This window comes from Plecotus auritus (genome assembly GCF_963455305.1).
Source record: "Plecotus auritus genome assembly, chromosome: 3".
NCBI lineage: Eukaryota > Metazoa > Chordata > Mammalia > Chiroptera > Vespertilionidae > Plecotus > Plecotus auritus.
In genome coordinates, this window is record NC_137772.1 from 3,173,587 (window position 1) to 3,317,765 (window position 144,179).

The 144,179-nt window shown below is 44.3% G+C and overlaps 1 protein-coding gene across 1 annotated transcript; it reads right to left on the reverse strand.

The window, feature by feature from the left end:
- Positions 1–17,478: 17,478 nt before the first annotated feature.
- GPM6A (glycoprotein M6A) lies at positions 17,479–111,333 on the reverse strand. The gene is made up of 7 exons (XM_080662368.1): positions 110,225–111,333; positions 48,524–48,716; positions 37,866–38,022; positions 31,488–31,641; positions 25,104–25,180; positions 24,499–24,564; positions 17,479–19,597 (listed from the first exon to the last, which is right to left on the reverse strand). Exons 1-7 carry the CDS (start codon positions 110,259–110,261, stop codon positions 19,445–19,447), a joined length of 837 nt encoding a protein of 278 aa, XP_080518494.1. The 5' UTR covers positions 110,262–111,333; the 3' UTR covers positions 17,479–19,444.
- Between the last annotated feature and the right edge of the window lie 32,846 nt (positions 111,334–144,179).

The window sequence follows — 144,179 nt, forward strand, 5'->3', positions numbered from 1 at the left end:
AGACAGGATCAGCAAAGGAGGAACAGCGAGTGCATCACTGAAGGTGTGAAGGGCCAGGAATTCACAGGCGGAAACCACCGAGGCCAGTGATAATGGACACAAGGCTGGTGGACAGGGTGCACGACACTGGGAATCAGGGGACATGATGCTAAGTGAGCTAAGCCAGTCACAAAAGACGCATACTGCAGGACTGCACTGCCATGAGGGGTCTGAAATAGTCAAACGCATAGAACCAGGGAGCAGCAGGGTGGCTGCCAGGGCCCGGAAGGGTGGCAGCTGTTGCTCATTGGGTATGGAGTTTCATTTACACAAGATGAGGAAGTTCCAGAGACCTGCTGGCCCACACTGAGCCTGGACTGAACACTACTGAACTGTGCACTCCATCATGTAAGAGGGTAGACCTCACGTTCAGTGTCCTCACCACAGGAAAAGAAGAGACGGTGGAGAACAGGGAGTTACCTGGATCAGAGTGAGCCTCCCCGCCACCGAGGCCTTCAGAGGCTTTTGAAGCCATGAGATCCCCTTTCTTCCACGACAGTCAAGATCAGCCTGGTTTGTCTTTCCCAAACCAGTTACACCAGGGGTCTAGTAAAGAGTTAGTGTATCACAGGACAATAAGGATGGAATGAGATCCAGGTACTGAGACTAAAGGGAACCACGGTGTTGGAGCATACAGTTCTGTCTCTCCGCAGCCAAATGAATGAAGAAGACATAGGGATGTATTTAAGGAAAACTGCTTTTCAACTTTGAGAGAAATCCTCTCTGTGTATCTACATTTAAGGGGTGTGGAGCAACGTAGAAAATGTGTTCCTTGCATAGTCCCGAAGTGGGGAACTAGGTAAGGTGGAAACGGAAGGACTCCTAGACTGTCTGCAGAAGGAGGTGAGAACGTTGTTCCAGGAAAATTCAATAGGTGGAAAGTTTAACAACCCTGTGCTTTACCCACTACACACCACGGACACCTCCCCTGTCACGGTGACAACCCACTGCCCCACACGGGTCAGAGTGTGCTTCTCAGCAGAGGACCACTCTCTCCAAGCTTCTGGAAGTCCATGGACTGCCCTCTCCACGTGAGTTTGGTCCCACAGTCTCGGGCCCTCCCCCAAAGGCACTCTTTTGGCCTAAGAGTCTGCTTTTCCATCCCATAGCCAGATTTCTGTAAACGTACTGCTCTATATGCATAACCAGAATGTGACGGTGACCTAATGGCTTTGTCAAATCTCTCCCTGTGCAGCAAGGGCCGGCATTATCCCGGGTAAAAAACAGTGTGTCCTTCTGAGAGGCATTTGCAAGCCTGGGGGCTGCACCTCCACGGACGACACCATCGGGGAGTGTAACGACGAGAAAAAATGTTGTCGGAGGTGGTGGATACTGTTTCCCTACGCCACGCCGGCTCCCAAGTCCAAGTCTCCTTAGGAAGAAGCAACCTGTTGGGCCCTCTGACTTCAGGACACACGGATGCATTTGGCAGATTCCTGTCAAATCCGACTTGTTTTCCCTCCCTTGACGGGAAATAAAGGTCCTGCTTCCACGTGTACTGATCCCTGAGGGATTTCTTCTGGATGCCACGGGTGCAAAGCCTCTCATGCACAACAAGGCTCAACGAAATAAGAGAGGAATCTCATACCCTAAACATTTTTGTACAAAGGTACAAAATATGTACAAAATATGACTTTTTTTAAAAAAAAGATAAAGATAACATTTTAAATGTGTAAAATAATACAGGTGTGAGAGAGCAGGAGGCCGTGTTGGATGACCTGAAGTGGAATAGCAACCTTATCTGATTCTGAACATATGTCTTTTCATTACTGCTTGGGGGATGTGGGGGTAAGGTCGGTTAATCACGTGGTCTGGCTAACATCAAACCCGGGGATGAGGCACATGCCCGCCCCGTGGCACTGTCCTTCCCTGAGGCTGTGGCCCCTTCTCCTCCCCCTGGCCTTGGAGGAGCAGAACAGAACCGCCCTCTGCAGCCAGGCTCCCTGGGGACACCGGAGAGTGGAAAGCAGAGGAGCTGAGAAACCAGCGTGTCCTGGCTCTTCCTCCCAAGTTCACCGTCACATAACTCCACTTCCTGGTTGCAGTAATTCCCAACAGAATAACAACTCTGGATCATTTCTCCTTCATGGCTAAGAAAGGTTAATGGCAAGAAAGAGGACGGGGATGTTACATGACATGAGTCCCGCAGGCATGGACAGACCCTCTTGAATGAGGCCCCACAACCGAAATTCCAGGTTTTTGTTTTCTGAGCCATAAAGCCCACGGTCACTCAGAGGAAGATGGGCGCTCCCACCCTCTAATAGTTTGTAGGATCCATGTTTTTAAGAGCATTAATTTAAAAAATAAATTATTGATTTCAGAGAGGAAGGGAGAGAGAGAGAAACATTAATGATGGGAGAGAATCATAGATCGGCTGCCTCCTACACGCCCCCTACTGGGGATCAAGCCTGCAACCCGAGCATGTGCCCTGACTGGGAATTGAACTGTGACCTTCTGGTTCATGGCTCAACGCTCAACCACTGAGCCATACCAGCCGGGCTATGTTCCTATTATTAATGTGGACAGCTGTTGTCCACAAGACCACCCATTTCTTGAGTACAAGAGCCACCTTCACGCACACCTATATGTCCAGAATACCACAGTCTCCTAACACACTAGGTGACGATCACAAGTTCTTGTGACAGTCATCTCTAAGTTACAACTGTCGTTCTTTTGCTCACTATTTATAGGACTTTGAACTATTTACTTAGCCTTTATCTGCCTGAGCATTCTCCTTCAAGAAATGAGCAAAATCAATGGACCCTAGAGCAAGGGAGACTCACCCCACTTTCTTCGAGCCTTTCTGTGACTGTCCATTTCTAATGAGGGTTGCCAGAGAAAAGGCAGGATGCCCCATTAAATACAAAGTTCAGATAAGCAGTGAAGATTTTTAGTATAAAAATGGATAATATTTGGCACACACTTATACTAGAAGTTATTCATTATATCTGAAATCCAAATCGACTGAGTATCGTATATTTTTATTTGCTAAAGCTGCAACTCCATTTTGAATCCCCGTTGGGGGCAAATTCCAGGCACTCCATCTGCTTAGCAGAATGCTTCCTGCCCACGGGGCCGACACCCACCTCTTGGTCAATCATGCCCCCGATAGCTGGACTCGAATTTGTCATGCACTGCCCGTCTTTCGCTAGGATAACAGGGCTGCGTGGTTCCGTCGCCAGCTGGGGATAATTGTCATGAACGGCAGACGCAGGACAGTGGATGTTGGCAGAACGTGACAGTCCCACCATCATCACGAACCTGCTAAGCACTGTCCTCTGTGGATGTCGCCCCCTTTCATTCTCCTCTGCCAAGTGCCACAGTCCCGTGCAAGCGCAACTTAGAGAGAGAGGCCGGGGCTCTGAGCTGGTCACCCACGTGTCCCCTCTGCTCGCTTTCATGATCCCAGAGCCACTGGGGGTCCCGCTGTGCCGAGCTGCTGAGCGGACTGTGCAGGAATGCTGTTCACTGGGAAGGAAGGAGCACACCTTCACAGCCAGTGGTTCCGTCTGGCTGTTAACTCACATTTGTCAAAACCCGGCCCCGTGCACCCTGCCCATGTAACAGTCTAATACAACTATGCATTCAGTGTCTCCTTGTGGACATCCAGACACAATTCTAACTTTCTAGGACCCAAGCTAAGCTGATTACATTCTCCAAAACTGCTTTTCTTTCACGCTGCTGAACAATGCCATGACCCCTCAGGTAGCGGGACAGAAGCCTGCCTCCCTCTGGCTCCCATCCCTTGCCTTCCCCACGCTGATTGGTCAACTCCAGGCCCCAGGCCCATTCTTTCCCAGGATTCTTTAGCAAGCACTTCCGTTGGCGCTGTCCTACCCCCTCTCTCATCTGGACCAGGAATACAGCTGGCAAAGCCCTGCCTACCCACAGATTTGACCAGTGTCCTCCTCAGAACGGCCGGGCCTCCTCTGGATGGGAATTGGGGGGTGGAGGTGGGGGGGGGGGAGGAGGGACTCCTAACTCGTCACAGATCACCATGTTGGCCCTGCTCCCTGGGCCTCTGGGTTTAGGCCTGGGGTTGTCACACTGTCTGGCCACTGAGTCCTTTGTGGAAGGTGGTACGGGCATCTAGTGATGGTTTCCTTTAGTGACAAAAGGACACGTATAATAAGAAACATCCTGACTACTCTACTTCCTATGGAAATATAAAAAAGGTGACACCCTCAAAGCTCAGGCCAGGTAGCTCAGGTGGAGTGTCGTCCCAATACGGCAAGGTTGTGGGCTCAATCCTGAAGGTCAAGACACAGACAAGAATTAACCTATAAATACATAAATAAGTGGAACAACAAATTGATGTTTCTCTCTCTCTCAAATCAATAAAATAAAATAAAAAGAAAGAATAAAAAGTTGACACCCTTATACACTGCTGGTAGGAATATAAATAGCTTCAATTGTGCCAGAAAATAATTATACAAAACCACTAAAAGAATACTCTTAATAATTTATATCATAAACTCTACAATACTTAGAGCCATTTTTTACAAAGTATTGTAAAAAATTCAATTTCTTATTATCTGTCAGGCACTGTGCAATGTGTCTAATGCTCATTGTCTCATTTAACCCATAAGACCCTATGAATTCGATATTGTTCTTTTGAGAAATTAGGAAAATGTGCCTTAAGGCACTTAAATGCTTGTCTCAATTTCACATAAGCATTAGGCTAGAAGAGGTTTGGAAATTCATTATAAATTAATTATTCTTGAAAAATGGTAAAAATAGACATAAAGATGTATGCACAAAGGTATCTACCAATTGTGTGTTATGATGTGAAAATTGGAGAGTCATAAAACGACCCTGCAGCACGGAGGAGCTCAGCCACGCAGGAGCTCAGCCACGGAGGAGCTCAGCCACGGAGTAGGTCAGCCACGGAGGAGGTCAGCCACGGAGGAGGCCAGCCACGGAGGAGCTCAGCCACGGAGGAGCTCAGCCACGGAGGAGCTCAGCCACGGAGGAGCTCAGCCACGGAGGAGCGAAGTCACGGAGGAGCTGGCCGGGCTGCCTGTGAAGATGGCGCTGGTGGAAGGCGCTGAATGAAGGCACCTGAGTACAGTGATGAGAGGAAAGGCCACCTGGCAGCTCTCTGCTTTTTCCCTGCCCGTGGCCACGCAGCCCTCCCTGATGAAGGCTGCCATGAGGGGCCCCAGGTGGGAGCTGGAGAGGGCCCACCATGGCTCCTGGGGAACTTTGGGAGCCTGGCCCCCTGCTGCCTGCACCCCTGGCACACCCTCAGATGCGCTTTGCCGACTGCCCTCCAGTCCCCACCACCTGTGGTCCCCACCACCGTGCACCCCTCAGAGGCACTGCCCGCTCTCACCTGGGCTGGCTCGGGCCTGGAAAGGCCGATGGTGAGGAAGGAAGCTGGCCCACCTGGAGCTCGGCCTGTCCCCAGAGAAACGTCCTTGCCAGGGGAAGGTCTGGTGGCCTCAGCAGTGCAGCCTTGGTGAGGAGCTGGTACATGACCTTGGGCTGACCTTGGGAGGGGCTGGCTGGGCTGGACCAGATCCCAGGTTGTGCTGTGGCCTTGCCCCTCACACACATGGGTCGGAGGCCTGAGAGGGGGTTCCTGGGCTAGTGGCCCTGTGCAGGCTGGTCCAGTGGGCCCTGGGAGCACCCACAGACCGGAGCTCTCTGCGGGATCCAGGGTTGGAGCGACCTATGCTGCTGGCGCCCTCGCGCGGCCATTCCCAGCACTGCACCCTCAGCACCTGGCATTCCAGGGATCCTGGGCCCAGAACCCACCCACCCGGTCCCTTCCCCTTCCCTCTGTCATCCCAGTCTTCACTGTGGCAACTATAAGGCTATCACTTGTGAAAAATGACAGCCCGGTGGCATCAAACAGCACATGTTCATACTCATACTCCTGGAGGCTGGGAAGTCCAAGGTCGAGGTGCAGGCGATCCTGTGTCAGCTGAGAGCTTTGCCGGCTGTGCCTGTGGCCATCTTTTTGTCACAGTGTTCTCACATGGCGGCGAGGGAGCCACTAACTTCCTGTCTCTTCTCGAAGGGGCACCAGCGCCATTCCTGAGGGACCACCCTCATGATCAAGTCCCCCTCCCCCCCCCCCAGAGGCCCCACCTCCAAATGGCATTAGGAATTAGAGTTTAGTGTAAGAATGGGTGGGGGCAGCATTTAGTCCATCACAACACCAAGGGAAAAATACTGTGAAATGCCCATATCTAGGCCGTGAGAGGAAGAGGGAAAATGGCAGAGAGGTTGTGCCACAAGCAATGATTTGGTGCATCGCAGTGGACGAGGGAAGGAGTGGTGGAAAGGGTCAGACAAAAGGAGCCAGTCAGCGTGTCCCGGAGGCTGGGCGTGTGACTAGGAGGCTGCTGACGGGCTCTGGGAGGGATGAGTTCAGTTAGCATCGAAGGCAAGGTTCAAGAAGTGAGGACACGTTTAAGCAGCATGTCAAGGCCCTTCATGGTCAGTGAAGGCAAGCAGGGCTGCTCGGAGCGCGGACAGTCCTGGGCTAGTGTGCGGCCACCCACAGCTCCCCTCCTCCCGCCCCCTTGATCCAGCTGCAGCCTTCGCCACACTAGTGAGTGTTCTGGAAGCTTTGATTCCTTTTCCTTCCATGCCTGAGCTCTGCTAAATCATCTGAACTATCTTATACCCCACATAAGGGCGCAAACTCTAGGCATCAAAAAGTAAAAGCTAACTTAGAAGTTGTATTTCTAAACAGAAGTGTAATCTGGCTGACACATTCCACAAAAGAAGCCTGAATTTATTGTATGCGAATGATGATTAGTGATGAGGCATGTGAGCGTATGAGTCTTTTAGGAGATCTGGCATGTTCGTGTCTGACAGTTCTGATAAGGAAAGGAGCTATTTACCGAAGAGCACACTTGCTTGTCTGATGGGTTTGAGGGGCACGTCTCTTATTACATAAGCATATATTTTTATCTTAATGCCAATTAGGACTTATTAGTCCTGACAGAAATGGTGCATCTAAACGGGAAATGCTGTCACTCTCAGAGATGTCACCACGAGGGGAAATTAGTCTTGTCTGCAGCTGTGAGCCGGCCATATATTCAAAGAGCGACAGAGTCCAAATGGAGTCAGACGCCAGCTTCTGTGCATCAAAACCATCAGATTTTCCGAGACCTATTTACTGGTGTGCCATGGCACCAAGCCGCACCTGCCACAGCCACGGAGCGACCTCGCTCAGCATTGTCATCTTAGTTTTGGTTACAGGCTAAACCAGAGAAGCTCTGATCATAAAAAATAAAATTAGCCCAACTGGCGTGGCTCCGTGGTTGAGCATCGACCTATGAACCAGGAGGTCACAGTTCGATTCCTGGTCGGGGCACATGCCCAGGTTGCAGGCTTGATCCCCGAGGGTGGGGGGGCGGGGAAGGGGCGAGTTGCGTGTGCAGGAGGCAGCCGATCAATGATTCTCTCTCATCATTGACGTTTCTCTCTCCCTCTCTCCCTTCCTCTCTGAAATCAATAGAAACATATTTTAGAAAAAATGAAATTAATTTTGTAAGGATTTCATCTACATTTATAATTTGACAGTTAAAGTGGTTACTTTCTGATGTGGTTACTTTCTACTATTTTAAATGATAAGAGAGGACAGAAACTATAATACATTTTCTTAATTTTGAAGAGAAAAATCTTTATTAATTCCTGCAATTTTATTATTTAATGTTTGAAACCAGACTAATCGAGTTTTAGAAAAGATGCATTTCGTGATGACCAATGTGTTATTTTGTGAGCTGTTAACCCTAAAGTGGGGCTGTTTTCAGGCTTGAAGGGTTGTGAGAACACTGGGAACTCACATGGGCCCGAGGGGCCTGTGGCTGCGCTACGCTACGCTGACCCGGGGGAAGGAACTGGGCCAGCTGGTTGGGGCTGTGCTGACCTCTCTCCCTGGGCCGCCTGTCCTGAGAACAGCCTCCCAGGTAAAGGTCACTGTCAGATTATCCTGGGGTCATCGGTTCGGTAGCTGTATCCCGAGGTCACCCACAGAACAGTGCATTTTTGTGGGAGGCAGCCCAGCCCACGCCCCAGCATCCCAAGTCGGGCTTCCCCGTTGGCGCTGGTTCCACACAGCATTAACCGTCAACTCCTTCCTCTCCCCCCCCACCCCCCAGAGCCCACTTCCTCCTGCTTCCTTTCCCCAGTCATAACTTTCCTAACGGACACACACTCTCTGTCCGCCTCTCCCTGCCGGGAGACTAGGTGATACCCGTATCCTAAATTACTGGCAATATTCACAAAACCGGCCCTGTTTCTGTACAATCGCACTGCAAAATCCTCGTACGTTGAGTTCTGACCTTGCGGTACTTCCCTCCCAGAATGCTTGCACTTGCAAAGCATCTTATAACTTAGGAAACACTAGCAATCAATTTCTGTGTCCTTGTATTTTAAGCGTGTCTTCAAAAATAGTATATAGTTGGGTCTCACTATCCTTTTTAAAAATTCAGTCCAGAAATCTATTGTTTTATTTCGTATGTATTCTCTAAACTGAGTGGCCAGATTATTATGATCTCTGAACGCATAATAATCTGGCCATTCAGTGTATATCCTATATAATAAAAGGCTAATATGCAAATTGTCCCCTCGACCAGGAGTTCGACCAGCAGGCAGGCTGGCCAACTGCCCATGTCCCCTCACCCTGGCCAGGCTGGCCGGACCCCACCCATGCACGAATTCATGCACCGGGCCTCATCTATATCTATATCTATATCTATATCTATATCTATATCTATATCTATATCTATATCTATATCTATATCTATATCTATATCTATATCTATATCTATATCTATCTATATCTATATCTATATCTATATCTATATCTATATCTACATCTATATCTATACATATACACTGAGTGGCCAGATTATTATGCATTCAGAGATCATAATAATCTGGCCACTCAGTGTATATATTCCATGTAATTATGGAAATAACTGGATTTAACGTCACCACCTTCCTCTTTGTTCTCCTGTGTCTCTTCGATGCTTTGTTCTGTTGTGCCGGCTCCTGGCCGTCTTTGGGATGAGTGAGGTACTTTCTGTGTCTTCCCATTTCCCATCCGCATTGGCTCTTTTATTACAACGCTTACAGCATCATTGTCCAGATTAGGCATCCAGGATTTATTAGATTCTACCTTACATTAGAACTATACCTTTCCATAAAATACAAAACCTTACCACAATGTAGCTATATTTATTCCCCTGCCTTCTATTGTTGTGCTATAGTTGACACCAAAACTTATAAAACCGTAAGAATAGTTTTTGACACAGTAATGGTTGTTTCTTTAAGTGGTAACTATTCTTCTCCTATTTTCCCACTTCAGGAACCTCTGCCTGCAGATTTGCCCTCTATTTGGGATCATTTCACTTCCACCTAAAAACACTGAGGGAGTGTGTTTGCACTCCAGTGAAAACACACTCCCTCAGCCCGGGTTCATCGGGAAGCATCATCTTCCTTTGCCTTATTTTGGGAAGGTGTTTTGCTGAGTGAAGAATTCTAGGTTGACCAGGCTTCCAAGACTAGTGAGCTACTGCTTCCCGTGTCCACTGTCTTCCCACCAAGGCAGCTCGACGTCCTATTGCTGCTCCCTTGACATGACTGCGCCCCCACACCCCGAGACCGGCTGGCTTTAAAGCTTTCTCTTCCCCCTTGGTTTCCAGCAAGTGTGACTAGGACATGCCTAGAGGTGTTTGCTCTGTTTTTCTCTCACCAAGCGTGTGCCCAAGTGCTTCCATAATGTGTTGAATCTCACTTGGGAAAATTCACCCCACGTACCTTTTCAGTATTGTTTCTGTCCCGTCTCTCTCTCTTCTCTCCTCCGTCCCTTCAATGACACACAATTAGGCAGTGTGACTGCCCTGCGTGTCGACGTGGCCCGGCAGTGCTTGAGGAGCTTTTGATTCGGCTCCGATGGGCGACCCCTCTTCATGTGCGGCATGTTGCAGCATGACATGGATCAGAAGACAGCCATGCACATGGAGAGAGATCAGTTACAAGTGCCTTGTGTTTTCCAACCTTCAGCCAGACTCTCAGCAAGGCTGTTGGGAGGAAGAGTGCTACCAAGCACTCCCTGCCGAAAAACGATCCTGCCGCACCGTTCACCCACAGTCAGCTACCAAGTGACATATATCCATCCATCTATCATCTATCATCTATCTATCTCTCTATATATCTCTCTATCTATCTACCATCTATCTGTCTATCTATCTATCTATCTATCTATCATCTATTTATCTATCTATCTGTCTACCATCTATCTATCTATCTCTCTATCTATCTATCTATCTATCTATTCATCTATCTATCATCTATCTATCTATCTATCATCTATCTGTCATCTATCTATCATCTATCTATCTATCTATCTATCTATCTGTCTACCATCTATCTATCTATCTATCATCTATTTATCTATCTATCTACTATCTATCTATCTATCTATCTATCTATCTATCTATCTATCTATCATCTATCTGTCTGTCTATCATCTATCATCTATCTATCTATCCATCTATCTATTATCTATCCATCTATCTATCATCTATCTATCTATCCATCTATCATCTATCTATCTATCTATCTATCCATCTATCATCTATCTATCTATCTATCATCTATTTATCTATCTATCTATCTATCTATCTACTATCTATCTATCTATCTATCTATCTATCTATCTATCATCTATCTGTCTGTCTGTCTATCATCTATCATCTATCTATCTATCCATCTATCTATCATCTATCCATCTATCTATCATCTATCTATATATCTATCATCTATCTATCTATCTATCTATCCATCTATCATCTATCTATCTATCTATCTATCATCTATCTATCTATTTATCTATCATCTATCTATCTACCTATCTATCATCTGTCTATCTATCTATCATCTGTCTATCTATCTATCTATCTATCTATCATCTATCTATCTATCTATCTATCTACTATCTATCTATCTATCTATCTATCATCTATCTGTCTGTCTGTCTGTCTATCATCTATCATCTATCTATCCATCTATCTATCATCTATCCATCTATCTATCATCTATCTATATATCTATCATCTATATATCTATCTATCTATATATCTATCTATCTATCTATCCATCTATCATCTATCTATCTATCTATCCATCTATCATCTATCTATCTATCATCTATCTATCTATCTATCTATCTATCTATCTATCTATCATCTATATATCTATCCATCTATCATCTATATATCTATCTATCCATCTATCATCTATCTATCTATCTATCTATCCATCTATCATCTATCTATCTATCATCTATCTATCTATCTATCTATCATTTATCTATTTATCTGTCATATATCTATATCTATATCTATATCTATATCTATATCTATATCTATATCTATATCTATATATATATATATCAGAGATTTCAGAGAGGAAGGGAGAGGGACAAAGAGATAGAACCATCAATGATGAGAGAGAATCATCGATCTGCTGCCTCCTGCATGCCCCCCCCCCCCCACTGGGGATCGAGCCCACAACCTGGGCATATGCCCTGATCGGGCATCGAACCATGACCTCCTGGTTCATAGGTCGACGCTCAACCATTGAGCCATGCCGGCCGGGCTCACGTAGATGTTTTTGTTGTCTAATCTTATTATGCCGAATGGAGCAGGCCTATCAGTGGCCAAAGGACCCTACACTGTGGCTGACTTTCCAGCTACGAAATAGCTCGTTTCCTGGGCTTGTGGTCGGGATTAAAGGAGATCATGTCCACAGAGCACTTGGTGCTCCCATGGTGACACCCTGGGAAGCCAGCTACTCTGTTGGGTGATGCCACAGGGAAGGAGGCGGGGGAGGAGTGCAGTGCCCGTAGCACTGGGGACTCCCCTCCCACAGGCCCGCGGAGGGACCCGGAGCTCTCCTCAGGTGCCCGAGCCAGGGAGCCTGCCTGGCACGCGCGTCCTCACAGACACTCAGGTTGACCCAGAGGCCAGTCTTCACTCTCCGGTGGAGCTGCACCCTTTTCTTTGTCCTTCTCCCCTTCCACCCCCACTTCTGCCAGCTCAGCTCCATGGAACTCAAGAGTGAGAGCACCGAGCTGATTAGGGGGCATTTTCCTGTCCCCGAGCTGCTGTCATGCCGTCCCCTGGGAAAAACGAATGGAAACTCCACAAAGGATGATGTGGATGCTTACGAAGCTCCTTGCAAACTCGTTGTAAATGGATGGCTGTTGGACAAGGACCAAGGAGAGAAGCATGCTGGGGGAGGAGGGGGAGGGATCAAAAAAGCTTTCAGTGTCACCTGCCTGGTTTTTACTAGGAGCATCGATCAATGGAAAAGCATTGATCAGCCTTGGAGGGCTGTGCTCGCGGTGCGTATTGAACTGAAATTGTAAGGTGCCAAAAGGAGGAGAGGAAGGGAAATAAAAAAGAAAGAAGTGGAGAAAGAAAAGAAACCAAGTTAAAACGCTACTGACTAGCTACATACTAGTACATCATATATGGCCTTAAAAACGCACACTGTAACGTGGAAAATGCCACAGACACAGACATGGGAAATGGAGGCAAGCACTTCAAAAAAGGTCGGAAGAACTTAATCCACAGGCTTTTCTCAGATAACAGGAAGTGGCAAGACTATTTAGAAAGGTATTCTCCTCCAGGGGTGGGCAAACTTTTTGACTCGAGGGCCACAATGGGTTCTTAAACTGGACCGGAGGGCCGGAACAAAAGCATGGATGGAGTGTTTGTGTGAACTAATATAAATTCAAAGTAAAGGAGCGGAGGGGAGAGCAAGAGAACCGGATAGAACAGCCGGATCCGGCCCGCGGGCCGTAGTTTGCCCACGGCTGTCCTACACCCATGGTCGGCAAACTGCGGCTCACGAGCCACATGCAGCTCTTGAGTGTGGCTCTTCCACAAAATACCACGGCCTGGGCGAGTCTATTTTGAAGAAGTGGCATTAGAAGAAGTTTAAGTTTAAAAAATGTGGCTCTCCAAAGAAATTTCAATTGTTGTACTGTTGATATTTGGCTCTGTTGACTGATGAGTTTGCTGACCACTATCCTAGACAATAAAAAATGTAATTAAGAAAAAAATTGGGGGGGTGTGGGGTGTGGGGTGGGGGGCTTTCTTCAGCTTTATGTAGAATGTGGAGTAAAACCGATCACAAAATGTTCATTGCATCCAGTGTTTTATAGTCTAAATATCAGCAGCAGTTAACGTAACGCACTGCGTGGAAAGGCCTGTGTCCCTTTCACGGCCCCATATGGGCCTTACAGTGAGAGGTGCCCTGTGCACAGGTGAGCCCTCCTGCCCGGAGGCCTGCGGCAGGTGAAGGGAGAGGAGCATCCTTGAGTGCGCCAGGGCTATGCGTCGTGAGCGCCACTAGATGGCAGCGCGCGACAATTCTCTGAAAAGGGCTCCGGCCTTTTCATTTCTCTGCGACAGGTTTTCTGTTCAGCCATGTTCCCCATCCGTGGAAAGAGGGAATGAGACACCGCATGCCATTCACAGTCATCAGATCGCACGCAAGAAGACCACCAGGTCACTTGATGTCACGACTTTTCCAGTCACACATGTTATGACATGTTAAGCAGAGATATCCTAAAAGTGTCAGTAGTGTCTAAACATGGATGGATGTACATGATGCGTGTTGCCGGTGTTCTGAGAAGGAACCGCTTAACACGTTCTCACCTTAAGTGCTCAACAAGGCTTTCTTCCTCGTTTTGAGAGTGTTCCCTCTGCTGCTGTGTGGGGAAAGCACAGACACGTGATGATTTTGGTTCTGGTTTACTCTCTTGTAAACGTAGCCCTCTACGTGTTCTGTGTGGATATTTTTGGTTGTGTGTGTGTGTGTGTGTGTGTGTGTGTGTGTGTGTGTTGTGTGTGTGTATGTATGTGTTGTGCGTATGTGTGTATATGTTGTGTGTATGTGTGTATTGTGTGTGTATGTGTGTATGTGTATGTGTGTGTATGTGTATGTGTGTGTGTATATGTGTGTGTATATGGTGTGTGTGTGTTTGTGTGTGTGTGTGTGTTTGGATGTCTCCACACTTGGGCCGTACTAGTCTTTCCTTGAGAACCAGCAGAGTCTCTTGCCCACCAGGTGTGCAGGGTAAATATCAGTAGATTTGGGAGGGAATTAACAGGTGGAATAATCAATTCATCCAAAGGAGATAATTTTAAGAGCAAGCCGTGACTCTTCAGCCAGTCCGAGAGTTTTGAGGAAGGCACGCTGGAGAAGACATAGTGTTACATTTCCTTGGAGACATAACAACCACTAAGGAGCTACCCTGTGCCTTTCCCCTCCTATCACTTTCTCCCAACACCTACCTGTGGAGAGAGGAGACCCAGAGAGAGGGGGTGTCTACCTTCATCCCAACTATGGAAGACACAACCCCCTGAGACCTAGCACAGCCCTCAGCCCGCACTGGACAGTGGAATCACACACACAGTGTGCGGCTGTGTAGGTGGCAGTTTGGGGAGAAGAAGGGTAGACATGCAGCTGGGAAATTCTGATACTCACAGAGGTCCTAACGATCAGCGATGCAGCGGTGTCCTGTAGCAAACTGGCTACAGCTCGGGGGTACTTGTCCTTTGGCCCATGGAGTGGGATCATTCTTTCAATCCCAGTTCTAACACAGGTCACCCCTTTTCTCTGAGAAACGGTAGCTACAGACCGAGACTATAAAATCTACTCACTTAGTAAATATCGATTCAGCCCAGCTGTCTTTGGGGCACTGTGCTAGGGCTGTTGGGGGAGATACAGAGACGTGTTCAAAACAGGAAGTGTTCTGAGCCTGAAATAAATCATCTAACTAAATTACAACCTGTAATCGTCTTAATAATGTTTCCTAATTTGTCAGTACTTGAAACGCACATAGCACAATTAGGCAGGAGACATGAAATCATCTTGCAGACATTTCTCATTAGTACATTTCACAGGCAGAGAAATCAGACCTCCCCAGCTGACTGTATAGACACAGTAATTGGAATTTTTAGAAGAAATGGCTCACGCTAGGCCGTGGGGGTGACCTGAGATTACATAAGCATTTTCTCTAGGGTGCTGCTGGTTGTCTGTTCTAACTATAAAATCTTAATTAAAAACAATTTGTGGAGCAGTTCAGAGAATAGAAAATGTGAATTCCTGCCCTGGCTGGGTAGGTCAGTTGGTTAGAGAATCTTCCAGATACACCAGGGTTGCAGGTTTGATGCCTGGTCAGCGCACATACAAAAACCAACCAATCAATGCATGAAGAGGTGAAACCGTAGAGCAATGTTTCTCTCTCTCCAGCTAGATGTGGGCAGTGGCTGTGGGCAACGCAGCATGCATATTTGTGCAGCACTCATCCAAATGGCTCCTATCACCGAGGAAAACCCCTGGCTCCTCTCTTACAACACTCCTGACACGTCTGGGTTTATTCCACCCATAGGGAGACACTGGCCTTGAGGTCAGCGGCATTTAATGCTGACTTGGTCCATGGGCTTTAAAGGGGATGATAGTTTTATTCAAATTCCGTCATGTTCACTATAGCTCAGCCACCAAGCTACTCTACGAAATACACGGAGGTGGGCGAAAGCAGGACCACACTTGTGAGTATGTGGAAGAGTTTATTCTTGTGTGATTATTTATTACCCAGAGGCCCGGCGCCTGAAATCGTGCACAGGTGCGGTCCGTAGGCCTGGCCGGCGTTCGAAGCGCGAGCATCTGGTGTGAAAGGGCAGGCCCCAGCTGACCTCTGGGCCCTGGGCAGCACCTGGGCCCCTGGATCCTCACTCGCCCCCTTCCACCTGAGTCATCGGGCCCCTGCCTGGCTCCCTCAGTGCCTGGGAGCCGGGCAGTGGCCCCGTCCCGTTGCTGCCACTGGTTGAGGTCTGCAGGGTGATCGGCGGGGCGATCGGGCCTCATTCGCACCCCGCCTTGGCCTGGCGCTGCCCACTCACCTGCTCCACCATCCCGCCATGGTCCCGCTCTCATCATGGCCCATTGGGGCTGGCAGTGCCTCCACTGCTGCCCGCTGCCAGTGCCGCATTGCCAACGCCTGCCATGTTCTGCACTGCCCTCTGGTGGACAGCACACGTCATAGTGAGCAGTTGAACTCCTGGTTGAACTCCCGGTCGAATTCCGGTGGAGGGGACAATTTGTATATTAGGCTTTTATTACATAGGATTATTATATTATTTATAGTACAACTGTAAGCCCACTTTTGCTCACCCTATACTTTAATATGTTTCTATTTTGTCTAAAAGGCAAAAACAAAAACAAAAACAAAAACAAAAACAATGAGAAAGTCAGGTGTACTTGATCTTTGAGTGAAAAAATCAGGAGCTGCTATTTCTAAATTTTAACATGAAGATGTAATCTGATTACACCCAAGTCATTACACCCAACACACGTTTCATTCTCAAAGCGAGTGAGTTCCTAGTCTTAACATTAGCTTCACAGTTCCCCAAAGGATTGCGTGTTCATTATATCTCAGGAAAGTCTGGTGGGAAATTCCCCAAAGGAAATTGAGCTCTCTAAATATAAATGTGTATATTACACAGAGAAATGGCCTTTTGAGTTTTCAAACACTGTAATTATCTATTAATGATCAGTCTTTTTAAAAATCATAAAATGTGAAATTTTGTTCATGTTGACATTGTGTAACATATAATTCTTTATCTTGCTGCTATGCTAAGACTTTCATAAGCACTAGAAAGAACAGAAATTACCATTTGATAAGGTTTAGATAGGGGATACTTTTCTTATTGTCTTAAGATTAACTTTTAAAGACATAAAACATTTTGTCCAAATCTACTTACAATTATTGTAGCTATTTGTAACCTAAATCTGTGAAGTTTCTAAGTTGCTACTTAATAATACATTGATAACTGAAGACTGATAAAAAAACCTTAGGCCTTATGAAAATTAAGATTCTTATTGAAACTATCATTTCCAAATGGACATAATTTCTAGTTTGGCCAGAAGAAATTACACCCGAAACAAACAAACAAAAAGTCTAGAAAAAAATATATATATATTCTTTTCATTTCATTGCTCTTACCTTGATATTATGGAGTGAACCAAGAAGTCATTTTTCCTGCTGAAATGCATTAGTCTTTTTTGTTTCTCTGTTAGTTTATGAAGCACTAAACGAAGCACAAAACAACAAAAGTTAGGGGAGAAAGTAGCATAACTTAGGAACTGTGACCATTTGCTAAACAAAATGGCCTCTAAGCCTGTCATGCTTCACGCTCTCCCCACCTCCCTGCATTCACGCCCATTCTGCGTGTCCATGTAGAGAATTTCCACTGAAGTTCGAAGTGTTGGGTCAGCTCTACGGAGGTAATAAGCATCCGAAGGAAAGAGGACCACCTACTGCACTGGAAAAGAATGTGCACACACAGGAGAGAGGAATGAGCAGAATAAGGAAAAGAAACACTGCGGAAACTGATAATAAGTACACAAAGTACACAAGTGTATTTATTACAGTTTGCAAGCACTTCGTTCTACATTTCAAAAACGCCACCATCAAGCTGTTGGCACATGTATGTACAAAACAGATTAATTGTAATGCCTGCTACAAAGCACTCTCTGTGAAAATACAAACTCTAATACCAGGAGAAAAGAAAGGCAAGAGAGTCAACATCATTACGTAAGTTTAAAAGACAGCTTTAAAAATCATCACAAACTGTTAAGACACAGAACTGAAACGCTACCATACAGAATTTAAAGAAGCCCGTTAATACTTCTGCTGAATATCTGTAATACTGCGTATATCAGGAAAAAAAAATGTTGAACCAGGAAGATAATAAAAAATGAGAAGCAAACCCCAAATTAATTAAAGAATACTACAGATGCATTATCATGCCACGGGGAACCCTAGTGATATCCCTACGTACTACAAGAACTTGTAAAATCGTGGATGATGCATGGTTAGTCATTGTACAAAGATTGTTTTACTCAATGAATGTTATTAGAAATGCACTTACGTTGATAAGAGATTTCACAATGGTCAGATCAGTGCGCAACATACTACCTAGATTTTATACACTGACAAAAATGTCTTGTCAGGCGACGTCATTTTAAAAGACACTTTACAGCATTCTTGTAGCATTAGAAATAATCACGAATCAAGGCTAAAACAAACACCCAATTTGGTCCAGTAATACTGATTGCTTTCTCGTTATTCCCTTGATATAGGTACTTCTTGTAAATGAATATGAATGAACAGTTGGTTAAAATGACTCACCGGAAATGAAAACAGAAATATGCCACTACACTTGGGAAGGAGGCAGTGTACAGTGGCCTCCTACCATACTTTAAAAAACACTACAGGTAAGCCAACGTAGATTGGAAGGCTGCAAGCAAAGCTATTATATCAATGGAAGCCTTTTCAAATATATCATACACAGCTGAGGAGTAGTTTACAGAGGTGCAACCCACGGAACCTTTCTAAGGTAGGGAAAACAACTTCTGAGGGGTGAGTGTGCTTATTTTTCGTATGCCACCTTCATGAAGGCAATTAATGTTCCACATTAGCATATTCAAGTTCCAATCCAGCCACTGCTTAAGTCACAAAGGGACCCTTCTCCAAGCGGGTCCGCAGTCATTATTCCCATTAAAACCGTCTCTGTACTAAACGTTAAAAGGGACGCCTGGTGTCACAGTCTTAAAAAGGCAGCTGGCCATGCATTAGCATCACTGTTTCTACATGCTCACAACATCAACTTGAAGAATCCAAGGGAAATACCTCTTCCGTACATCGAGAAAAAACACAACGTTAACAAAGATAAGAAGCACTTTTTTTTTTTAAACCTACTCTTACAAATTTAGAAATTGCACCTTAGATTGTTGAAAACATTAACCAGAGCCTACAGTCATGTGGCCACTGATCTTCAGAAAGATTTCCGTATTTCCAGAAGAGTCACCATGGTGTCATCTCTGTCTGTTGTTGGTAATGTTCAATGGTCCCTTTGAAGGTTACCTGTAGTCAAGCTAGTTACCGAAATGAAAACTAAAAAGTATAAAAAGCTACTTTTTCTTTTCAAAACATAAGAAATAATGCAATAGGTGTTATGTATAACAACATGGGAAGTGGTTAAAAATCAAATCTCTGTATTTGACAATGTTAGTTTCATTGATCTTAAAGAATTACTAAATGAGGTTGAGAAATTAAAAGAAAAAAAAGAAAACGGCTGGACAGGAGCTTGTAGAAGAGATCTGATTACACCAATTTAACAGATTCGGAAGTTAAGTGCTAAACAACAAAGAACTATATTCGGGTGATTCATAAGTCACCCTCCATATCATTGATGAGAAGCACTTTCATTTTATTCTTCGAAAGGTTGGATGGTTGGATGGTTGGATGGCCCTTAGTTAAACACCAATGCATCTGAGTGGGAGGATGGGAAGGTTTTGCTTATGTGTATGCATTGAGTCGCTCTTTGGAGCGAGTAGAGTGGATATCATGCAGCTCTTGCTCCTCCTTGGACTTGATGTCCTCGTACTTCTGCATCCTGCAGGCATCTTTCACGTACGCCCAGTTGGCAGACAGAACCATAAGGTAGTGCACCTAATCGAAGACAAAAATAATTTATACAGGAAGCCTGCTCAGTGTCCTCATTTCACCTTGCTATCGGGAAAGAAATGTTCAAAGTGTATAGCTATGTAAGATATATTCACTAATAAAATGGACCAAAATTCCTGCGGTAACAGGAACAATATAAATAAAATGCATTCTTGGCTCACTCCTCCAATGACAAGACACCATCTTGACTCTCTTTCTTTCACTATCTCTTTTCCTTCTTCTTTTTCAACTCTGAAGTATCCAAGACTGATTCTTAACCTTGATGTGATATTTCCTGTCTATTCTGCCCTCATCTGCCTGAACCACAAGATGATACATTTCATGTCCATGGATCTATGTTTTCTAACCCATCATCGGAAATAGTCTCGTATATACTTTGAGTCAACTTGAATTAATGGGAGGATATACTGTCCACTGTGCAATGGAAAGAAGGATCATGGGAGCCCCCACATAAATCTGTGCATTTAATTACCCAGTTAATTTCCCATACAGTCAATTTTGCAGTTTCCATTTGATTCCTACTACACAAGAGCAAGTATGGTGTCCTGGATTTTGTGCGAGACTAGCACCATGTTCAAAAAGGAAGGTCCTGATGTGTCTGGGATAATGACATTACTTAGGGAATGACGATCCCGATCTGACTTGGGTTGACTCAGCCATGAGACCACTTATTTGTTTTCTTTCTTACCCTCCCTCTTGGACCATGGGAGAGATAAAGCCGTTTTCCAAGTGACCGACTTCGATGGGTAAACGGGAAAGGGAAACCAAGATGCCGGTTATTTACTTTCTCTAAGTTTGAAGGGTGGGCAATAGTTTCACCTGTAATTTAGTAAAATGGAACACTAAAATTTTGGTTACTCAAGAATACATTGAAAGGCAGGGGGTAGGCTGGTTCTAGAAAGTACAGATGGACATCAAGAACGCCATGTCCATCCTAAATGGTGCCCGCTGTGGTATAGTAAGGTGATTAAGAGACAGTAGAAAAAAAAATAACTAAACAATCTTGACACAAGAGTGTAGGGAAGCCATGCATCCCCATCGGAGTAAGCTGTTTTCAGAATGTTCCATTTCCTCTGAAATGTTGCATGTTGGTTAATGAAAACTGTAAGCCATGTGTAGGCAGGAGCTGGGAGTGACATTCTTTTAATCAGTGGCCTGTCCATAGTGAAAGGGGAATAAGTCTTATGCACAAACCACGTTTATGTGGTGATTTTGTGTTGCTGTAAACACAACAGGTGCTGCAGAGAGAGCTTGGCAAGCGGTGGGTACTCAAGTACCTGCCACGTGAATAAAGGCTATATTTTCAGATGTTCCCTTTTAAAGTCGGGGGAAATATGGCCCCTCAGTTATTATCCAAGATGTACGTCTGCATGTTTGAATTTCAATGTCCCTCCAGCTCAGACGCCGGTGCTTCCCAGTTGGTCTTCAGACACCTCCCCTGGCCTCAGCGACACAGCCACCAGGCTGGCCACTGTCCCTCCGCAGGTGAACACCATCACGGAAACTGGTGCAATGCCAAGTCCACAGTTCTGTGGGCATATGGAGCCTCCTAAGAGCTCCAAAAACTCACAGTGAGCACGTGCTAATTTTAGTACAGATTCTAATAATCCGTGCCTTAAGTTACAGACGATGTTTTAAACATTTTGGTCGAGCGGAATTCATCTCAATCGCCTCACCTATCCTCTGGAAATACCGAGGGTAGCTATAGGGGAGTGAATGAGGTCATGATGAGGTCAAGGGCAGTTGCCACATTGTGAGCACTGAATGGACTCACATACACATAGCATCTGACAGTCCTTTCCACAGAGGACGTTTTAAAGACACCTTAGCTAACAGCAGCCCCCCTGGGGACCGTAGCCATAGCTACACTATCCCTGCATCCTAAGACCTAAACTATCACCAGACCTAATACACTGGAAACCTGGATGCAAATTAGTATTTAGACATCAGGCATTTCTTCAGGAATTTATGCTTTGCATATACTTGGATATCCTGAAATATCTTAGTGCATAAAAAAAGTCTTCTAAACTCTTGCTGTTTGAAATAGAATTTGTTTATAACTTAATATATAAAGCTATGCAGAGCATAGCTGCCTAATAGGATCTAAATTCCTATTACTTGAAAATCTTTTGATGATAGAATCATTTCAGAGTAGGTGTTGTTAAGGACATTTAAGTTTTATTTTCCTTTTCAATGTTTCTTTTTTTTTGGGGGGGGGGGCAAAGGACATTTAAATAACATTATTCATTTAGACAGGTGCTATCCACAGAATTTTATATGCACATAGATGTCCCAAAAGGAAACAATGCTTTATTATACACCTTTTGTAAAAATGGACTTTACAGACTTTTTCTGCTAGTATATGGGTGTATGGTGCTTGAACATATGCATCCCTATAATTGTCCATCGCACAGGGGTGTGTGTGTGTGTGTGTGTGTGTGTGTGTGTGTGTGTGTGTGTGAACACCAGTGAAAAGATGCTTCCTCGTATCACACGGCCGGGCTGAGGTTGCTGGGACCAGGTGTGGGGGAACATCACTGCCCAGACCACATGGGAGCTCCCCCAGGGCATGTTCACACTTTGAGTTTAGGTCCAGGTTACGGTTAGGGCTAGGGCTAGGGTTAGGGTTATGGTTAGGGTTAGGGCTAGGGCTAGGGCTAGGGCTAGGGTTAGGGCTAGGGCTAGGGTTAGGGTTAGGGTTAGGGTTAGGGCTAGGGCTAAGGTTAGGGTTAGGGTTAGGGTTAGGGCTAGGGCTAGGGCTAGGGCTAAGGCTAGGGTTAGGGTTACGGTTAGGGTTAGGGTTAGGGCTAGGGCTAGGGCTAGAGCTAGGGTTAGGGTTATGGTTAGGGTTAGGGCTAGGGCTAGGGCTAGGGCTAGGGTTAGGGGTTAGGGTTGGGGTTGGGGTTGGGGTTGGGGTTGGGGTTAGGGTTAGGATTAGGGGTTAGGGTTAGGGTTAGGGCTAGGGCTAGGGCTAGGGTTAGGGTTACAGTTAGGGTTAGGGCTAAGGTTAGGGTTAGGGTTAGGGGTTAGGGTTAGGATTAGGGGTTAGGGTTAGAGTTAGGGTTAGGTATGATAGATCTCTGCTGATTGTTTTATTGTCATCCCTCCAATTAATCAGCCACCATGACCTTATTAAGCAGTTCATATTCTCTAATGAAATTCCTATTAGAGGTTTCTACACTAAATCTAAAATGTGGAACAATTAATCCTATATAATAAAGAGCTAATATGCTAATTAGACCGGATGGTGGAACAACCTTCCAGAAAAACCTTCCAGACTATCTTCCGTAAAGACCAGTGGGCCGGTGACGGGGCCGTAGTCGAGGCTGCCGGGGCTGTGAGGCAGCAGCTGAGGCGGCTGGGGTTGCAAGGCTTATCCTTGGTTGGATTTCATGCACCGGGCCTCTAGTATGATATAAAATGAAGAAAATATCTGAAAGCTCGCTGTAGCACTGACATAGTCGGTTTTGTTCGATATTTTAAAAAATAATTTTTAATAAAACAGAATCAGATCTTAATACAAGAGTATGAAGTCACTAAAAGTAACTGGTTTGAAATGCTCATTAGCACATTAGTGCTGTCTCATTATTCCTATTTTTAGTCTTTGACCAGAGATAAAATGCTCTTACTTTTCAAAAGGTGCTCCTTCTACCAACACATTAGACAATGTACTGGCACCATAGGAAAATAATTAAATTATCCCAAATCAGTTCATCATTTTTGCATCTTGAATTGGCTGTTACATAGGTGAGGTTACCAGGAACCTTCTAGATTTCTATAATATTTGACTGCAGGAGCTGTTATTGATGCTTGGAGCAGTGTTGACCCCTGGCATCCCAGCAAGCAATCTGGAATTCCCGGGGACTTAAAAATGGGGAGCAGGACCAGCACACAGTAGGTCCTGCTCATGTGTTAAGAGTCTGGCTTTAAGGACTGGTTAATATTTCTGAAGAAAATTAGATAGAGAAGACATTGATGTTAAACTACCGAGATTTTATTTTAACAAAATTAATCCCTATTTCATAAGTGACTCAATGGCTTTTTAGTGTTTTTATTTAAGGAGGAAAGAAGGATAATGTGAGTGAAGGAGTGATGATATAATTTAGAACTAGACCCGTGGTGCATGAAAATTCGTGCACTCGGCGGGGGGTGGGGGAGGGTGGTCCCTCAGCCTGGCTTATGCCCTCTCGCAGTCCGGGACCCCTCGGGGGATGTCCACCTGCCAGCTTAGGCCTGCTCCCCGGGGGATCAGGCCTATGCTGGCAGTCAGACATCCCTCTGGCAGCCCGGGAGCCCTTGGGGTAGCGGGCCTAGGCTGCAGTCGGACATCCTTAGTGCTGTTGAGGAGGAGGGAGAGGCTCCCGCTACCGCCGCTGTGCTAAAGCCATCAGCCTGGCTTGTGGCTGAGCGGAGCTCCCCCTGTGGGAGTGCACTGACCACCAGGGGGCAGCTCCTGCATTGAGCGTCTGCCCCCTGGTGGTCAGTGTGTGTCACAGCGACCGGTTGTTCCGCTGTTAGGGTCACTTTGCATACTGCTCATTTATTATATAGGATAGTGCACTGACACACTCATATATGCAACAGAGATAATTTTTATGTTAATAGTAATTTGATGTCTACATGCTAATGAATTTGCTTATTTTCGTTAATGTTACCATATTACTGAGTGTTGTAATCCGTACACTGATTACCAATATTAACTCTGTTGTTATGATAATACTGCTTCAGGCTAAGCCTTTATTAACCCAGTGTTCCCTCCCTTTTTTTTGAAATGATAATAAAATAAATCATTCCTATGAATGTCAGATGTTTGAGATAATCATCTCTACAAGCAAATACCTCTAATTCCAACGGAAAAACCATGCCCGAGGTCCCTGAGATCTTACCATGGCAATGACCGCTGCCCCCGCGCCAGCCAGAGCCACGATGAACAAGTGGAAGGTCATGTTCAGCTGTGGAGGGAATCACAGAACCAGCACACGTGTCAGAGTTTCAAGCGGAAGAGGGGTCAGGCCCGCGGCTTCTAATAAGAGCTTTGTACATCTTCAACAGAAGTGAGCCTGCGAGAATCCCTTCCTCCAAAAACACCATTACAGGATCTTTCCTTCTGAAAATCATGTCAACCTTCGCAACAGCATCATGTGAATACAATTTCATTATAAAGATGAGGTCATGATGAATAACGATGGTTTTCAGTAATATAACAATAGAAGGCGCTGTTATCGCTTTTTAAAGAAAACTATAAATTTTTCAACTCTCATTAAAATGACAGTTTCTGGAAAAAATTAAAAATAGATATCCTTCTTATTGAACTGTGCAGAACATGCAACTCATACTTATGTTCTAGCCCCACCCCCTGCATGATCTCATGGCGAGAGAAATGGCCTCCGGGAGAAAAAGGGGAAAGCTGGGTGTAGGATTAATGACGTGCCCTTCAAACCACACAAGGGAGCGAAAATTCCCACCACATTGAAGGCTGCAGGAATCTCACCTCCGTGGACTCGCACATCCTGAGGAAGTTCTCCGACACGGTGCAGACTTTCTTTTCCTCTCCGATGGTCACAATCCCTACGACATGGAGACAATGACGGGTTAGCATCGCGCAGTTTTTCATAGAGCCCAGAGAGAAAATGACACTTTTGCAGGTAAAATCTAAGCACGGTCCATTTCAGGTTTTGTTACGATAGAAACCTCCGTCCTGGGCTCTCGTTGCTGGAGAGTGACTATGAGTGGAGTGGTTAGTGGGAGGTCCCACCTCTGCGGCCCTCAGCAAGGCCAAACGTGTTCAGTCTGAATTCACGGGGCCAGCACCCGAATCTCAGGTCAGCTGTGGCCAGGGGATTGGTTCCGTCATTAATGTGAGGCATAGGCATCGCAGCTACAGTGACGGCCAAGTCCCAGGCCGCCCTCAGCCTGGATCTCATGTCATTCTGTGCACCACGTTCCTGTGAGTCTATAGAAGCACATGGCCCGAAGGAGGACTTCTCTGCTCAGACCGAAAACAGTGCTGTCAGTGAGGGGGGATAAAAAGCTGTGATGTCACTCGATTGACCCTGGGTCCAGTTGATTTATGGACCAACTGTCTCAGCACCACTCGGGGCAATGATCAAAATAAGGATTGTCCCACTGGTGTGGCTCAGTGGCTGAACATTGACCTCTGAACCAGGAGGTCATGGTTTGATTCCAGGTCAGGGCACATGCCTCAGTTGCAGGCTCCATCCCCAATAGGAGGCATGCAGGAGGCAGCCGATCCATGATTCTCTCTCATCATGGATGTTCCTATCTCTCTCCCTCTCCCTTCCTCTTTGAAAGCACTTGTGGACCCAGCAGAGAGCTGTTGAATAAGAGCCTGTGGCCATCTGCCCAGCCCGTGGCATCGAACAGTACACAGGGACCCACTGCCACAGGTCTCGTTTAGAGAAGGGATCCAGTTCATCCAGAAATGGATAGTTAGTTTGATGTCCAGAACTACTGACGTGTCAAACACAAATATACAAGAAAGAAAGAAAAATCGCAAGTTCTGGGCAAACGAATCCCTAAGCTTTTAGCACTTGCTGCTCTTTATTTAATTTATTTTTAAATCAGATGTGTTGGGGTGACATTGGTTAATGTGACCAGCAGGTTTTAGTGGGTTGCTCTGTTACAGGATCTGTATGTTGCTCTGTATTTGGTTTTACTGTGTGTGTACTCACACATTCTTAGCTCAGGGAGCACTGACAGCCCCCTCTCTGGAGCTGCCGCCATTCTGCTTTGCCAATAGTTTGTGCAATGATTTCCATAAAAATCATAATCTCCACGCAGTACCCAGCATGAAGCGCTCTTCGGTCTCTGCTATGGTGGCGGGGTGGGGGCCCGCCCACTATCTGTCCTATAAACTGTCGTCACTGAGGAGGCTCCTGGTGCAGGCTTCCTCCTCCATTGGCTCAGTGACAGGCAGGCGACATTCGTGTGGAATGCCCATGTCTTCACTCCCAGTAACACCCTAGACAGCACTGCCACGTTCGCCGTCTGCAATTCCTTTCTTTTCATTTCCACTCAACCCTTCCCAGTCAGATTCTGCCCCAACCCTCCATGGACGTTTTTCTTGTAAAGCTCACCAAGACCTCGCATTGTTAAAAGCAAAGGTGAATTCCCGGTTCTCCGCTAACGAGGGAGGCTGCCCATGACGCCCGCCTCCTCCACACTCTCTTCATGGGGCCCGCGAACCTGGCTCCTGATTTAGTGTTTCTGGTCTGTCCTGTCTTCCCAGCAGGCCCCTTCTCCAGGATGAGTGTGATGGGCAGGTTCACAATCTCAGGGTTTGTCGAACTTCATTTTATTTTACTTTTAGCCACTGAGATATACAGTATATTTTTCTCAAACATGTGCAGTGTTTGAACATAATGGGAGCTCAGTCAATACTTGTTGGGAAAAGGGTGGCTAAGTATGTGAAATGAAATCTATGATGAGAGCTTCATGGAGGCAAGCTGCTCCTGCCAGTGTGGGGACCTGCTGGACTAGAGGTGGGCGTGGCCGAAAGGCTCGCAGAAGCCCCGCCCACTTGGGGGCCACTTGCTCCCTATGTTGGCCCTGAGGCAGTTTCATGGTCTCCAGGTTTTAAGGGAGCACAATTTTACATCCTGGATGTAGATGATATGATGGGGACCAGTTCTAATATGTTATGAAACAAATTTACTGGGACACATACCTAATGCATTCAATGTCATTACATCCCTGTACACAGAATTGAAGGACAACATCAATCATTACAAAATGATTGACAACCTAAAATCATTACAAAAGTATGAAAAATTAAACTTGGAGGTAACATGATGCCATGACTCACTCTGAAATACAGCAAACCCTAATGTGATAAGCCATCCTCAAATCCTCCATCTGTCTGAAGTAGGTCTCCCCTTCCCATCAGACCTGGTTGAAATGTGCGTGCTTATCGTTGCTGGTGGGGTGAGGCCCGGAGGCGCAGTGGAGACCAAGCAGGTACATCACCAGGACACGGGAGAGCTCCCATTTGTAAGAGCAAGGGTGCCATCTACAAGCTCACGAGACAGCTTTGCAAAATAAGACAAATAGCTTTACGGTATGTCCCCACCTACACAATTACTTTTTGGATGAAATTAGCAAATGTCTATTTTGATTATACGCCAAGTTTGGGGGAGCAGTTCTTTTCTATTCTGATGTCCCTTGTTGCTAGCTTGATTGCATGCTTACGTCCAAGTTTCTTATGAAGGGTGCGCTCTCTGGAGGGCAAATAAAAGCTATCGGACAGTAGACTGTGTTTGGGGAAAACAGAAAGCTTCATTGCTGATGTAAGGTTGCATGACATCTGGAAAGTGTCTTCTCTTCCGTGGCAGGAGGAAAGTTAAATTGGAATAAATCTTGATGACTACACTGTCAACAGTGTGCTAAGGTTCAAGGGAAGCTCGAATCCAAGTCATGCTTTGAACTTACCGTAAGTATGTCCCATGCAATACTTGAGACATACTGTATTACAAACATCGCTTGTTAGCTGACATTCACACTTAACTGGATGTCCTGTATTTTGCCTGACAACTCTCTCTGAGACTAGTCACATATTTCCAGTTTTAATTTTTCAGATGAGCAGAATAAAAGGAAGACACTGTGGGGAGGGACTGGGGTCAGAGCCATGGTTTTCCGAGCAGCTGTTCTCCTGTGGTGACTGCCAGCTGAGGTGTCCTTTGCCTGTGTTCACGTGGGACACGATTCCATGGGGGAAACCTACCCAGTGGGAGAGCTGTCCGTACCCTCCCATCATCTTCTTGCTGAGAACTTCACGCTCAGAGCAGATCATCTGCTTTTCACTTGGGTCAGAGGGACCTGGTCTGACAGATGGGGATGGTGACAGAACAGTTACACTGCCCCCCCCGCCACCCCACATTCTATCTACACTATCACCGTGGAGCCACAGGGCCTGAGGATACCAATTGGTGAAAGATTCCCGTTTTCCTAATGCACAAGGAAACCTCATTGGAGAATACCATCTATAGCATTCCCAGATGTTAACTATCTACAGTGTTCCCATCTACAGCATTCCCAGATGTTAACCATCTACAGTGTTCCCATCTACAGCATTCCCAGATGTTAACCATCTACAGCATTCCCAGATGTTAACCATCTACAGCGTTCCCAGATGTTAGTAGGTGAGATGTTAATAGTCATTCTGTGAAAAAAGTCCATTTGAACATGTGGATTTGCATGTCTCTTATAAAACCTACTAGTGGCCCGGTGCATGAAATTCGTGCACATTAAAAGGGGATTAATTAGAGGGAATAATTTAATATTGCTATTTGCCCTTTATAATAGAAGTGTCAGAGATGAAAGAAAATTAGTAAAATGTATATGGAAACCTTCCTCCTGTCAGAGTCTGGGGCCAGGGGTGGGCAAACTTTTTGACTCGAGGGCCACAATGGGTTCTTAACCTGGACCGGAGGGCCGGAACAAAAGCATGGATGGAGCGTTTGTGTGAACTAATATAAATTCAAAGTAAAGGAGCGGAGGGGAGAGTAAGAGAACCCTCTGCTCTTTCGGCTCCGCGGGCCGGATAGAATAGCCGAACGGGCTGGATCTGGCCCGTGGGCCGTAGTTTGCCCACGGCTGGTCTGGGGCACATCACGGGACCTAGAGTCAAGTCCCCACCCATTCACATGCTCCTCAAAATCGCGTGAGACCCAGACCTGGCTGCCCCCCTCCCCTCATTGGGATAGATCCAGACCTGGCTAGTCCCAACCTTGTCAAGCCCTGCTGGGCAGGGAATGTAGCCTCAGGTCCCCTGGCCTGGTGCCAGGATGGGGGGGCATGGCCTGAGGTTCCCCAGCCAAGACTGGGGTGGGGGTGTGTGCCTTGAGGTCCCCCATCAAGCCCCACCAGGTGTGGGACATGGCCTGAGGTCCCCAGTCAAGCCCTGCCAGGCAGGGAGGGGGCGCAGCCTCAGGTCCCCTGGCCTGGCACTGGGAGGGGGGAACAGCCTCAGGTTCCCTGTCAAGCCCCACCGGCAGGGGGGTGCAGCCTCAGGTTCCCCCTGGGCGGGGGGCGTGGCCTGAGGTCCCCCAACCCAGCACTGGGGGTGCACCTTGAGGTCCCCTGTCAAGCCCCGCCAGGCAGGGGGGCACAGCCTCAGGTCCCCTGGCTCGGTGCTGGGGCGGGGGCTGTGGCCTGAGGTTCCCCGGCCTGGTGCCAGGGTGGGGGGTATGGCCTGAAGTCCCTTGTCAAGCCCCACCTGGTGTGGGGCGTGGCCTGAGGTCCCCTAGCCCAGCACCAGGACAGGAAGCGCACCTTGAGGTCCCCTGTCAAGCCCTGCTGGAAGGTGGCCTGAGGTCCCCTGTCAAGCCCCATGGGGGCGGGGGAGGGTATAGCCTCAAGTTCCTGCTGATTGCTTGTTAAGGCTCCTTATGGGAACTTGGCTTCAGCTGTGGGTGCAGCCATCTTTGTGACCGAGTGATGGTTAATTACCATATTCCCTCTTTATTAGATAGTATAGCTCCCATGGTTTTACAAATGAAGGAAAAGAATTCCGAATAGGGTAGGTGAGCTTGGACTTGACCTTTCCACATTTGTAATTCAGTACCTGCTTCAATAGGAGAGGCAGTGGACTGAAAATCTGGAACACAGACATTGCAGCCAGCCTGCCAGGATTGCATCCTGCTCGGGCACTCACTAGATGTGTAACCATGGGCAAGCCATTTACCCTCCTGTGCCTCAGTTCCGTCATTTACAAGGGATGTAGTAACAGTGTCCCCCCACACAGAACTCTTGTGAAAATTAAACCAGTCGATGTATATAAACCATTTAGAATAAGGGCCACACATAATGAGCCCATATGCACATAAAAAATATTATTGTTACATGAGGTTTCAGCCCTAAATAAAAGTAACCAAAGAGGACTTCTGATTCATTTAACATTCTTTGATTTTGTTGTTATTGCCACCTGAGTGTAACTAGAAAAGCTCGACAATGAACAGAAACCCCCTTGGGTGAGGTGGAAATAGGCCAGTCCAATAGAGACTCAACCCCAGATTGAAACCTTCTTAACTCTTGATTGGATTAGGGTAAGGATGGCTAGAGCTCCCAGCCCGGTCTGCTGGAAAGGTGAATTTAAATCCCTCTGAATGTAAGCTATAAATAACTTTATATTGCTTTATCTATGACACAGTTTAAATGTAAGAATACAGAAACATTGACTATAAATGTATGAATAAAGTGTTTTATATGAAAATTCTAATGAAAAGAAAGCTGGTGTAGCTTTTATAATATCAGACCTAGTAGACTTTAACCCATAAAATAAAACTGAAACTTATAATAGTGACCTATCAATTATTAAGAGTCTTTGTTTCCTGCTCTACTAATTAAAAGAATAAACAAAATCAAATATTAAAACACATTTTGGGGGGGGAAATGTGACTATTTTGATTTGCAGTTTGGGAAATTAAACTCTTTCTAAAATATGGTTAGGTGGCTGTTTCCACTTTGAAAGCCTGATGAGTTCTTTATGAAAAAAATTATAAAACTAAACCAAAAATGCTCAGTATCTTTGTCCTGTTTCAGAAGACAATGAAGTGCATATTTCTGAGGTGATTTTTGGACTAGACCTCATGATATGTACAGCGATCATGGGACCATAAACATAGGCTGCCCCCACTGAGCCTGGGAAAGTGCAAGGAGTCCGATGGGCGATCCCATGTTCACGATGTGAGATCAACTCCCAAGCCGCCTCAAATGCCCACCCATAATCAACAGCAATGCCTTAAAAGGGAAGGGATACTCTGATAGCCTCATCCCTAGGGCAGAAGGTGATTGGCAGTGTTTCTGAGGCAGTTACTCGGGGAAAACACTGTGAGATGTTGTTCAGAGATGCACCTACCGAACTGACGCAGGTCCAGGCAGAGATTGGCCCCCTCCATGAGGGTGCTGTTCCGGCAGATGGTCCACAGGTTGAAGTACATGTAGACGGGCAGGGAGGTGAACGCCGTCACGCCCAGCCAGGCCAGCATGAACAGGTAGGTCAGCATGATGAACTGCAACCGAGAAAAGTCCAGAGAGAACACGTGTCATCCACGGGGAAAGAAGAATTTTTTTGTTTACAATGTGTGATATCGAAGGGTTTCGGTGCTGTAGATACAACACTGGTGAGGGCTGTGGCGTGGGATACAGAAGAGACTCTGAAGGTTAGGAGAATAAACCTGCTGGGGAGTCACCACGGCAGTGGTTGGGATGTACAAGGAGTGATCCGCCTGCATCTCAATGCCCAGTTCATTCGTGCGTTGATCTTATGAATCTGAACACACGTTCTGTGAACTTTAGAAAATATGAACTGGAATATTTAGATTGTGCAAAATGAGTCACAGCTGAATCCTGTTTCAGAAAGAGAGCAGCCTTCACCATCACCTGTGTGCCTGACCTGATGCTAGCAAGTCATTTGCCAGTTACACACAGAACACAGGAATGAACAACAAGACCAAGAGAGAGCTTTTAGGACTACATTCACATCCATATTTCAATGACTGATCCACACTTGTCACTAACGCAGTGTTCGTGGACTGAAGGGATGAGCAAACGGTCACTCAGTTATTGCGCTAATCCTGGTGCTCAGCAGGAGAACTCAGTTCCTGCCTGCAGGGAACAGCCAGGTGTGCAGACATCTTCCAGGTAACTCACCTAGCAGTAGGTTCTTTCAAGCTACAGTCGGTGTTTTTATGATGGGTGTTTTGTACATTTCCCCAATAGGAATACAATTTTCCTTCCCTTCCTCTCTCACAACCCAACCACCCTTAACTATATCTTCACAACAAAACTGGAAGTTGGATAAAGATGTGTTCTGGGTGAAGATGCATGTTTGCATGTGCCAACAAAGCTGAATTTGCCTCCTGAGAGAGCCACTCTTTGCTTATTGTGTCTCATGAGTGAATTGTGGTATAGTTTCATGATCAGAGTCAGAACACCTGGTGACCGGCATGTGTGAACATAAGTATATATAACTCATAATTTGAAATTTGTATACATTGCAAAATGATGCCCAGAGTAAGTCTAGTTAACACACATTTACAAAATGGTTTGTGGGTGGTGAGGACCTTTAAGACCTTCTCTCTTGGCAATTTTCAAATATGCAACACAGTATTGTTACCTATGGCTGCCACGCTGTACATGACATCCCCAGGGCTTATTATCTATAACCGTAAGTCTGCATGTCTAGACTCCCTTCTCCCACTGCTCCTCCCTCCACTCCCAGCCTCTGGCAACCACCAATCTGTTTTCTGGATCTTAAATGAACTAGTATTATCAGAACAGTGTGAGGATTTAAAGACATTCTCCTGATCTTTTTGGCCTTATTAATATCTATTTTTAGATGAAACTCATTGTAAAATTCACCTCCACTTCTTCTGTTTGGGGAATACAGTTAACACAAGCAACAACTGGGAGAGAGAAGAGAATTCCTGGACTTGAAGTCAGGGACTGGGCCGCCCGTATGGGAGCCGGGTACATCCTTACCCTTCAAGATCCCGTCCTCACTCACCAGCTGGGAGTGAGCTGACCTCTGGGGCTGTGATGGAGCCAGAGGAAACTCACCACAGTCCACCATCAATCTAACATCAAAAATAAACTCAAAGGAAGTCGTTTGATTTAGCAAATTGTTAATTATTCTGTATCTCTAAAGGTCAGGTGCAGACAGAGGTGACCTATTTAAGTCGAATCTATTCTTCATGGCCTTGATCAACACTGACTTTTAATTTCCAGTAGCTCGGGCCCTGATTGTAGGGAGGAGGGGAGGACGGGGCCTTGTGGACGTTAGATACATAGAGTGGCCTCGCTGGCTTTCTGTATTTCAGCAACTGCTTTATACATCACTCACACTTATTAAGATGCTACCCTTTTAATTCACCAAGAAATAAAACTCAGTAAAATTTCTCTGAGTTGGTTGACCCTAGCTCATGGATATCGGGTGTAAAACCTGCCATAGAGTGATTGGGATTGGGTGCCAGACTCATAATTAATAGTCAGCACATCTCATTATCACATCATTATTTCAGTGCCATTTCATCAGAACATGCAAATGACTGCCACAGGAAGCATCCTGTTATCACACTTCCTCAGCTGTGCCACACATATGTTACACACGTGCTACCACGTGTTAGCATTCAATTCAACAAGATTGATAGGAGTAATTTCTTAGTCCATGAAATTTAAAGGAACATGCAATTGCTGTTTTGATCTCAACTTGGACATTGGTTGTTGGAGACTGAGCAGGAGGTTGAAGTGCCGACCTGCGAGAGGCCCGCTGTCCCTGCCCGTCGGGAGGAGGCCAGCCTCGATGTTTGCTCCTGGCACGTGTGGCCACTGAGGTCACAGTGTGTGACCTGAGAGCGACTGTGAACGGTAACTGGCTTTTCACCTGAATTCCCATCAGTTTAGCCTTGATGGCTGAGACATTCACAGTTCGTTGAGCAGACACGCACCGCTCAGGTAAAAATGACACCCGAGAAGCCGGCGGCGCTGACAAAAAGCAGCAGGTGGTTCTGACCCAAAGGTTCTGAGCTCCGAACCCCCTCAACACCGGGAAACGGGCCCGCAGGGAACGTGCTGCTGTGACACAGCACACACTCAGGAGGGAGGCAGACCCAGACCTCGGGGACGTGAGCCACATGGAGCTCCTGATGTCTGCGCAGCCTCTCTGGGCACCAGACATGCACGACCAGGTTCCGTGCAGGCCACGGCCGAGGAGGGCCCGTCTCATGAACTGCTTCTGGCACAGAATTTACAAACAACTCACCAACTCGGAACTCAGGACCTGTCACTTCACAGTAATACATTTCCGAATTGTAATCCCTCAATTAAAAGGTAAAGTTATCAGTTCCATCATGCTTCCACTTTAACAAAGGGAGACCGCTGTAGGTTCCATCACTGGCAGAACCAGCTCTGAGCGTTTCCACCCTGTGACCGAGACGTCGCATCAGGTATCAGGGGTCCTCAGACTTTTTAAACAGGGGGCCAGTTCACTGTCCCTCAGACTGTTGGAGGGCCGGACTATAGTTAAAAAAAAACACAACGATGAACAAATTCCTATGTGCACTGAGGGCCCGGGACGCTTCGGCTGCTAAGCAGGACAGGCAGCGGCACCCGGCGGGCCGGATCAATGTCCTCGGCGGGCCGCATGTGGCCCGCGGGCCGTAGTGTGAGGACGCCTGATGGATGCTAAGCCGAGGGGCACAGTCTCAAAAGAATATTTTAAAGTTGAGGCCGATGGAGAAGGTGGCTCACAGGTGAGGCACAGAACGTGAAGCAGACTGTAAGGAACACTCCACCTGCAGGCAGAAAGGAAGCGGCAGAAGGGAAATGGGAAAGAAAGGAAGGGAAGTAGCAGACGGGTGAGTGATAAAGCATTCATTTCCCCTCTGAGTCCATGGAGCCTCACATCCAGCACGATGAGCCAGCTGGGCATGTGGTGGGGAGAGGGGTGCTGGGCATGTGGTGGGGAGAGGGGTGCTGGGCATGTGGCGGGGAGAGGGGTGCAGGGCATGTGGTGGGCAGAGGGGTGCAGGGCATGTGGTGGGGAGAGGGGTGCTGGGCATGTGGTGGGCAGAGGGGTGCTGGGCATGTGGCGGGGAGAGGGGTGCAGGGCATGTGGCGGGGAGAGGGGTGCAGGGCATGTGGCGGGGAGAGGGGTGCAGGGCATGTGGCGGGCAGAGGGGTGCAGGGCATGTGGCGGGCAGAGGGGTGCAGGGCATGTGGCGGGGAGAGGGGTGCAAAGCATGTGGCGGGGAGAGGGGTGCAGGGCTCTGGGTGTGCAGGGGAGCTGGTCTCCGCATGTGCATGGTTGGACAGCCAGGCCTCCCCGCTGGGATGCAGAGGCCTCCCCATTGAGCTGCTGGCCTGAAGAAGGAGCTCAGCTTCTGTGGGGAGCCGGGGAGAGGGGGAGAGGTTGAGCCAGAGGTGGGGGGGCCTGGGAGGAGCCCATGAAGCGGCTGCCACCCTTCCGGTCTGTTGGGAAGAACTGGTGACACAATTGTTACTATTACTGAAAAAATGTGGCTTGCATGTTGGCTTTAAAAATTCTCATTTGAGAGGGCTTTGAGCTGTCTGCACGGCGAGCAGATCATTCATTGACCGTTCTCATGAAACCCCCAGTGCTGACTCCTCCTGCCAGGGTGGCTCCCGGGGGTGAAATCTGCCTGGAGACCCCCTTCTCTGTCATTTCACGGGTGCTTTGGAATCATGGGCCCTGAGCTGCAGGGAGAATTAGAGATGATCCACTGTCTCCTTTGTAAATGAGTGATCCGTGAGCCAGAGGAGCTGAGGGACTTACTAAGGCACACAGATGTGTCACAATGATATTGTCCCACAGAATGGCGGTCACCGGGGGGAAAGCGGGTGGGAGGAGGATGAAGAGGGTAAAGGGGGTCAAATACATGGTGACAGAAGGAGACTTGACTTTGGGTGGTGAGCACAAGATGCAATCAATATACAGATGACAGGTCATAGAGTTGTACATGTGAAACGTATATGTTATTAACCCATGCCACCCCAATAAATTTAAGAAAAAAATACTTAAAAATGAATAATATTGTCCCAATGATAAGAGAAAGCCTATCATTAATTGAATTCACTATCCTTGATTGGCAGTATATAAATGGATCTAAAATCAGATCTGGCTTCTTAATAGAGAAATCGCTTAGTTCTTACTGACAGCCCATTGAATAGCCATATTTTATTTTTTTAAAATTAATCCAAGACCTTTCACTTAACATCCCCCAGATCTGTAATTTGATATTACCGATCCTAAAACCTTAGATATTGCAATAAGCATTGCCCCCCGTCCCCCCAAAGGGTCTTACAAGAAATCATTCCAGAGGCAACCATAGATACTGATGCCACCGGCAAACATACCAGGTTCTGATCGCCACTGACATGAGCAGCATGACAGAACTTGTTACAAGCTGGGGGAAGGTTTGTGGTTCACAGGCTTTTTAAAAAACCTTTTGTGTACGATTGAAATAAATTATATCATTCCTTACTAGAGACATCTTATTTACTATGAAATATGTGCTGAGATGAAATTCATGTTCGTATATAACACTGGAAAAGAAGAAAGCGTGTTAGTCAAGGATGGCAGCTCTGATGTGTCATTACAGGGAAACGATGCTGCATGAAGATGCAAAAGTTCATGCACCCGCATCGCCCTTCACTTTCGCCCTCTTGTGCTTTCAGAGAGGCGTGTGCCCTGGCTGTGTCTGCTCTAGGGCACCGCACATTGGCTTACCATCAGCCATCATACCAATAGGCTTTAAAACCTAAGTTAGCATGACAGTGTAATTCTCACCTCAGATCACGATCAAACAGACATTAGATGATACAATTCCCCCCAAATGTAAGGTACACTACACAGACACGTATTTAAGGAGAAGAGACCCAAGTATGGTCTATAAATTGCAGATGGATTTTTCTGTTATTGGAATTTCTAAATAGTATATCGAAATCCCAAAGCCCTTTGGGAAAAAAAGAATCATAAGTCAATTGACAGTTTTGCTGCCTCTAAAATAGAACCACTTGTGTTGTGTGCGATTTGAGAATGTGAAACTAAATTTTCACATGAAATAATCTTAATGTAGAACATAATATTCTAAGAGTTAAGATAGTGATCAAAGGAGGGAATGTTACTATGTTTAAGAAAAATAGTTGATCTCGGCTGACGTGGCTCAGTGATTGAGCATCAACCTGTGAACCAGGAGGTCATGATTCGATTCCTGGTCAGGGCACATGCCCGAGTTGCGCTCCATCTCCAGTGTGGGGCGTGCAGGAGGCAGCTGATCCATGATTCTCATCATTGATGTTTCTCTCTCTCTCCCTTCCTCTCTGAAATCAATAAAAAAATATATATATATTTAAATATATATTTTTATTGATTTTTTACAGAGAGGAAGGGAGAGGGATAGAGAGTTAGAAACATCGATGAGAGAGAAACATCGATCAGCTGCCTCCTGCACACCTCCCACTGGGGACGTGCCCACAACCAAGGTACATGCCCTTGACCGGAATCGAACCCGGGACCCTTCAGTCCACGCAGGCCGACGCTCTATCCACTGAGCCAAACCGGTTGGGGCAATAAAAATATATTTTTAAAAAATCTTCTTAAAAATCTATTTAAAAAATAAAAATAAAAAAATACTTGAATTCCTGGCAGAGGAGGGCAAGCACGGCGTGCCACGGGAATGTACACACGCAGCGCTGGCGGGGACGGGCAGCGTACCCAGGCGCTGACGCAGCGGCCGCAGGTGGTGATCTTGAAGTCCCCGTACAGGTCCTTGATGGCGCCCGTGGTGAAGAAGCCCTCCACCATCAGCAGGATGCCGTACACGAAGAAGGCGGCCGCGATGCCGTAGATCACGTACTTGAAGATGTCAATCCTGGGGGGAGACAGGGACTGTGTCAGCACCTAGGCATGGCTGACCTGCAGCCAGGGCCCCCCAGCTCACGCCTCCCAGGATCTGTGCACAGGGCTGGCCACGTCTACGTTTCTGCCTCTTCCCTCCCCCGGCCCATCCCGGGCGCACGCCAGGCTGGTCTGGGCGAGGCAGCGGATCCCATTTCCAAAGGTGTTTGCTCAACTCCGGCTGGTAAGCAAGGTCATGGGCATATGAGGCCTCTAATTATGACGAGATGTCAAATTGAAAGACTTATGTATCTATCACCGAGTTTTAAAAACTTACATGGAGAGAGGAGCAAAGCTTTATGGTTAATGACACCTTCCTTTTCAGGAAAGTCACCACCTCCTATTTTTTGTTGTTGTTAAGAGTCAGTTGTGGTTGTATTTTGTCACACTTACTGGAAACCATCCCTCGCATTGTCTGCTGCTGATACCATCACTCATAAAAATACAGTTTCAGAGAGAAGTTGTGAGTTTGATGAGGAAGCCTTTTAGGCAGAATCACTAACAGATAGCACATGGAACTGGGCCTGCGCCACGTTAGAGCATAATCCCATAGAGGAATGGGTAGGTATTCCTTCTTTTCTCACAACCGAGTGCCCGTGGACCTAAGAGAGAGACGCGTGTACTGCCTGTAAGTTGCAGATGGATTTTTCTGTTATTTAAAATAGTGTATGGGAACCCCAAAGCCCTCTCGAAGAAAAACCACAAAGTAATCGTTTTGCTGCCTCTGAAAGCACCCTAGCAGTGGCCCTGGTATGTGGAGAGGCACGCATGCTAGCGAGCGCTCTCTTTCTGCAGCCGGGAGAGCCGTGTACGAGAGGGGCTCTGTTTCATACTGTCCTGCGTCATTTGAGCCTCTCCGCAGAGGTTAGACGGAGTGGAGCAGGTAGGTGGCAGCAATGAGGAGAAAGCCTGTCCAGTTTACACAAGGGGAGAGATGAGGGCATAGACGTTTAGTTCATGCTCATGGAGATTTGCAAACTCTGGATGCTATGACAATATTTTTAAAAATTTATTGTTGAAAGTATTACAGATGTCCTCCATTGACCCCCTCCATCTGTCCCCTCTCCCTCCTCAGCCTTCGCAATATTTTTTTAAAGAACAGCATAAGTGAATTCGTGGCATATAAAAAGATCAAGAAGAGCTTGCTAACATTCAATGTACCCGAGAGATTGTTTAGTGGCTGCTTCCCACTGTCCGAAAATCTAAGTATTGTCACAATTGTGTTTGTCAAGGGCAGTGAGGAAGATGATGTGCATTGCATCAGCCCCTCACGCGTGTCAGAGAATCTGAGGATTTCAACTTACAGATCTAACGGGACATCACAAACACTCTGGAGAGCTTGGCGGAATGGGCTTTCCCGTAAAATGTCCAGGTTAAAATGACATTTAATAATAGATTTTCATTTTTATTTTGGGAATAATTTCAAATCTATTGAAAAGTTGCAGAAAATGAATAGTATGAAGAAAAATTGTACTTCCTTTACCTATTTTATAACATTTTTTCTTACTTCATTGTTTTCTTTCTCTCTCTGGAAAATTATATCTGAACATAGAAAAATGCTCCACAGTAGTTAACTATTTCAGGAAATATATTATTGATATAAGCACACACACACAACCTAACACATACACACAACCTCAACACACACAACTTCAACACACACAACCTCACACACAACTTCATACACAATCACATACACAACCTCACACATACTACTACACACACACACACAACCTCACACACAATCTTTTACTGATTGTTTTTATTTCAACCTATAAGTCATGTTGGTAAAACTGTCATGTTTTCTAATACTTTCTTGAGAAATAGGAATAGATGAATGTTTTCATATATATGTAAATATCATAACCCTAAGCCCAGACTCTTACTCGATGGTGTCCCCAGTAAAGTGAGGAACAAGGAAGTGAAGGACAGTCTCTGCTTCCATGTAGAGCTGTTCTGGGTGTATTTGCCAATTCACCTGGATCAGGGAAAGTAATCCCCGCCATAAGAATGGGAAGAGAACAACAAAACTACCTCTACTTACAAATGATAGATGGTGCACCTGGAAAGCTGTAGAGAATCAATGATAAAACTAATTCAAATAATAAAAGAATCCCGCAGGGTAGTATGATATAAAATTTGCATGCAAAAATCAGTAGCATTTGTATAGACCAGCGGTCGGCAATCTCATTCGTCAACAGAGCCAAATATCAACAGGACAACGATTGAAATTTCTTTGGAGAGCCAAATATTTTAAACTTAAACTTCTTCTAACTCCACTTCTTCAAAATAGACTCGCCCAGGCCGTGGTATTTTGTGGAAGAGCCACACTCAAGGGGCCAAAGAGCCGCATGTGGCTCGCGAGCCGCGGTTTGCCGACCATGGGTACAGACAAATCATACCCAGTTAGAAGATATGCTGGTAGAGGAACATGGGAATTTCCTCTGGAAGTGGGATTGCTGGGTCACATGACAGTTCCTCACTTTGAGGAACCTCCATGCTGACTTCCATAGCAGCTGCGAGAGTGCGCATTCCCAGCAACAGAGCACAAGTGTCCCAAGTCCTCCACAGAGTTGCCGACTCTTGTTATTTTGGGGGTGGGGTGCTGTTTTCCGATTTTTATGTAATGACTACCCTAACTGCTGGGAGGTGGCATCTCACTGTGGTTTTGATGTCTATTTCCTTGATGATGAATGATGTTGAGCGGCTTTTCATGTGCCTGTTTGCCACTTGTCTCTCTTCTTTGGAGAGATGTCTCCTTAAGACCTTTGCCCATTTGTAAGTCTGATAATTGGTTTTGCTATTGAGCGACAGGAGTTCCTTATATGTTTTGAATGTCAATCTCTTATTGGATATGTGGTTTCCGGATATTCCCTCCCGCTCTGCATGTTGCCCTTTCACTCTGCTGTGGTCTTTGCTGCACAGAAACCTCCAAGTGTGATGTAGTCCCATGTGTCTGTTCTTGCTTCTGCCATATACCCAAGAAATCATCCCTAACACTGATGTTATGAAGTCCTTCGCCTCTGTTTTCTTCTAGGAACTTTACAATGTCAGGTCTTACATTTCATTCTATAAACCATTTTGAGTTGATTTTTATGAATGATGTAAGATGGGGGCCAATTTCTTTAGCAAGTGAATATCCATTTTCCTCAAATTCCTTTGCTGAAGACACCATCTTTGCCTCATGGTGTCGTTTTGACACCTGGTTGAAAATCATTTCTCTGTGCATGCAAGGGTTTACTTCTGGGCTCTCAGGTCTGGAACTTCATCACCAGCCTTGTCTGAACTCCTTCACAGGGGCAGCCATGTACTCTTTAGAAAACTCTGACCCTTGGAAATTGGTATATTCTTTATACCAATCCAAACAACGATTTCCCTATAAATTGGAACTCATTGGCCCAAACCTCTCTCTGACCCACAAAGAACAAAGTAAGTTTCCTTTCTACCTGATAATCTTAATATTATTTTAATATAAAATCATGTTCTTATTTGTAACTATTTTTTTCTAAAGTTGCTGTATCCCTGGCTGTTATTAAAGTAAATAGAAATTAGATCTTTGAATTCTAATTCAGCTTGAGATCTACTCAGGTATTTACCTGAAATATCTACTCTAGTTAAAACCTAAGCTCATAGATTCATTACAGGAATAGGTTGGCTCCACTGTGGTCCAGAGACCAACAGACTTTAGGAAGCATGATGGTGGCCATTCAAGTTGTGATACAGCTTCAGGGAAGACATCACCATCCTGATAGCCATGGTCACCACCGTTATGATAACCATGGTCACCACCCTTATGATAGCTATGGTCACCATCATTATGATAGCCATGGTCACCATCATTATGATATCCATGGTCACCACCCTTATGATAGCTATGGTCACCATCATTATAATATCCATGGTCACCACACTTATGATAGCTATGGTCACCATCATTATGATAGCCATGGTCACCATCATTATGATATCCATGGTCACCACCCTTATGATAGCCATAGTCACCATCATTATGATATCCACTAGAGGCCTGGTGCACAAAATTTGTGTGGAGGAGGTGTCCCTCAGCCCGGCCTGCACCCTCTCCAATCTAGGACCCCTCAGGGGATGTCCGACTGCTAGTTTAGGCCCAATCCCACTGGCAATCCCTCTCACAATCTGGGACCACTGGCTCCCAACTGCTTGCCTGCCTGTCTGCCTTGATCACCCCCCTAACTGCTCTCCCCTGCCAGCCTGATCACCCCCAATTGCCCTTCCCTGCCGGCCTGATCGCCCCCTAACTACTCTCCCCTGCTGGCCTGATTGCCCCCTAACTGCTTGTACCCCTGTGCCAGCCTGATCTCACCCCTAAATGCTTGCTCCCCCATGCTGCCCTGATCTCATCCCTAACTGCTTGCTCCCCTGCCGGCCTGATCACCCCTAACCACCTCTGACTTGGCCCCCGCCAATGTGGCTTTGTCCAGAAGGAAGTCGGACATCTGGAAGATGTCCAGTCGACCCAGTATAATTAGCATATTACCCTTTTATTAGTATAGATGGTCACCACCATTATGATATCCATGGTCACCATCATTATGATATCCATGGTCACCATCATTATGATAACCCTGGTCACCACCATTATCACCAACATGTTCATCAAATGTTAGTGCTTATAATGTATAAACCATGTTACAATCATTTTAAAATGCCAACATTAGGAATAGGCAGCATTGGTGAGTCCCTTTTACTGGTGAGGGACTGGGCAGGCAGGTTAAGTTCCTTGTCCAAGGTGAGGCATGTGGAAAGGAGCAGAGACCACAAGAAACAAACCCAGGGAGTTTGGCCCCAGAATCAGCACACACTCTGTTGTCTCTCCGTCTCAGTTCCTCATGGTTTGGTGGTGGTTGTGGTTTTATTTTAGTGAGGGGTTTTAGACACTCATTCCAGAACTACCAGTCTGGCTGAAATATTGCCCAAGGAGATGCTCACTGTTTATTTCATCAGAAGTTAGGAATTCAGTACGGTTTTCTAACTGAAGTTCTAGCTACAACTGAAATTAGTTTTGACTCTCCACAACTAATCAATAATCTCACATCAATACTAATCTGCCTGATCCTCGAACTTCTTATAATTAGAAGACTTCAGCCATCTGGTGTCATTATCAACCCCCCGGGTCAGAACACATGGTTTGCGCGTTGCAGTGCTTTCCATGAGCCTATGAAACCTGGGTTTATCGTGCCATGAATTCCTGCTTTCCTTTCCTGCTCACTCCCATCATTAACTTACTGATAACCGTTTCCCATTTCATTAACACCCAAGGAATCAACATGAACAGCAAGCAGACAAAGATTTATACACTCATTACATTAGTTGAGAGCAAAACCAGTATATCTATTTTCCGAGCTTTCTGCTTTCTTTTGCTTTAGCCAGTGATTCTCAACCTTCCTAATGCCGTGACCCTTGAATACAGTTCCTCATGTTGTGGTGACCCCCAACCATAACATTATTTTCGTTGCTACTTCATAGCTGTAATTTTGCTACTGTTATGAATCGTAATGTAAATACCTGTGTTTTCTCATGGTCTTAGGCTCTACAGCAGTGGTTCTCAACCTGTGGGTCACAACTCACAGGTTGAGAACCGCTAGCAGGGTCCCCTAAGACCATCGGAAAACACAGATATTTACATTATGATTCATAACAGTAGCAAAATTACAGTTATGAAGTAGCAACGAAAATAATTTTATGGTTGGGGGTCACCACAACATGAGGAACTATATTTAAGGGTTGCAGCATTAGGAAGATTGAGGACCACTGCTTTAGGCAAACAGGAACTAATTTTTATGTGTGCATTAAATATCAAAGAATTCACTATCTAGTAAGCTCAGTTTTTAATGCATTGACCTCAAGTGACAGTCTTAACATTTTGAAAATGAAATATAGTCACTCTGGAAATCAATAGTACCAGTTGCCCAGCCCTCACTATAATCTGTCAAAACCCTGATGCAATCCCTGTTTCACACATTTTAGGGGGAAGGGGTGTGTACTTGTGAGTCAGGCTGTCCCTTGCTCAGTCCTCAGGAAAGTTATTCAAGAAGCCAAGTCACTGAGCCAAGTTAGTGGTTGGAATTCTTTGATATCTAATTCTCTAGCCAGTTTCCATATTTCATTGTCCTATATGTGGATCTGATTTGCAAAAGTTAAATACCTACCGTACGTACTTGCTCACTCAGTCAAGAGACCCCTACGGAGCACAGTGATAACACCTTGCCAAGGGGCTCGCCAATGACAAAGTCCGAATCACAAACCAGAAAACAGGCCTCCGCTTGTAGCTGAATGCGGCATAGCTTTGAGCTGTATCCCGTGCTGGGAGGCCTAACCGGCTAAGTGGGACAATAGAAGTTGTACTTGGAGTGTGGGAATAATTCCCCAGCGGGAACAGTGGGTGAAATTACATACTCATTGTCACAACCATTTGCAGCCAGCAAATGACCATGGACTTGCCATACGAAACCGGCAGATTAAGGGAGGAAAAGCTTCTGGGAAAACAAGTAAATGAGGAGGAGCAGAGTGAGTTTTAAATACATATCAACGAGTCACAAATCTTTGAGAAAGTCACTCTTTCCCTCTCTAGAGAGGTCTCCACACCCCAAGTAGCATTTGACAAAATGATTGGTGGGTGGTGTCAGCTGAAGAATAGGAGCTACATTTTAGATTTCAGATCATCATCCATTGGTGAAGGCTAATGGTATTTAGAATTTTATGCCTAAAATAGAGATTGCATGAGAATGGAGGTGATTTGCAATTCATTCATGAGAAGAAGGTTTGGATGCTAGACAGATGGCTAGTGAAACGGAAGAGTCAGATTTCAGTGTGCCAGTCCTTCATGATTGCCGTAGACTCGGAGACAGTGACCACCTCGAGATGTGTGTATGTGTGTCAGAGGAGGTGGAAGACAGGGGTCTGGGACAATTGGTTTTATCTTTGGGTTCACACACCCAGCAAACAGGCTTCTTTCCCTTTATAAGCATATGGGGTAGAAGTGCTCAGTTTGACTGAATCAAGCATGAGAACGATGGAGAAAAGAAATGGACTCTGTAATCACTAAGGCTGGCCAACAAGTCTTTCCTCCACAATCATTCTCTTACTCATTCTTTCCAAACCTGCCTTAGCTTATTTCCAAGTGTGCTTTGCCTGCAATCAGCTTTCACTTACCTCTGCTCTATATCCCCTATTTCACTTCTGTGTCTTATCTGTTCTGATGGCTGATATCCCTGTAAGGCAGCCCCACCTGGGGTAATCTCTACCTTGTCTGAACCTTTATGAAATCTTTGAATGTATCCACTGGTACTAATTATACCGCGTAGTTAATGGTGCGCATCTTCCCTCTGTGTTTTCAGGACCTGTTTGTTGACAGAATCTCCATTCATTTGGTAGCATCACAGGGTCTGGTATAGGAATTCTGGTTATTTGAAGTCTGACAGGAGAGATCATTTGAGCCCTTGCTTTTATTCCTATCAACATGGCATTCTTTCCATTCCAACCATGCATTATTGGTTTTGCATTTCAATTCCAATCTAAGAGAGCAGCTTTTGGTAAAAGTGCCAAATTGAGCATGGTCTCTGACGTCTCTCCTGAACTCCCTCGGAGCTTTAGCAGAGCTCTGTGGTATATTAAATTTTACTGTATAAATGTCAAATAAATATCTTGACAATTGGTTTCCAATAAATGTGTACAACCATCTCATGACATTTATTAGGCTTGTATTTCTTTAAATTATCTATCCCAAAACTAAAGTTAGCAATTTGGGTGTAGTCTAAATACAGAGAATCTGGAGATTTTAAGGACATCTGTGGTAGCTTAAAATAATGCACAGTGAAAATATATTTTGTCCAGTGTAGGCTGAAATAAAACGAAAAAAGAAAATGTCAGTTTTATAACATTAAAATATATCCATGCAATCATTTTCTTAAGGTTCTATAATAATCCTGCAATAATCCAAATCATTTTCAATAGTTTAATTATATTTCAAATGATGAAGATCATTTATAAACTCTCAAGTATCAATTCATGCTATATAGCCAATATAATGGAAATTGATAAATTGTCTACTGTGGGCTTAAAGAAATAAATGTAATGGATAATGCTATTTTTTCAGAACTATCATTTCCATTTGTCAGTGACAGAGAAACTCTAAATTGATACTTCAGAGTTAGGGAATATGTTTTTTTTTTCCTATTTTATATGTCTGCTAAATTCCATTTTAAAAAAAATCTTCATTGTTGAAAGTATTACATATGTCTCTTTTTCCCCCATTGACCTCTCCTAGCTTACCCCTGCCCCCCATCCCAGGCCTTCAACCCTCTATACAATTGCTAAGATTTCAAAACAGCCTAAGTGCCCATCAGCAGATGAGTGGATTAAAAAACTGTGGTATCTACACAAGGGAATACTATGCAGCTATAAAAAACAAATAACTCATACAACTTGCAATAGCATGGATGGACCTGGAGAGCATTATGCTAAGTGAAATAAGCCAGTCAGAGAAAAGTAAGTATCACATGATCTCACTCATATGTGGAATCCAATGAACAACATCAACTGATGAAGAAAAATAGATCCTGAGACATAGAAGCATTGAACAGACCATCAAACCTCAGAGGGAAGGCAGGGGTGAGTGGGTGGGTGGGAAGAGATCAACCAACGAACTTGTATGCATATATGCATAATCAATGGACACAGGAATATGTTTTTAAATATATCTAGTTTTTAAGTAAGTGGCTAATCAGCTCCCTCCTCCGCTTAATCACTGTGTGTGTGTGTGTGTGTGTGTGTGTGTGTGTGTGTGTGTCAGGGGTAGTTGGAGGTGGTCTTCAACTTTTAAGTACCAGTATATTTTAGATCAACACAAATATTTCAACTTCCCTTTCACTAAAATATTTGCTACCACTCAGGGTACCTGCCCTCCACCCACCAGTAGGGAATTCTTGCCCCGTGACTTGATAGTAATGTGCATCTCCTTTTCTCTTTTCATGGACATAAGCAACTTTAATAAATAAAGTAACAAGTATAACTTATGAGCAATACTTTGCTCAAGACAATCTATGTATCTATAGCTGGTGGGTTATTTAAAAATTATCAATATGTTATATTTTCTGAAATTGGGGTTGGAGAAAAGTTATCTTCTAGTTAGAAAGTTGTCCACCTTGCCCAAGTGTTGTCTTAGACTAGGGTCTGAGGTGATAATTATACCTGGCCAGTAGGAACTGCCCTGGTAAATAAGAATGTGATTAATCCCTTTTTGATCGAGTTATATAAGTCAAAAGCAAAGTCACCCTTACCAGCCATATAACCACCAAGACTTGTAACTCTAAAAGCATCTCATTCCAGAAAAATTATACACATTAAGAAGGTTTTAACTTATTTAGAATGGCAAAATAAAGCAATGTGAACAGCACAGTCTCAAGAAGCGTGAACTAAATGCAAGAAGCTGTGTGGGCAAGAAATTGCCAAATCTATGATCTGAACTGGGAATTGACTGGAAAGTAAGTTCTTCTGTAGTTCTGTTCTAAATGTTTGCTCCCTATAATGTCAGGCAGTCAGGGACTGAAGCTTGAACAACAAACTCTTTTCTCCCTCCAGACTATGCCCGCATTCTCTTTTTAAACAACATTAACATCCCCATAATTTAGTGGCCCCAGGAGTTTACATGCTGTGGGTAAAGTGTGCATTTGAAGAGGAATTGGTGCCGGTGGAAAGGGGCTCATTGTGTCTTATGACTTGTCCTTTTGCAGGAGTCAATAAGGAACCTTTCACCATGTTTTCTTAGTAGTCACCTCAATCCTGTGATACAGGAAAAGAGAGTTGATAGGACACCCATGGTTGGGTACCCAGCGAGTCTGGGTGATTTTCCTAGAGTCAGCAGCAGAGTCTCCGTTTACACCAGGCCCTGTGCTCCATCTTGTGCTCTATCCCAGTGGTCGGCAAACTCATTCGCCAACAGAGCCAAGTATCAACAGTACAACGATTGAAATTTCTTTGGAGAGCCACATTTTTTCAACTTAAACTTCTTCTAACACCACTTCTTCAAAATAGACTCGCCCAGGCCGTGGTATTTTGTGGAAGAGCCACACTCAAGGGGCCAAAGAGCTGCATGTGGCTCTCGAGCCGCAGTTGGCCGACCACGGTTCTATCCTATTAGCAAAGCCTCTGCTCAGATGACAAGAGTAACAGAAACTTGAGCAATCCACTTAATGGTAACTGAATTTTGGGTAAAGCATTACAGTCAAGGAACACACAAATTAAGTCCAAATTAAGTTGGGCTCTGATCTTCTGCTCTGCAGCATGTGCTCGTGGTCAGGGTCAATGTCCTTTGGACTCGTGTACATAACCTAAGAGAATTCTGCTCGTCTATATAACATTGCCTCACTTAACTCTATTTCACACACAGCAATGTGTACATATACTCTGGAAATGAGAAGCCACACAGAGCGACCTACATGGTAAAGACGTCCAGTGTGTCTCCGGCAGTTCTCGCCATCTCGAAGTAGGTTTGCAGGATGTTGACAGTCCCAGAAAGCGCCTCATGACCGCAGCCACAGAACAGGGCCACGCCAGCATACAGCAGGATGGTGGCGATCAGAGAGGCGTAGGGAATGCCTCCCAGGCATTTAATACAGCACTCGAAACACCCTGCACAAGGAAGCAGAAAAAAGTCATAAATTAGTATTTTTTTGTTCATCTAATTTATTTATTTTTTTCGAATTTCAGCATTATGGGAAAGTGTATTTGCATTTGTAGATGCCATCAGGTCAACCCTGTCAATCAAGTCCTATGTTGCCCTGAAGGGTATAAATATCAAGTTCCTTAATTATGAACCTTCCTCCAGACAAGAGAATGATGGCATCTGCTGATGGCTTCCTTCTCTAACCCAAACGAACAGAAGCCCTTCCTTGCCACCCAGACGTCCGCTAACAATGAATCTACACAGATATGCACGCAGGTCATTCCATCTCGACTCATTGCTCTCAAGTTTCACATGCTAAAGCTTTTATTTAAATGAAATTCATTCTTCTGAACTCCCTGTAGATGTATTTTTTAAAAAAATATATTTTATTGATTTTTTACAGAGAGGAAGGGAGAGAGATAGAGAGTTAGAAACATCGATCAGCTGCCTCCTGCACACCTCCTACTGGGGATGTGCCTGCAACCAAGGTACATGCCCTTGACTGGAATCGAACCTGGGACCCTTCAGTCCACAGGCCGACGCTCTACCCACTGAGCCAAACCGGTTAGGGCTAGATGTATATTTTTTAAACATTGATTCAAAATCTGTTATTTGGGAACCCAACTGCGTGAACTTTCGCCAGCAATTTTTAAACGTGCAAGAGCGGACTGGGCAATGCCAGTGTCCTGCCCGTGGTAAAGCAACTTATTTCAGAATCCTTTTAGTTCCGATGTTGAGGTCTGTTGCTCTCCTAGTGACTCGTAATGCAAATCTGTTCCTTGCTGTGCTGCATGATAAGCAACATGAGAAAGGTATTGGCACAGCGGGAAAGAGAGAGCAGGGCAGGTTAGCATGCTGGTCCACCATTCTCTATTCTTTCAATTTCACCGTTTGCAAAAAGGTGATAGTAAGATTGTCCTCAAATGATTCTTTTGAGCATTAAATGAGTCAATAGTGCATGACAGAGGAGCTACTCAAGAAATGTCTACCATTCTTAGACGTAACTTTAACATGAATATTGACTGTTATTGTGCTGCAATACGGCTTTCAAAATTGTTTTGACCACAGTGACCACTTTTGAAGTTTTGTCACTTTAGCCTTGATTTTCAAAAGGTGCCTTTGAACATTTAGTCTGAGAAATCAAAAAACCATTGTTGTTAATATTCAAATTAAGCACCAGAATTTTCTAGGTGACTTATAGATATCTTCCAAAATTTGACTAGAAAGCCTAAGTCTGTATGTTTTGCAGTAAGAAATACTGATGAGCTACCTACTGTGTGCCAGCCACTGGTGAGAGGTCACAGTTAGGTCAGAGGGCTGACAAGCTACAAGGAAGATGGTTTGCCTCACCTCGGGCCACCTCTGCCCCCCACTCCTTCCCCCGACACCTCCTACTCCAAAGGTTTCCTCCTACTTCTCTCCTTTGGGAAATCCTTGATGGAATATTTTTTTCCGGAATGTTGAAGCCTCTCAAAAACTCTCCACATAACTGCCTTTTTCTTTCCTCAGAAACGAATGGGACTGGAAAATGCATTGTTATTTATTGTACGTAAGTCCTAGGAAGATCTGTGTGCATTTTATCTGGAACACCTATATGTTTGTAGCAACATATGATACATGCAATGATTGCAAAGTTCCAGTGAGCAGTAACTTCATATTCAGAGGGTTATTTAAATACTGACTGTTGAACTGGCTTTCTTAAGAGAATTACAGCTCATCTCATCTGCTCCAGAGGAGACTAAAAAGAAAGGAAGCCGGGACACCTCCCTGCTTCCATAGCGTTGCCTGTACAGGAAAAATCATTTCCTGAACACTCCTCCCCCAACACACACACACACACACACACACACACACCCCAGGTGGGGAAGTAGGAAAGGTTAGAACAGCTTGACTCTTCATACGATAGGAGGAAATATCTCCAGCAGATGGAGGAGACCAGTGTGTGTAGTATCTGAATGTCACTGAACACAGTTGTGGGTAGAGATGAACAGAGTAGCGGAAGAATCTTTGAACTATTCTCAGTCTCGCCATGGTGTAAAATTGACATCTTACTGATCATTTAAAAATTAAAAATGACAACAAATAAAATTAGTGCCAACTCAAGGAAGAGTTACTCCTAATTTTGGCAAGCGCCTCAAACAGCCCCATGGTCTCAAATCCCATTCCTTTGTGATTTCTCTCCCTGATTGTTCTCGAAGAATTCGATACAGATTTGTGAGATTGCTAGTACAGGCATGGAGGTGTCAAGACCAGAATAACAAGTTCAACAAAACCCTTCAGAATGGAATTTCAAATCTAAAGAAAAGGGTCCAAACATCAAATTTCTAGATAGGAATTACCTTTGCTGGGTCCTAGACCTAACGCATATAACAATAAAGATAAAATCAGGAGGAGTTGGGCTTAGGAGCAAATGATGTGGTTAAACTCACAGATGATCACCGAAACTGCCACGGAGGACATCTGGTTCATTCCATTACTAGTTCAGAGTTAGTTTCTACTCATTTCACATTTTCCTGATTGAGGTTTAGATGGACCAATACTAGCCTCCATGCCAGCAAGTTATTCCTAGTTACCTAGACTATATATTCCTAGAGTGTGAGTGTGTGTGCGCGCGCGTGCACACGTGCGCTATTAGTGTCACAGTCATTAATTATGGCTTTAATTGAGTAGTGACGTTTAAATTTAGAAAAACATGAGATAAATTGCAATGCTGAGTAACCCTAAATTGATAACCCTGAGTTAACAGGCATTTCCAAATGAGTTTAAGATCTCCAAATTAAATGGAAATCTTTCTTTTATTCCCTGTTTAAATGCTGCCATTTAAATTGCTCAGAATTATATTACCCCTATTGACAAACACACATTCCTCTAAACCTCCATTCTCTCCAGGTCACGCTAGAACCTTTCAGTTTACTAGCAAGTCCTGGTCCTCTGCGAAACTGTCACTCAAAGTAAGAAACTCTGAGTACCTCATCTTGCACAGTTTGCACTTGTGATGGACTAATTACCCTGAGCTTCTGCAGGGCCTGAGTTGCCTGTTGGATCGAAACGAAGACTCTCAGAGCTCCCATCTGGGAAGCAGTGCATCATCTCAGCATTTTCTCCAGCTGCCAGAAGCCCACGTAGTTGCTGGCAGGGGAGGGAGCTTCTTCCCACCCACAGTGAGACACAGCCTTGGCAGAGCAACAGCGTTGCCACAGCAACCAGGCTCCTGGGCCCAGGATATGCTCCCAACCCTCCTTCTTAGAGGCTGTGGATTCTGCTGCCACCCATCACCACATTGTCACTGCACCTCAGATGAGAAACCAGTCTGTTAAATCAATACCACTGAGAGCGTCCTGAGTGGAGTGTGGGCACTGGAAGGAAACACCTTTCTTCAGAAATTATAAAGACAACAGAGAGTCCTTTGCACCAGAACCATTTTCAGGACCAGATATAATGAGAATAGGGCCCATTGATTCTTGAATAGAGGTAATGGTTCAAATGTTGAACACGGAATTTACATGGGACTAGAAGTGCCTGTAATACACAAAGAAGCATTCCTCCGATCCAGTGCCTAGTTGCATTTTCTCAAATGAATCAACACTAAATTAAAGGGAATAGGAGACCTTCAGCACAGTCTGAAACATTAGCACTTGCCCAATGCTTTGTGGGTTTATAAGTTGACTTATCTCAACACAAAAATGACTAAGGAAATAAAAACTCTTGAGCTAGCCTATGTTTCTTAAAGATGAGCTATATGGCTAATTTACTTCCACTTAAACATTGTGAAATAAGCACAAGCCCACAGATGCTCCAAAATAAATGGGAAAGGAATCTAACCCAACAGAACGGGCATGGGAGACAGAGAGCCGAGAAGACAGACCAACACAATGGTGGCCCATCGAAAGGAGGTTGACAAAGGAGATTGACAAGAGACTGGCAGTATATTCATTGACAAGCTTTCTGAGCACCATTTACCAATGAGCTGATTCTTCTCTCCCATCCTACAGCATCACCTTGTCATTACCAAGCACCCAGAGAGGCTTGGGTTTGTCTATGGGCTGTCCCTGGGCCACACCACACGGCCCTATAGTAGGTCTTGCTTTGGTGGAGGAATTGCCCACCTTGTTCATCTTCCTCCTGTGTGTCATGCTATTCATGGCCCTCTTACAATAACATATACACTTTAGGGACAGTTCATCTGATTCCACAACTTAACTCATTGGGATTCTGATTGCTATTTTCATCGTGATTTTGCATCTAAAAATTTTGCAAAATTCTTTGGGACCCTCTGAATTATTTTCATTTTGTGAATTATTTTGAGAGTGTTATGTTGATAATCATACCATCTGTGAAAATTTTGAGCTTTATCTCTTTTTGTTCTTTGTACCTTCTCGTCTACTTTTCTATTGACTTTGTTGGGTAAAATGCAGCGAGGAGAGTGGTTAATGAAAAAAAAAGGCACCTTTTCTTGTTCCTGATATATTTTTTAAAAAAGCACTTTTCGTGCTTTACCATGAAGTGTAATGTCTGCTGTTGGTTTATTGGTTATGGAAAGTAAGGTCTTTTTAATTCTGAATTCCATAACATGCTTTTATCCCCATCTGTTGAAATAATTTTATGTTTTCGTTTTTTTCTCTGCCATTTCAATCATTATTTTCTAATTTAAACTAAACTTGAATTCTTGAGAAAAATCCAACTGAATCATACTGTATTTTTTAATGCATTGCTGAATTTGTCATGCTAACATTTTGTTCAATACTTTTGCATTTACCAGTTCATTCCAGAAATAGTTATTCAGCCCTCACCAGGCACTGAAATAAACAAAACGCCTACTTTCATCCTAGGGGTGGGAGACAGATAATACACCAGAGGCAGAAGTGATACATGTGAGACTGTGACAAGTGCAGAGAAGAAAACAAATCAGGGGAGAGGGATAGGGACTATCGGCCTAATGGCTTCAGTGTCCGTGTTTTCCAGGGAAGGAATCACTGAGAGGACATTTTCAAAGAGACAGGAAGGAGGTAAAGGAGCCTTGCAGGAGGCTGTTATCTACGAGGCTGTCTGGGAGAAGGGGCTTCAGAGGAAAAGTCAATGCCAATGTCCTGAGGCCAGTATAGGCCCAGAGAGTTTGAGGAAAATCTGAGAAGCCAGGGGTGGTAAAATAGATAGAACTAAAGGAGCATAGGATGAGCTTATAAGCATAATGGGTATGACAGGGGCATCTATGTAAATGAATGTGACTGACAGCTACTTTTTGTTTACTTGTTTTGGATCCAGTTTACTCTAGTCTTGTAAAGCAAGTACCAATTCCTCTGGCCTGGGTTGTCTGCACAGGGTTAGCTGCACAGCAGTTATTTGGTGGAACCAGCCAGTGAAACATTTCCGGCCACTTGTGTACTTTATGGAAAGAGGTGTAACTACTGATCTGATTTGTTAATGGTTATAGAACTAATCAAATTTTCTATTTCTTCTTAAGTCTATTTGCTAAGTTCCATATTTGTAGGCATTTATAAATGTAACTTCAGATTTAAAATTTTGATGAAATTGTAGGTAACTTTGTTTTATGGTATTTTGAATTTATTAATCATCTTCACATATTTTATTTCCCTAATAATTTCATTTCCTTCCTTCCTTCGTCCCATCCTTTTGTCCTTCTTTTCTTCATCCCTACCACCTCACCTCTCTCTCTCTCTCGTTCTCTCTCTCTCTCCTTAAAGTGCATCTGTCAGGACAGCCTATGTTTTATGTTCTATGATGCCACAAAATAAAATAATGTTCAATGGCTTAAAACATCACATTTATTTTTCAATCAGGCTATGCTGTAACATGTCCACCCCAGGTTAGTCATGGACTCTCTGCCCATTCAGAAACAGAGACTGATAAAGGAGACATCCTCTTGATTACGGACAGTCATAACACCAGAATAAAAAACATCAGGAAGCTCTCACTTTAAAAAGGAATTACTCCGGGCTGCCAGGGACATGCCAATGGCTAGTTTTCACAATACAGATAGAGGCCCACAATCACAGGGACTCAGCGAATAGCAGTAATGGGGATCATGCTAAGTAATTAAAATTGTTTTTCAATATGGCTCTTCTTTCTGGTATGATTATTTTATGTTTCATTATTTTCTATTTTAAATTAGTTCTTTAGTTTGCTTTCTATGGGTACATTTTGCTGTACATTTCATGATGTCTTGAGATGAATGCTGAGCTCTTTAATTTTCAGTCTTTCTTCATTTCTAATAAAAACATTTAAAGATATAAAGTTCCCTTCTGATTTTATTTCCACAAGTTCTCATATATAATATTTCTATTATTGTTCACTTATAAAAACTTTTTCTAAAGCCTATCATGATTTCTTTTTTATATATATACATATTTTTATTGATTTCAGAGAAGAAGGGAGATGGAGAGGGAGAGACAGAAATATCAATGATGAGAGAGAATGACTGAGTGCCTACTGCATGCCCCACACTGCAGATCGAACCCACAACCCAGGCATGTACCCCAACTGGACTCAAACCATGACCTCCTGGTTCATAGGTCAATGCTCAACCACTGAACCATGCCCTCTGGGCTCATGATTTCTTTTTGACACATACTTTCCTTATATATTTGTTTTCTTTGGTTATTTTTTGTTGTTGTTTAACTTCCAAATATATGAGATTTTCTATTTTTCAGTTTATTTGTTTTTACCTTAATTGCATTGTCATTAGAAAGCACAGTATATACAATAGCAATCTATTGGAATTATGTTGAATGTCTTTACCTTATTATTAAAAATTATTTTTCATCACCATTTATCCACCCTATACCCTCCTCCACCTCCACCTCCACCCGCACTCCCCCAGCAATCACCACACTGCTGTCCATGTCCATGATGACTTCCTTTAAATTAAATCTTAGACTTTATTAATAAATATTCTAATAACTATGCATGATGTCAGATGGGTATGAGATTTATTGGGATGATCACTTAGTAAGTTATATTCTATCTAATCACTGGGGTGTACGCCTGAAACTAATATAAAATTGTATGTCAACCATAATTGAAAAATAAAAAATGATTAAAAAATAAATCTAAGACTTGAGAGCTTTTCAGTCTCTAAAGGGAACAGAAGTTAAGATTGTAGCACAGCAGAGCTTGCTTCTATCAGTTCCTGGGGAGACGTCTTTCTCCCTCAACAACACCCAAGGTAAAGACAGAACTTTTCTGTCCTGCACAGAATTGTGGTCATTACTGTTGTTCTGTTTCTGTTTTGTTTTGTTTCAGTCTGTATTTTTGTTTCAGCCTTCCGCTCAAGCCTTCCAGAGTCCTGGTTGTCCGTTGTGTATGCCAAGCTCACCCCCATCAGGGACCCAGGCTGGTTCCTAACCTCCACCTCCAGGATCACAGGTCAACAGATCAGAGTGGCAGTGAGCCCAGAGTTCAAAATTACTCAGGCAAAGTAGAAAAATGCCCTTGCTGTAAGAACAGCAGATTAGGAAGATGACAGTAATACCCTGGTTCAGAACTATGCTTAGCAGAAAGCTTTCACTGTAAACTTTATAGTCAACAGACTTCCTGACAGCCAACCCTTTAGTTGATGACATAGTTGTCTATATTTTCAAAGCATTCTAGCATATAGTTCAAATAATGGCCCAATATTGTAAAACTTACATTTTATTTAGATACATTCCTGGCCTAAACAGAGTTCAGAGTTAAGGTAAACATTGGAATAATTGGGGACAAAGTGCCATTATCAAGATAACAAACTCAAATGACAGCTTTTAATGTTAAATATTTTAGTCATTGCTATAATACCATGCTTAAATTATTTCCAAATTTTAAAAAGAAATTCTTGAATAGGCAGAATTTGGAGATTTTCTTTATAACCTAACTTTGTGGCTGGGTACTAAAGTCACCAGGGATTTTATAAAAAATAGAGACGCCAGGATCCCCTCTGTCGAAAAGGTCTGTTTCTGTCAGGAGCGTTGGTGGCCTCTGATGTGCAGAGGCAGCAGCATATGGGAACCGTGCGGTGTTATACATGATCACACTCAATGCCAGCACCCTCGAAAACGAGCGGATGAACTAGATACATGTGTAATGCAGGGATTAAAAGGGATTTGCTCTAGGAATGTTGAACAGGATTGAACAAAGTCTACGGCATCGAACGAAATGGCATCCATGAGAATTTTCGAACAGTTCCAGTGCATGAGACACAGGGCCAAGACTTCTCACGCACTGGTCTGTGTGATCTCCATGCCCCACGAGGGGGGTTCATTACAGACAGGTGATTTCTCAGATGACTATTGAGCGTTGATCCTGAAAAGTAGATGAATGTTCTGGGAGAATAGCGACATTTTTCTTTTAAAAATATTTTTCCTATGAAAATGTTTATAATAGTAACATTTACAATTTTCAAAAATATGTCCCTAATTATGGGACATTCTGTATTGGTCAACGTGACTAAGCAAGAATGTTTTGAAGAATTGAGCTGATTTCCCAGAGGCCAGAAAGTTAATTGCTTCAGTGGAGCCATCCTCTCTGGCTGGATAAATACGGCCAAGGGTGAGAGAGCTGGGGGTGGGGGACATGATTCCGATGTGTGAGCAGAATCCTTGGGAGGAAGGAGGTGGAGCAGAGACTACCGAGTCCAGACACCTGTGTGGTTTCTGCAGAACACATCTTGCTTGTTCAGATGACGTTAGAAAGCCAGGTAAAGCCCTCATCTTCCCCTGTAATGACTGAACCGATTAACATAAATATGGCATGGCCCATTTCCTCACAACGCCCAGCTTTGTTCAACATGTTTTTAGTGTGTTGGTTGGGGTATCCATTGCTGCCTAGCAAGCCATGCCAAAAAATATATTAGCTTAAAACAACAATATATTGAGGTTTCTCACATCTGCCTGGCTTTACTGGACTCCAATGGACAGTTCTCACTTGGACTCATTTCAGCGGCTGCAGCTGAGAGAGGAATAGGGCTGGAGGCAATGAATGCTCGATTTGGGGCGGGGGGGGAGCTAAATGGGATGAATGGGGTCCTGAGAGCATGCCTGGGGTATGACTTCCTAGGAGCATCTCACTTCAGGTGCTCTCTGAGAGAGAGAGAGAGAGAGAGAGAGAGAGAGAGAGAGAGAGGAAGCCAAAGTTTTCAATCTTCTTAAAGGCTGAGGCCAGAAATGGCAGAACATTTTCACCACACTTGACTGTCCAAGTCCTCACAGGTAGCCCAGATTTGGGGGTGTTGAGAAACTGACTTGAACCCTGGATGGGAGGGGTGGTAAAGACTTTGCAGTCCTCTTTAATCTGCCGCAAAACATCCAATTTAAACTTGAACTCTCTACCCCAGGATTGCTTTGTTTTTCTCCATGACACTCATCAGCATTTGACATATTATTTATCTTACTTGTTGACTTTATTGACTCTTCTCACCGCAGTGTAAAAAACTAAGGTCAAACATTTCTGGGGTTTGCTCAATTCTGTATGCGAATTCCTAGAAAAATACCTGACACATGATAGAGCCTCAATTAACAGTTTTTGAATAAACGAATTAATTGGGAAATCTGTTCTGATAACCAACCAGAACGGGTCAAGAAGAGGTCGTCAGCCTCAAAGCTCCCACCGTGTTTACCTTGCAGACAAATGTCAGAATCATGGCAATTTCCGACTTTGGGAGCAAGGCAGAGACACTTGGGAGATGGCTATTAGTCACTACACTAGCTTTCCTTTTTTTCTTTTCTTGTCCCCAAATCAGCTGCTTTTTCTTTCAGAGTAACTGAAACAGTGCTTATATAGGTTCTCTAACTGTCTCCTGATAATTACGTTATGCTGTTTTACCCTGAACATTCCCAGAAGTTTCAAAATGGGCACATACCAGGTAGTTTTTACAGTTAGTCACAACCTGCAAGAGCGTCTCAGTGGTCAAGCACATTTGGAAACAGGCAAAACGCCAGCATTTCTAAGTGGAAATGGCATTTCTGCAGGCAGTATCCTTTCTCAAGCATCACAGACTTTCAAAAGCTAAATGTATTTTTAAATCCACAGAATGTTACTTTTCTCCTGTCTCTTTCTCTCCTTAGAGGAGCTATTGTCACACGCTTTGCTCCCTGAAGGCCAGGGAAGCACTCGTTCAAAGCATCTACTAAATCTTGTTAAGTATTAGTAGAGGAAATGCTGATTTTATCTGAGCCAAGGATAAGCCTGTCATCTTGTTGCCTCTATCACAATCTGAATGAGCACCAGGATCACAAAATATAGACGCACTTTTTTTATCATAGAGATTTTCACTCCTGACTAATTTGTCCTGGACCCCTAATACTCAGTGTCCTTTGCTTCTTTGGATCATACCCCATGTGACTCCTAGATAGTGGCGACTGAAAAATAAGGGTTGAGAGAGAGACGCGAAGGCAACAAAGCAGTGTGGTCACGTGCTGACAGACATGCCTGTTGGCTCCCCTTGTGTTCCACCCGCCACGGGGCGCATCTTCATGAGAGCTCAGCCTCGTGTGGAAACATGTACTTCACATGAATCTCTTTATTCCGCGTCCCTACTCCCCAGCATTGTATGAATGCACACAAAACTCATTTTCAGCTCCTGCCAGTCCCCTCAGGTGGCTGTGAAGTTAGAGTTGCTGTAGAAGAACAGAAGAATGCCCCCGGGAACCTGAAATACAACATGTGAGTCCGTAGTCTCCAGGACTACCCTACACTGGGGATGGCGCTCCGGCACTGCGGTGTGCCCGGGGTTTGATCAGGAGCTTCTGAGACCAAAGACTAGGATTTCGGTAACTTGACACATCCAGCATTTCATACCCCGTTTGGCTCGTGAACACAGCAAGCATGAGTTCACTCTAAGGACTTCTATTTGCTGTTCTTTGTTGGTTTGAGTGCCTTATGCACAGGAAGGTTGAGTCAACCTCACCCATCAAAATCTCTATCCTTCAATTTCAATTATATTGAAAAAAAATATTGGAGTCACGCAACAATAAAACCAAAGGATGGAGCTTAAGCATGGGCAAACCTTAGAGGCATATTTCCTAATGTAGAGGAAAATGGTAATTTTTGCCTTTGGCCGTGACTGGTCCTTGTTAAGGTATAATGAAAAGACCCCGCAGAAAGTAATAGCAGAATGTTCTATTTATGCTTTTTTATCCCCAGTAAGTAGCAGTCACTTAAACTTTTCTAGTATATGTTTTTTATATTTTGAAAAAGCAAAATCTTATTTTAGAAAAGTCCTTTGGGGGGTTGTGTGGGGTATATGATTGCCTTTTCTATCCTTAAAGCTGCTGTGTAAACTCAGCAAAGCCCTAGGTTGGACGGTCCTTAAAGAGACTGCTTACTAAATAAAGACTTTGTTTGGAATTAAAACAGGAAAGACAGCACTTTGTACTGACAATGGAACTGTTGACACTCCATGCAGTTTCAACAGGTGCGTATGGTCACATTTAGACAGTGGAAAGGATTTTTTTCTCAACCACCTGACAATGTTCACGTTAAGAATAAACTTGGAAGTAAGAGAAAATAATTGGAGTGAAAGACATTTAAATGGTTTTACTTAATGTAATGAAAAATGTATTCTAATGGTATGGCAATTTTCTTTTAGTTCACCAATGTGAACCAAATTCCATGTAATCTACCTAATAAAAGAGTAACATGCTAATTGGCTGTACCTTCGCGATGCCCACCAGCCAATCAGGAGTGAGTATGCAAATTAACTCAACAAAGATGGAAGTTTAATTTGCATATGTGGGCACTGAGCCGCCAGGGGCAGGGTGGGATGCTTGCATTGCCATGGTGATGACGCAGGTGTTCTGCACCACCCCAGCCATTCCGGGCCTCTGGGCAGCATGGGAAGGCAGAAAGGCAGCTCCAGGCCAGAGTGAAGGTGGTACCAGCAGCCAGGGGAAGGAAGGCCCATTCTTGCACGAATCTTCATGCATCAGGCCTCTAGTAATTTATAAAATTATATTATGCATAATGTATAATATGCAAAAATTTCTCTTCACTGTTAAAATAATAATATTTTAAAAAATTTCCTATAATTGTTTGAAGATCATATCCCAATGGTTCACTCAGGATGAGATTCTAAATGAGAACTATGCTGCTGCTGTTTGGTTACAGCAGGATGAGATAGTTACCATCATTTCCCCTTCACTTACGGAATCACAGACCTGAAGGTTTCACAACCAGAACTGAAGGAGGAAAATCCAGGGGAAGCTGACTACAGCAGTGACCTTGACCATCTCATGATGGGGAAGCAAATCTCCCAGAGGGACTGGGGCTCCATCCACGTTTGATCCCAGACAAATGTTTAAGGAAAATAAACTCACTGTCTGCAGGAATTACCTCCCTCATTCCTCAACATTGTCAGGACTCCCACTTCAACCACATATTTGACTTTTAAATACATAGACAGAGCTGACTAATCAGGTCTACCAGTTTGAAATTTTAACACATGCCAAAGTGCTAAAGGGCAAGCCAGAAGAATATTTTGGGAGAAGGTTGGCCAGCATGATATATTTTTACCCAAAAGTCCATAATTTGAACTGGTAAGCTTATTATATTTTAGTCATTTATTACCTCAAGTAAGAGGAAATATGGAATGCTCATCTAATAGACTGGCTGCTTTTGAAAACGAATAATAAAAGGAGCTGGCTTCATCATTTATAGAGATATACTAAGTCACCAAATGTTAAATCCATTACTAGAGAAATAATGGAGTGAGATGGAGATGACAAAGAGAGGCAAATATGGAAGCAGCAATCAGAAGCAGTTTGGCTGCAAAAGGAAGAAGGAGACAAGGTCAGCAGCGACACTGTAGTTGCTAGGACCTGTGGAAATAGGGGAGAGATTTTTTAAATTTTATTTTTAAAATAAAAAAACAGTTAAAGATGTTAGGAAGCCAATGAGAAATCTAGCGGAGAAGTTGAATGTGCATGATAGACAGAATAAATTGATTGTACAAGAGTTCATTGATGTCAGGGGGAGAGAGGAAAACATTGTGGCTACAATACAAGTAGACTTTCTATTTTGATTTGTGTTTTAAGCTATCAGGAGAAATGTGCCACAAAGTGACACTGAATGATAGCTAAACCTTATACTTACTTCTATTTATTCCAATGCCTGGCATATTGATTGGATTGGTAGCTGACATAACTGGGAAATGACATCTTTATGTAGGGATTCTGTTGGTAAATTTGTTAAAGTCTCTAAATAATGTTCTAGTTTTACTTTCCGGGATTTTTGTAAGAATTCTTGTGCTAGTGTGGAAAACCAGGATGCAGTCTGCAGCGGTGCATCCCCATCTTTGCGGTTATGTAATAGATGGCACAGTTCTTGACTTGAGGTGATCATTTCTTTATGGCTCTGGATTTGTATATTTAGTGTCCAGCGCAAGGCCTGGCACAAACCAGATGCACAACAAGTATTTGTGAATGAACAATTAATGAATCTGGAAAGCACTCTGCGGGGGGGGGGGGGGGGGTCAGTATTAGTTTTTCTAACTTGTTCCTGCTCCCAAGAGAGCTGCCTGAATGAGTCTGTTAGAAAGTTAGCTCAGGCGACCCCTCATCTTACAATCCTTCAATGGCTCTTTGGTAGACTCACAGTGACAGCCACGTCCTAATGAAGGTCAAAAGCCCTCAGGATTTCAACACCTGTCACCTCCCTGAACTTCTCTTTGACTGAGGTAACGCTCACTCAGCTCCAGCCCCAGTGCATCTGCTGCTCCTCAAACATGACAGGAATGCTCATCCTGAGGTTTTAGCACTGGCTGTTCCTTGTGCCTATAATGCTCTTCCCTCAAATATCTACATGGCTGTTCCTTCACTTCCTCAAATGGTAGGGCCCATCTTTTTCTTAACTAAAACTGATACTTCCATTTCTCTTTCTCTTTTTTTTTCTATTGTAATTAATGCCTTCAAGTATACCTCTAGTATACAACTTAAATTTCATGTTTGTATGCTTCTAGAATGGAAGATCCATCAGGACTCTCGCCTGTAGGAGTCTTGTTCATTGCTGTATCTCCAGCACCTAGGACAGTGCCTGACATATAGTAATGCTAATACATATTTGCTGATCAAGTAAAAAATCGTTACCATCAGATTAATCTCTCTTTTCTTAGTTACGGAAGTGAGAATAGAAGTCTTAATCAATAAATGTCGTGCAAATGAAAGATGCTGTCATTGTAAGCTTGTCATTATACTATAGTTAACAAAATCAAATGTTTATCTGCCTTTCCTAACAATGATAAACAAAAAATAAGAACACCCAGGAAAAGGAAGCGAGACTTCATTTACTCGTGGCACAGATCTGCATATGAACCTAAGAAAATACAGACAGACTCAACAGGCACATTTGTAGAACACTCAAAGCATGGGCTGGGGCAGGGCTGGAGCAGTGGGTACATCCTGTTGGCTGGAAAGGCAGACTTTGATACTGATACTCTTCCATCACCTTTGCAAATCATAAAGCATGCACCTCAAATTCCTTAGTTTTATTTACATACATAATAGAAGATCGTGCTGGATGTTGGATGGGACTGGACGAGGCATCAGAATAGACACCTCTCCAAAGAGGTCACACATGTGCCAAAAGACATAGGAAGAGATGCTCAGTGTCACTGATCATCAGAGAGATGCAAATTAGAACCACAATGAGATATCACCTCACACCTGTCAGTTTGGCTATCCTCACTAAAGCAACAAACAGCAAGTGCTGGTGAGAATGTGGAGAAAAGGTAACCCTTATGCACTGTTTGGGGGAATGCAAATTGAAATGCCTTATGAACCAGAAATTCCACTTCTGGGAATTTATGGGAAGAAACCTGAAACACGAATTCAAAAGAATGTTTGCACCTCTATGCTCTTTGCAGCGTTATTTACAATAGCTAAGATCTGGAAACAGCCCAAGTGCCCATCAGTAAATGAGTGGATAAAACAGCTGTGATACATTTACACCATGGAATACTACTGGGCTCTAAAGAGGGAAAAAAAAATTTCACCCTTTGCAACCTGGAGAACATTATGCTAAGTGAAATAAGCTAGTCAGAGAAAGACAAGTACCATATGATTTAATATGTGGAATTAAATGAACAAAATGAACAGGCAAAATAGAGACACATTCACTCATGGAAAGAGAGCAGGCAGACAGGTCTGGTGGTGGGGAGGGTTGTTGAGGGGGTGGAGAGATTGAGCAAATAAGAAAAGAAGAGAGAAAACGCATGGACATGGACAATAGTGTGGTGATTGCGGGGGGAAGGGGAGTGGGTGGAGGTGGAAGAGGGTATAGAGGGGATAAATGGTGATAAAAAAATAAAAAAATCCTATCTAATAAAGAGGGGATATGCTAATTGACCATCACACCCTCATAAAGATGATGGCACCCACAGCCAATAAGGAGGGAATATGCTAATTGACTGCCACACCCTCAAAGATGGCGGTGCCCACAGCCACAAGATGGCGGTGCCCAATTTCCTCAGCCCCCCAGCCACCCAGGGCCGGCCCAAGGCGCAGGCAAGCCTCAAATGTCAGCTGCCCAGCCGCCCAGGACTGCCTGAGGCTCAGGTAACCAGGGCCGGCCAAGTCTTGCGCTGCCGGCAGTGGCAGCAGCAGAGGTGTGATGGGGGCGTCGCCTTCCCCTGATCTGATCGCCGGCTCACCTCCCACCCCTGAGGGCTCCCTGACTGTGAGAGGGGCAGGCCGGGCTGAGGGAACCGCCCCCTCCAGTGCATAAAATTTCATGGACCAGGCCTCTAGTACAGTGGTCGGCAAACTCATTAGTCAACAGAGCCAAATATCAACAGTACAATGATTAAAATTTCTTTTGAGAGCCAAATTTTTTAAACTTAAACTATATAAATAGGTACATTGTTATTAACTTAATTAGGGTACTTCTTCAATCGCACTGTACGTGCACGCCCGCACGTGGTATTTTGTGGAAGAGCCACACTCAAGGGGCCAAAAAGCCGCATGTGGCTCACGAGCCGCAGTTTGCCAACCATGGCTCTAGTATATAAATATAAGCAGAGTAAAGGTGGAAACCGACAGACCTGGTTTCAAATGCTAGGCCAGCCTCGTACTAGGGGTACGTGGGTTTAAACCAACCACTTGCCCTTTCTGAAACCCAGTGATTTTTCTTATCTACAGCTTCTACTGCAGAGATTTCTTTTATAAGATACAACGTAAGTGACAATAAAATTTATTTTCCAGTTCAGGATGCCTGTGAGAATAAAAGAAGAGAAGATGTTCTTAATAACCACGCTGGACATGCAGCCACCATTGAGGTTGCTCTGGATAAACAGACTTTCCTGAGAACCGGGATGCAGGGCCCGGAATCAAAGGAGACTCCGCATCTGAGAATACCCGGCAGCCACCACGTGTTCCACAAACAGTGGTTTACAAAGAGGCTCAGGTTACAGGGCGCAATGGATATACATTCACTGCCTGATCTTGAATGTCTCTTACTTTGCAAGTCCTATAATGTCCACACCTTGTAAAAGAAGGGGCATATTCTTCCATGAGTGTGTGTGTGTGTGTGTGTGTGTGTGTGTGTAATACACTTTCTCTCATTAAATTCATCTATATAATCTGAAGTAGCAAGGGGTTTTGAAGGATTTATATTAGTTTCAGTAAGTGATACACTTGTATTACAGAAATATTCCACCCTGTACTTTAAAGAGAATAATTTGACATGACAATATCACCCTTACATAATGAACTCAAATACGTAGTGTCTTGCAGCAGCAGGTGTTCGGAGAGCTTATTGTAGTCGCCGTATGATATTCCCCATATACCTGAAGGTTATCATTAACTTGCTACTTATCTCAGAGAAATATTACGAAATGTCCTAGGATTTGCATTTAGATAGGGGTTTGCATTCGGAAGAGATTTCCCATCTCGTGAGCCAATTGTTTCTCAAGAATTTCCATGTTATCATCTGAGCTTTATAACCTGAGGAGACTCAGCCGTGGAGAGAGGGCCTGATTGGCCCAAGGCAGGAAGGCTGCAGTGGCACAACTGAGATATAAGCCAGAGCTATTAACCGTCAGCTCCACGGTCGGGACAGGCAATAAGACGATGCGTGAAACTGGCATGCTACTTCTCTCCGGAAGCCCACAGCCCAGTGGCAAATGGCTTTTCGCTGTATAACATCACCTCTTTATGGAAAAGATTGAGAAATCAAGCCATTTAAACAGTTCAAGCTAGTTTTAAAAGTTAGCTCCATCATCCTGTGTCCTTGCTGATTTACCTAGCTGGGAGAAACATCCCTTTCTGAGACACTGGAAGAGCCTGAACTTCCTCCACGAAGCAGATACTTCCCTCAGGCCATCCTGTGCTCTTTACTTCACTCACCGGGTGTCTGACTCGTGCATTGGATCCTGGAGCGACCATGAAAAGATTAGGATGCAAAGACCAGGTCAAAGGTGAGGAAGAAAAGATTAGGATGCAAAGACCAGGTCAAAGGCAAGGATGAAAAGATTAGGATCCAAAGACCTGCACAGCTTTTAGCCTAATTACACGTCCAAGAATCGTGGGTACCTAGCATAGGCCCCTAACTTTGCTTAAAAGGGAACCTTAAACTATCTCTAGCATGGCACTTTAATTCCGATTTGAGAATCAGTTTAGTTTAAACGATGAAAATGGCCTGGCCAGTGTGGCTCGGTGATTGAGCGTTGATCCATGAGCCAGGAGGTCACAGTTTGATGCTCTGGCAGAGCACATGCCCAAGCTGTGGGCTCGATCCTGTAGGGGGCACTCAGGAGGCAGCCAGTCAATGATGAACATCATTGATGTTTCTCTCTCTCCCTCTCCCTCTCTCTTTCTGAAATAAAAACATTTAAAAAGATGAAAATGTCATCCATTACAATAATATTAATGGCATGCCTATTTAATCTTTCACCCCAAACACCCGAATCCCTGTGCGGTATGTCACATTTGATGGTTATCATACTCCAATTTCCCAAGCTGAACTTTTATCATCTTAAGCTGATTTCCATCATCCCAAGCTTGAAAAAAAAAGTGTACTTTGATTAAATTCCTCTCTTTTGTTGCCTAAGGTCAATCCAAAGTCAGGTTGCTTAATTCTTTTTATTTTTTTGTCAAGTCTTTTCTTCTTTAATTCAACATTTCCTTGCCATCTCCAGCGCTGCCATTTTAACTTATAACCCTTCACTTCTCACTGGGATTTATGCTCAGAATCTCGTTCTGTCCGCTTGTCACGGTGTTCTCTTTCCTAACACACATCCCAACAGTCATCAGCAGATATGCTTCAGCCCCTGCTACCGATCCTTTCTACGTAGAAATGTTTTACCCAGGGCTGTCGATCTTGGTGAGTTTTCCAGGTTCCGCAATGTGAAATTACCTCAAATGCAGTCAGCCCCCCACTTTAAAAAATATGCCGTAATGCTTACATCAGGTCAACTATTCCTTACGCTGTTTCTGTACTGGGAATCCCCACCTGATGGCAGCCAAAACGTTTCGTTCTGAGGCTGGACTACACCTTGAGCTTGATTCATTTATAGGAACGTTTTCTCACTAGCGAGGCTTCCAATGAGCCGGTAAGCCAGATTGAATGCCTCCCTGTTATGAAACAATATTTATCTTTGTCCACAACAATGCTATCGATTCTATTTTTTTTTTAATATGGGTCACTGAGCACCTCTTATAAAAAATTGTTTTCAAAGAATGTCCTCCTGGAGTTTTCCATTACTTTAGCATATTTTTTGTTTCTAAAATCTAGAATTAATAGCAATGCCTCTTTTTATGCCAAGGAAACCTTCCAGGCACTTACAGTGTGAAGAGTGATGTGGGGATTAAACAGGAAAACTCAAGACAAATGGGCCCAGATTTTCAGAATTTAAAAATCTTAGAGGTCTTGTGAAGAGAAATTGACCATATTTATCTTCAGAGTTGGCCCCACATTCTGTCTAATTTAGGAAGCAAAAAGGGGTTGTTATTCCAAATTATTGTCATTAAGGGGACCATTTTTAGTTCCTGAGGACAAATACACTGTAATGAATGTAATGAATGCATAGATATTACCACTGTAAGATTTTTTACAAATAAGAATTATTAACCAAAAGTAGAATACAAATTAGGAACCTGTATTATTTATAAGTCTAAGAACAAATGGGCTGGAAGATAAACAGAGTGTGCATAAAGCCATTTAAAAATAGGCCTGCATAAAAATAGAAAGGCAATCACACCTCTTTCTACACTCAATCTGGTAGATTTCACCCACAAATTCCCTGAGACTGAAGTGATGACTTATAGAAAGGACTCTTAGGAGGAGGCATCTATCAATGTGAATAAACCAACTCAGAATCTTGACATATGAGATTCTATCTTAGATTGACCTCTTGCTACCAATTGATTGTCTTCTGGTACAAAAAACAGTATCAACACTAAGCTTATTTTTTAATATCTTTAAAAATAATTAAAATGCTATAATATAGAAGACAGTTTTTCTCTATAAAAATTAGTTTTATGTTATTGAAATAAAATAAATTTTAAATAGTATCCTGAAACAGCTAAATTCACCAAGTGAAAACTTCCAGCAAAACAGCCTTCAGACTTATCTTAACAAGTATGCTTACTGGCATCCTTGTATAAAATTACTATTTAAAAGACAGTCATGGACTAATTAGAATAAGTTAAAAACAAGCAAGATATGCAAATTACATTAATTACAAGATACATTTGCATGCTTTTGTTAGGAGAGAGTTCTGATATTCATGGGTTTTAGAGTCTAACAATCATATGGGTAATACTTTCATAAAAATGCTCTTTTCCTTAAAATAACTTTATTATCAAGTGCCTGTCTAAAAAATAGTTGCAAACATTAATGATTAACCAAAATGACATTAGGCAGAAACTGACTCCAGGAAGCATTTTACTACTATTGAGAGTCACAGGAAGGCATGTTAGCTCTGTTTGCGTGTTGTGTTTGAATGCAAAAGGAGAGAAAGCATGGTTTTAAGGAGAATATTTGAATTCTTGGTGAAATATGTGCCAGTTACAAGCTTACTTATTGCAAATGCTGTCTTGATTTAAAATTTTTGAAGCTAGGAAAATGAAGCAAGGGAGAGCAGGCGTGGGGGATATGTAGCAGCACTCACTGAGTGCCGGTGTGGCTATACTGAGTACTGGGCTCTGTGTAAGTAAGACTTCCTCTTATTTTCAAGGTGCTCATAATCCAGCAAGGCACCCAACAACCCCCCGTGACTCCTGCTGCTGGTGCCCTGACCTGGAGCCCCCGCAGTCAGACTCTGTCCCGCCAGGCGCCTTTTCACATGGAGGTCCTCTGCGCAATGCAACACCCTGATTTCCACCGGGCCAGTCCCTGACATCCTTCATGCCCTTGTTCAGATGTGACCTTCTCAGTGGGAGTGCCCTGTCACCTTCTCCCTCCTCCAGCTAAAGCTGTAAACACCCTAACCCTGGGAATCACCTCTTCTTCCTTCCATTCTTGGTGTCTTTAACGCTACAGAGATCTTTTGATGACTGCCTACTTCTTCTTCACTCTTCTATCTCCTGTGGCTGAGGTGCCAGATGATGGAATAGGGATTTTGTCTCTCGCTCACGGGCTCACTGCTGTCCACCCTAGCACCACCTGGGCCACACCGGGAGCAGTTGAGTCTCACAGAGAATGGGTGGCCGAGGGGAGCTGTTTCGAGGTGATGTTCGCACTGCGCCTCTGCCTCTGAGGAAACCTGTTCCGCAGCCAGTCTGCGATGGGAAGAAACTGGGATTTCAACCTCCCCTCCTTTCCCTGCCTGAGGCACTAAAGTGCCTGGGAAGCCTTCCATGGACTATGTTTAACCACATTGACTCAATTATCCCGAACATTGCCTCCTGAAATGTTTGAGTGTAAAATTCTGCTGCAAAATAATAATAATAATAATAATAATAATAATAATAATAACTCTAATATTCTTTTACTCACTTAACAAATACTTATTGAGTGGCACTGCCCTCATCAATTTTATCATATTGCTGAGTAACACCAATATCCCTGCCCCGTGGGTCTTACATCCTGGAGTGTGGCGAAGAGACAACAAGCAATAACTAAGCAATCAATATTTAGAGGACCATTCCGTAGGTCAAAATGGGACAAGAGCGATGACACAAAGAAATAGGACAGGCTAAGGGTGGGCTCCAAGGGGCCAGGCGGGCAGAAAGAATTCCAGGTATCACCTTGGGGTGGCTTGGGCACCCATCGTTTTAGGGGCATAGTACAAGATAAGAGGTGTTCACTGCTCCTGTGCAATCAAATCCCACAGCACCTCCTGGCCACCCAGCCTGGAAATAAAGCTGTTTGCTCACGGCTCCTCACTGGCCGTCACCCACAATTCTTCTGAAGATGCCAGTGCATCTTGTTGCCAGGACAACCATCTTGCCTTTATTGATGACACTACCATGAGAGAGTCTCCTCCGTATCTCTTCCTGAAAGCATCCCAAGCAAACTAAATGCAGACACTGGATCAGCAAGCAAGGCCGCACGCCTCGGGGGTGCCCGGGAAGGAGCCAGTGAAGAGGGCAAAACGGGGCCAAAGAAACCAAAAATAGAGAGCCAGGGTTGGAACCGTCAGTAGTCTGAGAATTTCTAAACACTTCGTTCTATATTAGACAAGTAGATGAACACCAATGCAAAGATCATTATTTTAAATGCAATTCTCCACTGAAAATTGAGCATGTGTTCATGCTGTAATTCAGTATGCAGAGAGTAAGTCAAAGAAATTCCATGAGTTTTCCTTCCAGATGGATTCTCCACTCCTCCCCTCCCTACACACCATCTGCTATTTGCTTTAGACATAAAAGATATAGGTGGAGGGGATATAAGATTGACTTTCACAATCTTAATTTTAAGACCATGCAGCTTAGTGGTGAAGCGTAGTAGCCTTTGCTTTAATTAAAAAGCCATTTCAGTACAAAACTGCCATAATTTGAGGAGGTGGCCTGTCTTGTTCGGAGCAACTCGAGAGCATGTGGTGTAAGCCTGGAGCAGGTGTCACGGGAGGCACAGCTGCGGCCCAGGGGCCGAATGCATTCCCATCCATGGCAACTTCTGGTCATTCCCATCCATGGCACAACCTCTGGTCATTCCCATCCATGGCACAACTTCTGGTCATTCCCATGAAGTCCCTCACCTGCATTTAAAAATTGGTATATCTATGTTTCCTTTTACCTCCTTCTTCTCCCAAAATTTCATGCCAGGTCATTTAGTCTATACATATCTATAATAATAAAAGCATAATATGCTAATTAGACCGGATGTCCTTCCAGACAACCTTCCGGATGAAGCCGGGCCCCTTGTACAAATTTCGTGCATCGGGCCTCTAGTTCCCTTATAAGTAGTGATCAATTAGATGCATTTGGTCAAATATCTATGAGCAGAGGCTTCCTTCAAAGGTCTCAGGCAGAAAAATCTGCCATAGTCTCTCCACACACAAAGTATGTCTATTCCTAGAAAGAAATGTTCTCTCTAAGCTCCCACATCACCAAGGCCTGTAGTTTAATTCCTGCAATTCCCAATGCGAGGACCGATGCTAATGAAGACGTGTTGGTGGAAGGTGCTAACCATCTGCCCTGGGGAAATGTGTTCCGTAGGAAATGCAGAGGTTGGTAGTAGCTGACATTTCTTAATTAATGTCACTCAGGAGCCACATTTTCAGAAGTAAATAACCCTATAACCCTGAACATCTAATTCTGCAGGTAGTAAAAGGACATTTCAAAGATGCTTAGATGAAGCTTGGGAGCCTGAGCCATCTGGCTCCTCCCAGTGGGTTTGGCCACCAGGACGTCATAGGACTTTCCTGCGATGCAGCCCTAGACACAAAGTGAGCTTTTAGAAATGATCAAATTATTCGATAAGAATTTTGTTACTGATCATTTTATGCCATAAACAAATCTGAGGACTATCTAAAAAGCTGCCAGAAAATAGAAAACATAAAGCAAAAAACTTCAAAAACAGCTGAAAAACAGTAAATCATATTTGACTAATAGCTTGCTAAGACAAATATACAGAAAATACTATCTTTAAAACACAGTTTTTATCAGTTAAATTAAAATTTTAGGACATGAGGAAGGACAGGCTAATTATTTATTACCATATCAAACAGGGTTTGATGCCCTGATCTAATCTAACACCCAAAAATTACAACATGGCTACTGTTCTGTTTCATAATATATTTGATTTAAGGCAGAAGTCCTACTAAAATTCCTAGTAGTATAATACAAATAATGCACACGGGGAGATGAATCTTAAAGCATTCTGCCCCTACACATTTTTGGATACTTGACATCTATTTAAATTTGTAAAGAATCGGCATTATATGCAAATTATGGATAGAATTCCAATAGCTGAACATTCTTAGTTACCACCATTGGAAGGAATTTCTGTGTGAAACCCAGAGTTAAAGACCAGCAAGGGTCACTGGGAACCTCTGTGGCACGAGACAATCTCTCATTGTCTGTTTCTTGTAGTCCTTTTCCCATGGATGACTTGGAATCAAAAGAACTGAATTAACAGGCCTCAGTAGTAATGTCTTCAGAGCCCTGGAAACAGTTTGGAGGTGGAGGAATGTGGCTTCCTGTATATCTCTATGCAGAGAGGTAAGCAGCTGTTAGATTAGAAAGATTTTTCTGTTTCATTTTTACTTTACTACTAGAGGCCCTGTGCACGAAATTCATGCATGGGTAGGGTCCCTAGGCCTGGCAGGCGATCAGAGCTGAATGGGGCCTTCTAGCTGCCAGCCGGGAGCCCCTTCCCCAGTTGCTGTCTGCCGGCTGGGGCCTCCCTTTGTTCTGCGCCACCCCCTGGTGGTCAGCGCACATAATAGTGAGCTATTGAACTCCCTATTTCCAAGTCGAACTCCTGAGGGGACACTTTGCATATTAGCCTTTTATATATACACTAGAGGCTCGTGTATGGGGGTGTGTGTTCCTCAGCCCAGCCTGCACCCTCTCCAATCTGGGATCCCTCTCACAATCCAGGACTGCTGGCTCCCAACTGCTCGCCTGCCTGCCTTCCTGATTGCCCCTTACCACTTCTGCCTGCCAGCCTGATCAACCCCTAACCACTCCCCTGCCAGCCTGATTGATGCCTAACTGCTCCCCTGCCAGCCTGTTTGCCCCTAACTGCCCTCACCTGCAGGCCTGGTCGCTCCTAACTGCCCTCCCCTGCAGGCCTGGGTCCCCCCCAACTGCCCTTCCCTGCAGGCCTGGTCACCCCCAACTTCCCTCTTCTGCCGGCCTGGTCACCCCTAACTGCCCTCCCCTGCTGGCCATCTTGTGGTGGCCATCTTGTGTCTACACAGGGGCAGCCATCTTTGACCACATGGGGGCAGCCATCTTGTGTGTTGGAGTGACAGTCAATTTGCATATTACTCTTTTATTAGATAGGATATATAGATCATTGATTTGACTGTGTGTGTTTGTAGAAGAGTTTATTTCATATTCATGTTTCTCTCAAATGTAAAGTTTTCCTGAAATACACTGAAAGGGCAGTGTTTTCAGTGGCACCGAGGAAATGATGAGGGGCATTCTAGGAGCAGGCCCCTAAATGCCACGGAAAACACGGAAGTAGGAAAGTGGGAGTAGGTAAGTGCATGGAGACCCTGACTGTAAGTGTATTCTACTTCTAAGTGTTCGGCTTAATACTAGTAAATATTCCTGAAATATCACCCATTGCTTCTACTACCTTCCCTCCTCAAATCCTCAAGTTTGACCCTACAATTTGAGGTCACCTGCTCATTCTATTGATAGGGATCTACTGAGGCCACGCAGAGTCACTGCAGTCCAAGTCTAGGGAAAGCTTCTCAGTTCTCTGACTTGATGTTTTCCATAGCATCTGACATCCCTCCCTTTGCTTTCTTGAAAATCTCTGCTTACTTTTCTTTATCAACCCCGTTCCTTCCCAGGTCTCCTCCATTGTCTCAACTTCTTACCCCTCTTCTGGCTCTCTTTCCTGTCCCACAATGGAAATGTTGCTGGTTCTATCATCTTCCCACATTGCCCCTTTTCTCCATGACGTCGTCTGTTTTCACAGTTTTGTAAATTATCTGTTTATAGCTCTCAAATTCCTTGCTGTAGTGTAGGCTGTCTCCTAAGAATCAGAACTGTCTATTTTCTGCTCCAATATATCCACAGGCACCTTAAACTCAACATAATAAAAAATAAATTAGTTACATTTCCTCATAAAAGCTGACAGGGCTCCAAACCACTCGATTTAGAAGCACAAAACCACGAGTTTTGAACATGAGAAATTTCCCTTTATATCTCCTGTCCCTGCATTTACCAGGCTCTGTCTACCTGTTTCACCATCATTACCCACTTAGCCCAGTTTATCAAGAAATCTTAACACCAATAAGAACTTCTGAGGAGAGTACTCCTATTGACCTGAAATTACGGACAGAATTTTGTGTGGAGAAGTGGAGGCACGCTTTCAACGTCAACAGCGAAGTCCTAACACTATGCTGCTGCACAATATGACCTCAGTAGACATGTGCCGAATAAATGAAAGGATGATTATGTTCCTATAATTGAACATTGTATTTCTTGCAAGACCCTTACACCAATATTTCAGGTAAACATTGACCCACAAAAGCTATGCACTTTTATTCACTGTTTATATCTATCTTGCCATCAGTAAGTAGCAGGTGACAGATTTCAAACTTTGGAATAAATATCTTGGAAATTTATAATCTAATCATTAATAACATACTGATAAAATTTTTAAAGGAATGGAAGTCATCTGAATAATAGGCATCTCCCTCTCTGTGGAAAATGAAGATAAAATGTATGAAATCTAAATTAATTTAACATTTGTAGTAATGATAAATAACATCAAAAATTTCTTACCTGTCCAACACCAAGCCTTGAATTCTGAGAGAGACTACGGGCTCCTGGAGTGTAAGTGCCTGGGCTTAGAATTCCCGCCGGCACCTGACGCTCACCTGACATCATGTGTGCATTTTACTAGAGTTTGCTGAGTGCTTAACTGAGTGCAGAGATGCTGCTTAATATTATGAGCTACATAAGAATGACAATCTACAGTTCCTATTAACAATGTATGTTATATTATCCATATACCACCAGTTTGCCATATTTTCATTTATTCATTCATTTATCTTTCCTTCACTCAGAAACATTTACTACATCCCAAGTATTGAAGCCCTAGGAGTAAATTCACTGTTTAGTACCAATTTGCTATTCTTTTTATTGATTACTAGTGGCCCAGTGCATGAAATTTGTGCACATTAAAAGGGAATTAATTAGAGGAAATATTTTAATATTGCTATTTGCCCTTTCTCTATAATAGAAGTGTCAGAGATGAAAGAAAATTAGTAAAATGTATATGAAAACCTTCCTCCTGTCAGAGTCTGGGCACACCACGGGACCCAGAGTCAAGTCCCCTCCCACCCACATGTGCCTTGAAATCACACGAGACCCAGACCCGGCCTTCCCCACCCCCACTGGGAGAGATCCAGACCTGGCCGGCCCCACCCCTGTCAAGTCCCGCTGGGAGGGGGGAATGGTCTGAGGTCCCCTGGCCTGGTGCTGGGGTGGGGGGCGCACCTTGAGGTCCCCCGTCAAGCCCCGCTGGGTGGGCTGCGTGGCCTTACGTCCCCCGGCCCAGTGCTGGGAGGCACAGCCTCAGTTCCCCAGTCAAGCCCCGCTGGGTGGGGGGCATAGCTTCAGATCCCCCACCTCAGCCTAGCGCCATGCAGCCTCAGGTCCCTGCTGATCGCTCATTATGGGAACCCCACCTCCGCTGTGGGTGCAGCCATTGTGATGGCGTGTGGGCTAATTTGCATATTACCTCTTTATTATATAGGACTGCTATATTTATTATGGAAAATATTTAAACTTTGATTGAAATCAATATAGGACATTAGTTAGACTATAATGGAATACAGGACTTAAATGTTCGAATCTAAGTACACATTTCTGGGCAGATAAAATGATATTCATGTCTATTATAAAAAGCTGCCAGATTAAAAAACAAAGAATTGTGGGGAAGCAATTACAGCTGGGAAAACGAAAAGAGAACATCTCAACATCCCTGCAACAGGCCAGACATAAATATCATTCCTTTTTGTTTCCCTGAAACCTGGAGGGACCTAATTCAAATACCAGAACACCAGGACTAGAAAACAAAGCAGACTACCCTTTTAAAATCAGGATGCCGTCTACAGGACAGCATAGATTGATTAGTGATTGCCCAGGACGGAGAGTGGGAGGGGACAGGAAGGAGGCAGTTACTAATGAGAGGTGCCCTTTTCTGGGGTAAAGGAAAGGTACTGCGCTGGCCAGTGTGGCTCAGTTGGTTGATCATCATCCCATGCACTGAAAGGTCACCGGTTCGATTCCCAGTCAGGGCACATACCCGGTTTATGGCCTCCATACCTGGTGGGGCGTGTGCAGGAGGCATCCAATTGGATGTTTTTCTTTCTCTCCCTCTCCCTTCCTCTCTCTCTAAAAGTCAATAAAAATATTTTTTTTTTAAAAAAAGAGAAAATGATTCTAAAATAAGCTCATGGTGATGGTTTCAGGTCTATTGTATGATTATTTCTCTGCCTACATAGATACTGAAAACACTGAGCTGTAAACTTTAAATGGGTGAATGTTCTGATATGTGATTGATACCTCAATAAGTCTGTTAAAAATAGATGCTGTTTTAAGTTGTGCCGTTTTTAATAATCATATTATTTTTATTAATATTACTAACATTTCAAGGTTTTAAATAGAGCATAACTTACTTAATGGCCAAGGAAAATTAATTTCACTTTCTACTTAATGATGTGTCAAATTCTTAACTTTTGCAATGTGGCCTCATTAAGTGTAGTTTATCTAGGGAATAAAATGCAATGATGTAGAATAACCCAAGACCATTTAATTATAAACTCTTCATGCAACAGTGTGAAACAAAACATTCTACATGTCTCAATGATAAACTTGCAGTAGTAATGTTGGTTTCTTAAGGAAATCGATCTGCTATTATCAGATAACAGGCATATTTTTTCTCTAAAAAGTCTTCTGTGTACTGAAAGAAAACCTTGAATTTATTTTTCTTCCCCAGTGAAAAGTTTTCAATTTTACAAATCCTCAGCTACTCTTGATTTTAATGGATTATAATCAATACTCTGTGAAGTTCTATAGTTAGTGTTATCAGACTTATTCCCCAACAAAAACGTTTTTTAGCATCCTCCCTGCACCACACTGTTCTAGAATCTTCCCAAATTCTGTTTACCTAAGCAACTGCTGAATCATTTTTCAAACCTCTAGTCACGTTATGTTCTCCAAACTCTTCCAACACCCCCAATCAAAATCAGGGTGTCCAGTGCTTAACTTTTTCTTAGCAGTTGATCTAGTGTATTATTTATTATATATTTACTAGAGGCCTGGTGCATGAAATTCGTGCACGGGGGAGGGGGATGTCCCTCAGCCCAGCCTGCACCCTCTCCGATCTGGGACCCCTTGAGGGATGTCTGACTGCTGGCTCCCAACTGTTCGCCTGCCTGCCTTCCTGATTGCCTCTAACCGCTTCTGCCTGCCAGCCTGATCACACCCTAACCACTTCCCTTGCCATCCTGATTGATGTCTAACTGCTTCTCTGACAGCCTGTTTGCCCCCAACTTCCCTCCTCTGCCAGCCTGGTCACCCCTAACTGCCCTCCCCAGCAGGCTTGATCGCCCCCAACGGCCCTCCCTTGCAGGCCTGGTCCCTCCCAACTGCCCTCCCTTGCAGGCCTGGTCCCTCCCAACTGCCCTCCCCTGCTGGCCATCTTGTGGTGGCCATCTTGTGTCCACATGGGGGCAGGATCTTTGACCACATGGGGGCAGCCATCCTGTCAGTGTGTTGGAGAGATGGTCAATCTGCATATTATTCTTTTATTAGATAGGATAGAGGCCTGGTGCATGGGTGGGGGCCAGCTGGTTTGCCCTGAAGGGTGTTCCGGATCAGGGTGGGGTTTCCCTTGGGGTGTGGGGAAGCTTGGGCGAGGGGCCTGTGGTGGTTTGCAGGCCAGCCACGCCCTCCGGCGACCCAAGCGGAGGCCCTGGTATCTGGGATTTATTTATCTTCTACAATTGAAACTTTGTAGCCTTGAGCAGAGGCCTGGGCTAGCCAGGGTGTGCGGAAAGCTTGGCTTCCTCCATCGCCGGGGAAACCCAAGCCTCCCTCCTGCTCTCTCCGTGGCTGCAGCCATCTTGGTTGGGTTAATTTGCATACTTGCTCCTGACTGGCTTGTGGGCGTGACTTGTGGGTGTAGCGGAGTGATGGTTAATTTGCATATTAATCTTTTATTAGGTAGGATTTGACTGTAAATCTGTTTAATTTCCCATTCCCACAGCAGCCTGTAAGTGCATTGGATTTTTTTTTACAAGCAAATATTGCTCTTTTAATTAAAACAATCATGTATCAGACAAGAACATATTATCTTGTGGTCTCTATAATAGTTCATTTAATGAAGATGCTTTCAAAAATCATTAGAAATTAGGGATAGTGTTTTCATTGGCTTTACCCCCTTGAATTTTACAGATGAGGGGGAAAAGGTTTGCCAAGGTTAACAGATTCTGAGGAGCAGCAGGTCATATTTTGTTAGGAAAACAGTACTTAGTAAAACAAGTCTGTGTCTGGGGAAAATAAATCGGAAAGAATGTCAATCCAAATTACATGAGTGATTTCAATTAAAGCAATTTCAGCTTACACTAATCACTTGAGTTTTGGTCACTAGCTTCATTTTTCTCTTTTTCTAATTCAGTTGTACTTGGTTGTCTTTAACGTATCAATTTAGTAGATTTAAATTCCCTTCATTTACCTACAGTTGCCCACTCTCCCTTTACCTCTATGTTCGTCCCCCAAATCATAACCTTTCTGAGCAGTTAATGAGCCACACTAGTTGGCTTCCTACCCGTGCCTCTCAGGGCACAAAAAGAAATACTGTGGGTGGTAAGGACTTCCCTTCTCTCTTTTCATTCTTTGTATATTAAGTGAGTCTAGCACAGTTTCCTGAAATGGAATCTACCAGGACCACTTAATGCATCAGGCACATTGCCGGTCTCCTGAAGACACAGCATTCTTTTAAGAGAAGGTAGAGAATTGACAGAGAAGATGAAGAGCTATGGATGGAAACAGCTCTTGGAAAGGCAAGATTCCCAATCTGCCCCCTTCTTGGCAGAAGAGAGCTACATATGCTATAGCACAGTAACGCTCCTGCGGGGGACAGGAAGGTGACGTCTCTACACGTGACACTGCTTGCATTCTGGCCAAGGAACCTGGGATCACACTACGTCCAGCGAGCGTCTGCCAAACCCAAAACCCTGCCTGGGCCCTGTGCTGTTCTGCCTCGGAGGGCTTCCACGATCCCCTGCCCACAGGTCAGAAAACAAGCACAGCGCAGACCTACCTTCTCAGAAGAAATCTTTCTCACGTTTGATTTTTTAGATAGAAGAATGTTCATGAAATCAACTATATTTCTATCGTGCCCCATCAAATCAAATACATGGCTGGGCGATGGCTTCAGCCATGGCCCATGCTGCATTTGGAGTCCTTCAGCGTCCTTTGTTGTTACTTTGGTGATAGGGTTTGATATAACAGCACTGTCCATGAACTAAATGCTGTAGCCTTTAAACTCCTGAAGACACGTGTGCTACTCTTGACTCTTCCGTTTTCTCCCAGTGCAGGAATCTAGAGTGTTTTGAAAGTCCACATCCATGTTCCAAGCCTGACTCCATGGGTGCTGAGCCTGTGTCTGATGAGTAGACACCAGCAGATCTGAACCACCCATGTCCAGCCTCATCGCTCACACTTCCTTCTTTGCACTCTATGCTCTCGTCATACTGGATGACTGCAAATGAGCTTTCTTCGGGAGACAATCTTCCCCTTCAGAGTTTTCCTATGCGGGTCCTGTCTCTGAAGACTGATTTTGACACCCCTGCTGAGTCCAGATCCTTCCCACCTCCGCCATGACCTCACTCCACACCTCTGCCCTGTTGCATCTCTAATACCTCTCTTTCCATTACTGCCTCAGCCATGATGTCCATACACGCTCAGGGATTGCTTTTAATCTGTACACGTCGCTTCTCCAAAAGTTCTCATCCATTATAACCTGATTTTTCCTGTGACTTCACCCATGGAATGTCCCTGATTCACCAAATACTGAGAACTGCTTCTCTTACTTTCTGAAGAACAAAATGGTAGGCAACAAAAGTAAAAAAATAAAATAAAAAAATAGTAAAAATACTTACCGAAAATATCTAGATTTTTATTTTAGATATATATCTAGAAGTTAGCTCTCCCAAATATAAATTTTTTGTTTACTCTTGGGTGTGTGTGTGTGTTTTAAGATCTATTTTTTTTCTGTCCTAACTTTTATCACCTTGATTTTGGCTAATAGCCTCCCAACTTCTGTTCTTTCCCAACCCTGCAATCAGTACATGGAACCTTTTATAAATTCAAAAACTCAAATTGGATTTTGTCACTCTCATTGCTTCTGGTCTTCAAGTGCCTTAAATATTTCATTTTTAGTTTTATGATTTTTCATAAATAGCTAATATTTACTAGACAAAACAGAAAGAAAGTATGAAAAAAGAAATAAAAAAACAAACTCAAATAAAAAGAAATTCAATGCCTGGGATTACAGTGCAACTGCACAGATAAATCATTTGTTTATTCCTTGATTCAAAATGTTCAGGACTGCTATTAAGCACTGGTTATGGAGAGAGAAATCATATGTACATAGTAAACAAGGCAGACAACATCCATGTCCCTACTGTTCTGAATAAACTAACATTCCTTGCTTTAAAAATTTAAGTTAATTTTGCTATTATCATTCATCTGAATTAATGTTTGTTGATGTAAGAGGCCACCACACTGATTTCGGATTCTTGCGTCTGCCCTGCTCTCCGGTGCTTTACCAGGAGTGTCCTCTTCTCTTATTCTTCTGTTCAGTACACATGTGTTGATCTCAGGTCAACCACAGAGGAGGGAAAAGAATATCTTCTTCATGAACGTTTCCCACACAGCTGCTTGGGTCTGTAGACACGATCCCCTTCCTAGGGGGTCAGCACACATATCAACCACAGCTTATTACCAGGTAATTCAGTGGGACACTGCTCCTGGACTTAACCTCGGGAAATGCCAGTTTTTAATGGGAAGAGAAGGATGGGGACTGAGCAAGAGCCATTTTGAAAGAGGCTCTGGTTGGAATGGAAGCACCAGGAAAGGCTAAAAGCTTAGGGGATAGAAAGGATGAAGAGCAATAGGAGATGTTTACCAGCTGCTTGCAGCAGTCTGTCTATCAGTGTCCAGGAGACCTGCCAGAGCCCGTGCCACCAGCAATGTCCCAGGCAGATTGCAGGGAACCAGCCTGGGCCTGTCCCAACCCCGGGCACCCTGTTTAGACTGGCCGGCTGCCTTCCTGTTATTGTGCTGGGTTTCAAGCTGCAGGCTCCTAATTAGCTTCCACATACTTCCTCTGAGGACCAAGAGTAAAACAAAAACAAAAGCAAAGATAAAAGGGGGAGAAACCACATGGAACAGATTCTAGTCTCGCTTTGCACATCCGTTTGGGCTTAGAATCTATTTTCCTTTTCTCCATTATAGTCACCCAGAGCTCTCCATACTTTATCTTCCCACCTACTTGTTATATACTGACAAAGAGGGAAAGATAGTCATCGCAGGAGAAGACATAAGTATCTAGTATTCAGAAGTCAAATGGAAGCAGGGGAAGTCCAATTAATATAGAGTAATGTGCTTACAGATCGAGGCATCTTGCATTACCCTGAACCCTGGTCAATAATTCATCCTAGGTCTTGACCAGGGGACTGGAATAAATCAGCATATTAAAATCCCTTTATAATTATTTAAATGTTCTCCTCCAATGATCTGTCGCTGGAAATGCCACACATCTCTCTGGACATTCTCCATCAGCTCAGATGACCAAAGGCTGACCAGCTGCCTGACATATTAAAAAACAGTTGCTGGGTCTTCAGATCCATTTCCTATGTACAGGCTGATTATCACTACCATTGTTATGCCATGTCAAGGGATAAGATCGGCACACACCTTTCAGGATTCAGTGGAACAAATCTCTATTCCCATACACTTAGAGCCTTGACTGGAACAAAGAGCCAGCACTGAAGTTATTACCAGACTTATTATTGCACTAGAGGCCCGGTGCACGGGATGCGTGCACTGGTGGGGGGGCGTGGCCTGCAGGGATGGGCCGCTGTGGGAGCACGACTCATCCCAGTCAGCCAAGTGGCTGTGGACCTGCCCTCTGAGCAGCTGCTCCTGCTTCTGGAGCAGCCATTCATGCTGGTCAGCTGAGCGGTGCTCCCCCTGTGGGAGTGCACGGACCACCAGGGGGCAGCTCCTGCATTGAGCATCTACCCTCTGGTGGTCAGTATGTGTCATAGCGACCGGTCGTTCCACCATTCGGTCAATTTGTTTAAAAGGCTTTTATTATATAGGTTCTTTACAGTAAATAGAGAAAATAGGAGAGCCCATTTGGCATAGACTGGTTGCAAATTGAAAAAGAAAAGCCCAACATTCAAATTTAAGGAAATGTTTTTATCTGATAGAAAAATAGACAATTCTCCAGGTAAATATTGATTCTGTATTTATCACATCATCTTTTAAAACAACACTAATACTAAATAATACTAATTAGATACAAAATGCCTGGTGCACACTAGGGCACTTGGGGGAAAATTAATGGCATTGTACATGGATTCCTTGGAGAACAACAGTTACATGTTGATGAGCTAACTATGGAAAGAAACTGATTGGCTAACACTGTGCATTGTTGGACAAAACCTCTATACCTCAGAGTCCTGCTGTTTCCATAGAAACACAGCAATAGCCAGCGCTAAAGCAATAGTTATCTTCAGACAAAGGCCGGCCTGGGCTTCATGTAGAGAACAAAGCCTTTCTCATTAAGAACAGAAAGGAGCATTTTCAATGTGTGAAATATCAAAAGCAAAACGATATGCCATTTCATAAAGATCTTTGAAAATAAACCCTTCACCATAAATCAACTGGAATGAGTAAATGAAATCCCTAATTATTTCTTCAATCCACATATAAAATTAATGAAACCCAGTGCTACCAAGTTTGTTGCTCAACACAGCTTGAAGTTCATCAGCAAAATGGGAAATCCCAGTTGTCTAATGTCCATGAAGGACAACCCAGGTTTGTGGGCCAGACTTCTGGTAGTATCACTGTTGCCTTGAGATATCTGCTCAGTGGAAGTGGGATCCCTTAGTGCCCATGAGGCCAGTGGGCATCCTGTTTCTCTCTTCTAGTGCTCCTAAAGTTCCAAACCGTCAGTAATTAACCACTGGACTATTACCACAGCATCTAATATACCTCACCCTGGTAATTACTTAACTGTATTATTAATAAACATATTCATTTTTTCATATAAAATCTAAATAGTAGGTCATTGGATACCCCTCCCCATCCACTTTATAATACTGATACTGAAGTATTTCAAATCTATGTTCAAAAAATGGGGACATTAACACAGTCAAAAAATAAAGCCAATCTAATTAACAAAACAAAAAAAGGCACACCCCAAAACTTTGATATTTTGGCATAGAATCCAACAGAAGTTCCAAAGAGAATCTGAGAACCATCAGGCACTAAACTTTTTAATTAGAACAACTGTCATGAGTGGACAGATGTTTCATGCAATGAAGACCATCATAAATAATGACAAGATCTTTGTAACAACTGAACAGCAGAGCAAGGCATACCTGTCACTGTCAACACTGGATCGTTAAACGACAATCAATCAGTAAGAAATAAACATGACTGTTTATCAAAGGGGCATTTTTAAGAGGAAACAACTGACAAGTCACTAAACACGGGATATAGAAAACATAGCTATTGCCTATCTCTGAATTTATAAAACGGACATAGAAAAAATACATTCTCAAACACTTGATGATGGATTGAATTTTGTTCATTTATTCATTGTTTCCATGAAGAATTCCATAAAATAGTTTCTGTTTTCCAGTTTACCGAAATTGTGGCGAAACCATATTTCTTGTGGATAGAAAATAAACCAAAATATAAGGTGAGCAGATTCACGCAGAGCTAACATTTTTGTTTTCTGTCTTGGGCGTGAGGAGGTAGAATCCACCATGGTGTGGAGGCTCACACCCACATAGGCGTTGATGACCCAGTGCTACCAAGTTTGGGGAACCCTCACAAGTATTCACAGTTGGTCTGAAACTCTGCAAAACCGTGTAACAGCAGCATCACCAAAATGTCTGCAGTTGTGTTAAACAACATGAACTTCACAAAACTCTAAAAAGGTGAGGCATCTCAACTCAGTCAGGAGGACCCCAGATAGTCGCAGCCACTGAAGGACACAAGTGGGGGAAGGGGCCGTTTTCTCTCTTTTTAACATTTTTACTTGACAATCAATATAAAACGAGGAACACTTCCAAATACTTCTCCAAAGTTATGCCTCCAAATAGAAACAGTGAGGACTCTGATGTCCAGCATATATTTTCAGGATTTTACTAAAATCTCTAGATTTTTCCATTTCCATTGCCTGTGAGTAATATTTAATTCTCTCCCACCCATTATCAAACATTTTGTATTTAAAAATCAAGTGAAAGAAGGGACACAGCAGTGGAAAACAATGGTAGCTGCTTTCCCAAACACCTTTCTTACATATTCCTGTAGGACCCATATGGGACTATCTACTGAATTTCCAAATGACTAAATAGGGAAAATCAGGAGAACTTCTGACGATATAAAAATTATTGTAAAGCAAGTCATGTGTGAAATACACCCCAAACCATGATCTACTATTGTCAGAAAAGCGAATTAACAGTTTATAAAAACAGAGCCACTGCTTTTTGTTTGTTTTTTAACCACCTTGGATCTGCATGCTGTGAATACCTACGTTGTAAATCTGTAAGTCAGCCCTTGGGATGAAAGCACAGAAAGAGAGGTTATATTTCATTCTGTACAGACACTGGGCGAGGACACTACAGAGCAGAGCTTGAGAAAAAAGTGAAAATGTCAAAAGACACTAATCAATTGACACTAAGTTCAAAGAAATAAGATTATAAAAAGCCAAGGGCACAATATACCCGACATCTCTATTAATTTGTGGTGTGATAATAACCATGGAAACTGCAAAAAGGTGAAACAGATTTTTTTAAACAAACAAAAAAAAATAGATGAGATAACACTGATGAAAGAGAGGTTTTTCAAAAAGAGATCTATGGCATGAACCTTAATAAACCTTTCTTAGATAACATTTTCAACTCAATATTATACTAAGCATTATGCTAAGTGTCTATCCTAAAAGTGTCCTATTTGGAACTGACATACCGCTGTGTTAAGTCCTTTTACATGTAAATTTCACGGAGAATGAGGTTACTGTGCCCGTTTCATGTCACTGACAGTCAGAGCAAATGCATCTTGCCTCTTGGCTTCCAAACAAAGACCCGGCCGACCTGGTGTGAGGGAGGCAATCTGGCTGGAGTGAGAGAAAGGCAGGCTCTGAAAGAGCAAACTGTGCAGGTCCATGATGTCAACGCTTGAGCTGCCGCCAAGAGAGTCAGGTGTTGAGGATCCCTGAGCATCGTTTAACTTGCTCAGGCCCCGCCATGTCCAAGCAGAGATCTGGGAAGCAGGAAGGCTGTTTGCAAGGACCAAGAAGCTGCCCTGGGAGAGGAATTTCAGGAAGAGGCGGAGCAAGAATCCCAACTGAAATAATGTTTAGTTTCCTTGTGTATTTAATTTCCTAACAAAGTTTTCTTTTCCCTGCTGAAGGTTACCATTGAAGTTCACATTTACATGTTATATGTCCACCCCCCACCATGATTTCTTAAACCTCTGATGTATTTTAATCTAAACAAAAGAATAGGTATGTGAAACCGGTGAGGGTCCTGGGAACAAAGGGAAAATAAGAGTCTGGGCACTGAAATGAGGTAAAAGTCTGCAAACCACATTGCCAAGGCCTATTCACTCAGCTCAAATTCCAACAGCAAGCCCTCCATAGAGAGTAAAGAAACAAAGGGCCGGTGCACGGATTCGTGCACATTGAAAGGAAATTAATTATAAGGTGGCCGGCGGGACGGGACTGGGCGAGTCGGGCTGGACATGCCCTGGAGCCAACCTACCGCAGTCCCTCCCCAGTCAGCCGACCTGCGGCAGCTCTGGGGCTCGAGGGGCTTGAAGGGTATCTGCGGAGTGAGCGGGGTCCCTCCAGCAGGTGGGGTCCTTTGTCCTGGCCTGTGGGGATTGGGCCAAAGCCGGCTCTCCGACATCCCCCGAGGGGTCCTGGAGTGTGAGAGGGCACTCTGCAAAGTTGCTGTCGTACAGGGTGTGGAACACAAACACAAGTGTGCAGTAAACCAGATTCTGGCCGACAGTGACTCAGCAACAACATAACCCACAGCCGAACATAGAATCGTGTGGCCCTGAGAGGAATCGGGCTTCGTCCTCTCTGGTTCTGGGGTGCATCACCAGAGAACCACCGCTGCCAAGTCACCGCAGTTCAGCAGCTCCCGCATTGAATGTCTGCCCCCTGGTGGCCAGTGCGCATCATACCTACTGGCCAGTTGGCCGGTTGGCCAGTCGCTTAGCCTTTTATATATATAGACATATTTAATAGCAACGTTTAATTTTAGACTTTGCAAATAGCTACAGATACATGGCGGGGGAGGGAGGGCAGAGAGTAGGAGGAAGGAGATGTAAATGCAAGGTAGAGAGGCAAGCTGTTGTTATGGAAACAGAGTCTTTGGAGAGAAATAGGTATGGGTTTTAATTCTAGTTCTGGCAATTATTAGCTTAGTTTAGTGAGACTAGATTCGATAACTGGCCTACCTATTAGCTAGAGGTTATGAAGATCATAGGTTTTGTTTCATTTAATTGTTTTTGTATGAATACTAGCACTCAGTCTTTCAGATTCTTTGAGAATGTGAATGGGTTCAATATTGCCTAATACTGAATATATAATAAATAAAATTACATATCTTAGTCCCTGTCATATAGGCACTCAATAAATTATATAAAGAATCTATTATTTTATTGATTTATCTTACACATGAAGTTATTTCTCTATGTAAGATGCAATTATGGGAGAGGGAACATTAAATTAGTACAAAAATTATAATATATATTTTCTCCTTGTGACTCCATAAGTGTGTTATATCTGTCTCATAAATTACAAGGTTAACTTCATACTTTATCATTAATAACAAAGATAATTTTTAATTAGAAAATATCAGAACATTGCAAATCTTAAATAGAATTAATTTTCTAACAGTATATTACATTAGTATAAACTATAAACTGTTAAAAAAAAAAAGAGAGAGAGAGACAACAGATCCAATGTGGAGTCACTTGTGCAAAGCCCCACCTCAGGAAACCAAGACTTAACACCTAACCTACTAGTAAGTGCAGGTCCAGTCTCCCGGGAATGTATCCTTTAACCAGTTAATGAGGAATTACCTGGTTAGCACTAGAGAGGTAATCTACCCAACTGACCCCTTCCATCAGCCATGGGAACATGACCTTGCCTAAAACAATCCTCTCTTTGCTAGATACTTCCTTTGCCTGCCCCCTTCAGCCTAGAAAAGTCTTTCATTTTGTACAACTTCCCCGAGCTCCATTCTATCTGCTAGATGACACACCGCCTGATTCATGAATCCTTGAATAAAGCCAACAGGTCTTTACATTTTACTCAGTAGAATTTTGCCTTTTAACATTTTACTCAGTAGAATTTTGCCTTTGTCCATATAAGCACATAGATGTTTTTCTACCAGAGACCCAAGTGGCAACAAGAAACCCAAGCAGTCTGTTTCGATACCCTGAAGAAATGGAGGGAAAGGATGGGAAGCAGGGGTTCAGTCTTAATGTCAACCTTCCTAAAACACCTTCCTTTTTGAACCTCTACCTCAGCACTAACGAATCTTGAATATAATTATCTGATACCTTTGCTATCTCTTTATCCTCCTTTAACTTCTAAAGATGAGCATGGACTAAACTCTGTCTCTACCTCACTCCTTTTTGTCTCAGATAGCCTCCATCCTAAACTTTTAATCATTGTTTCTATGCAGATGATATAAACTTCTTCATTCATAACCTTGACCTTTCACCTGAGATTCCCTTTGGCATTTCTAAATGCTTCGGTTTTCCCATGTGCTGTATGACATGGTCATCTGAAATCTCTCCAGTGCATCGTCCCGCCTAAAATCAAGCTCACCTTTTCCTTTAGAGTGACAGGCCCATCATTCCCCTGGTGAGGACAGGTTCTCAGAATCCCCAGGCTGCATCATAGAGATCCTTGCCACTGTTGCCTGGGTCTCTACATGCACTCGTTCCTGAGGTGCTCCCTCTCAGAATCTGGCCGCCATGCTGAGATGTCCCCAGTCCCATGTAGAGGCCACACATACATGTACTGGCTCAGAATCTCAACTGAGCTCACAGCCAACAACCAGCACCAACTGAGCCCCCTGGACACTCCAGCCCAGTGCAGACCCCACATGACTACAGATGTCCCTGTCTTGCAGCCAATATCACTTGGAGCAGAAGAAAGAATCATACAACCCACATAACAGAGAGAAAAAAATAAATGTTGTCTCAATCCACTAACTCTGGGGGTAGTTTGTTCTGCATCATACTTCCTACAGCTGTTTGGAGAATAAAATGAGTTAGGTGCACTACATGAATTCTAACTATTGCCATAGTTATTATTCTCATGTCTATCAAATTCCCTTAAAAGTGTACCCAAATTGATTATTCACGTAATTTATCTTCTCTTATTCAGAACTAAAATGCATTTCTTTTTTTTAGCACTTGCATTAATTATATTCATATATTATCAACAAAGTCTACATACACCATTAAGATGTTTCCACTAAAAAAATATGCCAGAAATTAATTCAGAGTTTGAAAAATGCAAGCAGCTAAATTAGCATTGTATATAACTTAGCATTGTTTATAAAAACTAATAGGATTAACCCATTCATAATTTGGATGAATTCCACCACTAGATATTGAATACCTGTCACAAGCCAGTCCCTGTCCTGGGCGCAGGGGACACTGTGATGAACAAGACAAACATGTTCTTTTCCTTGTACTAGTATACTCTGCAGACTCAGTCGAAAAAGACAGAAAGTTCCACAAGCTATCAGAATAGAGTGCAATATATGCTCTGACACAAGAAGAACAAGATATGAGGAAGAGTAGCATTGGCCAATGGTTTCCCACCTGCAACCCACGGCACCTACAGCATATTGGATATTTTCCATTTTTTAACAGCAAACACAGTGACATCTGCCAGACGGTGTTGGACTGCTATTAGCAAGATAACTATTTAGCCCAGCCAGTGTGTCAGTGGTTGAGCATTGACCTATGAACCAAGAGGTCATGGTTTGATTCCCAGTCAGGACATATGCCCCGGGTTGTGGGCTCCATCCCTAGTAGGGGGCATGCAGGAGGCAGCCAATCAATGATTCTCTCTCATCATTGATGTTTCTACTCTCTCTCCTCTCCCTTCCTCTCTGAAAACAATTTTTAAAAAATGTAAAATAAAATAAAAATAAAAGACAAAAAAGAAAGATAAATATTTAACAGATAAAAGCGCTAGGTATTTCTTTTGGCCTAGAGACAATGTGTACTATCAATTTTTCCTCACCCTGTTCCTTTAAATCAATTGAATCCTTCCAAAACATAGCCTTTATCTTGGTCTAGCTAGCCTATATCACCACCAACGTTTAGTGTCTTATCCTCCAGTCCATCCAGCACAAAACCTCCAGATTAATCCACCACCACCCTGCTTTCTCCCACAAAATACACAAGATGAAACACACACAAAAAAACGAGGATAAACTAACCTTCTTCATGTTCAAGAAGCAAGTCACTTTATTATTTAAATAGGGACAGAAAAAATCTGTGGTCATCTCTAAAGGTGTGCACTGACCTTTCAACTGCTCTGTGGATTTCAGCATGTCCCACCACCGCCTTCCTCATTTCTTATCAGCCTATAATTTGCGGGATTTTTTCCTTTTGCTTTCTAGTTCTCCCACTATTCTGATTCTTTGCCCTTGAAATAAATGCATATTCTAGAGTTATACACCTGAAACCTATATAATTTTATTAATCAATGTCACTTCAATAAATTCAATAAAAAATAAATAAATGCATATTCTAACCCTTACCATGTCAAAAACCAACAATACACCAAAAAACATCCTATTCATAGATGTAACATACCTGGTATTAAAATACTGTATCTTAAAGCTTTAATAATATATTTAATACGGCTGCAGGGAAATACAGCAGGAGATCTACTCGAAGGTTTAACTGCTTTCACCAAAGTTCTCCTTAACCCCATCTCACTGGTCTTTCTGGAGAGTGTGATACTGTTGGCCACTTCTTCCTTATGACCTCTCTTCCTTCAAGGACACGATACGGTCTTCCTGGCAACTCAACGTTCTCTCTGCTCTTCTCAGCTTCTTTCTACAACGTTTTCTTTAGATCTCTGCTTGGGGTCCCTTTTAAGTCTGCATGCATCTTTAGGTCGATTAGCATTACCCCCAATAATCGCACACATGTTGATAACTCATAATCAGAGAATTCCAATGCAGACTTTTCTCCCAAACTCTGAACCTCTGCATAAAATGGCTTATGGGACCTCACTCTTCACAGTCAAACAAATTTCATCTACTCCAAGACACACTTTTCTGTGAGAAATCTCTTCTTCTTGCCCTTACTTCTGAGCTCCAGGCTAGGACTTGGTATCTGTGTGCGTTTTCATCTGTTATATCCCAAGCAACATCATTAGAGCTGGCACAAAACAGGTGGTGTTGTATATTTGTTAAATGACGAATGAATCAATCAATCCAATAAGGAATGAAAAAATATCATAAATGTATGTTATGTCACACAATAGTCACGGGGATGTAAAATACAGCATAAGGAACATAGCTAATGATATTATAATAACTGTGTATGGTGTCAGGTGGAGGGAATCACTTTATAAATTGTATAAATGCCTAACCACTATGCTGTACACCTGAAACTAATACAAAATAATATTGAATGTCAACTGTAATTGAAAAAAAAAGTAGGGGAAAATGGGAATGCATCAAAAAGATTAATAGTGGTTATCTTTATATAAGTATACAGGAAATTGCTGTTTTTTCTTTTATGCTTTTCTGTTATTTGTCAGATTCCATTAAGCATACAATGGAGTCTGAAAAAAATCAGATAATAAATAAAATAATTACTAATGACATAAAATGAATAAATAAATACACGTTATGGAGTTTTAACTTGCAAAATAGCATCCTGTCCATTGTTCCAGCCTTTCCCCAGTTTTCCTATCCAAGCTCTTCTGCTTCAGTTTAGCTGTCGCTCCCCTAGTGCAGCCCTCTCTGTCTCCTCCCCCCTCCGCCCATTCTTTTTGTTCCTTTGTGGATATTCATTAACGGGTGTTAATCTAGTCAAAGCAACTGCAAGAGGGGGAGGGGGTGCATCTGGCTAGGGAAGAAAGAATAGAGAAGAGACTTTTCAAAAAAAGGAAGATGATAAAGGTCTCAGGACAGACTGCAAAGAGGAAACAAAGGAGAATGAAAACAAAGATTTTCAACTGATATCACACACACACATACACACACACATACATACACACACATACACACATACACACATACATACACACATAAACACACATACATACACACACATACACACACACACATACACACACACACACTCACACACACACTCACACACACACACATACACACACACACACACACACACGGCAAGACAAGGGACCCATGCATGTTCAATCCTGAAGTCAAGGAAAACAGGCAATTTTTTTCTCAAAGAAATATGTTAAAATTGGTAAGATAAATTCCGTTCATGTTCATTAACAGAATTTTAAGATAGAAACATACAGATAACTGATTCTTAAAGATGCCACATTTTTTAGTGCAATACTTGAAAAGCTTTAACCAAAGCTTCATGATGATAAAATAAAACCATTGTTCTCAAAACTAGAAAATTTAATAAAAAAAGCCACTTCTAAAACAAACTGAAACTAGGTTTTATCATTGTTGATCACTGCATAGCAGAAAATACAAAAATTTACGAAGCGCGTATCTAAAATGTTACAGAGTAATTTCAAAAGTCCATTTTGTTTTCCAGAGATTGATTTTTAAATACCAACCAATGACGGGTAAATATTTAACCTTCAATTCTTGGTGAAAAAAAATCAGATATTTAAATATAATGAAAATATTAACATGGCTACCTCAAAGTTAAAACTAAACAAAAACAAACACAAAAAGTAGTAAGTTAGGGCCCATTGCTCCAGGCAAGAAACTATGACAAAGAAAGAAAATGAGGAATATCAAAATAGAGCTCACTGTACCAACAGCGTCAGTTCCCTTTGCACTAAATGGGCACCTCATGGAAATAGCAAGTTCTGCCTGACCACAGTGTTGATGGAGGTGGGATTAGAAGGCGTGGTGGTGCTGTAAGCAGCCTGCCTTTGAATGAGGCCAGCAGGGCCTTAGGCCTAGTTCTACCGCTCATTAGCTCCGTAATCCTACCCAGTTAATTTCCTTTTGTAGAATGAAGATGATCTGTAATATCTCTTCTTCTAAAAAAAAATGTCATTATGAATGTTGATTTTAAAAATTTATCTCAACAACAATAGATTTTTGGAATTACCTTGGTCTATTGAAAAGAATTTTTACAATTGCTCTGCATATTCTGTTCATTGACTAATCAAAACATCCATATGCGAATTTTCACACAGGCATAGTAATAGAAAATCAAATTAAAATATGCCGCCTTCATTGATCTCATGCTGGGATCGACTGTCTTGGCACCTAAACTGAACTGCAACCATAGTAACTCTGTTATGCCCATTTGATCTTGTCTTTATTCTTTCATTAGCCAGAGAAAAGCAGCTAATAAAAAGAAAACTTGCTAGATAGTCAAATCCTTCTCTTCCTACCCCAAATGTTTGAGTGGATTAGAAATAAAAACAAAACAAAAAATGAATGACAAAATCATGATTATAAAAACTTGCTCTCATTTTCTACCTGAGACTTTGTCTTAGGTTCCTAGTTATGTACCAGCCAAAGGAATGGGGCTGAGATGCCGAAGGAGAACAGGTTAGTGAGAGCCTCACTGTCCATCCTCCTCCATCCTCTGCCGTCCTCCTCCATCCTCTGCCTCTGCTGCTAAAGACGTGCTCCTTCATCATCTCCCTGGTCCCTAACGTTGGCTGCGGAGACACTGGCCGCCAAAGGCAGGGCTTGTGTGCCAAGGTGCCAATCTATGCCATCTGCATATGTCATCTGCCATGCCGCTCACAGAACGGTTTAAAGGGGAAAGAGCTAAGTGGAAATCGGCATTTATAGCAATTATACTTGTTCTAAGTAGTATTAGCATTTTCTCTGAAAGAATACTTAATATTTTAAGGCGATTTCAACCTATTAAAATCCACACAAAACCAAAATGTATTTGGTATTTATCTAAGTAAATCTTTAAACATCTAGCTTTTTGCACATATATTTATCACAATAATCTGTAAATAAAAAAATTTGAAATAGCAAACTCAAGGCAACTCTTAGAGATGTCTGTCCATTTGGCCAGTCTCTAGACAGTTTTCTATTCCCCACCTCGTTAACATCTTCTGAGAAGCACAGTTTCTCCGTTTCTGAGCATGTTTAATCGACCACTATGGTTGTCATGCCAACCAACACAGAATCCTGAGCTTCCATGGGGCATTTCAATACCGTGACCCAATTACAATCTGTCAACAAATTCACCAGCAAAATAAAGGGACTCACACACTAATCACACGTAATTTCTGAGGCTGAACTATAGGGATGTCTGCAACAAGATTGTCATCAATATTCAAAATAATCCAAATGCTGCCTGTTTCACAAGTATGGCCCTTTTAATGTTCTGCCTTGGTTATTGTCTTTATAAAGAGTTTTTTTTTTAATAAAAAATGCCTGAAGTCAATATATTTAGCTTCTCTTTTACTACAAAAGCAAATGCCACTGGGATTTACTTACACATGGTATAAAGATACCATATTCTCCAAATTGGAAATCAGTGAATATCAAAATTACCTCAATTCTGTGTAATAAAAATGAAAATTTACAAAGGCCTGGGTTAAGCTGTATAATCCTATTAGTTGTTGCTTAAGGAAGTCTTTAGCTCAAAGGCAAGAACAATAAATGCTATGGATTGGAGGATTTGCAATGATGAAGTTGGCTATTAATTACAAAAGAGATAGATTGTTTGTTGTTGTAGAGCAAAAAAGGGCCAGCAGCCAGCACAGACACCGGCACTGGGGCTGGGAAAAATGTTTAGACTGATCCTTGGCATTTATAACACATGAAATGTTTTTCCTTCATTTGGCCATTTCTTTACTGTATTTATGATCCTTTGCTTCAGTTATGTAAGTGTGTGTATGTGGGGGGAGAATAAATGAGTAAAATATAAGGGATCTTATTTTCTTCTGTGAGTTTTGACTAGAGATTCCATTTTAATATCATCAATCCATGCGTTGGCTCTATCTACTAGCTAATAGAATATTGAAGCTCAGATGAGTTTACTGTATAAATAACATCAAGTGACAGATGAGCTTATCTGATAAAAAATTTAGTAGATTTTATAAAAACATAAAAGGTAGGAATAGAAAAGATATTCTAGTTCCAGTAAGATGGCAAGAATGTAATAATGTCCTCATATAACTAATGCAAATATCAGCTTTAAAGGACATGTCGTCCAGAATTAATAGAAGCACCGAAAAGGAACTCCAGTGCGTTCCCTTAACACTGCGGATAGGAGAATGAGGGTCATGGGGGCTAAGTGATGGCAGTATGTCCCCAGCCAGCTAGTTCGTGTCAGCCACAGCACTCGGAGCTCACTGGATTATTCCGCATGAGTTTGTCAAGCTCTTGAATGTGCTGTTATAGATGTTCTTCTATGTAAAGGAAGACTAACTTATAAAAGACCAACTTTACATGTTTACGGTTGAACTTGGGAACTGGTTGCTATCATCTTAATCTATGGAAGGAAGAAGGGCAGTGTTTATCTCTTAGCTGATAGAGGCTGGTCACAGAATGATGATGGTAAAGTGGCAGACTGGTCTAAAACGCACGGAACTGCTTACTACCAATCAGGAACTTTCATCTCTCTCTCTCTCTCTCTCTCTCTCTCTCTCTCTCTCTCTCTCATTTGCTGGGATAAAGAATTGCCTCAGGTTGAAGAGATTAATCAGAATGATACATTGGAGAAGGAGAAACCAAGCAGTGATCTATGACTGCCAGTATATTTCCCAAATATTATGGAAAATAAATGAATTGTAAGAGCAGTCAAACAACAAGAATACATTATTTTACAAATACTTTGTGGTTTTTACTATCTTTCTAACAATTGACATATTGTCCCATCCGACCTCCCAAACATTTCCGCACATTCACATCTTCAGGAGCAGCGTGTTTTTCCATCAAACTAATCCCCAATACCATAGCCTCTCATCATATTGAGTTATTAATTATGTAACTTGAGGAGTCTTCACACAGCCTACGAAGTCATTAATAAAATTAGCACAGAAACAAAATAATTTATCAAGGCAGGTAGGAATGCTACAAACAAGGGATAGCATTTGTTTTGGTTGAGGTATAACATGGATATTGCATGGATAATTTGATCTTATCACAAAAATGTTTTAGCCTCTTAAATTTCCATTGAGAATGTCAAAGCTCATGTGTGCACTTTCATTCCTTTGTTCACTGGCAGTACCATAGAGCCTTTGTTTCTTCTGGATTAGAATTGGATTAGAATTTCCAATAAACGAAAATAACTAGTAGGACACCTTAAAATCAGAGCCCAGGTTGTGGCAATCTTTTTTTATTCTGTAACTTTTCATGGGATATTTGGTACCTACTCTTAAAAGTACTGCGCTTAAAAATTAAAAAAAAAAAGCCAGACTAAAAGATAAATCAAGGGAGAAAGTAACCAAAAAGAAGAAGCTATCCTATATAATCTTTTGATTGCTCTTATAATTCATTTATTTTCCACAATATTTGGGAAATATACTGGCAGTCATAGATCACTGCTTGGTTCCTCCTTCTCCAATGTATCATTCTGATTAATCTCTTCAACCTGAGGCAATTCTTTATCCCAGCAAATGTAGCTCACTGTCGAAATGTGATGATTCTTTCTCCTTTGTGACCTACATTTTTCTCCTTAGAAAACAGTGGATTTCCCCCGGAAAGCAATTTACCCAGGGAAATGTAAAATGCATTTCTTTTACACTGCTCCAAAAGAGGCATTCCATTTGTCGCCTGGCAAATCCTCAGCTGCGCTTCACATAAAAGAAACAGAAGCAAATTGGAAATCCTTGCCCGGGGCTAGTTAGGAGCAGGGAGTTCAAAGCGTTTGTGGTCTGGTGCATAGAGGAACATCTCCTTTTTTTTTTTCTTTTTTCTTCTTCATTTTGGAAAATGGGAAGCCACATGATTCTTTCCCACCCATGCCCCCCAGCCAGGTCCTCCAAGCCCATCGCTGTCCCGGGATGGCTTGGGCAGAGCCTGCAGGTCCCCGGGAGCTCCAGCCAGCTCCTCTCTCCACGCTCACAGGTATCAGCCCTCTTCTCAAACAACATCATTCCTGCTCTGGCTGAAAATATATATACATTTCTTCCATATCTGACTCTGCACTACTGTCACTTTTGGACAGTAGCAAGAGAGTCCACCCTACAGCAAGATCAGTACACCCAATTCTTTCCCATCCATCCCCACGTTTTCCCTCACACCCACCCTGAAAAAGTCACAGCAAGACAGCATATCTACCTACAATAAAGGGGGCTCCACTGCCTCCCCCCGTGCTGTCCTGCAGGACCACCCACTCCCAAACCTGAGGTGCCGCTTCATCCCATATCTAAACAGAGATCACAAGACCCGCTCGGCGAAGGCCGCTGTTTCTCGCACAGGGAAACTTCAAACTAACCAAAGAGACATAACAATCCAAGTGACTCTCTGGGTTCCAGTCACTATTGAAATGGCACGACATTCTGTGTTGCTCCTCAACCTTGTAGACTTATCCTAGATCGGTGGTCGGCAAACTCATTAGTCAACAGAGCCAAATATCAACAGTACAACGATTGAAATTTCTTTGGAGAGACAAATTTTTTTAAACTTAAACTTCTTCTAACGCCACTTCTTCAAAATAGACTGGCCCAGGCCGTGGTATTTTGTGGAAGAGCCACACTCAAGGGGCCAAAGAGCCGCATGTGGCTCGCAAGCCGCAGTTTGCCGACCACGGTCCTAGATGATATAAAAACCCCACTCGTGACAGGGTGGCACTGTCAGCTTGGGGAGATGAGATTCCATGGAGTCCTGCAACGTGTATGGAGGTGATGGAGTGATAACTCATCCAAAGGATGACAAAGCAGGTATTCCCTTCCCCAGGTGAAAGGTCATGCTGGTTACTGAGCCCAGCAAAGCAAACCATAGACTTTTATTCAGTACCATCTTCAACAAGCCCCAACACGCCAAACTCATACGACCTCAAAAAAATAAGATCAGCTTTGGCATTATATATAAATGCATTGAACAACAAAGTCTCCAAACATTGGGCCAATTTTTGTTAAAAGGGAAAAATAACACAACAACAAATTAATGAGCTTACAAAGATTTTGGAGAAAGAATGGTTGTAACGTAACTATACTCTATGTAAATACAATATGCAAATCTTATGTCATATATTATCTGTTTCTACAGAGAAATAATGCACACATTAAACATTTTCATAAGTGTAGCACACTGATGGCATAGATATATTAAAGTGCTATTTTTGTAGATCACAAGGGTCTAATATTAGCAATGCAACCTAATACATCCATCATATGTTCAAAGGAGTTACAAATCACTTCATAGACATTTAAAAAATATATTTTTTATTGATTTCAAAGAGGAAGGGAGAGGGAGAGAGAAATAGAAACATCAATGATGAGAGAGAACCATTGATCAGCTGTCTCCTGCATGCCCCACACTGGGGATCCAGCCCACAATCCGGTATGTGCCCTGACTGGGAGTCAAACAGTGACCTCCTGGTTCATAGGTTAATGCTCAATCACTGAGCCACCGGCCAGGCACTTAGACATTTTAAAATTTTTATTTTAATATCTAAAAGCTGAAGTGAAATCTGTCCATCAATAGGAGATGTGTCAGAATCTGATACAGCTGGAATGGAGTGGCCAGTGGATCTGATATTTTGTAATAGAGCATATTAAGCGAAAAAATACAGTCTGTATTTTTAATATTTAAAAAAGTATGCAATGCTCCATGGGACAGAGACATGGGGAATCCAGCTGTCAGGAGAGGCCTCAGCACCATCTATACATATAAAAGCCTAAGCAACTGTCCAACTGGTAGCTATGGCGCTCACTGACCACCAGGGGGCAGATGCTCAATGCAGGAGCTGCCGAGCTGTGGTGACTTGGCAGCTGCGGTTCTCGGGTGACGCACTCAGAACCAGAGAGGAAGGAACCCGATTCTGGGGTGCGTCAACTGTGAACTGCCCTCTCACTATCCGGAACCCCTCGGGGGATGTCGGAGAGCCAGTTTCAGCCCAATCCCCACAGGCCAGGCCGAGGGGCCCCACCAGTGCATGAATCCATGCACCGGGCCTCTAGTTAGTTTATGATGATGTTATTTTTGCATCATTGCTGGATATGAAAGAAAAAAAAATAGAGTACTAGAGTTGATGACAGAGATTAGAATGATAATACAACTGTGAATGTGATGCAAAATTCCCTTCCAATTTCTCAGAAACAATGGGTAAAATATTTTTAATGTTCATATAAAAATGGCAGCCCTAGCTGGTTTGGTTCAGTGGATAGAGCATCAGCCTGCAGACTAAAGGGTCCTGGGTTAGATCCAGTCAAGGGCACATGCCCGGGTTATGGGCTCTATCTCCAGTAGGGGGTGTGCAGGAGGCAGTTGATAAAGGTTCTCTCTCATCATTGATGTTTCCATCTTCCTCTCCCTCTCCCTTCTTCTCTGACATCAATAACAATATGTTTTAAAAAGTGGCAGCCACACTTGTTACCAAACATCACAATGGAAGGCCCGTGTATGTCAAGTATTTATTAGCAGGCCCTCTCATGCCTGTGTGGTGCAGAGATCACTGTCAGCAGCGTGTGCCACCTCTATGAGGATTACATTCTTATCTAGTGCTGCCACAAATCACAAAATCACACACCAACACGCCAGTGAAATGATCTTTTCTCAGGGGTCCGCTTTCGGGCGTGGCCACATCATTGGCATGGAAAGCACAGCGTTGCTTTAGATGCTCAGGAAGAACGCACTCTCAGTTGCACCAAGCAGTGGCACCCGTGTTTCTCCTGAAGCACACATCAATGATGAGCACACGGAAAACGGAGCCCAGCAAATGGCAGGGGTCCTGAGGGGAACACTGCACACACCATTGCCTCATGCCAGCTGCCCCGTTTCAGACTGTGCTTTGCACACAACCACAGTATCAGGCAATGGTTAGAGGCCATATTCTGATAAAAACAGGGAACTTGAAGGCATCAAAGAAGGCAAAGGAAATCTGTTAGTCAATGACATGCTATTCTTTGAATTTATGGTCTTGAAAACTGACCGACTAGATAGAGCCTCCAATAGGCCTTATCTTATTAAACGGTCTTCAGTAATTTCAAACTGTTATTTCTCCTGCAGTTTTGTTTTCTTTGAACAGTACTTACTAAGGCCCAGTGTCAGCAATTTTATAAGCCACTATGCTACACTTTTTTTTATCAGCATCTTATAAAATATTGAAAGCTATAATTTTCACCTGCTAAACTTAACAGTTCATTGTATTTCATTTAATTGCTAGAATTGTAATGTGAAAAATATGTGGGCACTTCAATAATAAAAACAAAAATCTATTTTCATGAAGGTTGCTATCAAACTACTGAATGTATTTCAGGTCAAAAAAATTTTAAATTATTTTGAGTTCAAATATAATGACATAAAATAGAGGAATGGCAGCATTTTTCCAAGCTAGGTTTAGCTGCCCTGTGAGATCTGTCTTCACATGGAAAAGGGTTTTCCATCCATCCTGTAGCCTGTATGGTAGATTCATTCTTTTCTTCTTGCTCTTCCTCTCCTTCTTCCCCTCTTCCCCTAGTCATCATCATCTCCTCCATCTCCATCCTCCTCGTCGTCGTCATCATCATCATCATCATCATCATCATCACATATAACTGTATTCAGAGAACCTGGCAGTCTGGGTTCAAGAACGAAAGGTAAAATCTGTACCCTTTGAAAAGGGAGATGGGGCATAACATACACATTCAAACTAATCAACGAGACATGCCATATATTAAATGTTAAACAGACATTTAAAAAATAACTGTTATAAGAATTCAAAAGAGTGATTAACCCTTTAGCATTATTTAATTTTAATTCTGATGTTCTGCCTCGAGGGAAGTTGCTTAGTTATTTTGGAAATGGTTATAAGAGGAGAGGAAAGGAGAAGGAATCCAATTTTCTAAACTCCTACTATGGTGCAGATACTATGACAGCATTTTCACCAGCTCACTATTTCAACTACTACTGACATTAAATCCAAAGATAATGGCAGAGAAAATGGATTTTAAAAAGTGGGTTTGGAGCCCAGTGGTGTGGCTCAGTGGTTGAGTGTTGAACTATGAACCAGGAGGTCAGAGTTCAATTTCCAGTCAGGGCCCATGGCTGGGTTGCTGGCTCGATCTCCAATGGGTGTCATGCAGGAGGCAGCAAGTAATGATTCTTTCTCATCATTGGTGTTCTTTTCTCTCTCCCTCTCTCTTCCTCTGTCTGAAGTCAATAAAAACATATTTTAAAAAATTATCTTATAAAGTGGGTTTTGAGAAGACCAGGAGTGAAGGAGGCAGGCTGAGTTTCATAGGAAGTGCGTGAGGTGTGGCAGGAGCCAGGGCTGCAGCAGCAGCCACCTGATCTGGGAACCTGCCAGGTCACTGGCCACTCGGGATGGCAGCTGACCACAAACCGCCAGCTGCTCTGCTTCCCTAAGGTTCAGGGAAGGAATGTGAGTGTATGGTTTTTGAATTCTAGACCTTATCACGTAATCACAAATTTCTATTGTGGATGTTTGAGTCATGAGACTTAAATGCTGTAAGTTCAATTATTCTATGAGTAACGTTCAACATCATGTTTTACTGTAAAGGGATGAGAAATGTTAAACATTTGATGACAAACCATCCTATCTAATAAAGAGGGAATATGCTATTTGATCCTCACGCTGTTGCAAAGATGGAGGCGCCCACAGCCAATAAGGAGGGAATATGCTAATTGACTGCCCTGCCCTAAAACATGGCGGCACCCACAGCCAATAAGGAGGGAATATGCTAATTGACTGCCCCGCCCTCAAAGATGGTAGCACCCACAGCCACAAGATGGCAGTGCCCAGTCCCCTCAGCCCTGTCAGGGCGGCAGGCGCATGGCAAGTCCGGACCCGCCCCAGGAGGGCCTGGCCACTCTATGCACCTGCCTCGAAGTCCCCGAGTCCCCTCAGCCCCCCAGCCACCCAGGGCCAGCCCAAGGTGTAGGCAAGCATCAGATGTTGGCTGCTCAGCCACCCAGGGCCTCCTGAGGCTCAGGTAACCAGGGCCAGCCAAGGCTTGCACTGCTGGCAGTGGCAGCAGCAGAGGTGTGATGGGGCATCGCCTTCCCCTGATCGCTGAGTCACCTCCCACCCCTGAGGGATCCTGGACTGTGGGAGGGGCAGGCCGGGCTGAGGGACCCCCCTCCAGTGCATGAATTTTCATGCACCGGGCCTCTCGTCATAAAAATATCTGAGTTATAACAAACCATTAAGTCAATCTAGGTTTGGTAACATAAGAGCACTACCTCAGACAGTCAGAACTTCCCAAACCATATTCAAAGTCATAGCTAAAAGTTCAGTGCTCAAACAATGTTCAACCCTATGTTTTAAAAATTGATTCTAAATTGAAAAATTTGTAGAGGTGTTTTATTAAAAATAAATGTAATTCTTTACTACCACTGAAAGAAAATTTAAGTCTAGAATTTCAAAATTTGAATTTAAATGCTATAGTATGGGAAAAATTATTTTTTTCTAACTAGACACATTTTGTTCTCAGAACTGAAATAAAGTTCATCCTATATAATAAAGAGGAAATATGCAAATTGACCATCACTGCAAAACACAAGATGGCTGCCCCCATGTGGTCAAAGATGGCTGCCCCCATGTGGACACAAGATGGCCAGCAGGGGAGGGCAGTTATGGGCAATCAAGCCTGCAGGGGAGGGCAGTTAGGGGTGACCAGGCTGGCAGAGGAGGGCAGTTGGGGGTGACCAGGCCTGCAGGGGAGGACAGTTGGGGGTAACCCAGGACTGCAGGGGAGGGTAGTTGGGGGCAACCAGGCCTGCAAGGGAGGACAGTTGGGGACGACCAGGAGGACAGTTGGGGGCGACCAGGCCTGCAGGGGAGGACAGTTGGGGGCAACCAGGCTGTCAAGGGAGGGCAGTTAGGGGTGACCAGGCCAGCAGGGGAGTGGTTAGGGGGTGATCAGGCTGGCAGGCAGAAGCAGTTAGGGGCAATCAGGCAGGCAGGCAGGTGAGCGGTTGGGAGTCAGCAGTCCTGGAGTGTGAAAGGGATGTCCGATTGCCCTCAAGGGGTCCCAGATTGGAGGATGCAGGCTTGGCTGAGGGACACACACACCTCCCCCTGTCCCAGTGCACAAATTTTGTGCACCGGGCCGCTAGTTAAGTTATAATAAGTCATTTCATTAAGTTAAAATGCTCTGTGTTGTCTGGATAACTGTGTGAGGTTAGATTTGAGTTACTAAATAGCCCCTGACTAAATAGTATGCCCATAAAGTTAAAGAACATTTAAAATTTATAAGAAAAGTATAATCAATATTTATTAATATTAACATATATGACACTAGATACTCAATATGAAATGCTTAGGAAAGTGCCTGGATTTTTAAATATTGGCTATTATACAGCGTTTGGCAAACATAGGTTTACAGTTTTGAGTACACAAAATAGTTTATTCTTATATTCTTATTTATTACTTATTATATTATTTTTCCATACAAAAAACTGTAAACCTACTTTTGCCTTAACCTGTATTTACTATTTTCTGTGAAAACAAAATCATGTTAGTAAAGGGAGTTAGCTATGGTTCAGATGTGCAATTACTAAATTGAAGTGCAAATGTGACATAGTATAGACTATTAAAAATGAAAATCAATATCCACTCATACAAGAAAGGTGATATGGGGAGGTGTCTCAAAAATTTAAGAGCCCTGGCCAGTTTGTCTCAATGGTTAGAGCATTGGCCAGAGAAGCAAAAGGTCTCGGGTTCAAAAGGTCTTGGGTTCAATCCCCAGTCAAGGGCATGTACCTGGGTTGCAGGTTTGATACCAGGCCCCAGTCAGGGCTCCTCTGGGAAGCAACCAATCTATGTGTGTCCCTCTCACATTGATGTTTCTCTCTCTCTCTCTCTCTTCCTCCCTTCCTCCCTTCCTTCCACTCTCTAAAAATCAATGGAAAAAATATCCTCAGATGGGGATTGACAACAACAAAAAATTGAGAAGAATGGCTGTTTGGGGAAAGGAATCTGACCAAGTACTATTTCTTACTTGAATTATTTATTAGAACTTTTTTTTCTCATCAAGTAACAATAGAGATATAAATGATTATAAAGTATTCCAGATTTTATTTTATTAAGAAAGAATAGCTAATTCATTCATTCATTCATTCATTCATTCAAAGAATCCTTCTAATGGGGGAAATAAATTACATTAAAGTAACAGGTAAGTTATTTGCCAAAACATTGAAATTTCTATTATTAGTGGAAAATAATAATTAGCCAAAATTTTCAATTGCTTCACTTGTACTTGAGAATAACAATTTTAAAAAAAGCACGCATGCTCCATGATGGGAGGCAATGTCAACAATATGTTTGGTATTTCTAGCATAATTCTCAGGGATAGATTCCATCCAATCACTCTTTTGTAGAGGTAGGTAAATGAAAATATTACTATTTCTCATATGACATAAGTTAAGCCCTCAAACATTCAGCCATTTAAACTATGTGTCAAAATGTCATTCTTTCTTTGAGCAGTTATCTAGTTATTCACAGCAGCACTGTTCCAGCATTGCTGATTTATCTTCATGTTCCTCGTTTAGAAGCCAACAGCCACCCTTCCTTTCTCCTCTGACCTCAGGTCTTCTCACATTGTAACGTAATCCCCCCCCCATGAACTCTACAAACAGAGCCCCTGAGCCACTGACTTTCATTTGTGACCCACGCCAAATTTCCCACTCACAACTTAAGAGAAACGAAATCATAATCTTCTGTTGTTCTTTCCTTTTATTTTCACAGACAAAGGAGGAAGTTGCCCTCAGATTAAGACTCTCTGAGACAATGGTCACGAAGTGGAGAGAGAACTCAGGGGAAAACATGATTCTTTTTACACTGTCAGCTAATCCACAGCTGTGCCACCTGTTCTGGTGGACGCTGTCCAAAGGGATTTGAAGCGTAGCCAGGCAGTCTGCCCTGGATACGGAAAAGAAAATTGTCAAACCTTCTGCACGGGGGAGGGGTGTATGTGTAGAGGGAAATGGAGGCCAAAATGGACACTGGACATATTGCCTGCACTTCATAAATCCCACATGTGCCGTTACCTTTGGGATTAACTTCTAAGAATGATTAGCTTCTAAGAACCATCTTGTAGTCATCACTGTACGTACGTTCTGCGTCACTATCTCAGTCTACAGCACTGACCTTCTCAGTCTCTTTAAATGTTTAAGTCTCAATTCAAAGAGTTCGTGAAGCAACTGTATCAAGCACTTTCATTCTAAAAGGTGAATACACTCATTTTAATGATATTGTTAACACACACACACACACACACACACACACACACACACACACACACGCTTTATCCTAACAAGATGATAGAACGTGCAGGAAGCATTTTGGATTGCTGTGACAAATAGCACCAACGTTATAAAAAACATAATTAGCAACTGATCCAGTGAAAATATAAGATGACAAAATTCTAAATCATTATTATCTAAACCACAGAACTCACAATAACCAGAGCAATGCGGAAGTTCTTGGAATCTCTGCTAAATTTTATGAAAAACACACCTAATCTTCCTCACTGACAAGTGTCAGAACCACCCTGGTGACAGCATGAGCTCATTACTTAGCCCCCAGCACTGCATGCAAGCAGAAACACAGCTGCAAATGGTGGGACTGGTTGCTCTGAAACGCTGCCCTCAGTCTGAATCTCCGTCTCTCCAGCTTCGTCATCCAACATTGTCAGGTGGCGGGTGACAATATGATGGAAGTGAAATTTGTCCACATGGCTCTAGACAAACAAGGTAAGTCCTCCTTTTCACAGGTCTGTAAGTAGCCAATATCCAAGAGGCAAAAGGAGGCAAATTCTTCCATTTCCATGGTTATTCAAATGGTTTTGCTGTTGTTATTTTCCTAGCCCCTGGTCTATTGATTTCAATAGTATGCTATTAAAGTTTCTAATTCTGTTAACAAAGCAGACACTTTGAGTCATTCTGGTTCTTTAATTTCTTTGCAATGGTGCTCAAAATATTTTACTACCAATACTTACTTACTGGTAGGTAGTGGCTTTAGGGTAAACTAATTATTCGAGTCTAGGAATCACCTAGAATGTGTTAAAAGGTAGTGTCAAGTTGAGATTGAAGTTCACAATAAGTATACATTTGGTTCAGCTGCCCCTTTGCAGGTTAAACTTGGGGGGAAAGTTCTTAACATTAAGCCTCTTTACCTAAGACTGCTAACAGAATCTGGACATGAAGAGGTCTTTTACTGGGGTCTTTTGATTGCAAAGAACAAAGATTCACTCAGATTACCTGGAGATGGGCAGCATGGTCACTGTAAGAATAGATGGAGGAATGAGGAGACTGTCAGGGCTATCAAGAATCATTTTTCCCAACTCTCAAGAAAGGAGTCCCATGGACCCAGCTTGCTTTTTTTTTTTTTTTTTTTTGAGCCAAGATTTACAGGTCATAGATTATAGACGCACCTAGGGATTGGCTGCTGTTGGTAAGGCTGTGCACAGCTGGTCAAAAAAGCCAGCGTAGGTGATAAAGAATGCAGCCATAAATCACAGAGTAGAACTGACTCCTGCAGTAGACATGTGTGGATGAAGCAGAGTCACTGAGAAGGAGGTGTGGCAGGCAAGCCATGACCGATGTCCGGTGAAGCTCAATGTGTTGTTAAAAGTTGGGGCCTAGTCTAGTCTGACTGCATGGAGCCCTGGCTCTAATACTTGTTACTATGGGATTTTGGTCAAGTTAATTAATCTATTTGATTTTTTAGCTTCCTCAATATTAGAACCACTTAAGGTCATTGTGAAAAGTCAATGAGTTAATTTATGTCAAGTCCTTAGGCCACTGTCTGGCACTGGAATCACTGAGCAGTCTAGGTTGACCAATTGCATCTGGTGTCATAGAGCCAAAGCACCTCCCTTCTCCTTTATTATAGTGGCGTCTCTTCAAGGGATGGTGTCTGGCTAAGGAAGGGTGAGGCACCAAAGTCCTCTTTCAAGGCAAAAATAACCCTGGTCAAAAAAATTTTCAAAAAGACTTTCAATCAGCCCATAAATATGATACATATCATATTGTGAATAGACTCCTTTATAGTGATGTGTGCATATAAATGTAGAATGTAAAATGTAAAGCAAGTACTTATGAGCAGACATTCAAACTTAATTGTACAGTATTGTCAATATGAGATAGACATTAAGACCCAATGTCCTTCCATCTAGATATTCCTGCTGGTTTTCAAAGGTAAGCGTATGCTGACATGACATGTGTTAGTGGTGTTGGTCTAAGGATGAATAATGACCACAAACAGGTGGCCCTGTGCTGGGTGTTGAGATGGAAAAGCTGGCCCGGTTCACACCAAGTTTGATCTTCTCCTTCCTCCAGTGACCCAGCCCTGAAGGGTCACCGAGCTTTGCTTCCCTGGGGAATGTGCTGGAGAAGAGGTCAGTGGCTGACTGCTCATTCTGAGAAGCTGAAGACATTAATTCATATGCCTGGTTAATCACGCTAGAAAAACAGGACGAGTAACACCGTGCATTATCTTTTGAGCTGATCAGAAAATTTCCATACATAAGATGGAATTCTGAAGCTTGCTTCATAGGATGTTCATGTTCAATAATGAGGTCCATGAGGTTTCTGGCTCTTTAGGACAGTTTAGTCAATTTATGAAGATTCCAGCTTGAGAGCTCTTCCCGTGCATATTTTTTTCTCCTTTGCATCTATATAATTTGATCAATTCTGATCATCGATCATTGATTCCTACCTCTGTGACCACCTCTTAATTCGGAAACACTGTCATTGAAGTTATCTATGGTGTCACACACTTTCCGGGCAGCCAGAACATGCATTCACTAATTCACTAATGATCAGACACCCTTAAATCATTTTCATGTTCCAGACATAATCACATGTCTCCGAGTCGTAAGTGCACACCTTTTACATCTTTGTAAAGACCTCTTCATGGACCTTGCCAACCCTTCTAAGTGGGGCCCTTGTTGTCCTGATTTGGTGACCACATATCTCAATTTCTGATGCTCGCGATGCTAGGTTAATGGTGGCCATACGTAAGGGCCATACTCAAAACAGCTGCTTTTCTTTTTTTCTCTTTCCCTCCAAACCAGAACACAGTTGCTCTGGTTGAACACAAGAGAAAGTAATTGGCTTTCATTTAGAAGACATGTTTTACCGAGGGCATATGCTTCTTAAAGACTAGACTCCCACTCAGCGTGACGAGCTAGATCTGTACCTTTGGCGAGGGGGGCAGAAATGAATGGAGAGACAGAGCAATGACCCCAGTGCAGTGTCACACCGAGGCAGGACCTCATGAGCAGTGGCTGTGAAGTCACCGTACTTGTAAACCATCCTCTCTCCCAGGCCGAGCACATACAGTTAAATTAGGATAATTGTTAGGACTGCCTTCAATTGCCTTTTACAGATTAAGTGGGGTAGGGAGATCTCATTATGAAGAGAAAGATATTCCTTATGAAAGACCTTTGAGAGCTCTTAAGCAACAACTATGTTATTTTAAGTGTGTGTATGAGACTGTCAGCTTCCATTTTACATTCTGGTTGGATTTGAAAGGTGACCTGGGTAAGCACTGACATGGATTTGAGTCCTTCTCATTTGTAACAGGGAAGAGTAGGCTTTAATTGCAAAGGGTGCGGAGGGGGGGAGGGGGGAAAGCATCTTTCAGACGGAAGAACCTTGTGTGGTGTCTGAACTATTGTTTAAGAAAAGCCTGTGCGGTTTCAGAAAAACAGGAGAGGAGCTGACGCAAAGCACTGCTCCCCTCGAAAGCCAGTGGGCCATTCAACCTGTCCCCCCAGACTCCTGGCCACGCTCTGAGAGTCCACCTGCTTGCCAGGCGGCTCCTCCAACTTAGATCCCACCAGGATGTAGAGGAAGCATTAATATTCAAAGACAACTTCCCAACAACAAAGTTACAGAGAAAAGGTGTCACAGGCAGAGTCGAGAGGAACAGACGACCAGGTGCGGAGAGAATTAAATCATCTTCTTCTCAACTATGAAAAAAAGCTTAATCAGAGATATTTGAACTGTATATCTCTATATACTTATAGACCATTATACAAATTTTTTCTTTTAATTTTTTAAAAATTGTTTCCCACTGCTGTTCCTGATGTAAGTGCGCACATCTTGATGCTAAGAAGAACCCACTGCGACAGAATGTTCCCCATCACATCACCGCTGTCTCCACCCCCACAGGGGAGAGATTGTCAATGTTCCCCGGGAAAAAAATAACAACTAATTACATCATTTTTCTTCATTCCGGCATCTACCAAGGCTTGCTCAGACACATTCAACTTGTTACCACAATCCGTGATTTATCTCAAGGTTTTATTGAGTGTAATGAATAGCATCTCTCTATTTAAAATTATCAGCTTAGCTTTCCTGAAAGAGGTTGACTAGCCAAAAAGCAATCTTATTATGTGCAATAAAAAGATATTGAAGTATTTTATTTTTAAAGTAAAACAGGCATGGAGATGCCTCTTAAGGATGGAACGTACCATGAAAACTCACCATTTCAAATCACTGAATGCTTAAGCTATCTGTTCATATGATAGAGGTAGTTGAGGTGTGTTTTTTTACATTTCACAAATAGATCACATGGAATCTCCGTAGGTTATTTTGTTTATAGTACAGATTGTCATTAACAAGCATGCTAATGACAAAAATGTAGGTACGGGCTTATTTATTAGCTCCCTCAATGGCTTATGTAAAATCCTTATATACTTATTGTCATCGACTCTGCCTGTGTGTGTGTGTGTGTGTGCGTGCGTGCGCGCATGTGTGTAAGAGACCCAACAAAGCTGAATGGCTCAGAATAATAAAAACACTATATTGTGCTTCCAAACTAGCTATTTTATCATGTAAAATATGGCATTTTCTAAAATAATGCATTTATACGCATTCGAAATCCGATTTGATCCCTGGATCCTTTCAAGACTACTCTTGCATACTGCCTTCATGTATGTGTTGCCTGTGTTCCTGCTTCATTCTAAGAACACACAGCGTTCCCTGTGACATTACATAAGCCTGAACACAGACAAGAGGGCAGCACTGCTCCCCCGGGGTGAAGCTGGTCCCTTCAGAGCCACCACTCAACGCACACAAATTCAGGAGTGTTGGCATCACTTTAATTGCCAGTATTTGCCCATTCTCAACCTATAAAAATGACAGTTTCCCGTGAACGTACATGGGCAGACGGACCTACACAGGCGTAACAAAGCATCAGAAGACCCCGTGGCGTGTGTCACTCAGAGGTGACGACAGCCAGGTCTGTAGGCAGGAAAACCGAACGTCGGTCCCTCTGGAAACGGGCGAGCCGTGGCTTCATCTATATTTTAACCGCAAACATGCACAAAGAAAAATGATTTTTAAAACAGGTGTCCCAACCAAACCATGACCAATAGACGCCTGGTCTTTGTTCTAGGAGATGCCTTTTCAGAGGTACCGAGGAGGTTACATCACCAGATGTCTAATCTAAGGACGACCAGCGCCAAAGATTGCGTTGCGCTCACACCAGGAGTCCCTGGCCCCAGCTCCACATGCATGAAAACATGCACCAAACACGGGTTCCCAAAGACGGGTCTAAAGAACAGTCCCCGGCCACACCGCCACGCTCCCCTCCCTGCCACCTGACAGCTCCGAGCCTTGCAGGGATGGCAACCGCGCAGCCGGACGGGCCTGCCAGCGAGGCCGGGCGAGAGGGGGCCCCAGATGCCCGCCCGGGGGGCAACACCCATCACCCTCCTGGCAAGTGCCTAAAGCAGACGAGGGACTCAGCACAATGACAGCTCCGGAGAAAGCCCGTGGGCACAGTACCTTTCTGTGTCTGCCCCTCTTCCATATTCTCCTCCATGGCCACCGCTCCTCCGTAGGATCCGGTCCACGGAATTAATCAGAAGCTCAATGAGATGCCGGGCAACGGGCGGCTTTCCTTCCTGGGAGGCTCCGGCAGCAGAGGCGTGGGCAAGCCCCCGGAGCTGAGCCCCGGCTCCTCGCGCCTCTTGTTTGCTTGGAGACAGGCTGTCAAGTGCAATTTCATTCAAATGACTCTGCCGTGAAGATTATCAATTTTTCTTCTCAAAGCTGCCCATTGTGGAGCCGTGGAGGCAGGGAGTCACGCAAACAGCCTGCGAGTTTTGGGGGGAAATCTGGTCTGGATCCCAGGAGCGGGGACTCTATGATTCATAAGCCTCGCTTTGCATTTAAATGGGGGGGAAAGGAAGAGAGGGTTGTATTGAATTCTGGGCTTTAAATTGGAAGCAGGCTGGGCTGCGAACAGACGGAGGGGTGGCCCCCGACAGGAAGCAGACCACCACCCGGAACCCCCCTTCGCCACCACAGTGGGCAAGCCCAGAGCCTGTCCCTCTCACTGCAGCAGGAGTGGCTTCCCCGGCCACATACCTTGCAAAATGCGTTTTCCTTTCTTCCCCTCACGAAGGATCTAGTTAATTTGATTAAAGAGTGCCCCAAAGCATACAGTTATACCATCGCCAGGTCTAATCTGCAAAGGGTTATTATTACGAGAGGATGTGTAAGCTCACACCTTTCAGATTTAAAAAGATATAGAATGATACGGCTTTCAAGAGAATAACTATCAATCTTTAAGCCTGAAAGATATGTTTTAAGCAATTGTTTTTCCTCAGCGCCACAGGACTCCTCAAGGAAAGGGAGGAAAAACACCAATATCACATAAAAGAATCTATCGCTGTCTTTGTAATTTATTGTTCTGACCACAGCCCACCAAAACTGCTGATTTTAAATGGGAATCTCTTGAAAGAGAATTGTTTCAGGGGTCATTACTGGGGACGGAGGAGGAAGAAATTCTAGAAAAGGAACAGGGGGCTAAGCAATTTATAATGGGCGTCTGCAGTCTGATTTGGAATGCAAATCCCAGCCTTGCAGGCTGGTGAGAAACTCGCATTTGTGCTTCAGCCTCTGAGTGGCAGGCCACAACCCCAGGGCCCCCACGCTGCACAAAAGGTGCAGTGAGAAAACAAACAGTGTCTCTTTCAGGGGAAAAACCTTCGCTAGAACCTGAAGGAGGAAGAATCCCTGTCTCTGTTTCCATCGGTAAGCAAGTACACAGAGAAACACACACAGACATGCACACACACGCGCATGCACACACATGCACACACATGCACGCACACACATGCACACACATACATGCACACACACGCAACACACACCCGCATGCACACACACACACATGCATGCACACAGGCACACTGTATTCCTTCCCTTTCATCAAAAACACTTCACAGCCTAAGCATATCTACCATATGTGTTCCCGGCATTACAGAATGCATTTCACATGCATTTTAAAAAGTGGGTCAGAAGCATGTTACACATCATCCTCTAAATCATTACAAAAGCAACTGTTTAGAAGAGACTTCTTGTGCAACATTCCATTTTCTTTCTCGTGTTTTCTCATAAAAGGATGGCTCATCTTCTTGATTCTGTAATCACCTGCATTTGCTTTCTCTAGTCAGCTGAGCTGAGCCCCTAGGTAAGGATAATTGAAATAAATCGGAAACTAGTCGCATCTGCGCCCCAGGGTTGGTGAGAGGCCCGCCTGCTCCAGGCAGGGGCCGAGAGGAAGGCACCGAGCTCCGGGCCGCAGGCCACATGCAGCTGCCGCCACCCGGGCTGAGCTCCCCTGGCCTGCCCTCCTGCAGAGGCAGCGCGCTCCTCCTGACATGCCCTGTGCATGTCATACCTCACAGGTCACCGGTGAAACAGACCATTAACAGGCAAAGCAATAGAAACAAAGCCACTTTAAATTCTTAGAGCACTTTACAACCTACAGAACACATGTGTGTGCATTGAGCCTTTTGTAAAAAGAAACAGGGAAGATGCTATTTCCTCCCATTTTATGCTGGAAAAACTGAGACCTGGGTACACCAAGGCATGGGCCAGTCAAGGACCAAGGAAGTCTCGCAACCCATGTCCACGACGTCCTGTCTGAGGCTGTGGGCGAGGCCGCGTTTCCTGCTGCTCTGTCCTCCAGCATCTTCAAGTTCCAGCCTCGGGCCTCAGCCTTCTTCCTGCCCCGCACAGGAGGGGGACTGGAGGGGGACGGAAGGGACAGGAAGGCACTGGGCGAGACCAAGGGAAAAGCAGGCGTGACTTGTTTCCCTTCTGGAAACCTAGTTGAGCACCACGTTCCGATAGTGACCCACCGTTCGTCCAAGACAGGCTTTTCCCCCCAAAATTGTTACCGAGAGAAGACAACAGCATCGTACACAGATTTTTAAATGTACAAAGAACCACCTCAAATGCTAGCCAGATGGACTCGTGTAGAGAAACGTGTGCGCGCAGCTCCCTATGGCAGGCCCCCATCAGAGCGAGGTCAAGTCTTCCGTTGTGGTCAAGCACACATGACACATACGACATGACCCTTGTGATCCTGGCTCAGAGCACAGTCCCGTGGCAGCAGGCACAGTCACCACTGCCACCATCCGTGTCCAGAGCTTCTCATCCTCCTACAGGGAGACTCTGACCCCATGAAGCACAAACTGCCCTTCTCCTCTCCCCTCTTTGAGTCACTGTGGTTGATTTTTGATGTTTTTAGAATTGTTCTTTTTTAAAGTCTTGAACTAATATTTTTAACAACCCAGTATCTGAAAACTAGTGAGAAAAAAATGGTCCTGGCTACTGTGGCTCACTGGGTGAGCATCGACCCATGAACCAGGAGGTCACGGTTTGATTCCTGGTCAGGTCACATGTCCGGGTTGTGGGCTCGATCCCCAGTAGGGATCATACAAGATGCAGCTGATCGGTGTTGATGTTTCTCTGTCTTTGAGAAATCTCCCTCTCCCTCTCCCTCTCTCTTCCTCTCTCTCTAAAAATCAATAAAAACACATTTAACAAAAAAGAGAAATAGTTGACAGTGTTTATAGACCAACTTTATGGATTCTAAAAGCTACTCTATGAGCCTTAAGAATGGACAATGTTTTCCTTCTTGGTCTCCTTCAAGACCTGTAAGATGAGATGACAAGATGGCTCATCTAGCATTCTTTTCATTATACCACATTGTATTCCCCTCTCTCTATTTTCAGTCATTTATTTAAAAATATGAGTTCAATTGCTAGCTTAAAAATATGGTAACAAATGTCCATCACAATTTCCCTTCCAAATATTGTCTAGGAAATGTTTATAACATATCCCCATTTTCCTGTGTTAGCTAGAAGACACATTGCCCACTAAACCTCAACCTGTTGGAAGTCCTCATTTCTCCTAATTCACCCTAATTTGGAGTTGGCACTTTCTCTAACACTTCATCTTGTCTTTATAAACATTTTATTATATAAGCCAAGAAAATATCTACATTTTCCTCTAATAGATAATCAGTCATCTTTGTGATTCAAGGTTCAACATAGAGACAAGGAAACAGAGTTACGGATCAAATAGCAAGCTGAGGATCTCAAAGTCAGCATCAACTGAGGGAAGTGGAAAACCATGGTCAAGGTCCATGGGTCAGACACAGAAAAAAGGATGTGTGGAAACACAGTCATATGAACCAAGTACACAGCACACAGGACAAACCACCATGAGCCTTGTGTAAAAAATGCTCTTTTCTTCAAATGTTTCAGACACAGATCCATCATTAGCTCAAAAAAAAGTGTCTTAGTTGGTTTTACTGCTGGTGTAAGCTCTAGGTCAGAAATTGACAGCCATAGAATTTTCTCAAAGAGACTTAAAATGACCACAAACACTTGAATTTTTTAAATGGTCAAAGTAGCAGAACATTCTTTGGGGTTGTGCAATGGTATGATACAATTGGTTCACAGAACATCCAACTCTTAAGAGTTGTAATGACCATTAAGAGTTGGAATGAACACGGATGTTCTAAACTTAAGTATCGGCAGGACGCACAAGTCACCAGTAAACTCCCCACGGCAGCTGTCCTCGGTAAAACGCAAGGTTTTCACACGCATAGGACCTGCTGTAGGCAAGAGAGACAATTCCCTGTCGTGACGATGTTTACAGCCTAACAGCGCAGGCAGGTCCAAAGCCTCCATTCTGTGCGACATGTGAAGCTGATACGGAAACACGGGCGCGGGAGCCGTGGAGCCCACAGCAAGGAGAGCTGGCCTGCTCTCCGGCTCGCAGCTGGGCAAGTGTTCTTGCTTTTCTGGAAGGCATAGGCTGATCTGACTTTCAGAGGCTGAACGAGTTTCTCACGGCGGCCCAGCTGGTGATTGAAGGAACTGGGGTTTGAATTTTGGTCTTTCTCTGTCTACATTCACCCCCAGAGAAAAGATAAGTCATTCAGTACTAAGCACAGCCATGAGGCAGGTCATGTCAGGTTGCCTTCATTTCTGAATAAAGCCTCAGTGTTACCTTAGTGACAATGGACATAGCTTACACCTCAGCTGAAGGATGGACTTTTTTCCTCCATTCATTTGAACTAAAGTTTAATAATTTAGAAATATCAGCTAAGCTTAACCTTACACACCGCATTGGATATTGCAAATGACAAGCCTATAAAAATAAATAAATAGGAAGAGAGAGAGAGAGAGAGAGAGAGAAGGAGGGAGGGAGGAAGTACATGTCGGGCAAAGCTACAGCTTTTACACAATATGGTGCACAGAGAAATGACAAGGAAAAACAAGACTCCATCTCCTCAGCTTTGTAATAGGCATGTTGGTCTTCTTGCTTATACATTCCACTGCAAGCACTTTTATGGGTGAAAAAATATGTGAACGTCTACTCTTACATTTCCAGAGATCATCGTAGGTGATCTACAAATTCTTATCTCTAGGAGGAGACTACTCACTGATGGTCAACTGCTCTCATTCTTCCCAATGGCCTGGACCAGTAATCCACACCAATGACCGAAAGGCAGGGGGGAGCAGGCAAGCCAATAAAGGCACTTCCTTCCCGACTCCCGACTCCCAGTGGGGGTGTAACTTCTGCATTGTCCCTTTTTTTAAAAAATATTTTAAAAATATATTTTATTGATTTTTTACATAGAGGAAGGGAGAGGGAGAGAGAGTTAGAAACATCAATGAGAGAGAAACATCGATCAGTTGCCTCCTGCACACCCCTACTGGGGATGTGCCCGCAACAAAGGTACATGCTCTTGACCAGAATCGAACCTGGGACCCATTCAGTCCGCAGGCCGATGCTCTATCCACTGAGCCAAACCAGTTAGGACTCCCTTTTTGAGCTGGATATCTGAAGATATTTTGGGGTGTGTTAGTCCTGAGCAAGAGACCTTTGACTGTGACCTTCTCTCCATTCATCAAAGACAATACAGATACGCTCAAGTCCTGCATGTACCAGAAACGGCCAGCAAATGTTTGCCCAAGAAAGTTTTATTGGCAACAGCATATGGTCTATTTGGGTGACAGACCATGGCTCCAGGAATATCGACACACTCTAGTCTTCGAGTGACACAAATCACCTACATCCTACCAGACCTCTGCCGCCAGTGCTCACTGTCAGGTTCATGGCCCTGGAGCTCATGCTAGGCTCCCCCTGGCTGTGAGCAGTCTGGCCATCCCTCCATTTGCAACTGTTCTTTATGGTTTTCTGCTGGACGCACAAGTCACCAATGCACAGCCCACTGCAGTGTCCTCGATAAAATGCTAGGTGCGTTCCGGGCTGGCTACTGCCAATACTGAGGGAGAAGTACTTTACTTCCTCCCTCTGCCCCACTGCCTGAATTTCAAGGGTATCTGTCTTCAACTCTCATTTGCCAAGAACCATCCATTTTTCATGTTTAATAGTTCAGTATGGAAGCTGTTTCAGTATGTATTCCCGTCATTGAGAGCAGATGCCATAAGTCACCCTTGTTTCTCCCTCACGGCTGGTGAAGTCAGACTGAGGACCGACCTGTGGATGTTGACCTGCCTAGCTTTGCAGGGACTGGGCTTAACTCTTCTTGTTCAATAATATTTAACAAATATTTGTGCGGCCACTCACTGCAGGCTAGGCACATTTTTATCCTACTGATTATTTACAACCCTGAAAATAAGTGGTGTCCCCAGTTATTGGTGACAGGACTGAGGCTTTGACAAGCAAATAATTTGTACAAGTCCCGCAGCTGTGAGGAAGCAAAATTTGAACACGAGCTCTCAAATTTTCATTGTTTCTATTACTTTAAATGACTTGGTAAGCAAAAGGCAAATAAGTGTTTACTAATCAATCCCTGAAAATAAGTGACATAAAAAAATATATTTAAAAGTTGCTCTTGTGTAGCTAGATAAGTAAGATGGCAGTATAAAGGTGGGCATGTCTGCTATATCACATTTGTTAGACACACACACACACACACACACACACACACGCTAGTCATTACTTATTGACACATTATAGCTATGTAGTACATAGTGTATCCTATCTAATAAAAGAGTAATATGCAAATTGACCGTCACTCCAACACACAAGATGGCTGCCCCCATGTGGACACAAGATGGCCACCACAAGATGGCCAGCAGGGGAGGGCAGTTAGGGGTGACCAGGCCAGCAGAGGAGGGAAGTTGGGAGGGACCAGGCCTGCAGGGGAGGGCAGTTAGGGGTGACCAGGCCTGCAGGGGAGGACAGTTAGGGGTGACCAGGCCTGCAGGGGCGGGCAGTAAGGGGCAATCAGGCTGGCAGAGGAGCAGTTAGTCATCAATCAGGCTGGCAGGGGAGTGGTTAGGGGGTGATCAGGCTGGCAGGCAGAAGCAGTTAGGGGCAATCAAGAAGGCAGGCAGGCGAGCAGTTGGGAGCCAGCAGTCCTGGATTGTGGTAGGATCAGGCCTAAAGGGGCAGTCGGACATCCCTCGAGGGGTCCCAGGTTGGAGAGGGTGCAGACTGGGCTGAGGGACACACCCCCCGTGCACGAATTTCATGCACCGGGCCTCTAGTATGATAATGGTAGTCATGATGATGATGGTGATTATGATGATGATAGCTAATGCTACTATAAACGCTTTGGATGTGCCAGGCACGGTTGTAAAAACACTATACACATTGCCCCATTAATCTTCACAAGACCGCTCTGAGGTGGGTACTATTATCATCCCCATTTCACAGATATAGAAACTGAGGTGCAAAGGGTTTACGTGCTTTTACCAAGATCACACAACTAAGGAACGAGAGCTGAGGTTCAAGGCGGCTGGTCTGTCCGCAGGGTACATGCCCTCCATCCGCTTGGAAGGAATGTACACCTCAAACAGGCTCCTGTTGTACCTGGGCCCGGCACGCCGCTGCTCAGTGCTGGCTTACTGTCCTTCCTGGGTTTGTCCATCTTCACATGTGTCTCCGTTATTTCTGACTTACTTCTCCATTTATTTGTTGACATATGCTTCCTGACTTATTTCTGTCTGTGACCCCATATATAACCTAGGCCTGTGGTCGGCAAACTGCGGCTTGCGAGCCACATGCGGCTCTTTGGCCCCTTGAGTGTGGCTCTTCCACAAAATACCATGGCCTGAGTGAGTCTATTTTGAAGAAGTGGCGTTAGAAGAAGTTTAAGTTTAAAAAATGTGGCTCTCCAAAGAAATTTCAATCATTGTCCTGTTGATATTTGGCTCTGTTGACTAATGAGTTTTCCGACCACTGTGACCTAGGCTAACGGGGCTAAGAAAAAAAGTGGGCTGAACACCTTTATATTTTGTTTGGGGATTTTCATTCATCCCCTGAATTGGAAATGTAAGATTCACTTATTTATGTGTTCTTTTAAAAACTTACACAATAATTCCTTTTTATTGTAAATAATATAGCATCTATTTTTACTTGCCCTTTAATTATCAACTAGTAATGAAGGCTAGCTTTCTCCAAGCAGGCAGAGTGGCTGAAAGAAATGCCCTTTAGTTAATTACTGCGGGTCCCCATGGAGCTACACTCTGGATACATTACACTCACTGGAGAGAAACGAAATGGTGCTGGAGTCTAGCAGACTGTATGCTTAACCTGAAGACACCAGAAAGCACCAGGGTAAATGACTGGTCCACGCTGCAAAAGCCTTGAATGGCTACTCTGTTTACTGTAACATTACCTCCTGTGGCACATTTTTTTAAAAGAAAAGCTCAAAGCTCTAAGCTTCCATTCCCAGAGTCTAGATTACTTTATGACCGACTGCAGGGAGTAATTTATTTTGAACGGACCAATGCCCCCGTGAATCAAGCACAAATTCCTCCACATGAAGTTGAAAATCCCCCACCGCTGGGCTCCACGTCAGAAACAGCCTCTTTCCCTGTTTGCAAAGCAAATCTGTGTATTAATTAGATTAACTGGCAGGCTTCCCCCATCCTCTCCTCCCCTAGGAGGGTGCCTGAAATTCGATTTCCATTCACTTCATTTTCCTAATATTGCTCTCAATAGTCATGAATGGGACGTCTGATTTCTGACTGTAAGGCCCAATTTACCATCTTAGTTCTAGATGAGTTCCTGACACCGTGGATGCCACACAGAGATGTGTCCGCATCGGCTCTCCCTTGGTTTTTACTCTCAATCCCATCTCCACTTTCCTTTGTTTGTTTCTGAAAATTCTGGCTTTCTCATCTTTCTCTCAAAGCACTCAGCAACTCATTTAATAACAAGCAAATAAACAACAACAACAAACACACACACTATTCTTTGGCCAGCTGATTCTAGAAATATTTTTAATCTTGACCTCTCACAAGTATTTAAGATTTAAACCTTAACCCCAAATAAATAAGAAGACAGTGTTTTTCCCACTTAAGTAAATTACCTGACAGTATAAGGGAAGCTTCATATCATTTTTTTTTTCTTTATAAACACAAGGAGTATAAAACAAACTGGTATAGTAAGTAATGTAACAAATTCCTAAAAATTGTCCTGGCTAGTCCAAAGATTTTGTATGAGGACAATTATTACAGTATAATTAATAATACTAATGTATGGTTTCATCTCAACATCATTAGCATAGTTCTTACGATGTATCAGAAATTGTGCTAAGCACCATTCAGAAAGCACACCAGCCTCCCATAGGCTCTGGCGAGAACCAATGACAGCTGAGACATCAGGAAGGAAACATTAACTGGGGTATTGTTCTATTTTTTTTAATAAAATGTTAACATATGTGACAGAAACTACATGATTTTATATCTTGATCTCTATTTTCTAATCTCCAAAAATGATCCAAACTTTGGCATTTATCCATGTAGAAATACTATGTTTATTGGGTGTATTATTCACGGCTCTTTTGGTACAAAAGATGGAAAGCCAACTCCAAGAAGCTGAACCCAAAGCGGATTTCTGGTGTTCGTCTACAAAGTGGGCAGGTCTTGACAGGGAACGTTGGTCCCAAGCATGCCTGCCCACAAGGGTGAGAAGGAGGGATTCCGGCCTCTCCCATTTCTGCCACCTGACACCATCCTCTCCATTCTAGACTCCTCTGCCAGCAGGAATCATGGTTGACAACAGTGCCGCACCTCAAGGTCCACACCTCAGTGCAGTACCAGAAGGAAGGATTGCTCCAACAGGTGGGAGGGCTGGCTGGGAGAACCATTTCCCACAACTCGAAAAGGTTCTGCTCCCAGAAGATCCGAGGGGCTGGGCAGCAATGATGAAAGTCTTCTCCGGATAGATGTTCAATGCAAAGGCAAACCTATCAGCCGCGAGAATTTCCGGTGAACACTGAGGAGGGACAAAGACTCCCAGGGAGGCAATTAGGGAGACAAGACAAATGGAGTGAGAATGTGGGCCACTGAAAAAGGCAGAGAGTTGGTGGGAAAATGATAGAAAGCCTGTCTGCACGTCTACGGAGCCCTTCTCGGCCCTGACTCCCCACGGTGCCCATAGAACTCTGTGTGAGCGGAATAGCAGGCACAGAGCAGTGGGAAATGCAGTGATTCCGACAAGTTCAACTCCTCCCTCAGGATCAAGGACATGCCCAGTGAACGCACTCTGCTGGGGACCGCAACGGCTAAAAAATTGTAAGAAGTAGATGTCCACCTCGGAACCTAATCCAGGAGGATGCGTAGCATATGTGCGCAGGGCCTCTCGCTGTCATTGAGCACCGCTGGTCTGGTTTCAGACAGGAACCATGGGAGGCAGAGCAGGCGAGTAGATGGGCTCAGGGAGCAGGTCAAGGACCAGAAAACATTTGCAGTGGCTTCTATGTGTCTACCCTGGCATGCGGTCACAGTGGCGGTCGCGCGTCACGCAGCAAACCCAGCACACAGCCCATCAGCACGGAAGGGAACAAAGCCTGAATGTGCCCTGACCGAGTGTCACCTCCCAGCACACTGGCTGAATCCAGATTGGACACATGTTGGATTACAGGCCCCGGTAGTGGCTGTTTCCTCTAGCCAGACTCAACGGCGTATCTTTGCGGCCCTGCCGTGGGGGCTCCGTTTAGCTTTCTGAAGATGTGCGGGTGGGAGAGCAACAGGCAGAGACTCACTATCGTGCTGGCTGGTCTGTGCTATTGTCTTGTTTTCAGGTGTCTTTACCCCTTCCTCAGTCCAGCTCACAAAGCGGCCTTCCATCCTTCATGCCTATTTCTTCCCAGCCAACAGATCTCCTTTTTGGAATAAGGCCAGGTAGGGAGATGCAATTAAATCTTCTTAGCCAAGTCTCCTTCAGCCCCGCAGAGTTCTCAGTGGAGAAGTGAGATGCATTGTGTCCCCGTTTAACAAACAAGGGAATCGAGGGACGGAGAAGGTCCGCAGTGCTCCACGGCAGACACTGTGACTCACTGGGACCATCCGACTCTTTCCCCACCAGCAGCCACCGATTCTGTTTGGTCCCCAGTGGGCACCTCAAGCCAGCAATGCCCAGGCAGCACCCAGGACAAGCAGCAGCTGCCAGGAGAGGACAGAGAAAAGCATCCTTCCGCCCTCATGGGTCTTGAGTTAGAAATGAGGAAACGGGCTCGCAGCGCCGCCCCGCCATCCATCCAGACTCTGCAGGGGTCCTCAAACTTTTTAAACAGGGGGCCAGTTCACTGTTCCTCAGGCCGTTGGAGGGCCGGACTATAGTTTAAAAAAAACTATGAACATATTCCTGTGCGCACTGCGGGCCCGGGACGCGTCGGCTGCTAAGCAGGACAGGCAGCGGCACCCGGCGGGCCGGATAAATGTCCTCGGCGGGCCGCATGTGGCCCGCGGGCCGTAGTTTGAGGACCCCTGGTCCAGAGAAATGCTGCCGTGCCAGTCTCTGAGCTGGCGTGCTTTGGAAGAAGCCAGCTCTACTGGGCACTGCTTCGCATGGTGCCAGCTAACCCAGGGCCTGACACCCATGGCAACTTCGGAGGGAGGCGCTCTCTGGGCTGCAGAGTGGCTGTTGACCACCCCACCCAGCGAGCCGTGTGGAGCTTTACAGCGATGGCCTGGCTTCCACGGGGCAGAGGAAATGGGCCGTCGGATGTCCCCGAGCCTTCCGCGGGCTTCAGGCCCAGCGTGGGGGAGGGGCCATGTGCTTCAGCTGAGGGACAAGACTCCACCGTCCCTGAGAACTGGGTTTAGGGTTGTATTCTTGCTGGTTTGTTTGCTTGGGAGGTCACAGAGTCTTTCAAAAGCGAGAAATGGGGCAGGATGCTCAGTTCTTCTCAAGGCGCCGTCTGCAGCTTAGTGACATCGGGGTTCGCAGGGTGACCTGGTGGAGGACCACGGAGGGAGGACTGTGGGGAGTGGGGGCATAGAGGGGGGACCATGGAGGGAGGTAACCAGGAGGAGGAGGGGGTGATGGGTAGAACCAGGAGGGTGCCTGTGGGATTACTGAGAAATGGTGAAATTCTGGAACTATCTGGAAGGCAGCGGTGACCGAACTTTCTAGGAGCGTGCGGTGAGGTGCGTGAGAAGGGAGCTGAGAAGGACACAGGAGCTCTGAGCCTGGGCTGAGAGGAAGCTGCTGTCCAGGGAGGTGGGGCAGGAGGAGCTGGTCTGGGGAAGAAAGGACCGAGGACCCCTCTTCCTGTCACAGACAGATGTGGCTATTTCCCCAGCAGTTAGCACTCAGTCACTTGTGGCCACGTCCGTCTCTGTGGCTACAATTAAGCACTAGCGTCCCTACTTGGCATTCTCAGCGTGGCTGGGTCTGAAGTCGTGCCAGAGCAGAAGGGAGACTGTTCCACCCGTGAGCACACGTGGTGATGCGACACATTCTACAAGGAAAACCTGCTCTTGAAGAGAGCAGTGCCTGCACCTTGAGACCAAAAACCAAGCTCCTGTTTTCTTTGATTCCACAAAGCACCCAGCACAGTGCCTTGCAAAGGAGAGCCATTCAATGGATGTTGGATAAACCTTTCGTGCACACACACACACACACACACACAGACGCTTCCAATGATGACTTTTCATGGTGCAATCAGTGACTGTGCTTGTGTTTTCCAAGGTAAGGGGTTGAGAGAGAAAATAAAGCCTGTCTTAATCTGTGTATGAGGATTCACCATTCATTTTGAAATGGTTCCCTTTCTCCCACAGAAAAACAGAAACCAGCACCATAGCATCACCCAAGCTTCGACAGGAAGACTGTTTGAACGCTGAATGCACCATGCAGTGCAGATAAACAGTGCTCTGTAACCCGGGCCACAGACGCGGTGACTTGTGAAACGCGTCTCCCTGGCATCTGAGGGAATAACCCGCTGAAGTTGGCTCATGGGTCCGACTGTCTCGCAGGGAGATCGTGGGCATTCATGGGAATCGCAGACTCAGGCATCAAACTTCCGGTGCCTGCTCTCCCTTCACCGAAAGCCCCCCACCCCCACCTGAAAAAAACCGCTCTTCTCATAATGTTCTTTATCTCTGGAAATGAAAACCCATATTTCCACTTGCTCAGGAAAAATTAAAATAGAAATAAAACCACACATGAAATGCTACAGCCTTAAGTAAGGAAGTTACAACTTCATTCTCTGCCTATGGTACCAAATGCCGGGTCCCTGCAGACTCAGCTTCTACTCTGAGGAAGCAGGACTGACTATGGGCAGACACAAGTAGACTCAGTTACTACGTCGCAACCCACGTTTAGTCCATTACTCCTGCTGGCCATAGGCTATGGTGTTTCTAAGAGTTGGAAGTTGTGATCTATACAGGATACTAGGTCTGTCTTCAGAAATAAGTCAAAATAAATAGCTATTTGAGGCATCATTTCCCACTGTTCTTTCATCTTAACATAGCTAGTGAATTTCACTCAAGGTTATCCAAGATAAGGCACAGGTTAATAGGCTCCTTACAAGGCTAGATGTTTAAATATTAAATACACAGTGTTGGTGCAAGATAGCCACTTTGCGTTCAATCCACACATTATACCACGCACTAGAATAAACCCCAAATGAGTCAGAAGAAAGCAAATAATATGAAATGTGTTACAAGAAAACATAGATGATTTCCGCTGTTGTCTAGATAAGGGAACAACATTTCCAGCTATGACTAATATCCCAGATGCAATAAAAGAGAAAAATATTCTACTATGTTAAAGTGAAAAAGAGACTTCGCATGAAAAATAAGCAAAACCAAAGGACACACTGGCAGAAAATCATTTTGACTTCATCAAGAGTAAGAACATTCCCCGTTGAAAGACGCTGTTAAGAACAGTCAGGTCACGTCCCTAGCTGAGAGCCACGCTTCCGCTATCTGACAATGACCTTGTGTCCAGGGGGCGAGGGAAATCTGGCAACTCAACATGTAAAAACAAACACGATGATTAAACCAACAGGCAAAGGGTTTGAACAGCAACAGGCACTTCGCCAAAAGAGGAGGGGCCGCTCCCCCTTCTCCCTGTGGGACAGACCAGGCTTGACCACCGGTTTTCCAGGAACACGCCCGAGAGGACGAAACGATGAGCCCCGGGGATTCCCACCTCGCTGTTCGTTTATGGCTCCTCCAGAGTGTCTTCACGTCTCCCCTGCCAACAGAGGGCACGCCCCTTTATCTGCACGGGCCGGAGAGGACCCTACCGAACAATGCTCCACCATCCTCTCTTCTGAGAATGGCACGTAAAGGTGATTCCTAAAAGGGGCGGCCGTGTGAATCGTGGTTCCCTGAGTGCCATGGCCACGAGCCTTCTCCCGCATGGAGAGGGATGGTTTCCTTGGGCCGAAGCACCGAGGCGGGCCGCCTGGCCACCTCCCGTCCAGCAGGAGCGTGTGGTCAGGTCTGAGGGCAGATGTTGGAAAGCAGCTGCAGCTACAACTCTCGAGTAGAACAGAGAGTCCCCTCGTAACGAACAACAATCCCAACCCATGCCAAAGTCTCCAGAGCACAGGAGAATGTGTCGTTTGGAAATGTAGGACTCATTTCTATCTTTAAGATATCTATTCCGTGATTTAGGAAGCGGGGGAGTATCTGGCCAGTTTGAATGAATTTTCTCCGTTATTTGTTACTTCAATAAATATGTATGGAGCCCTTTTGCATGGCGAGGACAGAGAATAAACCACTAATATAATAAACATATTTCCAAGTTTTATACGTGTCAAGGGTGTATCTGGCTACAGTGAGAGAAGAAACAGGGTGTCATGGATCACTTCAGGGTAAACCCAGGGACCAAAGGCTTGCTGTGCTTGAGGAGTGGGTGGGAGAGTGGTGGAGAACGGTGAACGATAATGATGGCAGACACATCGGTGGAGCAATTATTTGCCTAAAATTACTGTTCTAATTACTCTCCATGTATGAAAACGTTTCATTGTCAATAACTCTGTTGCTAAACCCATTTTACAGATAAAGAAACTGAGAAAGAGATAGTTGAAGTAATTTTCCAAGGCTGTCCAGCTAGTTAGTGGCATAATCTATATCCAAACCCATCAAATCTCTCTCTAGGAATGAATTCCAGAGTAAGCAGCTGCTGAGTAGTAAAGGAACCCGTGGGCCAAGGTGAGGACTTGAATGATCAACACGAGTAGTTAAATGATTCTGTTCATGGTTCAAAAATTTTCCCTGTATAAGCTGTACTCACACAACCAATAATCAGGTGAAAGTGACATCACATTTTAAAAGCTTGAAATTGGCATTGAATCCTGCTTTTGTGTTTTGTATTATCCTCCTTTTAAAAGAAACCCTACACCTTCGAGCCAGGAGCTAAGGATCTACATCTAATGTACACTCCTGGGAAGTCTCCCCCTCTAAGTTTTTAAGAAATTATATTGATAAAAACATCGAAAACCAGTAAAGATTGGTGTTTTATTTGAAGAATAAGGATGCTTGTCCCAAACCAACTGAAACTGATAGGGAATCTATAAAAAGCAAAGCAGACAGATAAACCTACTTGAAAATCTTATTTCCATGACAACAGAAACAGAGCATTAAAGGGCCAGCACACCTCCGCAATGCGCCACTGCTGCCACATCCAACCCCCTAAAATATTTTCGAGAGAAGGAAAAATCTTCCATGCTAAATTATAACTACGCATGTGAAAACATGCTAGCCCTTTCTAAAAACAAGGGTAAGAAGCCAATATTTTTAATAGTCAGATGCAAATGAGCAGCTTTTCTAGTGATTCTGGGAAATGCAGAAATAAAATGGATAGCATCACTTCACACTGCATACAAACTACATGTTTTGTAGCTCCCATATTTGTAATTCAACTCATCATTTAACAAATTGCTCAGTTAGTCCTATTGCTTTACAATAACATACAGAGTGCTTGCTCGTGAATACACATGGAGCCAAAATACTTTTTTTATTCAAAAATATGATTAAGCTACACATAGTTATTCATACTTGGATCGTCCAGATATTAGAATTTAGTTATTTTTGGTGTTGCATATATAAAACACGTGAGAAAATTCTGGAAAATAGCTTTGTTTCTCTAAGGTAATAACAATATTTTGCACAGAGATCTTTTGGGGGATAATGTTTCTAAAGTTTCCTAAATTCTCCAAAGGCAAATTATCATTAAATTATGTAAGATAATTGAAGTTCTAAATGCTATTTAAAATTATATGCACCAGCCCAGCCAGTGTGGTTCAGTGGTTGAGCGTTGACCTATGAATCAGCAGGTCACAGTTCGATTCCCTGTCAGGGCACATGCCTGGGTTCGAGCCCGTGTGGAGCGTGTGGGAGGCAGCCGATCCATGATTCTCTGTCATCATCGATGTTTCCATCTTTCTCTCCCTCTCCCTTTCTCTCTGAAATCAAAAATAAAAATAAAAATATATTTTCTAAAATGAAACTGTATGTACCACATCATAGATTTTAAAGGCATTATGGGATTGAGTTTGGTCTTCACAGAAACCCAGTGTGAATGGAAAGGGAGACACTCTCACCGGCCTTTCTTTCATCAGTGAGGCCTTTAATGCTCGCCATCATTACATGCTAAGTGGACACAGAAGAATAAACATATCTACCTGAGAAGACGGAATTAGAAAAACTAGAAAAAGTCATTTTACCTAATTTAAACTTTTTGTTTTGAGATGATTACAAATTCTCACATAGTTGTAAGAAGCAATGCAGAAAGTTCTTGAGCATAATTTAACCAGTTTCTCCCCCTGGGGACATCTTGCAAAACTATAGCACAAATTCCAGATGGGCCTAGAGTATTCTGGAGAAAAAGAGATAAGCTAGAGCTAATTTGATGTTTTAACAGTTTATTTCAAAGGTCATTTTAAAAACAAAGCTAAAGATAAGCTGAGAAAAAATTTGCACAGAATTTAATAAGTGCCATAATTTTTCTTTAATATGACAAATATGTAATTATGTGGGTCTAAATCTCTCTCACCTCAAACCCAGAGGTCATGGGACCCCCAAGGTTAGTGCAGAAGACAGCCATTCTTCACATGCCTCCCCCACAAAGCTAAGCCATCTGAACCCCTCTTTACCCACTGTCAACATCACTTTTATCCCAATAGCAACGCTTTCCCTCTTCACCATATAAAACCAGAGATGTGAACTGTCCTTCAGTGTTTGTCTGATTTTGCTCCTGTCTTGACTTGTCCATTTGGGGTTTCAATGACCCCAATTTTCTCTACGCAGACTGCCCATGCTCATTCTCACATGTAACCCTATTCCATGTTTGCTCTTCATGACTTTCTTTAAAACCCAACTCTGTTGGGCTGATTCTGCCATATCACATTGAAATTCACACAGGCATATAATAAGATACTGCACAGAATTCAAGAATTTGAGGTACATAATATCAAATTCAAAGAATTTCCGACATGTAACAACTATATTAATACTAACATACAGGTTGTGACAAAAGTAGGTTTCCAGTTGCTCGTATAAATAATAGTACGATAATTAATAACTAATAGTACAAGCCTGCACTCTATTTCAAGTACTCACCACTCTAAACCTCCCCTTGCCCCACCTGTAAAACATTTCTGTCCTCGTTTAATCCCCTACCTCTAAAATGAAGCCTTGATGTGACTGAACCTACATATGAAGGAATGGAGGTGAGTTCAATGCATTCGATTTACATGAGCTTCGTTTTGAGCTCAAAAACAAACAATAGTTTTGGAATATTTTTGTTGCTAATATAAGCTGTATAAGTAAAAGCCAACAATCAATGAATTCCCCTTTGGGGCCTAAAAGCTTCCTAGAACCTATAGAGAAAGACACAGTGCCGACAGTGACTAAACCAGAACAGCAACCCCATGTAGCAGCAGGAGGCAGTTTGGCCTGATGGAGAAAAAGACCTAGAACACTCTGTCTAACACATTATGACAAGCGAACGCGGAACACCCCACTGCCACCGTTTCATTCAGAACCACCCACCGGATGGCCCTCCTTCCTGCAATCTGGAAGCCAGGTTCCTGCGGGCACACGTGCCCATGTGCGCAAGCCTCTTCCTGAAGAAGAAGTCACTCTTTAACTCCCTCCCGAGACCACACCTTCACGTCCCTTTGCCTACCCCTGCGTCCTGGCCCCAGACGTTTTTCCTTTGTTACTTGGCAAGAAAGCTCATCTTGGACAGTTGTCAAACACTAAGGCTGGAATCTGGCGGCTCTACACGCTCGGGCAGAAGTTTCCTGGAACATGGGGCGGTCACGTGTGATCTCCATGGCAGCCTGTTTTGTAGCTGCCGGGCTCTCCTGGTGCCAAAGGCAGCAGCCCCTCGTGCGAAGCCCTTTCCTGCGTGAAGACAGCCCCGTTTTCAGCCCTGAGAGCCAGCGGTAAGACTCATGGGTGCCTTCGAGAACCATCAGATGAACGAGTTCTTAATCGGAAGGCCTTACATCTTCCTTCTCATGTTATACTTAGGTTCTGGAACTACCCAGCTGTTTCCCAGTCTTTAAAATCCAGCAAGTCACGTAAATTCTGGAGGGCCAGAGGCGATCTAAGTTACGGTCAGACCTGCAGTGTTACCTGAGAACATTATCACTGAGTCGACGGTCAGACACAGCGGGGATCAAATCCGCCTCTACCTCACAGTAACGGCGGTATTTCTGGAAAGTCATCCTTTTTTAGCTCCCAAGTTCTTCACATATAAAATGAAAATATTAATAATTTACCTACCAAAGACAAATGTTCTGAATATTTTAGCACATAATGTATACATTGCTCAGCATGTTTTTAGTACACAGTAATAAATACTGTCACCTATTAACTAATAAACAAAAAACTTGATAAAATTGTTATTGTTATTATTAGGCTAAGGAGATAGTATTATGATGTTGGAGCTTTATTTATCTATGTATGAATTTTTAAACTATCCAAGTAAGGATTACTTTTGCAAGCATTTACAGTCCCAGAGTGTAAAGAACTTCCCTGTTCAGAGGACCAGGTGGTCAGCACTGACTTGCCTGGGGAGGAAGTGGGTAAAGACGGGGCCGGGGTATTCCCATGTGGCCCCAATCTCCCAGCCCCTTTTCAGATGGATGCGACCTGTCATTAATGTGGGCCAGATGACTGAACAGAGCACAGGTGTCATTTCCAAGCAAAAGCCAGGGTAACAGACACGAGAAAGACGCGGGCACTGCCTTTCTTGGTTAATGCTCGTTGATGTTATGTCTTCCCTGGCCCAGGCCCTGAAGTTCCCTTGAGATCCACATGGAACCGGGGCATCCACAGAATATAATCCACTGGTGTGTGGAACCACAAAATCTGTGCGTTCGTTTGTTATTGCGGCGTGATCTCGCCGGCTCTGATGAATACAGAAATGGATTCATTGACAAGAGGTGAAAACAATCGTGATGTGGCATTAAGCTGTCCCTTGATACCTGTCTTTATCTTCAATAGTTTCCAATGTCATAACTTTTATTTCATTTAATAAGTAGGTAATGGAACTGATGTGTAGACACTTTTCCTGACTGAGGTCATTGCCTGATAAGAAAGAGAAGAAAAATATTTATAACAAGACAGGGTCCTGGTGATACCTAAGCACAGATAACGTGTTAAGTGACTTCCGAGCAAAGAAAGACAAGTCCTGCTAGGAGCTTCCTGGGAAGAGAAGCCATACGGCTTAGGTCTGGGAGAATGGGATGATTTGGACAGTGTGGATGAGCAGAAAATGAGGGTAGAGCAAACAGTGGTGACCAAATGAGGGAGCAGCATGAGTAAAGCCAGGAACAGAGACGAGTGGCTGGGAGAGTCTGCAAGGCGTGAAGGATGGAAATAAAACAATAAAAAGTTATTATCCACCCTCATGCACTTCTATAAAAATATGAGACAAATCTAACAAAGTTATTGAAGTAAAGATTTGAAGAGATGGGAACTTTATTCAGTGTGAGAGAAAATGACCTTGAAGGGTTTTAATCCAGAGAGGAGCACGCTTCTACACTCCATGTTAGAAACCTATTCTCTCTCTATAAAAGCCTAAGTGACCAAATGACCAAACGACTGGTCACTATGACATGCACTGACCACCAGGGGGCAGACGTTCCACACAGGAGTTGTCCCCTGGTGGTCAGGGTGCTCCCACAGCCAACCTCCCGCAGCTGGCCAACCTCCCGTGATCCCTCCCCACAGACTGGGCGAGATGGCCCCAATTGGCTCCAATCACCGGCCAGGCCGAGGGACCCCACCCGTGCACAAATCTGTGCACCAGGCCTCTAGTCTTAGTATAAAAGGGATGAATAGAGACAGGACAATAAGCAAGAAGTTCATTACAATACCCTGCTCGGGAGATAACAGGAAACTAAATTAGAATGGCAAGGGACTAGCACTGGAATTCAACACTGGAGATGATGAATTGGAACACTGTTAAGAAATATGGACTCAAAAAACTCAGGAAAAGAAAAATAAGGGGATGAGGATGATGGGACTGGAGGAGATATAGATGTGACTGATTAGGGACTGTTTTCAGTATAAAACAGGACCAGAAACAAGTTTGGGATGAGGGGACCTGATGTTGGACATGCCAGCTTTGCTATGCCAATAGCACCCTAAGGAGGTAAAGAGGGGGTGCAGGCCAGGAGGGAGTGCAGTTCTGGAGGAGGTGAAGGTGGGGTGCAGGTCAGGAGGGGGTGAAGTTCTGGAGGAGGTGAAGGTGGGGTGCAGGTCAGGAGGGGGTGAAGTTCCGGAGGAGGTGAAGAGGGGGTGCAGGTCAGGAGGGGGGTGCAGTTCTGGAGGAGGTGAAGGTGGGGTGCAGGCCAGGAGGGAGTGCAGTTCTGGAGGAAGTGAAGAGGGGGTGCAGGTCAGGAGGGGGTGCAGCCTGGGAGAAGCTTTCTGAACAGCAACTGCATCTGAATTATTCTCCTGGACACCCTGGTGCCCGTTATCACAGTCCATCACATGAGACATAATATGAAACTAAATCCCGGTCATGTAGGTGCTCTTTCTCTCCCTGACACACTGGAACTCCTCCTCCCAGGATGCAGTGCGGTGCAGCCCCTTGTCTCCTGTGTTCTAGAGGCTGCAGGCTCTAGTGAGCATGCACACACTCTTGCAGTGCCTGAGAGGGCACAGTGCCAGGTCACACTGAAGAGGGCAGCACCTCGTCCTCCGCTGTGAGACGAGGTCATGGATGCTGGACTTCGCTGCACCCACAGGTGGCATCAATGCAGACAAACCATGGTCGCAAGTCCAGGTCACACGCGTGGGAATTTCCTTCACTTCCAAGGTTTTGTTCGGTTTTCAGTTTAATAATGAATTTGAATACGTTTCTGTTCTGTATTGAGCAACAATTTCCTCCAGGGTCCTTCAGCTTCCAGTCACATCCTTTCTGTGCAACAGACACCTGCCCGCAGTGCCCTAAACCAGGGTGGGGAACGTCCGGCCCTCGGGCCATGTAAGGCCCTCGAAATCACTTGGCCTGGCCCTGCCAAGGTGTTAGGGGTGAGTTAATGAAACGTTTGACCAAATATAACAGGCTGATCTTTAAGTTGATAATTCTGTGTAGCCCGAGAATGATGTTATAAATATCCAAATGGCCCTTAGCGGGAAAAGGTCCCCACCCCTGTCCTAAACAAACAAACCAGGACAGCGGCCACTCACAAGGTGGACTTGGATAACGCAGCCTCAGGAAGTGACTGGGTACCCAAGGGCCAGCGGGAGCAGGAATTCAGGATAAAAAGCAGTTACCAGGAAGCGAGCTCCCAGGAGAGGACTCGCCATGGAAGTCCTAGTCATCTTACTAAATGTTAAGTAAAAGGAAGAGACCAGAAGGTCCCAGCCTTGGGCAAACTACGGCCCGCGGGCCGGATCCAGCTGTTCTATCTGGTTCTCTTGCTCTCTCTCCCCTCCGCTCCTTTACTTTGAATTTATATTAGTTCACACAAACACTCCATCCATGCTTTTGTTCCGGCCCTCCGGTCCAGTTTAAGAACCCATGGTGGCCCTCGAGTGAAAAAGTTTGCCCACCCCTGACTGGTAAAACCTTTATCCCTAGCATTTGGTATTATGCCCAGGGAAGAATAGATACTTCATTTGGAACGAACACATAGATGAGTGGCAATGTGTGAGAACCGGAAGGAGGAAACCGCGAGAGAAAAGATACTGGAGCAAAGGATGTTTTTGGAGGATCTATCCCATGAAAGGTCGGAATGAGAAAAGGGACGGGTTGGAAGCCAGGGGCAGTCTCAGGGATGGACAGACGCCCGGGAGGTACCGGGGCACTGAGGCCAGACAATGGGGCAGATAGAGACAGCTTCTAAAACTGTAATGCTGTCCAGGGCGCAGACTCGCCTTCGTTCTGGCTCTAATCGGCACTTTACTACCCGGTAACGAAAACGTGAAACACCCCCTGTGCCCTGGTCTGTCTTCCTCCAAACCCCTTCGGTAAAGGCCCTGGGAGTTCACGTTAGAAATAGGCGTTTCCACGCCCAGATTTGAAAAGTCACTTAATTCATTCCTTTCCCTTGAGGAATGGACCGTGGGAAACAACTCCAGAGCACTAATTACATAAAATTTAAGTTTCTCTTCTCTTTATTCTATACTAGAGGCCTGGTGCACGGATTCGTGCACGGGTGGGGTCCCTCAGCCTGGCCTGCACCCTCTCGCAATCCGGGACCCCTCAGGGGATGTCAGAGTGCCGGTTTCGGCCTGGCCTGCGGGGATCGGGCCGGAACCGGCAGTCCAACATCCCCTGAGAGATGTAGTAGTGCGCGAAGTGGCAGGCATCTGGGGGGGGGAGCCCAAGCCTGGGCTGGGCACCACACCGCTCCTGCTCATCCCAGTCCCACAATGCCTGCTGCCACTCGGTAGCGTTGCCGTGGAGGTGGGAGAGGCTCGCACCGCCACAGCTGCGCTTGCCAGCCGTGAGCCCGTTGGTCAGCTGAGTGGCACTCCCCCTGTGGGAGCGCACTGACCACCAGGGGGCAGCTCCTGCATTGAGCGTCTGCCCCCTGGCGGTCAGTGCACGTCATAGCGACCGGCCGACTGGTCATTCGGTCGTTCGGTCATTGGCCGCTTAGGCTTTTATATATATATAGAATCTGCTGCTTTTAAATACAAAATAAGTTTTTATGATCTCAGAAAAACATGAAGAAAAAATCATGAGTCTTTCCTGAAAATTGGAAGTGCTAATCAAATAAAACATTGCACAGTCCTCCAGCGAGGCGGCACTGGAGAGACGGCCTCGTGTGAATGGCAGAGCGACGAGGAAGGCCTGGATCCACACGCAGCAGACGCTGCACCCAAACAGGGACCCAGTGGCTGCGGGCACCACCCTCAGGCCACCACCCTCCGCAGGACACGTGGGTCCCCCGAAAGCCCAGTCACAGAAAGCCAGGGAGGCCCCGAGCACCATAGTCCGCCTGCCTTGTTCTCGTTCTTTATAATTTCAGGAAAAATTCTCTACCACTTCGACTCAAAGCTATTAAAACACTTTACAATGAACTCCCCACTTCTAGCTTCCAGCACTAATGCATATTTGCAGCGATTACTTCAACTCAACACTCAAATATTATTAAAATGGGACTTTTTTGGCATAATATCGAAATGGGATTATTTAATTAAAAATACCCTGGAGCTAAGTTTATCGGAAAGTATTAACAAAAGCGGCTTTTTCCCCACCTGCTTTTTAACCCGATCTTAACTAAAAACTCGTGCGGTAACTTCTCGCAATATTAAGGAAGCATTAAAGGAATCAGACGATCAGACAATGATGGGAAATCAGACGGCTGCCTTTCGGTTTGTTCTTCTCCGCTTGGCAAAACCACAGAAACAGTGCGGCCAGGGGCGAGGGAATCGGAGCCCTCACGGCCCTTCACAAAGAGTTAATGCGATTAGTGGAGGCCTGTGCTCTTATGTAAGGGGATCCAGTCTAAGGACGCGGAGCAAACAGGGACGGACAATGCCCGCCGGGCACGAGAACGCACATGACTGAGATTTTCTTTCCCGGCAGGGCTTTTCGGGGAAGATATTAAGATAGGACTATCACTCCGTTACCCAGGAGGAAACCGTAAGCCTTCTCAGCAAGTCCAGACAATTGCTGCAGCCTGAGCCCTCCTAAGGACTTCCCCAGCAAAGCGGCTTCCTGTGGCTTATTTTGTAACAGCTCCGCCTTCCCTCGGAGGGACTGGACGGCAGAAGATGCCCCTTCCCCCTGAGAGGAGCTGCGGAGCCAGTTGACTTAAACAAGCGGATAAGTTAGAAAACGGGGGCTCCGAGAAGGCGCGCCCCTGCCTCGCCAGGTCCCCTGGAAACTCTGGAGACGCTGTTTTGATTGTGAAAGCAGCACGTCCTTTGGAAACAGTGTGTGTCCGCCCCAGTGAGCGGAAGAGAAGGGCTGCAGGACAGAGACCCGGAGAGAATCTGTTTCTTAGAAAAACAGGAGAGGCGGAGCCAGCAGGGAAGCAGGGAAAGGAGAGCGAGAGGGATGTGCAGGCAGACAGCGTGGGCCGCTCAGGAACTCCAGGAAGCCTCTGGCACGCAAAGGTGCGTCAGGCCGGAGCCTGTTTCCCACGAACTGCTCTGATCCGACACCAGTGAAAGCTCAGGGCAAACCCCGAGAGAGGAAGGGTCTCATGAGTGACCGGTGAGTGGACAGGACGGAGTGACGAGGGTTGGATATAAGCTCCCACCTGAAACCACCGAAGACTGACAAAACAGGTGCGTGAAACCAGGCGTTCGAGACCAAGGGCCTCGTGCAACCAAGGACAGAGATCCTGGAAGATGGGCCTGAGGAAGGGGAGCCCTGGACTGCCCAACTCGCTCCCTGAGAGGCCGTCCGGCAGGGGCGCAGGGAGCGGACCCCAGCAGGTCTGCTGGACCCCCTGGCCGGAGAGACTGAACTAGAGCACAGGGACCGGGACGCAGACGCTCAAGGGACAAGGGAGCAGCCAGAGGAGAGCTGACCAGAGAGAGACCAAAGGGCGGCCTCTGGGGACCCACGGCCGGATGCGGGGTACGGGTCCACAAACACATGTGAGGGGCACGCCACGGTCAAGGACTAGGAGGCACAGCTCGCTCCCGATGCAGAAGTGGACATGTGACTGTCCCAGCAACCAGAGGAAGCACCTCGAGGCTCAGGGCAATCTCCTCTCAGCAACGCACATACTGTAGACCAGGGGTCCTCAAACTTTTTAAACAGGGGCCAGTTCACTGTCCCTCAGACCGTGGGAGGGCCGGACTATAGTTTAAAAAAAAAACTATGAACAAATTCCTATGCGCACTGTGGGCCCGGGATGCGTCGGCTGCTAAGCAGGACAGGCAGCGGCACCCGGCGGGCCGGATCAATGTCCTCGGCGGGCCGCATGTGGCCCGCGGTGTAGACAAAACCCTGCTCTGGTCCCAACTAACGAACGCTGAAAGGATGCCCCAAGATGATCAAACTGCTCCCAAGTAACTAACTACATCCCAGGCCAGCCGTGGGCAAACTATGGCCCGCAGGCCGGATCCGGCTGTTGTATCCGGTTCTCTTGCTCTCCCCTCCGCTCCTTTACTTTGAATTTATATTAGTTCACACAAACACTCCATCCATGCTTTTGTTCCGGCCCTCCGGTCCAGTTTAAGAACCCGTTGTGGCCCTCGAGTCATAAAGTTTGCCCACCCCTGTCCCAGAACATTAACTCAAGAATACTGAAAAAGAAAATAAAGCAATGACAAACAACAAGAAATTGAGGCTTTCCAAGACCAAGGCAATAGTCGAAGATCAAGCTGGTAGAAACTGGTCTTCTCTTTACAAAAGCAGGGGATTCTGTGTAGAGAACAAACAGAAAACAAAACGGTGGCACCTACACCCAGAGAAATGCTTTAGTCACCTTCCGATGCATCACTTGTGCTTAAATCGCCGATGCAGCGCGTACCGCGCGCCAAGCCCTACCCTAAACATTCCGCGCATCCTCGCTCATGTCATCCTCCTGTCTGCAGTTATTACCCCCGTCTTAGCAGGAATGTAGGAAGCTAGAGTTTTAGGAAATTTAGCACAGAGACATTAAGAAGTTCGCCTCCGGTCACGGGGCCCACAGTGTGAGCACTGGGACCTGAACTCACGCTCCCTGGCCCCAGAGTGGGTGCTCTGGGTTACTGACCTCCATGCAAAGCAGGGGGCCCGTTGCTCCGTTCCTCACAGACTGGCTAGCTAATGAACTGCAGCCCTGGTATAATCGGCGTGACTAGGACACTGCTCCAAAGGGCACCCAATGCTTTTACATGTCACCTCCGCCCTCAAAGATTGATGAGTGTTTCCTTGAATCCGTCCACCATCTGAACGTCACTTTCAAACACAAGACCTAATTTTTCTGGAAATGAGTCTTAACCCTTCCTCGATTTTTATCTCAGTGAACGAATTCGCTTCCTCCAATAGCAAACAGCAGCGCATCCTGAAAGAGCTCCCGCGGAAGGAAGTTAGCCTGACCCACCAGCTCTGGTTCTGGGGCCACCTTCTAACACCGACCAGTCCGCCCTCAGGTTTCCTTGCGCCTCTGTTCACCCACTTTGCTCAATACTGATCATAGAAAGAGAGGATAAGGTATGAACGGGCTTTAATTATGCAACCAAAACCTTCCTAAGCCTTGACTTTACATTCAAAACCCCGCACTTCTCCCTGTGGCTGCTGCACTGGGGTTCCACCTGGAGCCCCAGAAAGGTCCTCTTCGAAGCACATGGGGCTCCTGTTTCCATGCATGATCTCGCTGCTCCTCTACCTTCCTTCTCCCCGCCCTTTTCTTCCCGGTGAAAACTTGCTCTTTCTCTCCTTTCCTCTGTTTGTAGTGATCAAGCTCAGACAGGAAGGAATTTCTACCAGTTTGGATCCTGGACAAATCCCCTGGATCCTCACAGCCTTCCTCTATAAACGGAGACTCAAGGAATGCTCACCCTAAAGGCTCCTTGTGAGGATGAAGTAAGTGCTCTCAGACACAAGACATGGTGAGAAACAAGTAAGGAATGTTACAACAAACGCGCCCTGCTACGGTCATTATTTATCTTCATGATGTTAACACCATGTCTTCAGAGCTTATCTGCACAACGCGTCTTCTTCTTTGACCCTCCCGCCTTATTTATTGCTTAGTCTCCTCTCGGGATTTCATGTGAGCACTTTACCTGTGCCTTGGACAAAGCTTTAACCAAAATACAGGAATGTCTGTGCTCAAGGAAGAACTCAGTCTGACCAACCAAAGTTGCCTTTCCTCCACCTCTGAATGTGCCTCCAGCTCTGTTTTCACCCTGGTCCTCACTTTTGTCTCTGTTTCCCTCGTCACCTCTGTTGACAATACCGACACCATTCCCTACGCCCATTCACGCCGTCATTTTTGGCTTATTTGACCTCTTCTACCCCAGGATTTCCTGTCCTTAACTTCTCCTACATAGAATCACTGTTATGTGCAGGGTCTTGGTGCAAAATTAAGGCACTACAATGTCTCTTTAACCTTAGACCAATACATCTCTAGTAACTATTTTGTATGTGAATATCTGTGATCTACTCACAATGTTTGCAGCAGAAACAGATCAAAAGCTTTATTCTCTCTTTTCCCTCTAGATATTCCCAAAGAGAGCATAGAATGTTTCATTACTAACGCTCCACGAACATGCTTTTTGTCACTGACATATGCATCCAGAGAAAATGTCTAATGCATTCCACTGAGATTCACAATTACAGCTTATACAACATCATCTATGCTTTCTTTTTTTTTCTGAATCCCTTACACTAAAACTAACAATGTGACATCCCTTCATCTTTCTGTTGTTCTCTTACCCTCAGAGTATTCACACACTCATTCATTTCTTTCTCCTGGCTTTTTCTCGGTCTCCTGGAATGCTTTAATTAGGCAAACTAACCTGTTAAATCAATAATGAAAGTAACTATAAAAAATCTCCTTTCCTTTCAGGTGTGCACATTCTTCAGGTGTGGGACTGGTGGCCTCGGGTTCCACACACCTGTGTCATGTCTCTGGCCCCTTCTCTGCACTGTGCTGCCCCCAACCCCGTCCACTCTTGTCTCCACGCCCTCCCCCACTACCCCACGACAGACTCACTCCCTTCTCTATTTCCAGGCGCCTCCGAAAATGGCTTCCAGAGCATCTCTGATTTATTTCTTTTTCTCTGAGGCATCAGCCATCTTGATTTTTCCCAAGGAAGCATTCAATTATTCCTAAAAATCATGAAATGCCATACAATTGAAGTACATAAATCTGAAGCAAAAAGTGAGCCTAAAATATTTCTAAAATTAATATAATTGAACTCTCTCTAGTTGGCTTTCTTTGAGAAATAGAAGAAGCATTATAAATATCTTCTATCAGTGCATATAATATTAATAAATATTCTTGTCTTTACAGCTGCTTTATTATTTGGGGGTATGTAGAGTAAAAATTCAATTCTACCTTAGAAATACAAGGGTTAATAAGTAAACAATGTCAACATTTATGTAACAAAAGGCACAAAAAGTTAATGCATTTGAAGCAACAAATTAACATGGAGACAGATGGTATAGCCTTCCTGCGAAAGTAAGATTCTAAAATGTACACTTCTGTGAAACCAGAATGTGGTCCTCTGATTCTGTCTAACAAGTCTTAGTAGGATGGATCACATTATAGCGCTCAGGGTCTAGAAATGATGCTAATTAACCCTCATGAAGGGCTACGAAGAAATGACATTGTTTGCTGGCCAAATGGATCCCTACTGATTTTATTTAAAGTATTTGGGTGAAGAAGTAGAAGAAGAAAATATTAAGGTATATATATTTTGGTTAATCCTCACTGGAGGATATTTTTCCATTGATATTTAGAGAGAATGGGAGGGAGAATGGAAGGGAAAAGGGTGCGGGGTGGGGGGAGAGAGAGAAAGAGATGAGAGACACATCAATTGGTTGCCTCCTGCACTCAGGGTGAAACCTGCAACCCAGGTACATGCCTTTGACCAGGAATCTAACCCATGACCCTCCGGTGCATGGGCTGATGCGCTAACCACTGAACAATAGTGGCCAGGTCTTAAGGTATATTTTTAAATTTTGTTTTTCTGGGTCTGTGCATCTGTGTGTCTGTTACAAATATTTCGATTGAATATATGTATATATGTTAATTTTCATATGAGTAATGAAGGGGAATGTTCATGCCTTTCTCAGTTTAAGGAGCTAACATCAGCAAGTTTTTTCTCAAAAATTACTATTTACCTGGTACAATGTCACATCAAGATATCCCTTTATTAAATTAATTACTTCATCACTTGTAACTATATGTCTACTGAAAATTTGTCCAGAAGTGTGCAAAGAAAAGTGGCTAGTGAAGAAAAAAATTACCAAAAATATTTTGTGCGAAATCGTTTAAATTACAATTAAAAACTTAATCATGTTTTTGCTGTAACAGGTGACTACTTATACTTTAAGATACATATAATCACCACCTTATTTGTTATTCAGTTATGTTATTATAATTTCTACAATAATGAGAAAATATATTCTAATAAAAACATGACTGGATTATGAAGCAATTAATTATAATAAATCATAGATGTGAAGGACCAACACTCTTTTTCTCATAGAAATCTAATAACTGTCAATGAACTGATTTCACTTTTGCAAAAGAAAAAGGCATACAACTTTTGTTAAAATTTGTATGGACTCCCATTATTTCCTATACAGTTCTAAAGTGAATTCTTAATTTTTAAGAGATAATAAAATGTGATATACTCTTTTGGTCTGATTTCCATGATATTCTCAATATAGAACCACATCCCAAATTTGTAATTCAAAAAGCTCAATAAACAATTGTGCTAATATTCATAAAATTTTAGTATGCCCCAAGTTATGCCTATCACACGTTTGTTTCTCCTGCACCCAGCTTCCTACAGACTTTTATTAAGATGTCCATTTTACATTGTACTAACTTATTTCATTAACATAATAGTCATTTACTGAGCACCTGTCACATAGCAAAAAGTAATGAAAGAGTCCCATAAACTCCAGAATATTATAATCTCTAGCCACACTAGCACAAAATGCATGGCTAGCGGGGGGGGGGGGGGGGGGCAGGGGGGGCGGCAGGACTGTCCGACAGCTGGTGTTTCCTCTCGGTTCCCTTTCCTGCTCCTCAGTAGCACTTTGACTTCCTTTGTGGTGTCACCTGCACCCCGTGTTTGTGGCGAGCTGCCACGTGGAACCCAGGTGCCTGCCCCCACCACAGACCTGAAGGGCCAGGTCTCTCTTGGCCTCCAGCCAAGAGGCAGGCCTGTGACTGGGCTGAGCCTCCGTCCCCTAAGCGAGGCTGGGGTAGAGGAAGAGCGAGGGCACACACCCCCCAGCGCCCCTCACGCCCCTGCCTTCCGGTGCCCCAGCTGCCTCGGGCTTGTCCAGCGACCCCTCGACTTCTCACGGCCTTGTCCTACCCCACTGACCCCTTTCCTCTTTTTTCTTTAAAATATATTTTATTGATGTTTTACAGAGAGGAAGGGAGAGGGATAGAGACTTAGAAACATCGATCAGCTGCCTCCTGCACACCCCCCACTGGGGATGTGCCCGCAACCAAGGTACATGCCCTTGACCGGAATCGAACCCAGGACCCTTCAGTCCGCAGGCCGACGCTCTATCCACTGAGCCACACCGGTTAGGCCACTGACCCCTTTTCTTTTCACGGCCTTACATGCAGGGTTTAAAGCCTCTTTCTCCAGCCTTCCAGCGAGCCCACACGCTGGTGAAGGTTCACTAAGCTCAGAAGTGGTTTTATTTCTGGCAACGACCACCCCTCCCTGAAGCACACACGGAATGCAGCTGGCCGGAAGGAGGAGAGAAGGCACTGGCCGCTGTGATCCTGGGGGGATTCACAGTCACCTGGAGGCCACAGAGGTCACCGTAGCACTGAAAACCGAGCAACATGCAAGGACACGCGGTTTTCTAATGGCCACTGCAGTGACCTGCACGGTGACTATTTCCCACACCTGCATTCTGTATAGCAAATCATGTGATACGTTTCAAACACTGGTTACCGGTAAAGACACAGCACAGTCTCCCCAAAGACACCATTATATTTGCCAAACAAAAAAGCAGACACAGCCCTGGCTGGTGTGGCTCAGTGGATAGAGCGTCTGCCTGCAGACGGAAGGGTCCTGGGTTAGATTCCGGTCAAGGGCACATGCCTGAGTTGCGGGCTCGGTCCCCAGGAGGGTGCATGCAGGAGGCAGCCGATCCATGATTCTCTCTCATCACTGATGTTTCTATCTCTCTCTCCCTCTCCCTTCCTCTCTGAAATCAATAAAAATATATATTTTTAAAAAAGCAGACACAACCCTAGCCGGTGTGGCTCAGGGCATAGAGTGTCGGCCTGCAGACTGAAGGGTCCCCGGTTCAATTCCAGTCAAGGGCACATGCCCGGGTTGTGGGCTCCATCCCCAGCAGGGGGTGTGCAGGAGGCAGCCAATCAATGATTCCCTCTCATCACTGATGTTTCTCTCTCCCTCTCCTTTCCTCTCTAAGGAAATCAATAAAAATATGTATTTTTTTAAAAAGTAGGAACAGCCAGACCTATGACAGGATTTCCCAGGCTTTTCCGAACAGCAGCAGGTGAGTAGTGGCCATCGTTGGCAGGTGCCTGTGGTCCTTGGCAGAGGGAAAGGCTGAGAAGCAGAGCTCTGGCTTTGGCTCCAGGGGGCGCTCCCCGGGGGACCACCTGTCTCTCAGAGCCACGCCTCCCTGTGGCAGACTGGGCCCTGAGGTCCCACAGGGGGAAGGGAAGGGAAGGCGGCCTGCCAGCCCGTGCCAGAAACGAACGAGGAGACCTAAGAGCAGGGCTGGCTTCCTTTCTAACGCCTGCTTGGCTAGATAAGCCAGATACCTGTTTCGTCTTTTTTATCCTCCTTCTGTAAACTGAGATTTTTCTCTAAAATTTTCATCCAGCTCAAACCTCCCACGACGGGAGCTGTGATCTCTCTGTGAGGCTGATCCCCATGTGGCTCACGGAGCTAAAAATAGGGTGACTGTGGGAAGACACCGAGGAGTGTGCTGACAGCCCCAGAGGCGGTCCAGAGAAATAGTCCCGTTAGATTGCAGGCGATGGCCTCTCATGTCAGAATGAGCCACAGGAGCGACAGAGGGCACGTGCAATGGCCACGTTCATAACCACCGTGCATTCGATTCGCTTCCAAGGAGGAAGGGCGCTTCAGACGCTAAAATGGCACTTAGCCTTCTGCTCACATAGACCCAGGGCCTCGGTGGCGGGAGAGAAGATGTGGCAGTCTATATTCAGTTTTCACTTCTGTTCTGTGGCGGAGATGCATTTCTCCCTGAAAGCCATCTTCTGGGCACCATGGTAACCACATCCCGGCAGGGAAGCCTGCCCCAGCGGATGAGCCATTTCAGACATTTGCAAATGCCACCTGACATCAGGTGCACCCTCTGAAGCGAGCAAGGAGGGTGCTGTACCCTGAAAGGGGGGCACTGCTCAGTGTTGGTGTCACGGCTGAGAATGCGGACGAGGAGTGGGATTCAACCAGCACAGCCGCTGCTCAGAACCATCAGTCCTTTGTCTTTGCGCGCACCTGTGCACGTGTGCGTGCGTGCGTGTTTTCTGTCTAGCCAGCCGTGGGCAAACTACGGCCCGCGGGCCGGATCCAGCCCGTTCGGCTGTTCTATCCAGCCCGCGGAGCCGAAAGAGCGGAGGGTTCTCTTGCTCTCCCCTCCGCTCCTTTACTTTGAATTTATATTAGTTCACACAAACACTCCATCCATGCTTTTGTTCCGGCCCTCCGGTCCAGTTTAAGAACCCATTGTGGCCCTCGAGTCAAAAAGTTTGCCCACCCCTGGCTAGCCTCAGCATGAAGTCAGTCTGGGGTTTACTCCTCAGTGGGTTCTCTGCCTGGGGTAGAAGCCTGTGGTCCCCAAAGACCCGGCCAGAAGTGATGCGACTCCCACTAAGGAGCAGGACAGGGAACGGCCCCTGCTGACACTGTCCCTGGGGGTTCTACACAGCAGAGGGGGCCTCAGGGTCCATTCTGGAGGTTCTAGAAGCTTGATTAGAAGGCGGACCCTGAACATTCCAGATTCCCTGCCTTCGGGGTATCAGTGGGTGCCCAGTGGCAAGGCCAGCAGGAAGTGGCCTTTGCCCCGAGGTGAGTGCAGCCAGCAGGGTCACCTGTGGGCACACGTGGGGCCAGGCCACTGCGCACACCTCCAGGGAAGTCTGTCTCTCACTCAGCTGTAGGAGAAGAGGGGCCAGTAAATCAGCATCGTTTTAATTGCCATCGAAGTCAGTGGCCCTGGATGGAGTGGGACAGCAATCTGGCCGCAGAGCTCATTCTCTTCCTCACAAGTCACGTGCTCTCATAAGAGGGTTTATACACAGTCGGCCCTTACACAGCGGAGGGTCCAGGATCAACATGGCCACACCTTCGAAAATCCCTGCATGACTTCAATTCTCCCAAACTTAACTACTGACACCCCACTGTTCCAGAAGCCTATCATAACCTACAGTCAAGTAACGCATATTTTGTATGTTATACATGGTATTCTTACAATAAAATAGGCTAGAGAAAAGAAAATGGTATTAAGAAAATCACGAGAAAATACCTTTACGGTTCATATTCAGTGAAAATATCTGTATCTAAGTGGGCCTGCTCAGTTCAAACCCATGTTGTTCATATCAACTGTACTCCTATGACAAGGAAAGTTGAGCAGCTGAATACAAAACTAGAAGCCCGTTGCAGGAAGATTCCTGAAAGAATAGGGCTTCCTGCAGCCAGAGCAAAGCAGAGGAGGGAGTGAAGCCCACCGAGGCAGGCTTTGCTCCCATCTCCGCTGCCTCGGCTCCGCTCCCTTCTGCAGCGCTTGGCTTCCTTCTACGCTGTCTTCCATCTGCGCCTGTGTATGCAAATTAACCGCCATCTTTGTTGGGTTAATTTGCATACTCACTCTGATTGGCTGGTGGGCGTAGCAGAGGGATGGTCAATTTGCATGTTTCTCTTTTCTTAGAGTAGATAGGGGAAAATGACTTTCTTTCCCCTGCTTAGTATTATGTATAAGAAATTGATTTTACTTTGATAAATATTTTTAATTAAAAAATAATAATACTTATTATTGAATGAGAAAATAATCAAAATAGTAATGATAATAATAATCATTAATAATGAAA

Bases quoted from the DNA above. Each gene is read 5' to 3' on its own strand.
- GPM6A (XM_080662368.1), bottom strand. From the start codon at position 110,261: ATGGAGGAGAATATGGAAGAGGGGCAGACACAGAAAG. The intron at 38,023-48,523 runs GTAGGTCGCTCT...GTCTCCCCCCAG, and splicing joins ACACTGGACGTCTTTACCAT to GATTGACATCTTCAAGTACG. The intron at 31,642-37,865 runs GTACGCTGCCCG...TCTCGGTTGCAG, and splicing joins GCCGCTGCGTCAGCGCCTGG to TTCATCATGCTGACCTACCT.